Source organism: Podarcis tiliguerta, assembly GCF_965153285.1.
Source record: "Podarcis tiliguerta genome assembly, chromosome: 5".
Classification (NCBI taxonomy): domain Eukaryota; kingdom Metazoa; phylum Chordata; class Lepidosauria; order Squamata; family Lacertidae; genus Podarcis; species Podarcis tiliguerta.
The window spans coordinates 2,913,769-3,057,947 of record NC_139538.1 but is presented as its reverse complement, the minus strand read 5'-3'; the positions used below and the strand labels follow the sequence as shown (position 1 = coordinate 3,057,947).

The following is a 144,179-nucleotide window of genomic DNA, read 5'->3' as shown; positions in this document are numbered from 1 at the left end:
GGAAATAGTAGTTTCCCAGCACAATCGCTCCCTGTTCAACCTTCTGCCTCTAGTTGCTATCTTGGCTGTGAGACCTGGAAGAACTGCCCTGTGCCTTGAAGGCTTTTTTCCACCTAGCCTGAGAGGGCAGAGCTCGGACTGACTCCAGCTACAAGAGCAGAGGCTGCTGAACAGACTTTTGGGTTGGGGTGGTTGGGCAGGGGGGAGTTGCTGCTGCTGTTGTTCGCTTCTTTATTTGATATCTTGTGGTTTATGTGGCAATCGTTTGGTTTCATTTTGTATTTTTATTATTTTTATTGTTTATTAAATTTATATACTGTTATTCATCCAAGAATTTCAGTTTTATTTATTTTCTGACTTTTGTTATCTTGTGGTTATGCATTTTTTTCATGCTCAAGCTGCCTTGAGCATGGTTTGAACTATGGAAAGACAGCATACAATTAAAATTATGCATGTATGTATTATGCATTGTTATGAGTTTATGGGTGCCATACATCCTTGTGTCATCGGTTTTAGGCTCTCTGCATTTCTGAGTGCCAGACACTGAAGCTCTGGATCTAGCAAATGTTAAAATATAAGCCAGACCAGTTTCCTGATGAGGAAATCACCTCTGGATGAGCCATTAGGAGAGCAAAAGGAAGGTGATGAGCCATTAAAAGGTAAAGGGACCCCTGACAATTAAGTCCTGTCACGAACGACTCTGGGGTTGTGGCGCTCATCTCGCTTTACTGGCCAAGGGAGCCGATGTACAGCTTCCAGGTCATGTGGCCAGCATGACTAAGCCGCTTCTGGCAAACCAGACCGGAGCACAGAAACAGAGCAGTGCCCCTCCTTAAACTCAGGGTTAGTTAGAAGACAAAGGGAGAGTCTGAAGTAGAATTTTAGAGATGGCCATGATGGGAAAAGCTTGCAGGCTGTTGAAGGCAGCAAGCTGGAGAGAGACTCATAGTACAATGTCTGGTATCTGCTTGCATCCAAGTCTCCACCTACGGGTGAAATAAGACCCTCTTGAACACCTCCTTCATAGGTTCAGGTTGTATATACATGTAAATAAACCATATATCATAAAGACACCACAGTCTTCTCTGTACCTGACTTCCAAAAGGTAGCAGGAACTCTGGGTAAGTCACGTTGGACTCCCAGAATCTCTCATGCTCAAAGATTGGGGTGGCGTGCAGCAGTACGTATGTCTGTAGTTGTGCCAGGTTCTGAGGAGTCCCTTTTTCTCAAACTCTTGCGAAATTTGCCACGGCTACTTCCATCATTACAAAGGGACATATAATAGAGGCAATCATGTCAAGCATCTAGTCTTACGAAACATTCCACCTGGACCTCTCATCTCACAGAGAGAAAAGAAAAGAGAGCAAATCTCTTTCAGGTATATTAAAAAAATTCACCATTCCCCCCCCTTGCTGGAAGCACTAAAGCAAACAAGCAAACAAAAACCATGTAGTATTTGATAGCCAAACTATTCAAAGGCTTTAATCTTGAATCTTTTATGCAGCTCTCATGACTATAGGAGGGAAAAAATAAAGTCTCTCCCTCTTTTCCAGTTCCCTCTCCTCTGCCAAACACAAAATGTCTTCCATGTGCACAGCATTAGGATTTCTATATGTAATGATTTTTTATTGTTTATTATTGGGAACGGATCCAGACTGCTTGTGGTGGGAGTCAGGAGGGATGAGTGCAATTATTAGCATGTTTTGAGATCCTGCATCCTCTGGGTTCTATCCTGTTCTGAAGGGGGTTGAATGGCTTTTTGATTGGTAGATATAATTGCCACTACAGTGGAACCTCGGTTTTTGAACGTAACCCGTTCCAGAAGACTGTTTGACTTCTGAAAGGATCGAAAACCAAGGCACAAAGGATGGTCTGCAATTTCAATGGAGAAAAGGGGGGGGGGGGCTCAACAGAAGTTGTTTGACTTCTGAGGCGCGTTCAGAAACAGAAGCAATTGCTTCTGGGTCAAAAACGGAAATGTTCAGCTTCCGAGACGCTTGAAAACCGAGGTACCACTGTAATTGGACACTTGAAAGAAGAAGACACTCTGGTGCCTGTCGTGGCTTTCTGGCTGAGGTTACCCCGGCAGTCTATTATCAATCATGAGATGGTCCAACTTCCTTTTCTGTACCCACCACAATATCCTCTGTGAGCCTCCTCAAGAGTAGGCCTTGGGTCGATGTAGGATAGAACGTTTGAGGATCCCTGGCCTATGGGGAGCCCAAAGAGTGGCTCAAGAGCTTTTCCCATTTACTCCATCCCCATGTGTACACCTAAGCTGTGCATCTGACCCTCCTGGTGCCAGAATCTGTCCCACTGCCAACCTCCACCCCCCCGATCTGCAGAGCACTGCCTTGTGTTTCTTAGTTGTGTATCCTGAGATTCAGGGGGTTGAGCTTAGTCCCCGCTGCTGGCTCACCCCACTGCAACGCTCCCCACCACAAGCTCACCCCCCTGGGACATGCACTGCTGCCTCTAGCTCCGCCTCTGCCTGTCCCTATGGGCGCCCCCCATCCCTAGCCCCTATGGGAAGTTTGCCCCGCCCCTATGGGTGGTTCACCCTACCCCTGGGAGCACCACCCCAGATGCCCGAGAGCCTTCCTCCACCACTGTCCACAACTTATGAAAGATCTAGGTCACAGGGGTCAGCAAACCTTTCCAGCAGGGGGCCTGTCCACTGTCCCTCAGACCTTGTGGGGGGCCGGACTATATTTTTTGGGGGGTGGGAGAACGAATTCCTATGCCCCACAAATAACCCAGAGAAGCATTTTAAATGAAAGGACACCTTCTACTCATGTAAAAACACGCTGATTCCCGGAGCGTCCGTGGGCCGGATTTAGAAAGTGATTGGGCAGGATCTGGCCCCCGGGCCTTCGTTTGCCTACCCATGGTCTAGGGCCACGTAAGCATTCCACTGCAGCATCTCAGCTTCTCCTTTACCCCATGTGTTGAGATGATTTCTAGAAGAAAAAGGGAGGGGGAATTGCTGGGGGTTTTGCACAAGCTGAGCAACAGAACTCACAACATTGTGAAAGATGCCGTTGATAAAGTCCAAAGGAACCTGCAGAGTGTGGGGGAATGTTGCCTCGTGTGTGACAGAGGAAGATATTTGTTGAAAATGCCTGCCTCTAATCTCTTTCTCTTCGTGTCCTTTTGTTCAGCCGTGGACTCTTTGTCCCAATAAGGCGAATGAAAACCTGTGCATTGCTGGGAGTTGAGGAGCATTACTCTCTCTCCCCGTCTGTCTTCCATTTTAATTTTAAATGAAGCACACGCAGGGGAAAGCGGATCTTAGCCGGCTGCAGAAAGCTATGCTAGGCTGGAGAGCTTTACTAGGTAGAAAGGGGAGACTTCTCAACTGGTGAATTAAATTCCCAAGTTTAAGTTGGGGAAGATCCTGGGGCACGTTCTGCGGTTCATGGTCAGCCCACATGGCATGCTGGTTGGGTATGGTAAAAGGTAAGGGTCAAGGACCCCTGGATGGTTAAGTCCAGTCAAAGGAGACTATGGGGTTGCAGCACTCTTCTCGCTTTCAGGCTGAGGGAGCTGGCATTTGTCCACAGACAGCTTTCCGGGTCATGTGGCCAGCAGGACTAAACCACTTCTGGAGCAACGGGACACCGTGATGGAAACCAGAGTGCACAGAAACACCATTTACCTTTCTGCCACAGTGGTACCTATTTATCTAATTGCACTGGCATGCCTCCAGACTGCTAGGTTGGCTGGAGCTGGGATAGAGCAACGGGAGCTCACCCCATCATGGGGATTCGAACTGCTGACCTTCTGATCGGCAAGCCCAAGAGGCTCAGTGGTTAAGACCACAGCGCCAGCAGGCTCTTCTTATATTCTGACATTCTTGTTAGGTAGTGAGGAGGTCAGTGCAGTGCAAACACACTGGCAGACCCAATCTGCCACAGCGGTACCTATTTATCTAGTTGCATTGGTGTGCCTTCTAACTGCTAGGTTGGCTGGAGCTGGGACAGAGCAAATGGGAGCTCACCCCATTGTGGGGATTCGAACCCCCGACCTTCTGATTGGCAAACCCAAGAGGCTCAGTGGTTAAGACCACAGCGCCACCTCCATTCCATCCTCGCACACCAGAGCCTCCTTTCCCTGCCTGGGTAAGGCTTGACCTGGGAATGGAGCTGCTTTGGTTGGCAGCCTCTGTCCGCTGTGGCCGAGCTACTCATGGTACAGCCCACCCGAGGAGAAGGGGCAGCAGCTCTCTGCAGCCAACACTCCACTCTGCCCCCAGGGTCAGATATGACCCAGGAGCAGAACTGCAGCAGAGCTTCAGCTGGGCAGAAGGAAGCTGTCTTGGCAACTCCCTCACATACCAGAGCCAGGCTCTGATAGGAGACTGTTGTGGGTGTGCCAGGTTGTGCTTCCTCCAGAAAATGTGTGACCCCCCCAAGCTACAGGACTGAGAAGAGCTCTGCTGGAACAGGCCTAGTGGGGCTCATCTAGCTTAGCATTCTGTTCTCACATTGGCCAACCAGGTGCATGTGGGAAACCCGCAAACAGGATCCAAGCACAAGAGCAACTCTCCCCTCCTGCAGTTTCCAGAAAATGGTGTTCAGAAACATTACTGCTTCCAACATAGAATCATAGAGTTGGAAGAGACCACAAGGGCCATCGAGTCCAACCCCCTGCCAAGCAGGAAACACCATCAGAGCACTCTTGACATATGGTTGTCAAGCCTCTGCTTAAAGACCTCCAAAGAAGGAGACTCCACCACACTCCTTGGCAGCAAATTCCACTGTCGAACAGCTCTTACTGTCAGGAAGTTCTTCCTCATGTTTAGGTGGAATCTTCTTTCTTGTAGTTTGGATCCATTGTTCCGTGTCCGCTTCTCTGGAGCAGCAGAAAACAACCTTTCTCCCTCCTCCATGTGACATCCTTTTATATATTTGAACATGGCTATCATATCCCCCCTTAACCTCCTCTTCTCCAGGCTAAACATGCCCAGCTCCCTTAGCCGTTCCTCATAAGGCATTGTTTCCAGGCCTTTGACCATTTTGGTTGCCCTCCTCTGGACACGTTCCAGTTTGTCAGTGTCCTTCTTGAACTGTGGTGCCCAGAACTGGACACAGTACTCCAGGTGAGGTCTGACCAGAGCAGAAGACAGTGGCACTATTACTTCCCTTGATCTAGATGCTAAACTCCTATTGATGCAGCCCAGAATTGCATTGGCCTTTTTAGCTGCCGCGTCACACTGATGGCTCATGTCAAGTTTGTAGTCAACCAAGACTCTTAGATCCTTTTCACATGTACTGCTCTCAAGCCAGGTGTCACCCATCTTGTATTTGTGCCTCTCATTTTTTTTTGCCCAAGTGCAATACTTTACATTTCTCCCTGTTAAAATTCATCTTGTTTGTTTTGGCCCAGTTCTCTAATCTGTCAAGGTCGTTTTGAAGTGTGATCCTGTCCTCTGGGGTGTTAGCCACCCCTCCCAGTTTGGTGTCATCTGCAAACAGAGCATAGCCATCCTGGCTAGTGGCCATCAATAGCCCTCTCCTCCGTGAATTTATCTAATCCTCTTTTAAAAGCACCTAGGTTTGTGGCCATCCCTGCTTCCTGAGCCAGGGAGTTCCTACGTTTATGTACTATCTGAAGAAGTCCTTTCTTTTGCCTTTTCTGGATCATCCAGATTCCAGCCTCATGGGATGTCCATGGGGTCCATGGTTGTGAGAGGAACACAAACATTCCTCGAATCCTACTTGTGGGTTTCCCGTGAAGGCATCGTGCTGGCCACCGTGGGGACAGGATGTTGGGATACTGCCAGGGAGACAAAGGCCATCATGCTTCCACGTCGTCTCCGGACAATCATTGGTTCTCCCGTGGAAACAGCATCAGTCAATTAACGACACGAGCCTTAGACCCATTCCAAGACTCATGCAAGCCCTTTTCGCAGAGTTATCCACAACGGAATATTCACCCAGGAGAGCATAATTACAGCTTTATTCAACGTCGGTCAGAACAAAAGGAAAACATGACTGCTTGCTTCCGTGTCGAGGAAAAACAGCCAGAACAATAGCTATATACAAAACGGAAACTCCCTGTGAGCAGGAAGTACACAGGCATGTGACACACAACAGCCTGTTCCCTTTTTAAGGAGGAACGGAAATATCCTAACACAGGATGCTGGATTAGTTGGGCTGCTGGCCTGATCCAGCAGGCTCTTCTTATATTCTCACATTCTTGTTAAGGTAGTGAGGAGGTCAGTGCAGTGCAAACACACTGGCAGACCCAATCTGCCGCTCCTGCTGGTGTGTTTGCATCTTGCTGACCTCCTCACCACCTCCCCATCCCCTGTCCCCCAGTACGAAACAGCAACCCATTCACAGGGAAGCTGCCATAATGGCCTCCTCTCCCAGTGAGCCACTTCCAGCTGAGTGGCAGGTCTCAAGAGTGCCCTTTCACCATCCGGGTGCTCCTTTATGAATATGCCCTGCTCATTCTTCCTTCACTGCTTCTGGGGTCCGACCCAGCTGGGGCCGATGCAAATTGCCATTATTATTTTCCCATTTTTTCACCCAGGGTGGTCACAGGGTATGTTACACCAATGAAAACCCAATATCAAAAACAATTTAAAATAACTGTACATCATAGTAGTAGGGCGGTTCCTGAAAATAAACATCCCAAGTGTCAAAAGCCAGGGTAAAGATGTGTTTCTTCAGCATTCGCCAGAAGCTATACAATGAAAGTGCCAGATGTAGCTCTGTGGGGAGGGAGTTATGCATCTTAGGGGCCACCCTCTCCTAGGAAGGAAGGTCTTCTCCTAGGCCTACCCTCCACTGGGCTTCTGAGGGTCTCCACTACTGATCTCAGCTCCTGAGAAGGTCTGCAGGGAAGGAGGCAGTCTTTCAGGTATTTTCAGCTCCACCTGGTACGCAGGATGAGACCCTATCTGCCTGCAGACTGTCTCGCCAGGGTGGTGCATGCTCTAGTTATCTCCCGCTTGGACTACTGCAATGTGCTCTACGTGGGGCTACCTTTGAAGGTGACCCGGAAACTTCAACGAATCCAGAATGCGGCAGCTAGACTGGTGACTGGGAGTGGCCACCGAGACCACATAAGACCGGTCCTGAAAGACCTACATTGGCTCCCAGTGTTGGTGCTGGCCTTTCAAGCCCTAAATGGCCCCGGTCCTGTATAACTGAAGGAGCGTCTCCACCCCGATCATTCTGCCTGGACACTGAGGTCCAGCGCCGAGGGCCTTCTGACGATTCACTCATTGCGAGAAGTGAAGTTACAGGGAACCAGGCAGAGGGCCTTCTCGGTAGTGGCACCCGCCCTGTGGAATTCCGTCCCTTCAGATGTGAAGCAAATAAGCAGTGATCTTCTTTTTAAAAGACATCTGAAGGCAGCCCTGTTTAGAGAAGTTTTTAATATTTAATGCTGTATTGTTTTTAACACACAATTGGAAGCCGCCCAGAGTGCTGGGGAAACTCAACCAGATGGGAGGGGGCATAAATAGATTATTATTATTATTATTATTATTATTATTATTATTATTACTACTATTAGGGGCCTGAGGCATTTAGGGCTGTGAACACTCATGTGAGCACCTTGAATTGGACCCGGAAATGCAACCAATGCAGCCTTTTTTAAAAAGGGGTTATGTGAGACCTTAATGGCCGCTGCATTTTGAACCAACTCAAATATCCGAGTCGTCTTCAAGGGAAGGCCCACGTAAAGCACATTGCGACAATCCAGCTGCCGTGCCCAAACAGCTGGAGGGCACCAGGTTGGAGAACGGAAGCAGACCTTGCATGACGTGAGGAACTGGCAGGGATCCAGCGACGAGCGTGGGGCTTGAAAAGGTTTTGTTGTTTATTGGGAGAAGTTGACAAGCTTTCCTCTTATTTATCCGGAGGGGAGGGGAGGAGGGGGGCAGTATCTTGAGCCCCAAGGAGAGACAGGTTGTCACTGATCTGCAACAAAACAAGGAAGGGACAATTATATTGTCTGAAGCCAAGTGAGATGCATTAGCATTTTGGCATTTAGATGCGAACTGTTATCTGTGCCTCAATTGTTAATTAAAAGCAGTTCCGGTCCTGATTCCTTCTCTGCCTGCGCTCTTTGCCGGTTCCTCCACTGTTATTTATGGCCATTCTTTTCTCCCGCCTGCCCCCCTCTCCGCTGCCCACAACTGGAGTGCCTCGGCCGCCCTTCTGTGGGGAAAGAGAGACGAGGCCGAAGGAATGGGGCAGAGAGGGACTTGCACGTAGCCCGCCTTGTCTCCCACGAGCACTTGTGGGACCCGAGGCTCCGTGTCAAGCAGATAAGAGCCGGCAAAAGGGGAGAGGACAAAACGAAACAAAACACCCGAGCGGTTGTCGCTGCCGTCACAATGAAGCGCTATCCTGGGGGCGCAGGACGCTAATCGCTGCCAAGTGTGCCGCTCAGATAACAATGCCCACTTCAGCTCAGCAACGGGCATAGATCTATTCAGACTCCAAAACAAAAACACAAATGCACACATATACACATTGCGTTTCAAGGCAGAGGATGATATCCCAGATTCCAAATTAGGCAGGGATACAGCTTCCCCCCCAACAGAAGTGGCCTTCTGTCCTAATTTCTAGAGGCCGACCCGCTAGGTCAGGGGTCAGCAAACTTTTTCAGCAGGGGGGCGGTCCACTGTCCCTCAGACCTTGTGGGGGGTCTGGACTATTTTTTTTGGGGGGGGGGGGAATGAACGAATTCCTATGCCCTACAAATATCCCAGAGATGCATTTTAAATAAAAGCACATGTTCTACTCATGTAAAAACACCAGGCAGCCCCCACAAATAACCCAGAGATGCATTTTAAATAAAAGGATACATTCTACACATGTAAAAACATGCTGATTCCCAGACCGTCCACAGACCGGATTTAGAAGGTGATTGGGCCGGCCGGATCCGGCCCCCAACATTGATGCTGAAATCCAGTACCGCCTGAGCTCTGCAAGTGCGGCTTTCTCCTGATTGAAGTGCAGAGTGTTTGAGGACCAGGACATTTGCAGAGAAATCAAAATGCTTGTTTACAAAGCTATTGTACTGCCAACCTTACTGTATGGTTGTGAAACATGGACCACTTACAAATGCCATCTCCAACTCCTCAAAAGATTCCATCAATGGTGTCTCCGAAAATTATAAACATCACTTGGGAAGAACAGGTGAACTAATACCAGTGTACCGGAAGAAGCAAAGATCACCAGTGTTGAAGCAATGATTCTTCAACATTCTTCAACTTTGTTGGACTTGTCATGTTGTGCAGATGCCTGATTATCTTCCAAAGCAACTACTCTATTCCGAACTTAAAAATGGAAAGCGTAATGCTGGTGGTCAACAAAAGAGGTTTAAAGACTGTCTCAAGGCAAATCTAAAAAAATGTAGTATAAACACCAACTGGGAAACACTGGCCTGCGAGCACTCCAGTTGGAGAACAGTCTTTACCAAAGGTGTCATGGGCTTTGAAGATGCCTAAACTCAGGATGAAAGGGAGAAACGTGCTAAGAGGAAGACATGCTTGGCAAACCCTCACCGTGATCAACTCCTGCCCGGAAATCTCTGTCCCCACTGTGGAAGGACGTGTGGATCCAGAATTGGCCTCCACAGTCACTTACGGACTCATTGTTAAAATCATGTTTATGGATGACAATCTTACTCGGCTATGAGTGATCGCCAAAGAAGAAGAAGAGGAACCTATGTGCTAGGTGTTCCTAATCTGTAGGGCTCATTGTGAAGACTTGATCAGGCATTCTTCTTCTGCTTTCAAATATATATAAAAATTTCACACCTGAGCCTCCATATACTCTCAGGGAAGAGGGGTCTGTCCTCCTCCGCTCTCCCAATTAACCTCCATCTCTATGGCTCAGTAGTGGGAGGGAGTGCAGAGTTAGCATCACCAGCGGCCTCCCCCCCCCCATGTGGCATTGCCAAGGTGCCACGCCTGGGTCTCAGGTTTGGGCCCTGAAATCTCAGGATTTGGGGTGCTCCCGACTTGGCAGCCCTCATGTCAATCCTATGCAGACTGCCAGACCTAGGCTGGGCACAGACTGAATTGTGAACATGGAGGAGAAAAGCCCTTTAGAGCTGCTGTATTTGCCATCTCTTGGAATAAAAATTGGGGTCAGGCCAGGCTCCAGCTTTGAAGTGCCCCCCAAAAGTAACCTCTAGTTGGATCCTTCCAACCCCACGTGGTAAAATGTATTCCTTTTCATTTCATAGTTGTTGAAATAAAAAATTTAAGGTCACACACACACACACACACACACAATGTTCATAAATGCACCAACCAAGCATGTACATCGCTATATAAACCACATGTCTGAAACCCCACAGAAAGTCCTGAAACCATTTTGTGCCTCCCAAATTGACATCAAACAAGGTCAAAAGAAAATGGAAAAGCCTCCCCATTGTCTTTTCCTTCACAAATCCTGTCTTAAGGGTATGTCTGTGTATGAATAGGGTGAGCCTGTGACCTGGCTCAGGAACTAAGTATTTATTATTACAAAAGACTGGCCAGGCTCCCCAGGGTATCCAATCAAGTAAGCATTAGCAGGTAACCTGCCAGATAGGAGATAAACAACGCACTCAGATTTCTGTTGTAGACCGCCCTTTCTGTGATGTAGGTATGATGTGTCTGGGGGGTGGTCTTGAGCTACACCCCTTCTGTGATGAATGTATGATGTTTCTGGGGGTGGTCTTGGACTCCAAGGTGGGCAATTTAAAATGTCTATATAAGGGTGGACACACCTTGGTTCTGGGTCCTCCTCCTTTCCTGCGTGTGAGGGGAGCACCCTGTTGCAACAGATCAATAAAGATCAGGCTTATGAGCTGCTTTGCTTCTCAATATTCTCTGGTTGGCCTCAGTTCTTTTCTCCGACCGATGGAGAACCTACAAAGGACTCTATAAGGGCTCTTGTGTCCCATAAGGGAATAAGGGCAGATTTTTGTTTATTACAGAGTCATTTCTAAAATTATAACTATCCTTCTCAATTAGCTTATCTTTTTTTTTATGCAGACCTGTGCCTTCCTTTGTCATCATCATCATCATCATCATCATCATCATCATCATTATTTTGCAAGGCGTCAGTTGCTACCCTATTCCTGTTCCATAGCTAGGGGTCTGTCCACTCTGTCTCCAAGGTCTTAATATTCCTCTAATGAGGCATCACCGAAATGACAGATCCTCTCCCCGCTTTTTTTTTAAATAGTCTTCGAGAAAAGGCAAAACAGCCTTCAGATGTAATTGCCATGAGTTTTTATGGCCCTAAAAGGAGCAGTAAGATAGGATTAGTCTTAGTTAAGGGTGACTCACCCTTCTATCTGTTTCAGATTGAAACAAATGACAATGTTTGCTTTTGATTATTAGATTAGCCATATTGAAATCCTTATTAGGGGCTTATGATTGGGGTGGGTGGGTCGGGGAGAGGAATGCTTCCGCATGGTGCCTGCCGAACAGCAAGTTCTCTAGGCATGCCTTATCACGACGTGGGGGTATCCCTACTCCGCTGAAGCTGTGACAGAGGGTTACCATTGTTGTTGTTGTTTAGTCGTTTAGTCGTGTCCGACTCTTCGTGACCCCATGAACCAGAGCATGCCAGGCTCTCCTGTCTTCCACTGCCTCCCGCAGTTTGGTCAAACTCATGCTGGTAGCTTCAAGAACACTGTCCCACCATCTCGTCCTCTGTTGTCCCCTTCTCCTTGTGCCCTCCATCTTTCCCAGCATCAGGATCTTTTCCAGGGAGTCTTCTCTTCTCATGAGGTGGCCAAAGTCTTGGAGCCTCAGCTTCACGATCTGTCCTTCCACTGAGCACTCAGGGCTGATTTCCTTCAGAATGGAGAGGTTTGATTTTCTTGCAGTCCATGGGACTCTCAAGAGTCTCCTCCAGCACCAGAATTCAAAAGCATCAATTCTTCAGCAATCAGCCTTCTTTATGGTCCAGCTCTCACTTCCATACATCACTACTGGGAAAACCATAGCTTTAACTATACGGACCTTTGTCGGCAAGGTGATGTCTCTGCTTTTTAGGATGCTGTCTAGATTTGTCATTGCTTTTCTCCCAAGAAGCAGGCGTCTTATAATTTCGTGACTGCTATCACCATCTGCAGTGATCGTGGAGCCCAAGAAAGTAAAATCTCTTACTGCCTCCATTTCTTTCCCTTCTATTTGCCAGGAGGTGATGGGCCCAGTGGCCATGATCTTCGTTTTTTTGATGTTGAGCTTCAAACCATATTTAGCGCTCTCCTCTTTCACCCTCATTAAAAGGTTCTTTAATTCCTCCTCACTTTCTGCCATTAAGGTTGTGTCATATGCATATCTGAGGTTGTTGATATTTCTTCCGGCAATCTTAATTCTGGCTTGGGATTCATCCAGCCCAGCCTTTCACATGATGAATTCTGCATATAGGTTAAATAAGCAGGGAGACAATTATTCACCAATAATTGGTGGGCTTGGTCTAATCTGGACACAAAGGGTGCCACAAAGTTCTGTCCTGGGCCCGTAGTTGTTCAACATCTTTATAAACGACATGGATGAAGGAATTGAGGGGATGCTTATCAAATCTACAGGTGACACCAAACTTTTTTGGGGGTGGGGGTGGGGAAGCCAATGCCGCAGAAGACAGAATCAGAATTCGAAATGACCTTAACAGATTGGAGAACTGGTCCCAAGCTATAAAATGAATTTCAGTAGGGACAAATGGACGTTTCTGCAGTTAGGCAGGAAGAACCAGCAGCACAAATATAAAAGGGGGGGGATACCTGGCTTATTAGTAAAGGTAAAGGTAAAGGTACCCCTGCCCGTATGGGCCAGTCGTGTCCGACTCTAGGGTTGCATGCTCATTTAACTCTAGAGGCCGTGAGGCGGCACCGTTCGAGGACACTTCCGGGTCACGTGGCCAGCGTGACGAAGCTGCAGCTGGCGAGCCAGCACCAGCGCAGCACACAGTAACGCCGTTTACCTTCCCGCTATAAAGCGGTCCCTATTTATCTACTTGCACTTAAGAGTGCTTTCAAACTGCTAGGTGGGCAGGAGCTGGGACCGAACAACGGGAGCTCACCCCGCCGCGGGGATTCGAACCGCCGACCATACGATCGGCAAGTCCTAGGCACTGAGGTTTTACCCACAGCGCCACCCACGGTTATTAGTAGTACATGTGAAAAGGATCTAGGGGTCTTAGCAGACCACAAGCTTAACATGAGTCCACAGTGTGATGCAACAGCAAAAATGCTAATGCTATTCTAGGCTACAACTACAGAAGTATAGTGTCCAGATCAAGGGAAGTCATAAAAAAAGTAAAGGTAAAGGACCCCTGACAGTTAAGTCCAGTCGCGGACGACTCTGGAGTTGAGGAGCTCATCCCACTTTACTGGCCAAGGGAGCTGACATTTGTCCGCAGACAGTTTTTCCGGGTCATGTGGCCAGGATGACTAAGCTGCTTCTGGCAAAAGCAGAGCAGTGCATAGAAAAACCACTTATCTTCCCACTAGAGTGGTACCTATTTATCTACTTGCACTTTGACGTGCTTTCGAACTGCTAGGTGGGCAGGAGCAGGGACCGAGCAACGGGAGCTCACCCCGTTGCGGGGATTCGAACCACCAACCTTCCGATCTGCAAGCCCTAGGCTCAGTGGTTTAGTCCACAGCGCCACTCTATTCTGCCTTGGTCAGACCACACTTGGAATACTGTATCCAGTTCTAGGCAGCACAATTTTAGAAAGATATTGACAAGCTAAAATGTGTGCAGAGGAGGGCGACCAAGATGAAACTAAGCCTTATGAGGAATGGTTGAGGGAGTTGGGGATGAGGGAGTTGAGACTAAGAGGAGATAAGATAGCCATCTTCAAATAGCTAAAGGACTTTCACACGGAGGACGGATTAAATCCCCAACCCTGGCTCAGCTGAAGACACACTGATTTGCTCAAGGACCAGGGAAATCCCCCAGAATCCCTCAGCGGACAATATTGAGCTAGAGGAACCCACAGTCTTGCTCACTATAAGGTATCTTCCTATGCTTTTGTCCCACAAGGCACAACAGACAGGCACCAGTATCTTTCCCCATTGGCAGGGGCTTTTTGTAGTCCAAAAAATCTGGAGAGCACACGGTTGGGGAATGTTGGCGCAGGAGGCACTTCTGTTTGCCTGGCATATAAATGCATCAACACCCCAGCCTCAAAACCTAAATACATAGAAAGTAGAGTTTGGGGTCCCCCCCCCCACAGTAAGGAAGGCAGCAGCTGCAGCCTTCCCCTGAGCTTTCATATCCTAAAACACCTTTGGGCACTGCTTATATTTGCAGGATTAGAGCAATGTTTCTGCAGAACTCAGTGAGGAATGGAGAACCAGCCGGAAGCACTTTGTCAGCACGTTGCGCTGAGGTGCACTTTTATGGCTCTCCGCTTCAGGCATTACTAAAACTCTGAGGGCTGCCAGCACCATCGGGAATCCTTCAGACAGGCTCTCCTCCAGCACATCAGGCTCTTAATTCTCTTGCCAGGCATCTCTGTGTTTGTTAGGCAGGCAGGCAAGGCAGGCAGAGAGCACAATGTGAGAAGCAGTCCGTGCAGCCCAGTCTAAGGGGAAATTCAACACCCCAAGTCCATCGAAAGCATCCTAGCTCTGCAAAGGGCCAGGCTGCACATCCGTGGTTCCCCACCTCACCCAGAAATAAATGAGCTATGAGGTAGCTCAGTTAGTTAGAGCATGGTGCTGGGAACGCCAAGGCCGCAGGTTCGAATCCCATATGGGGAAGCGGCATACAAAGGTGTAGGAAAATTTCTTGTCAACCCCCCCCCCCATTGATTCCCCCCCCCCCCCCCGCAAAAACAGTTTTACGTTATTTCAAATTTTCTTACTAAGGAATGTGGATTCTGGGCCTCTGATTACAAGTAGGCGACTATGGATAGCTACTTAAATCTACAGGATGGATTGTGTTTTGGCTTGTGTTATTTTATTTATATATATATATATTTAATAAAATTTATTTTTAAAAAACCTGCAAAGTGGTTTACCGAAACAAAAAACAAAAAACAACAACACAGCAGTAATGAAATATACTCAGAGAGTCGCAAAGTGATTTCATGCTCTTTATTCAGCTCATAGTGGTGAGGAGGAATGAAAGTCCCCTCAAAGTATCTGCTTTATATACATTATTTACACAATGGGCTGCACATGATTGGCTGATTCTGGAATTCTACTGTAAGCCAATCAGGTTGTGGATTCACTTATATCTGGAGCATGATTGGGTGGTTCCTGCCAACCAATCATACTGCTGCATTGTTCTAGGACCAATCAGACTGCTGCATTCTGAATCCTATTGTTCTAGGACCAATCAGACTGCTGCAATTTGGATGCTATTGTTCTAGGACCAATCAGACTGCTGCAGTTTGGATCCTATTCAACTCAGTACAAAACAAGTAAAATCAAGAAAATTTAACAATCCTACTTTAAAGCATACAAAAGCTAAAATAATAAGATTAAAATTTCTTCAACTTCCTAAGCATAGTCCTGCGTTGCAGGGGGTTGAAATAGATAATCCTCAGGGTCCTTTCCAACTCAACAATTCTATTTTCTCAATGAGGTGTTACTCAGAGTAAGGTAAAGGTAAAGGGACCCCTGACCATTAGGTCCAGTCGTGGCTGACTCTGGGGTTGTGGTGCTCATCTTGCTTTATTGGCCAAGGGAGCCGGTGTACAGCTTCCAGGTCATGTGGCCAGCATGGCAAAGCCGCTTCTGGCGAACCAGAGCAGCACACGGAAACACTGTTTACCTTCGCCCCGGAGCGGTACTTATTTATCTACTTGCATTTTGATGTGCTTTCAAACTGCTAGGTTGGCAGGAGCAGGGACCGAGCAACGGGAGCTCACCCCGTCACAGGGATTCGAACTGCCGACCTTCTGATCAGCAAGTCCTAGGCTCTGTGGTTTAACCCACAGTGCCACCCGCATCCCTTTTACTCAGAGTAGACCCACTTAAATTAATGGGATCCTAGATGGCTTGCACTCTCCACTCACCAGCTCAGAGGTAGTGAAGCACATGCCTGCAGGCCAAATGTGGACCTCCAGGTCTATCTGTTTGGCCCTTAGGAATCTCTGCAGGCCACGCTCCTGCTGTAGCCACACACACCTTCCCTGGGCTACACTTTTCACTAGCCTTGTTTCACTTTCAGTATTTCTGGCTGGCTGGAATGTATTCTCAAACCATGATGTCATGGATTGGTTGGGTACAGAGGAATGGTGGGAGGAACCTGTCAGCATCGCCCTTGAGCCAGTGCCACTATCTGGACTCATCCACTTCAGCCCCAACTGGGCTAGGCGAGCTGGGTAGCACTTCCAGAGACCACCTTCTGCACAGGAACAGGTCAAAGTGCTGTGGACTCACAGTTTAGAGTTGTGAGCACCGGATTCACATCCACAAGTAGACAGTCGTCGCACAGCAGAGTCCAGCAGAGTCCAGCAGAGTATATAAACAACTCGGAGAGCAGCTCTGTAGAATATTCTCTTTATTCTATCTACAACTATTATACAACTATATACAGAGCTAAATAGGTCTAAGCATAAAGAGTGCTGAACTGCACTGAGTGCTTGCAGCTGCTCTTAGCAGCAACCTTATCTAAACACACAATCTCTAACACTCAGTCTCTCTCTCTCCCCAACACACTGACTGACTGACTGACCCACACACTGACCGACTCACTCACTGACCGACTCTTTGATGTGGTGCTGGAGCAGAATAAGTAGAGAGCAGAACACGCCTCCTCCTCTCTGCAGAATCAGCAGACTCCTCAGGAGATTCTTGGATATGGGAGGGGTGAAATCTCCTCAGAACCAACCGGGAAACCATGGAGGGAAGAAGGCTCAGAGCCCAGGGTGTGGTGGTGGGATGATGACGAGTGGTCAGAGAGAACAGGGGTGTAGGAAAGGGGGGCGGGGGGCGGTCTGCCCCAGGTGCCATCATGGAGGGGGGGTGTGACAAATTATCAAGGAACAATTACTGCCCTACTTTGTTGTTGTTTAGTCGTTTAGTTGTGTCCGACTCTTCGTGACCCCATAGACCAGAGCACACCAGGCACTCCTGTCTTCCACTGCCTCCCGCAGTTTGGTCAAACTCATGCTGGTAGCTTCGAGAACACTGTCCAACCATCTCGTCCTCTGTCGTCCCCTTCTCCTTGTGCCCTCCATCTTTCCCAACATCAGGGTCTTTTCCAGGGAGTCTTCTCTTCTCATGAGGTGGCCAAAGTATTGGTGCCTCAGCTTCAGGATCTGTCCTTCTATCCTTCCAGTGAGCACTCAGGGCTGATTTCCTTAAGAATGGATGCGTTTGATCTTCTTGCAGTCCATGGGACTCTCAAGAGTCTCCCCCAGACCATAATTCAAAAGCATCAATTCTTCGGCGATCAGCCTTCTTTATGGTCCAGCTCTCACTTCCATACATCACTACTAGGAAAACCAGAGCTTTAACTATACAGACCTTTGTTGGCAAGGTGATGTCTCTGCCCTACTAGGGCTGTTCATAAAATACATTTTTTTTAAAAAAATGCCTGCTCCAAAGTTCCTATCTTACTACACTAGGGATTATATGGCTACATATGAAATTTCATGCATATCAGTTAATATCTTGACCCTCCTCCATGAAAATAGCTGTTTACTTGGCTGTCTTCCTATGTCGTGGAGGCTGAAATTTCGACAAAGCACATAATAGACTCTTTTGGGGCACCTGCTAAAAGCATTCTTCTTTAAGCAAGCATACCTAGATGCTTAGGAAGTTGAAGTAATTTTAATCTTAATATTTTAGCTTTTGTAAGTAGGATTGTTAATTTTTCTTGATTTGTGGGGGGTTTTTTTGTTTTGGTAAACCACTTTGCAGGTTTTTTAAAATAAATTTTATTAAATAAATAAACAATAAATATAAATAAAATAGCACAAGCCAAAACACAATCCATCCTGTAGATTTAAATATCTGGTCCATAGTTGTCTACTTGTTATCAGAGGCTCAGAATCCACATTCCTTTGTAAGAAAATATGCAAAACCGTAAAACCATTTTTGCAGGCAAAAAAAAAATTTAAAAATCAATGTGTTGGGGGTGACAAGAAATGTTCCTTACCGGGTACCACCTGACCTTCCTACGCCTCTGAGAGAGAAGACTGGGAAGAGGAGGTGTCAGAAGCTGAAGAGGCAACAGGGCTGCGTGAGCGAGGGGAGTCTGTGACAGAGAAAAGACCAGAATCGGAGGCAGAAGCTGAGGCAAGAGAGCGGGGGGAGGGAGGCCAAGAGGCAGAAATGAGGCTGGCTAGTGAAGAGTCCTGGGTGTCTCCCCCTCCTGCTGTGATGAGCTCCCTTCCCCCTTGTCTCCGACAACCAGAAGAGGCATGAAAAGGGCGGAAGAGAGGTTGACTTAATGCAGGCGCAGTCTCTGATTGCTTGGGGAACGCCCTGGAGAGGAAGGGACTTAGATGGCTGTGGGGAGGCAAGGACTCTCAATTTCAGCAGCTGATTGCCATGGGGCAAGATCTACTGGGGCTGAGCTGCTGTGCTCATTAGGCCTGACACTCAGCCAAGTCTGTGGAGATCATGTTTGCGCTAATAAGCATTTAACTCAAAGCTGAACGGTGTGATTTACTGCCAGCTCGCTCTTTGACACCTGCCTAGAGGAAGGACAGAAAGGGAATGTGAGTATAAAAGGGATATCCACTGCCCCGCCCACTTTTGCCATAGGCTCCGCCCATCACTGGCATGTGGCCCCTGGAAGGTTGCACAGGAGGGACTGTGGCCCTGGAGCTGGAAAAGGGCTCCCCTCTCCTGGTTTAACTGCAGCTGATGTGAGGGATCAAACCAGGCATTCTGCATGCAACTCAGGCGTTCTTCATCCAAGCTACAGTCCCTTCGCAGAGCTGCTGCTTGATATTATTATTTGATTATAGAACAATTAACCCACAAAAATCTCTGTGCATCAGTTGTCCCCATGATTCACCCATTAATTCATTTCAACCAGTTAATAAGAGAAAACAATCCCTGTATCCACGCACAACCAAATAATCAATTTACCGAGCTTGAGCTTGGTCCCACTGATTACTGAGAACTTACACAACCCATTAATCAATATATCCATCACAAACAAGACTTTAAAATTGCCTCTTAAAAGCCTGAACGAAAGGCCACGCTTAACCATTCGTCCAATCTCCCCAATCATGGACAAACATTAATTCTAGAGCAGAGTCAACCATCTATATACTCGCCCCACCCCAATCACATTGCAGAAATAATATATTTTTTAACGCAGTAATAGGAGGGCAAAGCCATCAGTTAATTCCATCGCCTCCAGCGACTGCAATACATTTATTAATGGAAGCTGAAACGGCAGATGGATTAATCTTTTCCAGCCACCCCACCCCCACCCTGCCTCCATTCATTTGCTATGAAAAAAATTCCCCTTCCCCCAACTAATTGATTAATTGTGGGGAGCTGCCCACAATCTGAAGGAGCGTCTCCACCCCCATCATTCTGCCCGGACACTGAGGTCCAGCGCCAAGGGCCTTCTGGCGGTTCCCTCACTGTAAGAAGTGAGGTTACAGGGAACCAGGCAGAGGGCCTTCTCGGTGGTGGCGCCTGACCTGTGGAATGCCCTCCAATCAGATGTCAAGGCAATAAACAACTATTTTACTATTAAAAGACAACTGAAGGTGGCCCTGTCTAGGGAAGTTTTTAATGTCTGATGCTGTATTGTTTTAAATATTCAGTTGGAAGCCACCCAGAGTGGCTGGGGAAACACAGTCAGATGGGTGGGGTATAAATAAATTATTATTATTATTATTATTATTATTATTATTATTATTATTATTATTCTGTGCTTCGCTTTGGGGCATCAGGTTGGCCAATGTGAGAACAAGATGCTGGACAAAGTGGGCCCTTGGGCCCTTGGCCTGATCCAACAAAGCTCTTATTATTTTCTCATTGAAGAAATCTGAAAGGGAAGGAAAACAGAGTTGTGAATGTTCCCAGAGGCATTCAGCATCCTGGGACCCTCAAAAAAAAAAGAAGTCTCAGCTATGGTTGGTTGTCAAGCTGTGCTGTGGCTTTGATTGGCTTCTCACCAAATATGAGGAAAAACTTTCAGGCAGTGAGAGCTATTCAGTAGTGGAACGGACCTCCTCATGAGGTGGTAGACTCTCCCTCCTTGGAGGTTTTCAAGCAGAGGTTGGACGGCCATCTGTCCGGGACGCTTTCGTTGAGATTCCTGCATTGCAGGGGGTTGGACTAGATGACCCTAGGGGTACCTTCATTATGGGGTTGCCATATTTCAGAAATCCGGACACAAATGTTTTTGCCCCCCCCCCCATTAGTCCTCTTATCCAGTGGTTCTCAACCTTGGGTCCCCACATGTTTTTCAGCCTACAACTCCCATGATCCCTAGCTCACAGGACCAGTGCTCAGGGATGATGGGAGTTGTAGGCCAAAAACATCTTGAGAAAGGCTGCTCTTATGGATCAGGAATTGGCTACATTGCAGAATGCAAAGAGTAGGAATAAACGGGCAGTTCTTTGAATGGGGAGAAGTGGAAATGCTTCTGAAGATCAGCTGCTGGAAACCAGAGCAGGAGAGAGTGCTCACAGGCTCAGAACCAGCTCGTACATTTTCCACAGGCTACTGTGAGAAGAGATGGGCAATTGGGCTGATTCAGGAGTCTCTTAGGGATGCGGGTGGCGCTGTTGGTTAAACCACAGAGCCTAGGACTTGCCGATCGGAAGGTCGGCGGTTCGAATCCCCACGATGGGGTGAGCTCCCATTGCTCTGTCCCTGCTCCTGCCAACCTAGCAGTTCGAAAGCACGTCAGTGCAAGTAGATAAATAGGTACCGCTCCAGCGGGAAGGTAAAGGGCATTTCCGTGCGCTGCTCTGGTTTGCCAGAAGCGGCTTAGTCATGCTGGCCACAGGACCCGGAAGCTGTACGCCGGCTCCCTTGGCCAATAAAGCGAGATGAGCGCCGCAACCCCAGAGTCGGTCACGACTGGACCTAATGGTCAGGGGTCCCTTTACCTTTACCTTTTAGGAGTCTCTTACAACACAAGGCACTGTGCCCAGTGAACACAAGTTTTCTGTGCCCCGACACTGTCCCAGCACAGTCGCCCAACTATGCTTGCGTTCGTTAAAAAAAAAGAAACAAACCAACAGCTAAAAAATGAGGTGGGATGGCAGAAAAAAAGGTGACTTGGAATTGCAATGGTTTTAACTAACCTTTCATTCATCCTCAAATCCGTAAACTGCCCCCCCCCCCCAGACTGCTTCATATTTCAATGCTGGCATTTAGCCCGCATTTAACAATGCCAAGCTCTTTTTGAAATTAAAATAATCAAAGAAGGAGCACAACACCCTGTATGGAAAGGTATCATTATGTTTTAAAAAAGGGGTTGTTATCTCCTCACGCTGAGCTGTGAGGATGTTTCTGAAAACTGTATCTTCCTTTGACAGAAATTAGTTCAATATTATCTCTACTCCTTTTTGTGTGTGCGTGAGGGGGGGGGGTGTCAGGGTAAAAATCCTTCAAAGAATGCATTGGGTCTTCCTGGCGTGTAATCTACTTATGAGATGGAGCAGGGGGTGTGGGAGGAGAGGGAAAAATAGGCCAATTATGCATATTTAAAAATGCAGACAAGGTGGGCAGGATGTAAATCATGGACAAACAAACACGCTTTCGCAATCTCCCCGGGAAGAAGTGTGCTTAAAGCAATTGTTGTTAACAACACAGGAACATCAGGCGCTGCTCGGAGCTCGCTGTCTTGGACGTAGAAGACGGAGCATCCCTAACAATTCGAAACATGACATTTAAAGGTTATAGACAGCATTTATTATTTACACAGTGCTGTCATGGAATCGTAGAATCATGAATGGCAGAGATGGAAGGGACCCTAAGCGCTGGAACCGAGGTCCTTTCGGCATCCCCACCCCAGCTGATGGGCATTGCCAGTGCTGGTTTTCTAGAAAAAAGAGTTCCCAGAAGTCACCGTGAATGTAGAATGGCAATAGCACCCACCTGTGAGGTTCTGGAACCCACCTGAGAGGTGCCCGGACTGAGTTATGGTGCGTTTCCCCTGGGGGAAAAAAGCCCTGGGTATTGCCATTCAAATAGTGGGCCTGGGACTCAGGCTCGGACTCGGAACCAGAGGAGTCTCAGTCCGCACCAGATCCTTTGCCTCAGACATCATCTGAACCAAGTCTGGGGCCTGATCCTGAAGAGTCCCAGTCTCCACAGGTTCCCCTGCAACAAGCACCAGCTGGGCTGAGTCAGGGGCCTGAGCCTGCCCTGGCTACAGATGCGGGGATGACCTCGTTGCCTCCAGCTGGGCCATCGCTTACAGCTGCTCCACTACTGGTTGGGTCAGGGGAGGCTGAGGCAGCCCATGGGTCTAGTAACCCACCGACGTCTCCCGAGCTGCAGAGAGTAAGGTATGAGAGTAGGAGAGAATCATAGAATCATAGAGTTGGAAGAGACCACAAGGGCCATTGAGTCCAACCCCCTGCCAAGCAGGAAACACCATCAGAGCACTCCTGACATATGGTTGTCAAGCCTCTGCTTAAAGACCTCCAAAGAAGGAGACTCCACCACACTCCTTGGCAGCAAATTCCACTGTTGAACAGCTCTTACTGTCAGGAAGTTCTTCCTAATGTTTAGGTGGAATCTTCTTTCTTGTAGTTTGGATCCATTGCTCCGTGTCCGCTTCTCTGGAGCAGCAGAAAACAACCTTTCTCCCTCCTCTGAGACCTGAGTACTTGCAAGAGGAGTGCTTGCCTTCGGGCGAAACAGGGAGGTGAGTCGCTGGGGGATCAGGACCGGCCGTTATCCCGACAAAAATAAAAGGCTGTCGGACCCCGCCCCAGGTTGAGGGAGCAACATTGCTGTATGCCAGATCCTGCCTGAAATCCTGTACCTGTCCTTGCCTGGTTTCCTGCCTTGGCCCTGTCAGACTGACTCCTCGCGGAATCCCTGGATTCATGACTAGACCTGGACCGCGTTGTTCGGGTTACCCCTGAGCCCAGCACAGCATGTGTCATGTCTTATGATTGATTATGTGGGGTGGGGCTAACCTGCCCCCCAATATTTATTCACGTTGGGCACACCCTGACCCCGAGGGTCATCTAGTGCAGCCCCCTGAAATGTAGGAAGGTAAACTAAAGTGTCCCTGACAAATGGCCACCCACCCTCTGTTTGAAAAGCTCCAATGAAGGACAGTCCATCACTTTCCGAGGGTGTCCATTTTGCTATCAAAGCTTTCACCGTCAAAAAGTTCTTCCTGATGTTTCGTTGGAATCTCCTTTGTCGTAACTTGAAGCCATTAGTACAGGTCCTACTCGTCAGAGCAGGAGAAAACAAGCTGGCTCCCTGTTCCATGTGACAGCCCTTGAGATATTTGAAGATAGCTATCCTATCTCCTCTCAGTCTCCTCTTTCCCAGGCTAAACATACCCAGCTCCCTCAACCATTCCTCATAAGGCTAGGTTTCCAGACCTTTGATCATCTCGGTCACTCTCATTAAATGGTGGCACCAGAACTAGACACAATATCCCAAGTGTGGACCAAGGCAGAATAGAGTCGTCCTATTACTTCTCCTGATCTGGACAGTATACAGGCAACCACAATTTGTGGAGCGTGCCTTGAAGTGAAATCGCATATATTTGAAACACCATTGAAAAAGACCTGCAAACGCTTTGGTATAAAAATATGTTGAGTTTAGCATGAGCAGAGAAATTACCGGTAACTCATAAATTCATCTCGCCAAAGGCTTGGGGGACCCTGAATAATCATATGCTCTTTCGTGGGATTCTATTTTATATATGACAAATACAGACACACAGGACTCCACAGTACAAAGTGAAATTCGGTTTTCCTAGTGGCCTAACCTAATATTAAGACTCTCCCAAATATACTGACCTGCTTGTTTGTACTTCTGTTATTTTAATTGAATTGATAGGCTTGATTTACTTCAATAAAATCTTTTTTAAAAAACAACAACTTTTATTTCTTTTTTTTTAAAGAAATAAATTGCGGTGGCAATGTCAAAACCAAACATGAGATTGAAAAATGAGAAACTAAAACAAACCAAAACTGAACAGTTCATCTATCCCGAGAGGAGCTGGAGCAAGTTGCCATGTCAACCTCTCCAGCAAGTGCGGCCAAGTGCGGCCAGGATCTCTCACTCCCACTGAAGAGTCGATTCTGAAAGCATCATTTGAAGCAAACTTGCTATGGCCCTGACGTTAACCGCATCCGAATACTGAAATGATCTTTCAACTACCCCGCCCGGGAGGCGAGGAAGTGAGAGCCAGACTGAGTCAATGTTTCTGCTTGGTCTAAAATAGGACTTGTGATGATCAGTCGGGGAAGAGGAAAGTGGACCCGAAATGGATATTGTGGGAGAATGAGCCAATCAGACGTCACGTTCCACTTCAGAAATAAAGCCAGGCCTTTTATGATCATTTGTGTTATTCTTTCTGCACACACAAACTCTGTCGGCGAGGCGGAGATGGTGCTTTTGAAAAGAAAGTGGCCCACATGGGAGAAACAGGTGCCAAGTCCTATCACACACCCCTTAGTCATCTCTCTTGTGATGGGAATATTGGTCTGCGAGACGGTCTATAGATAGATCCTTGGTTTTGTTTTGGATGCTCTGGGCAAAAGGGAGAAGTTAATTCATCAAAGTGGAAGGTCACCCGAAAGCCGCCTCATCTAACTGCAAGGCACGGCCACCTGTTAAAGTATGGGACCTGCTCCGACAGGTGGCAGTGGCGTCTGCCAATCTAAATGGGTTTAAAACAGGATTAGAAAATTTTAATGGTGGAGGAGAGGGTTGTTGATGGTTACTAGTCAGGATGGGATGCAGGTGGCGCTGTGGGTTAAACCACAGAGCCTAGGACTTGCTGATCAGAACGTCAGCAGTTCGAATCCCCGCGACAGGGTGAGCTCCCATTGTTCGGTCCCTGCTCCTGCCCACCTAGGAGTTTGAAAGCACGTCAAAGTGCAAGTAGATAAATAGGTACCACTCTGGTGGGAAGGTAAACGGCGTTTCCGTGTGCTGCTGTGGTTCACCAGAAGCGGCTTTGCCATGCTGGCCACATGACCCGGAAGCTCCCTCGGCCTATAGAGCGAGATGAGCGCGCAACCCCAGAGTCGGTCACAACTGGACCTAGTGGTCAGGGGTCCTTTACCTTTACCTTTTACTAGTCAGGATGGCTACGCTCTGCCTCCACAGTCAGAGGCAGGTGAAAGGTAAAGGACCCCTGGAGGGTTAAGTCCAGTCAAAGGTGACTATGAGGTGCAGCAGTCATCTCACTTTTCAGGCCAATGTTGCCGGTGTTTGTCCACAGACAGCTTTCCAGGTCATGTGGCCAGCAGGACTAAACCGCTTCTGGCGCAATGGGGCAGAAACCAGAGCGCACTGAAATGCTGTTTACCTTCCCACCACAGTAGTACCTATTTATCTACTTGCACTGGTGTGCTTCCGAACTGCTAGGTTGGCTGGAGCTGGGACCGAGCAATGGGAGCTCATCCCATCATGGGGATTCGAACTGCCGACCTTCTGATTGGCAAGTCCAAGAGGCTCAGTGGTTTAGACCACAGCACCATCCACATCAGAGGCAGTAATGCTTCTGAATCCCGGTTGCTGGAAACCGCAAGAAGGGAGAGATGCTCTTGTGCTCAAATTATGTTTGTGGGATTCCCACAGTCATCTGGTTGGCCGCCATGAGAACAGCAGTGTTATTTTTCTAGAAAAAGGGGTGTCAGAACTCACCATGAACACCTCTGTTGTTCTCTTATAAATGGCAATGGCACCTACCTGAGAGGTGCTGAGTTCTGGAGTGTTCTGGCTGAGAACAAAAAGCCCTTGAGAACAGGATACTGGAATCGATAGATGGGCCTTATCCAACAGGCACTTCTCATCTTCTTACGTTCTTGTGCAAGTACAAGTTTGCAATGCAGATTGTGTCATCTGGACTCAGGAGGCAATTGAGTGATTTACAAGGTGCATACTAATAATAATTTATTATTTATACCCCGCCCATCTGGCTGGGTTTCACCAGTCACTCTGGGCAGCTTCCAATAAAACACTAGAATACAATAACCTATTAAACATTAAAAGCTTCCCTAAAGAGGGCTGCCTTCAGATGTCTTCTAAAAGTTTGGTAGTTGTTTTTCTCTTTGATATCTGGTGGGAGGGCGTTCCACAGGTGCCACTACCGAGAAGGCCCTCTGCCTGGTTCCCTGTAACTTGGCTTCTTGTAGCAAGGGAACCGCCAGAAGGCCCTCGGTGCTGGACCTTAGTGTCCGGGCAGAACAATGGAGGTGGAGACGCTCCTTCAGGTATACTGGGCCGAGGCCGTTTAGGGCTTTAAAGGTCAGCACCAACACCTTGAATTGTGCTTGGAAACATACTGGGAGCCAATATAGTCTTTCAAGACCGGTGTTATTTGGTCTCGGCAGCTGCTCCCAGTCACCAGTCTAGTTGCCGTGTTCTGGATTAGTTGTAGTTTCCGGGTCATCTTCAAAGGTAGCCCCACATAGAGCGCATTGCAGTAATCCAAGCGAGAGATAACTAGAGCATGCACTACTCTGGTAAGACAGTCTGCGGGCAGGTAGGGTCTCAGCCTGCGTACCAGATGGAGCTGGTAGGCAGCTGCCCTGGACACAGAATTGACCTGTGCCTCCATGGACAGCTGTGAGTCCAGAATGACACCCAGGCTGCGCACCTGGTCCTTCAGGGGCACAGTTGCCCCATTCAGGACCAGGTCTTGCATTTCAGCAAGACCTCCCAATCTGACAATATGAGGGGCTTCATGGAGGGTTAGCCACCTATTGGTTTCACAACACAATATCTTGCATCAGGAATGGGGGACACCCAAGACTCTACTTCAGATGTTGTGAGACTCCAACTCCCACTGGTCCCAATCGGCGCAGTCAATGACCATGGAAGATGGGTGTTGGAGTCTACTAACACCCGGAGAAAGGGCTACAGATTCCACATCCCTGCTTGAAACGAGAGTAGACACAAATGGTGTCCCTTAGATGCCCCCGCTGGCTTCACCCCAGCTCAGGCTCTGAATTCTCTGCATCAAAACAAAGAGAACTCACCTTGCTTTGCCCCCAAAGGAAGGCAACCCATTCTCGCTGACAGCAAAGTTTTCTTGTTCCGAACCCGGAGGCAGAAATCTAGGAGCAGAATTGCCAGCAGCGAATGCATTTTGCATTGATGAGAAAATTACAGTCATTGAGCTTTGGGTTGTGTGACAAGTAATTTCTTTGCATACTCCCATCCCCACCACCTCCCAAAAAGAAAAGAAAAGAAAAGAAAAAGAGAGAGAGAGAGAGAAGCCCATCATGTAGATCAACTGTAGGAGGAAAGTGTCAGCCGCAATTTCGTAAGTTAATGAAATAAATCAGTCAGACGGAAAGAAGAGATGGGGATATATGCCTCTGCAATCTGACGAGAGCACAGGGAGCCAAGATGAAGCATCTTCCAAGGTACACAAAACTTCAAGGGAAGATCAGAGCCAACTCTGCTCTTGCACAAAGGAAGTAAATAACAAGGGGGGTTTGTTCAGCGCCAAACAAAGATGGAGGGTGATGTCTCCTCTCCATTGGAAGGAGGCCCAACTGGGGCAAGCACCAGCAGTCAGCCAGCTTGGGTGCTGGCTAAGGACCCCAGGAGCTCAGAAGAGCCCCTCATCACCCTGGCCCAGTTGGGCTGCTGCTCACTGCCCTGCTTGCTGAGACTCATTTTATTTTTATTTTTTTATTGATTTTCAAAAATTCAAAACAAACATACATACATACATCCTGTTTACATCTTGGTAACATTATTAAGTGATTTCCTCAAATCCCCTTGGTTGAATTTCATTATATATCATTTTAACAGTTTTCCAAAATAGATTTTCTCAAAAATTAACTTGATCACTTAACATCTTTCATTCTTTCTGATTCAACTTTGAACATCTTAAATCTTATCCTTACATATTTAAATCCTAAGCCTATCTATTGTTTCCAAGCTTTCCCAATTAAGTTATCTTAACATATTTAGCTAAATAGTCTTTAAATTTCATCCTTTCTTCCTGATACTCCTCCTCCTTCTGGCCGCGGACTCTTCCAGTCAGGTTGGCCAGCTCCGAAAAATCCATCATCTTCATCTGCCAATCTTCCACTGTTTGCTGAGACTCATTTTAGCAGGGTGTGGGTGGCTGTGCTATTTCTAAAGGAGAGTGCTATTTCTAAAGGCTGTGCTATTTCTAAAGGAGACCCCCCCCTATCTGTTGATGGCTGCCCACAGACCATAGGCATTGTCAGAGACATTGTGACCCAGGGTTGTGAGGGGACTAAAGGCTCATTACTATGGTAAACCTTCTCCGGCATCCATGGGGCTGTTTTGAGCAGTAGACCCCAGAGTCAAATGGAAATGGAAGAATCTGGAGTACCTTCTGGTTTTTGCAACCATGGATTGAATTCACACTGTGGCGGCAATGAAAACTTTCTTGAGTTCAAGCTGTGGCTGCAAAGGAAATGTCTTCTGTGTTGTCTCACGGCCCCAGGGTTTACCTGGCATGTGCCTGATGGCATAAGTCATCAGGTGATGGAAATATGGGCATGGTTTGAGACAAACCACAGCACAAAAAAGCTGAAAAACATCTTCATGTATGTGACAGTGGCCGCGAGAGTTCTGGTAGCACAAGGATGGAAGACTGAAGAAACCCCAACTAAAGAATCATGGCAGGAAAAATTGATGGACTATGCAGAACTGGCAAAACTGACATACAAGCTACGGGACAAGGATAACTGTGACTTTATGGATGAATGGGAACCCTTTACAAAGTATCTGAAGACGCAACAAAGCGAACTGGACTCCTTGGCTGGCTCTGAATAAACATTCACAATTTTTTTATTGATAATAATCAGCTAAATCGTTTGAGGATCTATACAACTTTGTAACATGCAGAAAACAGCATTCTTAGAGAAATCAAAGACTGGAACTGAGAGAAGTCGGGGGGTGGGGGCGGGTGGGTTCTGTGGGGAGAGGGAGGAAAAATGGGGGGGAATAAGGATGACATGTTTCCGGATAATATGTTTTGTTTTAATTTTGAATAAAAGTTATTTTGAATGACAAAAAAAGAAGAAGAGACAAACCACAACACAGGTCAAACGGGAAGGTGTGGTGAGCGGAAGGTTGTAGAAAATACTGAACTGACTTGTTATAAGGAGCTCCCTAAAATCCTGTAACTCCTTTTCCCCAAATCTGGAGTGAGAGAGATTTCTCCCAACTACATTAATCAGCCTGGTTCATTGAATGGGGCTAATTATAACGTTCAGGTGACCCTAACCAATGCCTTTTGCTTTGCTTTGTTAAGATTTGCAGTGACCTCACACTTAAACAATGAAGTAAAATACTGTAAAGCACCTTTTCCCTTCCATCCAGATGGTGTTATCCTTGAGGACTTCAAGGGAAAAGACGATACATATTTACAGAAATACTGCAAAATTAATGAATGTTAGAAGAATACTGGAATGAAGTTATAAGGTTTTAGCAGAAATGTTATAAAGATTTAAGCAAAAACTGATTGTTAATGGGTCAAAGTGGAAATTTAAAGTTAGATTGTGTTAAGATAAATTATAGAACAAAAAATTGAGAAAGAGGGAAAGGATTTGCTGAACTAGCTAATTTGAATACAAAAAAGGGAGGTGTGAGTAAGTCGAGGAAACAAGTAAATGAAAGATAAAGATATGGAAATTGGATGTGTTTTTAAATGTTTTTGTTTTTTCTTGTTGTCTTGATGTATTGTTTTTTCTTTCTATTTTTGATGTACTGTTTGTTAATTTTTTATTGTTTTTTTCTCTCATTTTTCCCCCTGTAACTATAAAACTACTACTAATTATTATTATATATATAAAAAAAGACGATACTCCCAGCAGTGTGAAGTGCCAGGGGAGAAAAAAAATGTGTTAATTATAATAAAGAAAAGGAGAAAATAAATTTGAAATTTGGGGGAGATCATTTGTTGCTTTGTTGTATCAGCCATGATGTGACGTGATCTCTTCCTTATATGGTGCTTTCTTTCCTTCTGCTATTTTTCAAATAAAGAGAAAATGAAAAGGTATTGGTTTAAATCAGGAACATAGGAAGCTGCCTTGCTGTTGTTTAGTCGTTTAGTCGTGTCCGCCTCTTCGTGACCCCCTGGACCAGAGCACGCCAGGCACTTCTTTCTTCCACTGCCACCCGCAGTTTGGTCAGATTCATGTTTGTAGCTTCGAGAACACTGTCCAACCATCTCGTCCTCTGTCGTCCCCTTCTCCTTGTGCCCTCCATCTTTCCCAACATCAGGGTCTTTTCCAGGGAGTCTTCTCTTCTCATGAGGTGGCCAAAGTCTTGGAGCCTCAGCTTCAGGATCTGTCCTTCCAGTGAGCACTCAGGGCTGATTTCCTTAAGAATGGATGCGTTTGATCTTCTTGCAGTCCATGGGACTCTCAAGAGTCTCCTCCAGCACCACAATTCAAAAGCATCAATTCTTCAGCAATCAGCCTTCCTGATGGTCCAGCTCAGGAAGCTGCCTTAGGCTGGGCCATTGGTCCACCTTGCTTCCCTCACTGACAGCGGCTCTCCAAGGTAAGACCTGAAGACGCTGGGGAGTGAAACTTTGACCTATAGCTCATTACACGCCAGCAAACCTCTTCATTCCAACAATGAGAGAGAAGAAAATTAGTGGTGCTTGTTACAGAAAGGATCACCCTTAGGTAAAAAGTCATGCAGAATAATGCTATCAATGACTACTAGTTATGATGGTTATGCATATCTCCATACTGCTGTAGGTAGTATAAATAATAATAATAATAATAATAATAATAATAATAATACCCCGCCCATCTGACTGGGTTTCCCCATCCATTCTGGGCAGCTCCCAATGGAATAATAATAATAATAATAATAATAATAATAATAATAATTTATTATTTATACCCCACCCTCCCTGGCCAGAGCCAGGCTCAGGGCGGCTAACCAATTTAAAATACAGGTTAAAATATAATTTAAAATGCAGCCTTATTTTAATAGTAGCCCATAGATCAAGACCATAAGGGGAGCGAAACATAAGGGTCAGACTGAGTCCAAACCAAAGGCCAGGAGGAACAGCTCTGACTTTAAGGCCCTGTGGAAAGATGTCATGTCCTGCAGGGCCCTGGTGTTGTGTGACAGAGCATTCCACCAAGTCGGGGCCAGTACTGAAAAGGCCCTGGCCCTAGTTGAGACCAATCTAACCACCTTGCGACTTGGGACCTCCAAGGTGTTCTGGACCTTAAGGTCCTCCGTGGGACATGCCAGGAGAGGCGGTCCCAATAAAACACCAAACATTAAAAACTTCCCTAAACAGGGCTGCCTTCAGATGTCTTCTAAGAGTCAGATAGTTGTTTATTTGGTGGGAGGGCGTTCCACAGGGCGGGCGCCACCACCGAGAAGGCCCTCTGCCTGGTTTCCTGTAATCTCACTTCTCGCAGGGAGGGAACCGCTAGAAGGCCCTTGGAGCTGGACCTCACTGTCCGGGCTGGACGATGGGGTTGGAGATGCTCCTTCAGGTCTACTCTGAACACCAGTTGCTAGGAACTACAGGAAAGGAGAGTGCTGTTGCGCTCAGATCCTGCTAGTGGGCTGGATGAGGTCACTGTGGATTTGTAGCTGATTGACTGACTGAACTAATGCTTATTAACGGTTCCTCGTCATCCTGGGGGGAAATGACAACTGGGGTGCTGCAGAGTTCTGTCCTGGGCCCGCTTTTGTTGTTCAAGGTCATTATAAACAACTTGGACAAAGAAGGGGATGCTCATCAAATTTGCAGGTGAGACCAAATGGGAAGGGGTAGTTAATGCAGCAGAAGGCAGAATCAGGACATCTGAAGGCAGCCCTGTTTAGGGAAGCTTTTAATGTTTAATAGGTTATTGTATTTTAGTGTTTTGTTGGAAGCCGCCAAGAGTGGCTGGGGAAACCCAGCCAGATGGGTGGGGTATAAATAAATTATTATTATTATTATTATTATTATTATTATTATTATTATTGTTATTGTTATTAGTACAGTGGTGCCTCGCAAGACGAAATTAATTCGTTCCACGGGTTTTTTTCGTAGAGCGAGTTTTTTCGTCTTACGAAGCACCACGGTGGGGAGGGGTGGGGAGAAGCAGGGCAGCTGCCGCAGCTGGTCCTTGGACTCACCTGCGCCTTGTGGACACCGCGCGACGCGGCTGCTGGAGGGCGGCGGGGCTCAGGAACGCGACTCCGGCTGCAGCGCTGGCTGCTGGCGGCAACGGCTCCTGAGGGGAGCGCGCGAGGGCGGTGGGCAGCGGCGCGAGGCAGCCGGAAGGACAGAAGGTCGGCCGGAAGGTGGGAGGGAGCCGGAAGAGTGGGGAAGCGAGCGTGCGACCGTCGCCATGACAGGAGAGGCAGGGCTGTTTTGTCTAGCGAAGCAAGCCCTTAGAAAAATCCGTCTTGCGAAGCACCTCAGAAAACGAAAAACCCTTTCGTCTAGCGGGTTTTTCGTCTTCCGAGGCATTCGTCTTGCGGGGCACCACTGTAGTAGTAGTAGTAGTAGTAGACTGAACAACTGGGCACAAGCTAACACAATGAATTTCAATAGGAACAAATGGAAGGTTCTGCACTTAGGCAGGAAGAACCAGATGCACCAATAGGGTGGATTGCACACCTGGATTGCCTGTAGCACATTTGAAAAGAATCTAGGGGTCTTCAAGCTTAACATGAATTCAGAGTGTGACACAGCAGCAAAAAAGCAAATGATATTTGAGGCTGCATCAGCAGAAGTAGAATGTTGTAAAGGTAAAGGTAAAGGGACCCCTGACTGTTAGGTCCAGTCGTGACCGACTCTGGGGTTGCGGAGCTCATCTCGCTTTATCGGCCGAGGGAGCCAATGTACAGCTTCTGGGTCATGTGGCCAGCATGACTAAGCCGCTTCTGGCAAACCAGAAACGTTGTTTACCTTCCCGCCGGAGCGGTACCTATTTATCTACTTGCACTTTGATGTCCTTTCAAACTGCTAGGTTGGCAGGAGCAAGGACCGAGCAATGGGAGCTCACCCCGTCACGGGGATTTGAACCGCCAACCTTCTGATCGGCAAGTCCTAGGCTCTGTGGTTTAACCCACAGCGCCACCCGCGTCCCTGTAGAGTGTTGACATCAAGGTAAATAATAGTACCACTCTATTCTACCCTGTGTCCAGTTCTGTGCAACACAGTTTAAGAAGGATATTGACAAGCTGGAAGATGTGCAGAGGAGAAGGGTGACCAAGATGATCAAGGGTCTGGAAACCAAGCCATATGAGGAATGGTTGAGGGAGTTGGGTATGTTTTTTGTTTTTGTTTTCAATCTAGATTTTCAAGATAGCCTACAAAAGAGAACCATAAAACAGATATAAAACAGATCCAAAACATCAGAAACAAAAGCAGTTTTCTCTGGGTGTGTTTAGCCTGGAGACTCTCTCGGAAGTTGGTGAACTTGCCTTCATTGGAAGTTTTTTTTAACAGAGATTGAATGGCCATCTGTCAGGGGATGCTTTAGCTCAGGCATAGGCAAACTTGGCCCTCCAGATGTTTTGGGACTACAATTCCCATCATCCCTAGCTAACAGGACCAGCGGTCGGGGATGATGGGAACTGTAGTCTCGAAACATCTGGAGGGCTGAGTTTGTCTATGCCTGCTTTAGCTGATGCAGGGGTTTGACTAGATGATCCTTCGGGTTCCTTCCAGCTCTGCAATTCTATGATTCAAAGCTTCTGTGCTGCCCTTTGGGGCATCCTCTTGGTCACCGAGAGAACAAGATGCTGGACAAGGTGGGCCGTTGGTCTGATCCAACAAAGCTCTTATTATTTTCTCATTGGAGAAATCTGAAAGGGAGGGAGAACAGAGCTGTGAATTTTCCCAGAGGGATTCAATCTCAGTTATGGTTGGTTGTCAAGCTGTGCTGTGGCTTTGATTGGCTTCTCACCAACGTTGGATGTCCTGTTCAGAGTCCAGGGATGGGGGGGGGGGCTTGCCCCCAGTCCTTCCCAGTGAGCAACAGCAACTGCTTAGCATGGCAGGGGAGGCAAAACCGATTTGACAAAAGCAACTTTTCAGTGTCAGAAATACAATCAAAACGTACCTGTTCAGTAAGGATCCATTATCCCAGCTGTCTAGAAGTGAGGAAGTGGGGAGGAATCCACCGTGCCTCTCAGCAAAGGACGGAGCATTTTGTTTAACATAAAATTGATTTTCATGTGCTCCTGTTCATTAATTTTTATGGCACCAGCTGTACAGTTATTTTTTTTCCAGCAGATGGAATTATTAATATATGAAGGGACTTGGGCAACATTTGCTAAGAAGGTGCTCCTGACAAGAGTTTTAAAGAGGGGCAGGTACGTGTCACAAGCTGTCTTGTAAGCCTGTCTCAGATGTGGCTAATGTGGGGGTGGACAAGAGAACTTGTTCCCACAGGAGGCAGGATATATCCTCCCAAAGATGTACCCACGGCCCCATGGAGATGACACTCTGCTGCCCCACCCCTGCCTCCAAGGCCATGTGGGAATGTGAAGGACAGTAGGAAAGGATGTATTGATTAAGGATTATCTTTCCTTCACTCATGCTAGTGAGTGATGTAGCAGAACAGATTCCCTTCAATATAGCAAGAAGTTAGTCTGCAGACTCATTTGAATCTCTTTAGTTAAGTGATCCAATCTGGTTTGCCCAGCAAAATAAACAGCAAAAACAGACAGACCTCAGCATAAAATGGAAGTGTGGCACTCAAATTGGAAGCGTAACACTCAAAACACAGCATGTTCTACTTCCAAAAAAAGTTTGCAAACCGGAACATTTACTTCCGGGTTTGCAATGTTTGGATTCCAAGTTGTTTGAGTACCAAGGCATTTGAGAACCAAGGTACTACTGTAATACCATTCCTAGAATAGCCTTATTCTCTTCATTTGGTTTGCTTTCCCTCTCAGGACCAAAGTAAATGTGACGTTAAGCAATTCAAACACGTTTTTCTTAGAATGGCGTTCTGCAATGCAAAATTTGGGGAAGTGCGAACTCTGAAGGATCGCTGCGTTTTGGCCCACATACTGTTTCTGCAAAGTTCAAACCAGGCAGATTCGTGTTTAAAATGTGAAGCCAATTGAAATTCCCCCCAGTTCCCAACAGAGGACACCCCTGGCAGACCCACTGCCCTAAATCGAACACCATATCCTGTGGGCCACTGCTGGGAATTGCAATGGAGAAGTTCTCCAAGACTTGTCAGGGCTTCAGGCAAAGTTCTGGGTGCCATTAGGAGGCCAGAGAGCCTGTCTTTATGTTAATAATAATAATAATAATAATAATAATAATAATAATATCTTTATTGTCATTGCCCCCTTCAGGGACAACGAAATTACTTGATTGCTCCATAAAAACACTAATTAAACAATACAGTATAATACAGCAAGGGAGATTAGATGACTTTCAAAGTCCGGGCTTCCCATTCAGGGCCGAGATCGCTCTGGAGAAGAAGCTGTTCTTAAGACGGCTCGTTCTTGTCTTCATCGTCCTGTATCTCCGTCCCGATGGCAGGAGCTCGAAGAGACAGTGACCAGGATGCGATGGATCTTTTACTATGTCCAGTGCCTTCCTATGGCACCTTGTGGTATAAATCTGCTCTAAGGTGGAGAGTGGGCAGCCAACAATGCTCTCTGCTGCCTTAACAACCCTGCACAACCCCATCCTGTCCTGGGTAGTACAGCTTCCGTACCACACACATAAGCCATAAGTGAGCACGCTCTCAATGGCACAGTGATAGAAGGCAAGCAGCAGTTTCTGCGGAAGATGGTTTTTCCTTAGTATTCTCAAAAAATACAGTCTCTGCTGCGCCTTCTTCACAAGCCCCCTTGTGTTGACACTCCAGGAGAAGTTCTCCAAGACTTGTCAGGGCTTCAGGCAAAGTTCTGAGTGCCATTAGGAGGCCAGAGAGCCTGTCTTTATGTTCTCAAACCAAGGTGTCATCAGAAATGTGGAGCTGAGCAGAGAGAGGAATACTTGGCTGGATTGTCTCGGGAGATCCTGACCCATTAGTGGGCTCAAATTAAGTACCATTTGTGTTAACAGGTTAGCAAATCTTGATTAAAAAATAATTAGCTTCTGCTTTCCTGGAGCAACTTCCAAATGAGCTGTGGGCAGGAAGTGTTCGCTGTGTGGAGGTTGCAGCTCAGTTCTTCCAGTGCTCATTTAATTAAATATCTGGGTAAAATGCCTGGGGAAATGTAAGTTTCTTTTTATAGGTGGGAGTCCCCACCGTCTGCTAATCGGAGGAAAGGGAAGCCACTATTCCTACCCTGTGTCTTCAGAGCCCATGATACCTTTGGAGCGCTTGCAGGCCAGTGTTTCCCAACTGTTGGTGTTTATACTACATTTTTTTAGATTTGCCTTGAGATAGGGCTGCATCAATAGGAGTATAGCATCTAGATCAAGGGAAGTAATAGTGCCACTGTATTCTGCTCTGGTCAGACCTCACCTGGAGTACTGTGCCCAGTTCTGGGCACCACAGTTCAAGAAGGACACTGACAAACTGGAACGTGTCCAGAGGAGGGCAACCAAAATGGTCAAAGGCCTGGAAACGATGCCTTATGAGGAACGGCTAAGGGAGCTGGGCATGTTTAGCCTGGAGAAGAGGAGGTTAAGGGGTGATATGATAGCCATGTTCAAATACATAAAAGGATGTCACCTAGAGGAGGGAGAAAGGTTGTTTTCTGCTGCTCCAGAGAAGTGGACATGGAGCAATGGATCCAAACTACAAGAAAGAAGATTCCACCTAAACATGAGGAAGAACTTCCTGACAGTAAGAGCTGTTCGACAGTGGAATTTGCTGCCAAGGAGTGTGGTGGAGTCTTCTTCTTCGGAGGTCTTTAAGCAGAGGCTTGACAACCATATGTCAGGAGTGCTCTGATGGTGTTTCCTGCTTGGCAGGGGGTTGGACTCGATGGCCCTTGTGGTCTCTTCCAACTCTATGATTCTATGATTCTATAGTCTTTAAACCTCTTTTGTTGACCACCAGCATTACGCTTTCCATTTTTAAGTTCGGATTTTACGACCGCTAGGTGGTGACCCCACTGGGCAGGGTAATCCAGTCAGGGGGAAAGGGAGGCAGACAATGTTTAGGGCACCTTTTCTAGCCCCTCCCCCTTTTCGGGGTGAGCAGAGTGGATCCTAAAAAGGGCTGCTCAGTCATGGATACAGCTGCCAAGCTGCTCAACTGTCTCGTTCCTTGAGTCAGAATGATTGAATCTGTATCCACCGCCCATGTGCCGGTTCATGACTAGGGGCTCCCAGATTTCACGATCCTGCCCCCATTACCATTTGCTGATCACCATGGGACTTTGGGGGTTTGGGATGGGTTTTTGGAAGACGCCTGTGTGTGGATTTGTTTTATGTGTGTAGATCAGTGCACACTGACCAATGCACAGTCAATGAACAGTAGGGCTCTGTTCCAATGGCATGAAGTGTCCAGGGCAGCTGTTTATCAGCTCCATCTGGTACGCACCCTAAGACCCTACCTGCCTGCGGACTGTCTCGCCAGAGTGGTACATGCTCTGGTTATCTCTTGCTTGCAGTACCGCAATGTGCTCTATGTGGGGCTACCTTTGAAGGTGACCTGGAAACTACAACTAATCCAGAATGCGGCAGCTAGACTTGTGACTGGGAGTGACCGCCAAGACCATATAACACCGGTCTTGAAAGACCTACACTGGCTCCCAGTACGTTTCCGAGCACAATTCAAAGTGTTGGTGCTGACCTTTAAAGCTCTAAATAGCCTTGGTCCTGTATACCTGAAAGAGCATCTCCACCTCCATCGTCCAGCCCCGACACTGAGGTCCAGCTCTGAGGGCCTTCTGGTGGTTCCCTCACTGCGAGAAGCGAGGTTACAGTGAACCAGGCAGAGGGCCTTCTCGGTAGTGGCACCCACCCTGTGGAACGCCCTCCCACCAGATCTCAAAGAGAAAAATAACTACCAAACTTTTAGAAGACATCTAAAGGCAGCCCTGTTTAGGGAAGCTTTTAATGCTTAATAGGTTATTGTATTTTAGTGTTTTGTTGGAAGCCGCCCAGAGTGGCTGGGGAAACCCAGCCAGATGGGTGGGGTATAAATAATAAATTATTATTATTATTATTATTATTATTATTATTATTATTATTATGACAAATCAGTTGGATTCCTATCTACTGCAGCCTTCATCTGCCTTCACAGCCATTGTAACATACATATGCACAGGTTGGGAGAATTTGCTTTGAGATGCCTTTCTTGAGATGCCTTCCAGCTTAAAAAAGGTTACATACACTTAGAATCTATCTTGTAGCAAGATAGTCCTTATCTCCTCTCTTGGCTGAGAGCCAAGAGGGCATGCTTAGATGTTTCCTCATTGAAGGAAGATGGCAGAGAGAGAGAGATGGCTGCCTGCCCTGTGCTTTTATCATTTACCTGCACAGGTGAGGCCACACCCACCTCTTGTCACATGCAGAAGAAGTCCGTCCCCAGGAAGTTTACCTGCTTGCTGGACAGACATCCCTCCCCATGTTCTAACATGTACACTCTAGGAATGTTGTTGTAATGGTTCTAGGGGTTGCTCGTGTGTAAGTTGCCGCTACTCCTGGCTAGGTTGCCTGGTTGAACCCTTTCTGTCTGGACAGCCTCAAGTTCCGTGGCTGCCTCAGTCGCTGGCAGAATCCGTCAGTGGGCGTTTCTTGAACCTCTTCCAGCATAGAAGCTGTTTGACGCCCAGTCTTCTCCTACTCTGCCTGCGTGGAAGTCTTCTGCGCAAAGAGGGTGTGGGCAGCGGAGTACCCGTGCCCTCTCCGCTGGTCTCCGGTGAAGAGTCCTGGAGCCACCTCTCCGATTCCCCCATCTGCCCCCCTTCTCCCCTGGTGTTACGCTGATTTCCTTCCCCAGAGGATGGGCTGCCTCTCTCCCTACTGGGACCCTCTCCGCTATCCCTCTGGAGCCTTCTCTCCGCCTCCAGCTCCGATGGCAGTTCCCTGACAGTTGTCATTGACTGCTCCTGTGTTCACATCCCACATTTCTATGGCATTCACAGGCAGGCTATCAGTTGGTTGCCATTATGTCTTATTTCCTCCTTTCAAAGACAACAGGAAGCGAAGAAGTCCACATCCTTGGAGGATGCAAGTCATGGTCATTTGGAAGCATCTAATGATTGCGTTAACTTTTTTCTCATCGCTGCATGAGTGTGCCTTTACGTATCTCTTTCTAGGAATAAGAGACCCCCCCGCCATTAGGAGAAGACACGATTGAGTACAGGTGGGTCAGAGAGGCATGGAGGCTGTAATGAGAAAGGCAGAGGGAACTCTCTTTATGGGCAAACTCCCCTGCTGGCTCTCAGCCGGGAGGCAGAAGACCGTGCACACAACCTGTCCACGGTGATGATCTCGGAAATTAAAAAAGATTAACAAGCAGGCCAGATCCCTACCTGGAGAAATCCCGCGCCTTCATTTTACTCAGTGAAATTCAAACAAGCTGGAAGCTACTCCTGTGCCGTCTCATACAGTTGATTCACTGGGAGCAGTGCTGTGCTGATTCTTGACACTGGGGTGTCTAGAATCCAGTGGATCGGGGTGGAGAGCCTCAGGTGCCGGGGCTGAAGATGGCACACATCAGGTACAGTGGTACCTTGGTTCTCAAACACCTTGGTTCTCAAACTCTTTGGTTCTCAAACTCCAAAAACCTTGAAGTAACTGTTCCGATTATCAAACGTTTTTCGGAAGCCGAACATCCGATGTGGCTGTTGCCTATTGTTTCCGGGGCACCTGCACCAATCAGAAGCTGTGCCTTGGTTTTTGAACATTTTGGAAGTCAAATGAACTTCTGGAACTGATTAAGTTTGGCGCTTTTGTTTTGGCTATTTATTTTGTGTTTATGTTTTTGAGGCTTTTTCGATTAATTGATTGTGTGACTGCGGAAATGGATAAAAGCCCCCCATCCAAACAATGACTATCATCAGTGCAGGTAAGAAAAAAAGTTAATTTTTATTTTTATCATCTACAATATGATCTTCATCATTTTATAGTACAGTACATTAATCATTCCTTTCATTATATGGATCAATGGTCTTGTTAGATAGTAAAATTCATGTTAAATTGCTGTTTTAGGGATTGTTTTTAAAAGTCTGGAACAGATTAATTCATTTTGCATTACTTTCCACGAGAAAGCGCGCCTTGGTTTTAGAACGCTTTGGTTTTGGAATGGACTTCTGGAACGGATTAAGTTTGAGAACCAAGGTACCACTGTATTTGGCCTTAAAACTCTCTGCCCCAGCAACTTGCCCTCTTTGGCTCTGCTCTGTACTATCTTTGAAAGCTCTTTTCCTGCCTAAAGAATGCCCCCATGCTCTGACAGTGCCTTTCATTGGCTTGGATGGAGGACAGTGTGTGTAGAAGCTAGCCCGATGTAGAAAGGTTACATTTCCATTTGTTGTGCCACCCACTTTTGCCTCTGGAACCACCCGCCACTGACATGTGGCCGTTGGAAGATCATTCAGAAGGGAACGCAGCACTCAGGAGAGGAAGTCCCATTCCTTCATCCGTTTCTGCCCCCCTCCCAACACCCCCAAAGCCACCGCGACTTCTCTCTTCCGCCCAAGCCACACTCTTTCCTCTCCCCTTCTTAGAAGAGCAGAGGCATCAGAGTGGCAAGACCCTAAGAGGTTTAACCCATCTCTACCCACCCACATCTACATTCCCCATCATTGGGGTAAATTGGGGGAGTTGAAATTGGAAAACGGTGGGTGACGAAAGGGTCAAGCATTCCCTCCCCTGCTCCTTCTCTGCTTCAAAGTCATAGAATCATAGAATCATAGAGTTGGAAGAGACCACAAGGGCCATCGAGTCCAACCCCCTGCCAAGCAGGAAACACCATCAGAGCACTCCTGACATATGGGTGTCAAGCCTCTGCTTAAAGACCTCCAAAGAAGGAGACTCCACCACACTCCTTGGCAGCAAATTCCACTGTCGAACAGCTCTTACTGTCAGGAAGTTCTTCCTAATGTTTAGGTGGAATCTTCTTTCTTGTAGTTTGGATCCATTGCTCCGTGTCCGCTTCTCTGGAGCAGCAGAAAACAACCTTTCTCCCTCCTCTATGTGACATCCTTTTATATATTTGAACATGGCTATCATATCACCCCTTAACCTCCTCTTCTCCAGGCTAAACATGCCCAGCTCCCTTAGCCGTTCCTCATAAGGCATCGTTTCCAGGCCTTTGACCATTTTGGTTGCCCTCCTCTGGACACGTTCCAGTTTGTCAGTGTCCTTCTTGAACTGTGGTGCCCAGAACTGGACACAGTACTCCAGGTGAGGTCTGACCAGAGCAGAATACAGTGGCACTATTACTTCCCTTGATCTAGACGCTATACTCCTATTGATGCAGCCCAGAATTGCATTGGCTTTTTTAGCTGCCGCGTCACACTGTCATCCTTCCTAAACCAGTATTACCATAGATTCCGGCGTATGAGGCGACTGGGCGTATAAGATGGCCCCCAACTTTTGCTGTTCAAGTTTAGAGTTTTAGAGTTATAGAGTTTGAGCACCACCAGGGGCAGAGCACGCACCCCTCCGTTGCCTCTGCCGTCGCAGCAGCAGCCCGAGGCAAGGCATTTTGTGGGCGGGCGGGTAAGTGCCACGCTCGGAAGGACTTTCCTCGTCCTCTTCTGAGGGGAGGGAGGAGGAGCGACGGCAGAAGGGTCGCCTCTGCTCACCGGCTCCCTCTCCTCCTTCCCAATGCATATACCCAGCGTATAAGACGACCCCCGACTTTTGGGGTGATTTTCCAGGGATAAAAAGTCGTCTTGTACGCCGGAACATATGGTACTAGTTTTTAAAAGCAACAGTTTCTTATTACATTTGCATGGAATACGTGGATAGCACCTCTGCTAAAATGCCTCATAATCTCAACCTTGTTCTGCCTCCTGAAACCCCTTCTCTTCTAGAGGCCAATAATGTGTGCCTCAAAGGCGCTCGATGTGGGGCTTTCCTTGTACCTGCTAAGTGCAGAATGCTGCAGCAAGGTTGCTGAGGCGAGTGAGGCCTTGCCAGCATACAGCACCCATGCTCAGAGACCTGCGCTGTTGCTGATTTGCTACTAAGCCAAGTTCAAGGTGTTACCATTAGTCTGGAAACCAAGCCTGATGGGGAATGGTTGAGGAAACCGGGTATGTTTAGCCTGGATGACAGGAGCTGTTACATGGAAGATGGAGCCAGCTTCTTTTCTGCTGCTCCAGGGGGGAGGAACCAAACCAATGGATTCAAGTTATGGGGAAAGAGATTCCTACTGAACATCAGGAAGAACTTTCTGACAGTAAGAGCCATTTGACAGTGGTGTCCATCAGAAGATGGTGGACTCTCTTTTGGAGGTTTTTAACCAGGTTGGATGATCATCTTTCATGGATGAAGAAGAGAAGAAGAAGAAGAAGAGTTTGGATTTGTTATCCCGCTTTATCACTACCCGAAGGAGTCTCAAAGCGGCTAACATTCTCCTTTCCCTTCCTCCCCCACAACAAACACTCTGTGAGGTGTGTGGGGCTGAGAGACTTCAGAGAAGTGTGACTAGCCCAAGTCACCCAGCAGCTGCATGTGGAGGAGCGGGGAATCGAACCTGGTTCACCAGATTACAAGTCCACTGCTCTTAACCACTACACCACACTGGCTCTCACCGGATACTTCATTTGAGATTCCTGCACTGCAGGATTCTACAATATCTAAAGCTCATAACAAATTGGAACCAGTTTACACCAGTCCCAGAATTTAGAGAGCAGTTTCCTCCCTTGTGGTTGAGTCCCCCACTCTCAGACTCCTGCGTTCAGACTTTCTAGTTCAAATGAGGCAGGCTCTCTGATGCATGTGTGTGAGGTGCGTTGCCAGCATTTAAAAATATCCCTCTTCTAGGCTTGAGTGGTCCATTCTCAGCAGCCCTTCAGTGTCCAAGTATTAAGTGCTCAAAGCTGAAGGAGGACATTTGTTCTCTCCTGAAGAAGTGTTTTTCTCTTCCGGCTGCCTGCAGCACAAATACAGGATGAGAGGCCTCCTCCTTTCTGTGGAGACATCAAAGGAACCTTTGGCAAGCTGGTGCCCTCCAGGTGTTGATGTGAGTGGCAGTCAAAATCACCAGGGTGGCTGCCAGCTGGCAAACGCTTCATCAGGGCCTGTCTGCTTCTCCCCCCTCCGTTGGCAACCAATGCAACTTTTATCTATTTATTTCTGAAAAGACAAAGGCCACCAAGCACCCCTCCATTTTTTCAAAACAAGCCAGTGATTGGGAAAGAGAGGGTCGGTGGGTGGGTGTTGTTCTGAGTTTGGGCCAATCAGACTTGGAAAAAATAATTTTGGGAGCAGTGAAAAAGTCATTCTATTCATCTCCTGCTTACAGACACTTCTTGCTGTCCAGCGTTGGACACAGGAACCCGGTCTGGATGGACCTTTGGTCTGATGCACCAGATGCAGTGGCGTAGTGTGGGGGGTGCAGGGGGGGCCAGCCGCACCGGGCGCAACATCTGGGGGGGGGGCGCGCTCGCACTCGCAGCTCTCTGCCCCTACCTGGCTCACTCACTCTCTCTCAGTGCAGTGCTGGCTGTGCGAATCCGATCCGAGCTGCCTGGTTGCCGCCCACTGTGGAGGGGGGGGGTGCCAGGCGTGCGGTGCGGTGCGGAGAGAGAGCAAGGGACTATCTGGGGGAGGGACAGTGCAGCAGGGGGGGGAGCAAATTACTTGCCTTGCCCAAGGTTAGGGGGCGCAAATTACTTGCCTTGCCCCGGGTGCTGACAACCCACGCTACGCCACTGACCAGATGTTGTTCCTCTGGCTAGGCCTAAGAAGAAGAGAAATCGTCCCATGCTATTGAGAGTGGCGTCTTCTGGGCAGAGAATCTAAACTGCAGACATTACTTCTCCTTCTTGAGTTCAAAATGGGTTAGATGGTCTGACATAGTAATTATTTTTCATGCTGAGGACTATGTAGTCTGGTTCTCAATGTACGCTTGTAGAAACCTCTTAATCATAACAAAACAGAATGCAGGGCAAACATTAATTCTGTTATTCCTGCAGGGACTATTAAAACATTTTTTTAATCAGCAAAGTGAAAAATAACAGAATACAAAAGAAGGCCCTGGCAATATTCTGGTCTGGAAACTTCAAGCTCTGAAATGGCAAAGCCAGACCGTAAAATCAAAAGCATCTACTTTTCCAAACAGAAAGAAGGTGGTAGCAGAATCATAAATAGGAAGCAAAAGGATAGCCTTGGGTTAACACCATAGTTCACACCTGGAAAAGGCCGTGTGCTGGTCCCGGGGGGGTTACCGTGTGGTGTGGTCCAAGTCCAGTCCAAGGTCAAGGGTGTGGTATGGGGGCTGTCCGTCAAGGCTGAAGCGGGGTCCAAGGCAGGGAGTCGGGTGAGGTCAGGAACTCTGGCAGAAGAGCAGGACTGGGTGCAGGCAGGAGCTAGCAACCAACAACGTTGCTCCAGCAACTTAGGACTGGGGCTGGCCGGCTTTTATCTGCCCAGAGGCATAGGGCGGCCCCGGTCTACAGGTGATTCGCCTCTCCTGGCCCGGAGGCGAGCACTCCTCCGGAGGGAACTTAGTTCCCTCCGCCTCTCTGCCCTGAGCCCCTGCAGCTCAGGAGAGGCTGGAGGGTTACTGGACCCAGAGGCAACCTCCCCTTCCCCTGACGGGGCTGAGGGTGGACTACCTGCAGGCAATGGGTCCTCCATCACCTCCGGAGCCAGAGCAGAATCAGCTGGTGCCTGCACCTGAGGACCCAGCACAGGTGAGGGCCCTTCAGGTTCAAGCCCCAGTCCCGGCTCAGCCGGTCCTGAAGGCAGGGACTCCTGTGCAGGCTGGGATTCCTCAGGTTCAGCCTCTGAATCCGATTCCCAGGCCATCACAGGCCATGCCTTGAGAAAAGAGTTTCTGAGCATATGCATCATTGTAACGTCGCTACCAAAAATGGGCTTGAATTCAAGTTTTGGAAGCAAAATTGCAATCCTGGCTGGATGGCTGCCTAAGTGAAACCAGTTTGGATCAGCTGGGATTGCGACTGGGAGCCTCTTGCCCTTGCCCTTTTATTTCTGTTAGCTGCTCTGAGCCCGGCTTCGGCTGGGGAGGGTGGGATATAAATAAAATTTTATTATTATCATTATTACTATTATTATTATCTTCAAATCCTGAGCACACAGATGGAGCCGATTCCCACCCGCCCCCCTGTTGTATGGAACACCCAGACCAAAGTGCTCAGGTGGCAAGAAAAAGGGATTTAAGAGGGACACTTTCTTGATTGCGCAAGCTGTTTTACAAGGAAAAAGTGGCTGGGTGTTCTACATTAGATGTTTGCAAGCAGAGGTTAGACAGCCACAGATCAGGAACGTAGTTGTAATGGATTTCTTCTCTTGCCAGGGGGCTGGATTAATTCCAGTTGATATTTGGGGGGGGGGGTGAGAAACCCAGAATTGACGTATTCGGGGAAGAGGAGGCGGGTAAGGAAGGGGCACATATGTCGGTTTTCAGACAGCATCTTGATGGTGAGAGCTAGTCCTGGATTGACAGCTCCTCGGAGGATGGCCGTGATTATTCACCGAGTTAAGTGCAGCGTTGGTGGCAGATCAGGGAGATCTCCCCCCCCCCCCCCGATGCCCTGAGAGGGCTTCATCGACTGGAAAGAGTCAGCATCCGCGGCCAATTTACATCTTGCTCTCCCTGCCGGGGCTGTCAGCCGGGTTGATCATGTGAGAGCAGCAAAACTGACTCCCAGGGACAAACTAATGATCCATCAAGTGCCATGCTGCTTACCCCTTCCTACTGTCAGGGGCTCAGGTGGAAAGGCTGCCATGAAGCACCTGTGGCAGGTAGGTAGGCAGGCAGGTAGGTGGCAGGCTGAAGGCCGATGGCAAGCAAGCCATTGGGGAGCCAGGTATAATAATAATAATAATAATAATAATAATAATAATAATAATAATGCCCCGCCCATCTGACTGGGTTGCCCCAGCCGCTCTGAGCAGCGTCCAACATAATAAAAACACAGCCAAACATCAGCCGTTGAAAACTTCCCTAAACAGGGCTGCCTTCACATGTCATCTAAAAGTCAGGTAGTTGTTTATCTCCTTGACATCTGATGGGATGGCGTTCCACAGGGAGGGCGCCACTACCGAGAAGGCCCTCTGCCTGGTTCCCTGTAACGTTTTACATGGAGGGAACTGCCAGAAGGTCCGCAGAGCTGGACCTCAGTGTCCGGGCAGAACGATGGGGGTGGAGATGCTCCTTCAGGTCTACTGGACCGAGGCTGTTTAGGGCTTAGGAATATATGGATCAGCCTTGTGTTGAATCAGACTGTTGGTCTGTTTAGCTCAGTGCTGTCTACTTTGACTGGCAGTGGCTCTCCAGTATTCCAGAAAGGGGACATTCTTAGCCCTAAGTGCAGGTGCTGTTAGGGACTGATTAATAGAACTGTAGAGTTGGATGTATGGAATGTATGGATGTATGGAAGTGAGAGCTGGACCATAAAGAAGGCTGATCGCTGAAGAATTGATGCTTTTGAATTCTGGTGCTGGAGGAGACTCTTGAGAGTCCCATGGACTGCAAGAAGATCAAACCTCTCCATTTTGAAGGAAATCAACCCTGAGTGCTCACTGGAAGGACAGATCCTGGAGCTGAGGCTCCAAGACTTTGGCAACCTCATGAGAAGAGAAGACTCCCTGGAAAAGACCCTGATGTTGGGAAAGATGGAGGGCACAAGGACAGAGGACGAGATGGTTGGATAGTGTTCTCAAAGCTACCAGCATGAGTTTGACCAAACTGCGGGAGGCAGTGGAAGACAGGAGGGCCTGGCGTGCTCTGGTCCATGGGGTCACAAAGAGTTGGACATGACTAAACGACTAAACAACAACAACTGAGAGTTGGAAGGGATCACAAGGGTCATCTAGTCCAACCCACTGCAATGCAGAAGTCTTTTGTCCAATGTGGGGCAACCTGGGACCTTCTGCATGCAAAACAGATGCTGTACAGACCAGTACATAGGTTGCCTTTGTCCTTGAAGAGTTGCCCAGAATGAGATCTAGGGGCATTGTAGCAGATGGTGGCTGTCTGGCTCAGGCTGTGGGATAAACCAATTCCCAGGCCACATTCACACAACACATTTGAAGTGTTAGAACACTGCTTTAAATGGGGATTGATGTTGAAACCACTCTGGGCTTATGGTGTGAACGAGGTTGGTGTCATGTGTGGTGTGGATTTTTAAGGAGATGTCTACTGAGATCTTGCATGAGTTCCCTAGGGGTTGGTGACTCCTGGGGATAAGGCGATCTTGTGTTGCTTTTCTCTGGTTCTTCAGCTCGAAGGAGCCTAACTGTGTTAGACATGGAGGTGGCTCCCCATTGGCTTGACACAACATTCACTAAGTGACCAACAGGGGTGGAAATAGGTTAGCCAGATTCAGAAAGCCTTCACAGCCAATTGAACAACATAATAAACAAACAGAGGAGCCCCAAAGATTTGAGTCAGGTACTCTCAACTCCCGTCAACGCCACCAATTTCTTGCAGGCGCAGATGATTAATTCTAACGCGGCGGCAATTGTAGTTCAGTTAAATGATCCATGCAGTGTCGAAATAATGATCTGCCTCCAAATACCCTGAGATCAACAAAGCGATTCAGACGCCCGTTTGTTCAAATTAATGAGCCTCCAACTTTTGGGTGGCATAGAAACACAGGGTGGTTTGGACATGCTGTGTTTAAGAATGCACCATCACACCTGTCAACATCACTTAATGTTGACTGAGTGAGTTCACCTTACAAGACCATCCATGGTTGATGATGGGAGACTACAGACAGGCACTAGGGACCTAGAGTCCCGTGAGTCCTCCAAGGCCTGCTCCCTGATTTAATAGTAATAGTAATAGTATTTATTATTTGTACCTCGCCCATCTGGCTGGGTTTCCCCAGCCACTCTGGGCAGCTTCCAACAAAGATTAAAAATACATTAAAATGTCACACATTAAGAGCTTCCCTGAGCATGGCTGCCTTCAGATGTCTTATAAATGTCAGGTAGTTGTTTGTCTCTTTGACATCTAGTGGGAGGGCTTTCCACAGGGCAGGTGCCACTACCAAGAAGGCCCTCTGCCTGGTTCCCTGTAGCTTAGCTTCTCGCAGTGAGGGAACCACCAGAAGGCCCTCGGAGCTGGACCTCAGTGTCCGGGCTGAATGATGGGGGTGGAGATGCTCCTTCAGGTATACTGGGCAGAGGCCATTTAGGGCTTTAAAGGTCAACACCAACACTTTGAATTGTGCCCGAAAATGTACTGGGAGCCAATGTAGGTCTTTCAGGACCGGTGTTATATGGTCTTGGCAGCCACTCTCAGTCACCAGTCTAGCCGCCGCATTCTGGATTAGTTGTAGTTTCCAAGTCACCTTCAAAGGTAGCCCCACGTAGAGCGCATTGCAGTAGTCCAAGCGGGAGATAACCAGAGCATGCACCACTCTGGCAAGACAGACAGCGGGCAGGTAGGGTCTCATCCTGCGTACCAGATGGAGCTGATAGACAGCTGCCCTGGACACACAACTGACCTGCGCCTCCATGGACAGCTGTCAGTCCAGAATGACTCCCAGGCTGCGCACCTGGTCCTTCAGGGGCACAGTTGCCCCATTCAGGACCACGGAGTCCCCCACACCCGCCTGCCCCCTGTCCCTCCCTAACTGTACTTCTGTCTTGTCAGGATTCAACCTCAATCCATTAGCCACCATCCATCCTCCAACCGCCTCCAGGCACTCCCACAGGACCTTCACCGCCTTCACTGGTTCTGATTTGAAAGAGAGGCAGAGCTGGGTATCATCATTTAACATTTGTATATCGCAGTCTAATTCAGCATCCTGTTCTCACAGTGGCCAACCAGAAGCCTGCAGGAAACCTTTAAGCAGGATTCGAGCCCAAGAGCTCTGTCTCCTCCTGTGAAAGCTCCCTCCATCGTCTCTTGAGACAGACAGATACCAACAACACCAGCTCTGCAAGACTCACTTGCTTAGTGCAATCCACTAAGCGGGTGGTGAAAAAACCTCACTTCCCCTTTCCCATATATATAAAAAAGAAACATTCTTTTTAGTTGGATTCTTTCCAATTAATTTATTTTAATTTGTTTATCTGTGCATTTGAGCTTTCCAAAAAATAAAAAAGAAAGTATGGATCAGAGGCAGCTGCAGTAGTTGGCATTCAAATGAGATTCAAATTGTGTAGGCGATTTCTCTCTCTCTTTCTCTTTCTAAGCCAGAAAGAGAATGGGTGCTTATCTGCATATCCAACCTGGGACTGCTTTTAAAGAAAGTTTGGGGAGCTTCAGCTGGTGCAGAATGAAGCTACACAGTTGCTCAGGAACCAAAACGTTTAACACCAATTCTGTACTAGAGGCACTGTGTGATTGCCCAGCATTAAGGTTCCCCAGGTTTGGCAAGAGCTAGATGCCTTTTTTGTGGTGGCCCCATCCTGTGTTGTAGGGGGTTGGACTTGATGACCCTCAGGACCCCTTCCAGCTCAGCAGTTCTATGATTCTATGAATGGCCCTCCATGGGAAGTAAGCCCAGAGGTGTTGCAAGGCGGGTGCGGCGGGTGTGGTGCAACCCGGGTGACACCTCTGAGGGGGGTGACAAAATGTTGCGTGGCACTCAGCGTCAGTGAGAGACACTGTGGCTTTGGTGCGTGCAGGCTTCCCGCTTTGGCTCTGCAAAAAGAAAAAGAAATAAAGTCAATCCCTTTTTGCAGGCTAAATAAATAAATAAAATTTCAATGGCGGGGGGGATGACAAGAAATTTTCTACACCGGGTACCACCTGACCTTGCTACGCCACTGAGTAAGCCTGACTTTTAACCTATCCTGGTTTCACACTTTGTATTTTGCACTTAAAGTTTTTGTATAGGCAAAACAGGACCAACCTTTGTGACCAAAGGAGCAATTTCACACCCCACCAACGCCTGCAGATAGTTCGGTGCGTTGTGGCCAGAGCATTTTGAACAGCTGCACAGCCATCGGTTTCTCCATAAGAACATAAGAAGAGCCTGCTGCAGGATCAGGTCAATGGCCTGTCTAGTCCAGCATCCGGTTCTCACAATAGTCAACTAGATGCTTGTGGGAAACCAGCAAGCAGGATTCTGGCACCAGAGCCCTCTCCCTTCCTGTTGTTGTTGTTTAGTTGTTTAGTCGTGTCTGACTCTTCGTGACCCCCTGGACCAGAGCACGCCAGGCCCTCTTGTCTTCCACTGCCTCCCACAGTTTGGTCAAACTCATGCTGGTAGCTTCGAGAACACTGTCCCACCATCTCGTCCTCTGTTGTCCCCTTCTCCTTGTGCCCTCCATCTTTCCCAACATCAGGTTTTTTCCAGGGAGTCTTCTCTTCTCATGAGGAGGCCAAAGTATTGGAGCCTCAGCTTCAGGATCTGTCCTTCCAGTGAGCACTCAGGGCTGATATCTCCAAGAATGGAGAGGTTGGATCTTCTTGCAGTCCATGGGACTCTCAAGAGTCTCCTCCAGCACCAGAATTCAAAAGCATCAATTCTTCGGCGATCAGCCTTCTTTATGGTCCAGCTCTCACTTCCATACATCACTACTGGGAAAACCATAGCTTTTACTATGCAGACCTTTGTTGGCAAGGTGATTTCTCTACTTCACATCTCCCTTCCTGTAGCTTCCAGCAACTGGTTTTCAGAAGCACTGCTGCCTCCAGGTGCCATTGGCAGTCCTCTACTCCTCCACCAATTTGTCTAATCTTCTTTTAAAGCCATCCAAGTTGGTGGTCACCAGTATCTCCTGCAGGAGCAAGTTCCATCATTTCACCTGTGTGGGGCAGGAATCATAGAATCATAGAATCATAGAATCATAGAAGGAAGGAGGACTTTATTTTTAATCCATCCTGAATCTTCAAACCCTCAGTTTCCTACCCCTTCCAGCCCAAGAAAAGTTCTCTTAGTAACAAAATGCATGACGTTAATTTTGATCCCTGCACTGCTATCTCTGCAGGCTTGAGATGTGAGAAGGAGAATCAGCAGGATGTTCTGATCCCCTAGAGAAAGGGGAGGGGAGGTTGGTTTGGGGACGGCATTGCTCAGTATGTCAAAGAGGGCAAAGGGTAATAAACCAGAAAACTCAAGAGGACAGTTCTTCTGCTGAGTCACTGCAGAGTGGATAGATGGGGGCCTGAAAATTAATTTAGTACTGGGGACATCCTAGCACTTCCCTGACCAAAGCTCTTTAGATGGAGAAAGGAACATGGGGGAAAGAAGATTCAGTGGAGACATGATGGTGACCTTGATATGTCTGAAGAGCTGTCAGGCATTTCACTCTGATGGATGCTGTGATGGCCTGGAATCGGATTCAGAGGCTGAACCTGAGGAATCCCTGCCTGCACAGGAGTCCCTGCCTCCAGGACCAGCTGAGCCAGGGCTGGGGCTTGAACCTGAAGGGCCCTCACCTGTGCTGGATCCTCAGGTGCAGGCGCCAGCTGATTCTGCTCTGGCTCCGGAGGTTATCAAGGACCCATTGCCTGCAGGTGATCCACTCTCAGCCCCATCAGGGGAAGGTGAGGTTGCCTCTGGGTCCAGTAACCCTCCAGCCTCTCCTGAGCTGCAGAGGCTCAGGGCAGAGAGGCCGAGGAAACTAAGTTTTCGCAGGAGGAGTGCTCGCCTCCGGGCCAGGAGAGGTGAGTCACCTGTGTACCGGGACCGCCCTATGCCTCGGGGCAGATAAAAGCCAGCCAGCCCAGTCCCAGGTTGCGGGAGCAACATTGTTGGTAACCTGTTCTGCCGGCACCCTGTCCTGCTCTTCTGCAAGAGTTCCTGACCACACCTGACTCCTTGCCTTGGACCCCGCTTCAGCCTTGACAGACAGCCTCCATACCACACCCTCAACCTTGGACTGGACTCGGATCATGCCGCACGGTAACCCTCTGGGACCAGCACAGATGCTTTTTTAGTAGACAAATTCATGGAGGAGAAGACTATCAATGACTACTAGCCATGATGCCTATTTTGCCCTGCTTCCATAGGTAGAGGAAGCAATTCTCCTGGAAACCAGTAAGACACCTGAGTACCAGTTCCTGGAAAGAACAGGAGGAGAGAGTACGCTTGTGCTCAGGTCCTGCTTGCACGTTTTTCACAGTCATGTGGTTGGCCCCTGTGAGAAGTAGATGCTGGACTAGGTGGGCCTCCTTTTGTCTGAACCAGCAGCCAGGGTCTTCTACAGTTCTCAAGATGGATCAGGCGTCTCCTGTTGCTCCAGAGGGTGTCTGGGGGATATTGCAAGGAAGCAGATTTTGGCTAAGCATCAAGAGCAGCTTCCTACCAGTAACAGTTGTTCAATGGTTGATCAGACTGCCTTCGGAGGAGGAGGAGGAGATGGGCTCTCCTTCAATGGAGGTATTTAAGCAAAGGCTTGTCAACCAAAGATCAGTATGTTGCACTAGGTGACCTTAAGGAAGGCAATCCGGAATGCAAGCAGAGAAAGAAGTTGTCATGAATGAGCCAGCTCCCAGTGAAGGTTTGCAACCAGCTGAAGAAAGCAGCCAGGAACAGAGAGGGTCAACTGCCAGGCAGGATGAGCATCGGCTAGTGCCAACTCCCCCACCCCTTGGAATGCCGGTTGATAAGGAAATGGCTGAGAGTGGGCCAGAACCCAGCCAAAGCTCTCGAGAAGTGCAAACTGGCGCGAACGGAGAAGGAAGCAGTTTGTCAGAATGGGAAGAGATTGGAGCTGAGCCAATCTCTCCTAAGAGTAGGCTAACAAAGCAAGAGGCACAAAGTGAGAAAGTTCAATATCTTCTGTAACCGGAAGAAGTCTTCAGAAGGGTCATCTTAATGGATGATAAAGGAGGCTGTGTGAGAGCCATCTGGAGCTATCTGTTTCTTTTGACAATAAAGCAAACTTTTTAAATTAACAATGCTCACTGTGTTATCGAGCCGGGGACTGGACTCCTGACAGAAGTGTTGTAATAGTGAGAGACCTCATGTTGACTCAGGGATCACCTGCACTTCTGCCTGTGCCATGCTTAGAAAGCATGGGTTGGAGAGGTTCTTTGCTTGACCCATGCTTTCTACGCACAACTCCAAGCAGCTTTCCCCTTGCTCTGCTGTGGATTGATGATATTTCTATGCTTTCGTTCATTTCTATGCTTTTTGTTCAAGGAATCACAAAGTAGGTTATAAACAATAAATTGTTGGCATCCATCTATCTCAGGAGACAATGGAGTACGTCTCCTGGCAGTTGGCTGTGGGGGCGGGGAGTCAAACCACTGCATTAGCAGCACTAAAGTGATGTTCTTAGGATACAGGCCTGAGCAGTGTGTCTGGAGGTCCTGGTCTGCCAGACAACAAGGCCTCCTTCTCAGCCTCTCTGATGTGATCCAAGATGTTTGGCACCAGCTGGGCTGCAGCAGTTGCTGGGAGGAGGCGTACAAGGCGCCATCCAACTGCCTTAGGGACTCCACTCCAGATTTGTGTAGGGTTTACTCCTGAGTCTTTTTCTTCTTCCAAAGATATCCCATAAGGCAGTGGAGGTTTTGAATCAGAGTTTTCCTTCTCCTAGATGGGCTACCTTCTGAGCTCCATCTGCCCCTCACTTCTTTCTACAGCACATGCAGAAACTACCATCTTGGCCCTTGGACCCGTAGCATTCATAACCTGTGAAAGAATATTAACAGCATTAACAAAATAACAACCCAAAAAATAAAAGAAGCCCTGTTGAATTTGTACACACACACACTCCCTACCTCATGGCTCATAATCACAAACCCTCTCTTTAGTGATAGATCAGAACGAATGGGAGTCAGGGGGAAACCCAAATTGCTGTTTACTCCAATTGAGCACTAAAGAGCACTTTTTCCCGGGGGAAAGCAGCGAGACAAGAGGAAGTGTGGTTCAGCCCTCAGTTGTATGTATTTTCAGATCATGACAAAGAGACAGAATGTCTTAGGTATGCATTCGGTTAGAACAGCGGGTGGCAAGAGTGCTTTAAGATGTGATAAGTGAAACCACTGCTCTTTTGTTAAAAAAAAATATGCAGGAAAAATATTGCCATCTTTACTAGGAGATGAGAAGATTGCAAGGATGCACAACCCTATTTTTATTTTTTAAAAATAGGGAGATTGTGTGTGTGTGTTTAAATGAAATACTTTAGTCTCTGCAAAATCAGACATTCTGAATGTCAAGAGCAGGGAAGCTGCAGTGTGGGGGCTGTTCAAAGCACAGCCCTACTCCCCCTTAGTTGTGTGATGCCGTTCAGATGCCACACAAAATAGGCAACTGAGAAACCGCAATCTAGACTGTGCTCTCTGAGCTTCGCAAAGCCTTGGGGAAACCTCATGGCTCTCAAAGTAGGGATGGGGAAAACTCAAATTTTTGGGTTCCCCCAGTTTCTCATTTTTTTCAGTCTTAAGCCCACCATGCTTCTGTGTCAGATAGATAGATGATAAATAGATAGATATAAAGGTAAAGGGACCCCTGACCATTAGGTCCAGTTGTAACCGACTCTGGGGATGCGGCGCTCATCTCGCTTTACTGGCCGAGGGAGCCAGTGTACAGATTCCGGGTCATGTGGCCAGCATGACTAAGCCACTTCTGGCAAACCAGAGCAGTGCACGGAAACGCCGTTTACCTTCCCGCTGGAGCGGTACCTATTTATCTACTTGCACTTTGACATGCTTTCGAACTGCTAGGTTGGCAGGAGCAGGGACCGAGCAACGGGAGCTCACCCCATCGCGGGGATTCAAACTGCCGACTTCTGATCGGCAAGTCCTAGGCTGTGTGGTTTAACCCACAGCGCCACCCACGTCTCCAGATAGGTATAGATGTAGATAAATACTTTTTAAATCGTAACAACAATAATAGCACTAAGTTGCTGATGAATTTTCACGTGGACTTCAGTATTATTTCCTTCCCCCAGGCGACACATTTTTGCAGACCAATTTATACTGCATTTTTATGTTGCTTGCATTAATGCATGCATTCTTCTGCACATTGTCCCCAGCTGCATGCATTTTTTGTACATATGACTTGGCTGGAGAACCACATTGCAAAATTCGAAGGAGTGTGGATTTTGAAGGATAGCTGTGTTTTGGTTCAAGTATTGTCTCAGAAAATTGTAAGTCAGGTCGAGTTGCCTTTATATTATTATTATTATTATTATTATTATTATTATTATGAATTATGGTGCTGGAGGAGACTCTTGAGAGTCCCATGGACTGCAAGAAGATCCAACCTCTCCATTCTGAAGGAAATCAGCCCTGAGTGCTCACTGGAAGGACAGATCCTGAAGCTGAGGCTCCAAGACTTTGGCCACCTCCTGAGAAGAGAAGACTCCCTGGGAAAGACCCTGATGTTGGGAAAGATGGATTGCACAAGGAGAAGGGGACGACAGAGGACGAGATGGTGGGACAGTGTTCTCGAAGCTACCAGCATGAGTTTGACCAAACTGCGGGAGGCAGTGGAAGACAGGAGTGCCTGGCGTGCTCTGGTCCAGGGGGTCAGAAAGAGTCGGACACGACTAAACAACTAAACAACAACAACAAAATACCCAGAGGTCTCAGGGCGGTTCACAGATGCAAAGTGAACCCTATTCCACCACCACCGCCAATCCCAGTTCAGCAGTAGAGATTCTGTTGGGAAGCTGGGCACTGGTCAGCTTCCTTATCTCTTGCGGGGGGCAGTGATGGAGATTCTGTGCTTTTACTCTACTGGACAGCCAGGAAAAGGAGGGTGCCCTCACCTTGTGCCACCACCAGTGTGGTGTAGTGGTTCAGAGCGGTAGTCTCGTAATCTGGTGAACTGGGTTCGATTCCCCGCTCCTCCTCATGCAGCTGCTGGGTGACCCTGGGCTAGTCACACTTTTCTGAAGCCTCTCAGCCTCACTCACCTCACAGAGTGTTTGTTGTGGGGGAGGAAGGGAAAGGAGAATGTTAGCCGCTTTGAGACTCCTTTGGGTAGTGATAAAGCGGGATATCAAATCCAAACTCTTCTTCTTCTTCTTGGGCGCTGTCTTGGCAGACTGGAGAGGAAGGGGCTGTTTGTCTGGCTGGGTGTGAAAAGGTTAACCGCCAGATGAAGGAAGCAACATGTACTCACCTCCCCGCCGAGGAGTCTTCATCCGTTATGAATGTGCCAATATCTTTTCCTGACAAGAGGGCTGTTAATTTTTCATTGAGGTCTGGGCCTCCCCTGCCCACGTCAGTTTAATCTTTTATGGCTTCCCTCACATGTGTGTGGGCATTAAGTCCAGCAGAGGGGAATAATGAATTGATGCAGGTCAGATAATTCGTCAAAGTTAAGAAAAGAAAGAGAAGATGAACGGCAGGGGAGGCGGGGAGAAGGAAGAGGAGAAGAAGGTTCGGAAAATCAGTTTGAGTCCCACTGATAAAGGAAACCTGACGGTGTTTATTTCATGACATGAAAACTGAATGTTTTGGAAACATCTGGACACAAAGGAGAGTCAAAACTTAGAACTGTAGAGTTGGAAGGGACCCCGAGGGTCATTTAGTCCAACCCCTGAACTGCAGAGAACTTTGTTGAGATGATTCCTACTCTTAATAATAATAATAATAATAATAATAATAATAATAATAATTTATTATTTATACCCTGCACATCTGGCTGGGTTTCACCAGCCACTCTGGGTGGCTTCCAACAAAATATTAGTCCGTCAAACATTAAAAGCTTCCCTAAAGATTGGGGGGCTCTTGTATGCCAACAAACACGGTTAACATGTCTCTATTGCAGATATTAATATTGCACAGCATGAAGCAGTTGGATGCACAAAAACTGACTGTTTTTGGAATAAAACATTGTCCAGACCCATAAGCATTCTTTGAAGCTTCACTACCAGAACTTCTTCAAAACAGAAACAAAACAATCAAAGATATATCCAAATGATTCCTTAAGAAATATGCCTGACCAAGATATAGGTTCGTCTTCTGAGAAATAAAATAACTTCTAATCAGAGCTGACAAACATAGCTCTCTCTCACACAGGCTCGATTATCTTACATTCCAGTCCAAGGCTGTGAGCTCCTGTGCGAGATTCAGGTTCACATCCTTCTCCCACAGAGCCTGGGAACAAATAAAACAGCACACACGCCCCCCTAAGATGGTGAATTTGCAATGGAATACCTTCATCACATGATCTAAAGTTAAACACTCAGATTAAGAGCAGAGGACACCACAATTCATTATCAATGAGTGGACGCTCAGAGGGCTCTAAGTTTGCTGCCATGGAAAATCCCCAACGTTAGCATTCTTCAGTTCAGTGTCAATCGAACAATTATACTTAACAATCTCTAGGCCTCATCAGGAAGCAAGAGTCAAAAGGTGAAGCATAGCCCAGGTCCTCGGGAGCATATTTAGCGCCAAAGCTTTGCCCAAGAACATAAGGAGCAAGGCTCTGCCCCTGGTGCAGGGCAGTCTCATATCAATGAGCCAGAGAGCAATGTGGAGCTCGGGGAAGTCTAATGGAAGCATTGTGAGTACTGCTGCTGGATAAATTTGGATTGAAAAAGGAAGGGGGAGTGTTTCTGGAGGTATGGAGGATTCAAAAGAGTGAGGAGCCCTTCTAAATCTGGCAGCAACTTTGGACCAATTTGGACCTGGGCTGAGGGGCCTCTGTACTCATAGGATCATAGAATTCTAGAGCTGGAAGGGACACAAAGGGTTATCTGGTCCAAGCCCCACCATACAGGAATCGCAGCTAAGGAATCCCTGGCAGAGGACCACCCAACAGCTGTTAAAATAGCTCCAAGGAAGGAGTGTCGGTGTGATGGCCTGGGACTCGGGCTCAGACTCGGAACCAGAGGAGTATCAGTCCGCACCAGATCCTTTGCCTCAGGCATCATCTGAACCAAGTCTGGGGCCTGATCCTGAAGGGTCCCAGTCTGCACAGCTTCCCCTGCAACAAGCACCAGCTGGGCCGAGTCAGGGACCTGATCCTGCCCTGGGTCCAGATGTGGGGATTCCCTCGTTGCCTCCAGCTGGGCCATCACTTACAGCTGCTCCACTTCTGGTTGGGTCAGGGGAGGCTGAGGTGGCCTCTGGGTCTAGTAACCCACCGACGTCTCCTGAGCTGCAGAGACTCAGGTCTGAGAGAAGGAGAGACCCGAGTACTCACAGAAGGAGTGCTCACCTTTGGGCGAGACAGGGAGGTGAGTCACCAGGAGATCAGGACCGGCCACTACCCCGACAAAGATAAAAGGCTGTCGGACCCCGCCCCAGGTTCTGGAGCAACATTGCTGTATGCCAGATCCTGCCTGAGATCCTGTACCTGTCCTTGCCTGGTTTCCTGCTTTGTGTCTGGCTTGGCCCTGTCGGACTGACTCCTAGTGGAACTTTCGGATTCTGGACCAGTCCTGGACCGCATTTCACGGGTTACTCCCAGGCCCAGCACAGTCTGCTACTTTCTGAGGTGATCTATTCCACTGTCAAACAGCTCTTACTATCAGAATGTTTTTCTTAATATTTAGTTGGAATCTCCTTTCTTGTCATTTGAATCCATTGGTTTGGGTCCTAGCCTCTGGAGCAGCAGAAAACAAGCTTCCTCCATCTTCCACGTGGCAGCCCTTCAGGTATTAGAAGAGAGCCCTCACCCTCCCTGCTGTAAACATACCCAGCTCCTTCGACTGTTGCTCATCAGGCTTGGTTTCCAGACCCTTGGTCACCTTGGTCGCCCTCCTCTGCACAGGTTCCACCTCTGCGCTGGCGAAACCACAAAATGGCATCCCCACCAGGGAAGAAGGGGTGAGTGAAGATCTCAATCACGAGCAAAGGGGGTGGGTTAAGGATCTACACCAGGATCTTCTGCACCCATGGATCCTGTTACCCAAGACGGTCTCCTCAACTTGCCTCATGGGTGAGCTTGCCTTGTTCCAGTTTATCAATATCCTTCTTGAACTGTGGTGCCCACACACAATACTCCAACCCCCGGCCGTTCCAAACGTCTGTGCTACCATTAATTTTATAATTAATCCTTGTTTCAGTGGAACTAAATAATCCTGCTTCCTTTCTTTTTTTTTCTTTTTGGCTGAGTCCTGTTTGTGGGATGTAAAATTTAGTGTCAGCTTTCTTCAAGTGTGGATTGTTTGGGTGGGCTAAGAACTCTTTCTAATGGGTCTTGATTTGTTTACCGAGGAGGATGTAATTAAATGTGAATAGATGTGATTTCTTCTTCATAATGAATATTAACTAAGGATAAATGCGGCATCAATATTCATTGAGGCAAACAGAAAGCAGGGCACGATCCTGGATGTTGCGTAAATTCAATTACTGAAGACGGGGAGGAAAATGAGAGAGGAACCTTTGTAGAGGTTCCCAGACACAAAAACTCACCCTGCGCTAAGAAACCTGGGAAACACTTTGTGCACTGAAGTTTTTGTTAGACGTACACATGTCTCCCATTTTAAGTGGACACCTAAGTTTTGGTGTAAATGTCCCAAATAAATTCACAAAGGTAAGGAGAGGTAAAGCTCACACAAAGGGATGACTCCAGACTGCCACTATTTTGTGGGATGGACTCAAACACGTATTCTCTATTTGGGAATACAGGGCTCTGTCTTGAGGAAGGTTACCAGATTTTTTTCAAAGAATCCGGGGACACTTTTTTTGGGGGGGGGGCTGCTCTCTTGGAGAGCTAGCTGCCATGGAGTAGGCTTGGGTCAGGCCTGGGCTTGGCCATGTGTCCTTGTCCTCCCAATGTTCTCCTACCTCTCCTCCTCAGCGGCGGCGGCGGCGGCACAGCAAGGTCAGGGCTCCCCTCTTTTTTTCTCCTTCTTCTTTCTCTCTCTTCCTTCTCCTTCTCCTCTCCTCCTTCTCCCTGCGTCTGCTCAGGGGTTTTTGTGGCCCCAGAAGGCCACTGGGAAGTCAGCTGGGTGGCCGGGCATTCTTGCTTCCGGCTCAATTTGGGTCGCGGGGTGTGTGGGGGGGGGTCAGTGGTTCCCCCAGTTGACATGCCGGGCATCCCCGGTTCCCCCTTGGCAGTGGCGGCAGCAGCAGCAGTCTCAGCAGCCCGGAGCCAGCCTGGTAACACAGGTAACAGGTATCTCTGTATGGAATTTAGATGATAGATAGATAGATAGATAGATAGATAGATAGATAGATAGATAGATATAGATAGATAGATATTCTTTCTTTTATTCCTTTATTTTTTAATTCAATTTTTATTTCCATTTTATTCTGTTCCAACACACACACACCTGGGGACAAGGTGACGCTCAGCCTCTGGCCCTCCTGGAGAAAAGTGAACAGTTGAAGTTGTGTCTGGAATCCGGACTCTGTTGGTCACAAGTTAAGGAGGCGGGAGGTCTCCTTGATATGAGATTTCAGTGTTGCGCATAATAAACACAAAGCAAGCGAGGGAGGTGATAGGCGTCGCTTTCCTTATTTTAATTTAGCATTTTTAAAGGATTTTACTTCATTGTTAGGACAATGCTACCCAGGCTCATTAGTGTTTTCAAAATGCAATGTTGACATGCATGGGGAAAGGGAGTGGATTAATGATCACCCAAAGTGGGACAACACACATGTCTCTCCCCTTTGATCTCTGGTCTGAAGCTCAAAAATTGTGCCAGGGCTGGAAATATCTAATTGCTGTTTGTCTGAAGCTGTGAAAACTCCACGACACTTCGATTTCTGTTGTTGTTGTTTAGTCGTTCAGTCGTGTCCGACTCTTCGTGACCCCATGGACCAGAGCACGCCAGGCACTTCTGTCTTCCACTGCCACCCGCAGTTTGGTCAGACTCATGTTTGTAGCTTCGAGAACACTGTCTAACCATCTCGTCCTCTGTCGTCCTCTTCTCCTTGTGCCCTCCATCTTTCCCAACATCAGGGTCTTTTCCAGTGAGTCTTCTCTTCTCATGAGGTGGCCAAAGTATTGAAGCCTCAGCTTCACGATCTGTCCTTCCAGTGAGCACTCAGGGCTGATTTCCTTAAGAATGGATGCGTTTGATCTTCTTGCAGTCCATGGGACTCTCAAGAGTCTCCTCCAGCACCATAATTCAAAAGCGTCAATTCTTCGGCGATCAGCCTTCTTTATGGTCCAGCTCTCACTTCCATACATCACTACTGGGAAAACCATAGCTTTTACTATACGGACCTTTGTTGGCAAGGTGATGTCTCTACTTTTTAAAATGCTATCTAGGTTTGCCATTGCTTTCCTCCCAAGAAGCAGGCGTCTCTTAATTTCGTGGCTGCTGTCACCATCTGCAGTGATCATGGAGCCCAAGAAAGTAAAATCTCTCACTGCCTCCATTTCCTCCCCTTCTATTTGCCAGGAGGTGATGGGACCAGTGGCCATGATCTTCGTTTTTTTGATGTTGAGCTTCAGACCATATTTTGTGCTCTCCTCTTTCACCCTCAATAAAAGGTTTTTTAATTCCTCCTCACTTTCTGCCATCAAGGTTGTGTCATCGATTTCTGTAGCAAATGCTAAATCCCGTGCCTCCCCCAAATTAAAATCACCACATGCTTTCTCACATGGGTTACAGCACATTTCCCCTAAATTTGTGTCTTACGTTCCTGGCTGCTGTTCTGAAAATGTCTGGAAAGGACATTTGTGTGTTCACTCTACCAGTTTATTACTGGTACTAATTGGGCATAGGCTCTTAAGGGCACCACATAAAATCACAGAATACAGTGGTACCTCGGGTTACAAACACTTCAGGTTCCATACGCTTCAGGTTACACACTCCGCTAACCCAGAAATAGTGTTTCAGGTTAAGAACTTTGCTTCAGGACGAGAACAGAAATCGTGCTCCAGCAGCACAGCAGCAGCAGGAGGCCCCATTAGCTAAAGTGGTGCTTCAGGTTAAGAACAGTTTCAGGTTAAGAAAGGACCTCCGGAACGAATTAAGTACTTAACCCGAGGTACCACTGTAGTAGAGTTGGGAGGGATCCTAAGACCCATGCAGCTGAACCCCCTTGTGATGAAGGAATCTCAACTAAAGCATCCATGACAGATGGCAACCCAAACTCTGATTTGAAATCTCCAATTAAGGAGAACCCACCCAGTGACGTAGTGTGGGGGGTGCAGGGGGGGCCGGCCACACCGGGTGCAACATCTGGGGGGGGGGGCGCTTGCACTCGCAGCTCTCTGCCCCTACCTGGCTCACTCACTCTCTCTCACTGCAGTGCTGGCTGTGCAAATCCGATCCGAACCGCCGGGTCGCCGCCCACTGTGGAGGGGAGGGTGCCAGGCGTGCGGTGTGGTGCGGAGAAAGAGCGAGGGACTATCTGGGGGAGGGACAGTGCAGCAGGGGGCCCCACAAATTGCTTGCCTTGCCCCGGGTTAGGGGGCGCAAATTACTTGCCTTGCCCCGGGTGCTGACAACCCACGCTACACCACTGAACCCACCACCTCCTGAGTGAGTCCGTTCCACCGTTAAACAGCTCTTACCATCAGAAATCTCTTGCTGATGTTGAGTCAAAATATCCTTTCTTGTAACTTGAAGCCATTGGACCAGGTCCCACCCTCTGGAGCAGAAGTAACCAAATCTGCTCCTTCTTCCAAGTGACAACCCTTTGGATATTTGAAGATGGCTCTCATATCATCCATCTCTCTTTTCTTCTCCAGGCTGTTGTTGTTGTTTAGTTGTTCAGTCGTGTCCAACTCTTCGTGACCCCATGGACCAGAGCAGGCCAGGCCCTTCAGATATGCCCTGGCTCTGTTCTCTGTCGAGGGCTACGGATTCCCAGAAATTTGCACAAATCATTTCAGCTGAGCAATACTCCAGCAATTAGGGGACGCCGGTGGCGCTGTGGTCTAAACCACCAAGCCTCTTGGGCTTGCTGATCGGAAGGTTGGTGGTTCGAATCCACACTACCGGGTGAGCTCCCATTGCTCTGTCCCAGCTCCTGCCAACCTAGTAGTTCAAAAGCACACCGGTGCGAGTAGATAAATAGGTACCGCTCCGGTGGGAAGCTAAACAGTGTTTCTGTGCGCTCTGGTTTCCACCACTGTGTTCCGTTGTGCCAGAAGCGGTTTAGTCCTGCTGGCCACATGACCCGGAAAGCTGTCTGTGGACAAACGCCAGCTCCCTCGGCCTGAAAGCAAGATGAGTGCTGCAACCCCATAGTCACTTTTGACTGGACTTAACCGTCCAGGAGTCCTTTACCTTTACCTTTTTTACTCCAGCAATTAGACTTAACAATTCTAGTTAAATTCTCGGGAGCCCCTTAATTTGTCCCTTCTCAGCAGACTTGCCGCAGTAAAGATGACAACCCTTCCTAAACTTTTGGTTTTGATTTATTTATTTCAAGTTTATGTTTCTGGGCAATCTTCCCTGCCCTTCTGTTTCATATCGCTAGATTGTTCTGCCCATCACTTGTCTGCGCTTCATATCCCGGCCAAATCACCTGGATCAACCTTGAGAGCAAAATAGGTGCCATTCCAAATCTGGGGTCCTTGGATGTCTGGTGTCCTACTGAATATTCGGTGCAGTGCAGAAATATTAAGAACAGCTGAAGATTCTTTGAGCTAAGCAGCTCTTCTTTGATTTTTGAGAAATCAGGTACTCCTCTGCCCTCCACTGGGTATCAGGCTCTATAGCAGGCATTCAACCTTTTTTGTATAGCCTAAATTTTTTTGAGTTGAACGTTAGAGTGACTTTAACAGCCTGCTTTGGCACCATAATTGTCTCCTATATGGATTTGCCGCTACTGTTGCAGAACTGGCATAGTCACGGGCGCCACATAATACTTGCTCTGCAGTTGCAAGAATTCGATCTTTGTGACCTGTTGGAATGTAATGTAAAAGCGCTGTCAAAAACGTATCTTCTTCTTCTTAGGCGATCCCTCATAGCCGAGTAAGATTGTCTTCCATAAACACGGTTTTAACAGTGAGTCCGTAAGTGACCGAGGAGGCCAGTTCTGGATCCACATGTCCTTCCACAGTGGGGACATTGGTTTCCGGGCGGGAGTTGGTCACGGTGTGGATTTGCCAAGCGTGCCTTCCTCTTAGCACGTTTCACCCTTTCGTCCTGAGTTCGAGTGTCTTCAAAGCCCATGACACCTTTGGTCAAGGCTGTTCTCCAACTGGAGCGCTCGCAGGCCAGTGTTTCCCAATTGTCGGTGTTTATACTACATTTTTAAAGATTTGCCTTGAGACAGACTTTAAACCTCTTTTGTTTACCACCAGCATTACGCTCAAATCAGGAGGCAAGAGAGAAATGTGCTAAGAGGAAGGCACACTTAGCAAATCCACATTGTGATCAACTCTTGCCCGGAAACCCATGTCCTCACTGTGGAAGGATGTGTGGATCCAGAATTGGCCTCCACCGTCACTTATGGACTCACTGTTAAAACCGTGTTTATGGCAGATAATCTTACTCAGCTACAAGAGATCGCCAAAGAAGAAAGACGAAGACTCCGAGTAGAATCATTGAAATGCATGGTAATGTTCATTAATTTCAGTGGGTCTAGTTAATGACTCTATCCCCATGGAAGTAAAGTTACCCACCAAAACATATTTACTGTTCACATGATACTTAAATCTTGCCTCAATCTGCCACCTTGTGGTTGTAGTGGAAATTGTCATTCTTGCTGCCAGTGGCATTTGACTAGCCCAAGGGTGCCCAAACTTTTTTCAAAGAGGGCCAGATTTGATGAAGTGAACATGCATGAGGGCCGGCTGGATTAGGCCCCTGAAACGGACTTTGGACATTTTTATTTTGCAATACTGCTGGGGCATGAAATATTGCCGCAAGCTGCTTTTGTGGAGAAGGGCTCTCAAAAAGCAGTGTGGCCATTTTATCGAAATGATTAGATGATGATAATGATAATGATGATGATGATGATGATGATGATAATAATAATAATAATAATAATAATAATAATTTGTTATTTATACCCCGCCCATCTGGCTGGGCTTCCCCAGCCACTCTGGGCGGCTTCCCAAAAAATATTAAAATACTATAATACATCAAACATTAAAAGCTTCCCTAAACAGGGCTGCCTTCAGATGTCTTCTGAAAGTCTGGTATTGTTCTCTTTGACATCTGGTGGGAGGGCGTTCCACAGGGCGGGTGCCACTACCAAGAAGGCCCTCTGCCTGGTTCCCTGTAACTTGGCTTCTCGCAGTGAGGGAACCGCCAGAAGGCCCTTGGCGCTGGACCTCAGTGTCCGGGCAGAACGATGGGGGTGGAGACGCTCCTTCAGGTATACTGGACTGAGGCCGTTTAGGGCTTTAAAGGTCAGCACCAACACTATGACTTGTGCTCGGAAACGTACTGGGAGCCAATGTAGATCTTTCAAGACCGGTGTTATGTGGTCTCGGCGGCCGCTCCCAGTCACCAGTCTGGCTGCCGCATTCTGGATTAGTTGTAGTTTCCGGGTCACCTTCAAAGGTAGCCCCACGTAGAGCACATTGCAGTAGTCCAAGCGGGAGATAACTAGAGCATGCACCACTCTGGCGAGACAGACAGCAGGCAGGGAGGGTCTCAGCCTGCGTACCAGATGGAGCTGGTAAACAGCTGCCCTGGACACAGATTTGACCTGTGCCTCCATGGACAGCTGTGAGTCCAAAATGATACCACTCCATCCATCCTCAAAGTGGTATACAGTATATGGTTCTTTTCCACACACATGTTGTCATCACAACAACCCTGTGAGGTGGGCTGAGAGAGGGGGGCGGGGGCTAAAAGTCATCTGGGAAGCGTCCAACTCTACCAAATCAAATATCTTTAATACGGTCAATGACCAGCAAGCGATTTATAAAATAAAATATGACAATATAAGTACTATTGTACTACAGATAACAGTGGAGATATGGCCAAATCACAAAATTGGTACTTAAGTTTATGACCAGGTTTCGACTTTTAAGGTTTTAAGGATTCAGTTCAAATGTCACTAATGTTTATTATCGTTCCTTCGATGTTTGCAATTTACACTCCATTGCTGTCATCATTGCTCGTCTTATTCTTGTTGCAATGTAACAGTACTTCGCCACAGGCCTGTTAATTTCGGGGTCTTTGTCAGCTAAGAGGTGTCTGATATAGGTGACGTCCAACTCTACCATTCTATGATTCTATGAATCTGTGAGTGGAGATTTGAACCCGGGTCTCCCTGGTCTTAGTCAGATGCTCTTCCCACTCTACCACACTGGATGTTTTTCAACGTTCCAGTATATTCTTCACCATGGTTGCTGTGTGTGAAGGGATCTGACCGTCAATTGGAGGGTAGACAAATAACTGGGCCACTTTGCTTTGGTGGATGTTGCAGCTGAAATGCCCCTTGCCTCTCAGAAAATAAATTGGGAATAATTATTGTCAAACTATAAGCTTCCCTTTCGACCCAGAAAAAACTCACGTTTTGCTGCCTGGTGTAAATCTGTGTGGTTTCCAGTGTGACGTACGATTCTGAAGCTTTGGAAGCAACGTAGCAGGGCTCGCCAATCTTTTTTTTTTTTTAATGTATTTTTATTAAAGATTTTCTTAGTTTACAAAACACATGTAATTATTATTGATTATTTTCAGTTGTTATCTCTGAGAAACGTAGAAAATAAGAGGATATATCTATAGGAATTCTTCAAACTTACACGACCCTTTAAAAATTAGGTAAGGAACCAAATGTTATATAATACTGTTTTATAATTTATGACTGTTTTATAATTTATGATAATTTAGAATTTAAATGTATTTTCATGTAATATTTGATACTTCCAGCTGATGAAGGTGAATATATGGAAACAGGGCCCTGTCTGGCCTGGGTTCTTGGTGTGCTTTTTTCTTGGTATATCGAAAGAGGAGTGGCAAGAGAAACTGATGGACTATGTGGAGATGGCGAAACTGACGGGAAAGATCCGAAACCAGGAAGATCAAGCATTTGAAAAGGACTGGAACAAATGCATGCCTTATTTAAAAGATCACTGTAAAAATGTAAAGACACTGGCGGGAATGTGAAGGTATTTGTAATGTGAAAGTCTACTATATTTTACTGATGATTTATATAATGATTTGGAAAACGTAAAAGATGCAGTTAATTAGGGGGGAAAGAAAGAAGCCATGGAGGGGAGGAGGGGAGTTCAAAGGTTCAAAAGAACCTATTAAGTGGAGATGAAAAAGGAATATTGTGAGGATGTTAAAAATGTGGAAAATGAATAAAAAATTATTATTTTAAAAAAAGATTACGGTGCAAGTTTTCACACAACTATAAGTTTCCACTTCATCAGCTGTGTTCATGCTGTTGTCCCCAAATCTTAAACCGGTGGTTCCCAAAGGGGATAGTGAGGGTTACCTAGGGGAGGTGGTAAGAGCCAAGTGGCCACAACTGTTGGGAGATAAAGGTATAAATGGCTATCGGACTTTGGAAAACTGCTATCACTGGATCAAGTTCATTAATTCCATTGAGTTCATTAAACTAAATAGTTTTACAGTTGTACCTTGGCTCCCCAATGCCTTGGGAGTCAAATGTTCCGGCTCCCAAACCATCGAAAACCAGAAGTGAGTGTTCTGGTTTTCAAATGTTTTTTGGGAGCCGAACATCCGGTGTGGCTTCTGCTATTGTTTCCGGTGCTTCTGCGCAATCAGAAACCAATCAGAAGCTGTGCCTTGTTTTCTGAACATTTCGGGTGTCAAACGGACTTCCGGAACGGATTCTGTTCGACTTCTGAGGTACGACTGTACTTGTTGGCATCTGTCTGTCTCAGGAGACAGTGGAAAATGCGCCTTGAGGGGTGAGGTCAAACCAGCGGCTGTAGAGACCAATACAGGAGAGACATATTTTGTTGCAGCTGGGGCAGATGAAGTGACCAGTTTTCAATGAAGTTGCAACTACTTCGAATTTTATTGAGTCCTTATTTTCCTTAGTGGTTCGGGCAAACCACTATTCTGAATAATGCTTTTTACAGGATAGGAGCCACTGGGGAGGAATATATGGAACCTGTAGGGGGGAGGGCGAAAATGTTTAGGAACCATTGGCTTAACCTATAATAAATTTGTTAGTCTTTAGGATGCCACAAGATTTTTTGTTGCATGTCCTGCGAGAGATGAACAGAGCTTCAGCCCCTCTGGAAGTGGTTAACCTTCTTACCAGGGGGTGAGAAGTTGCTCGTTAAGAGAGGATTTCACACATTAATACATGTGGACTGGCTTTCATTTCTGTATGGTTCAGCTGACTATGCCTTGGTGTTCAGAGGGGAAGGGAAGCAGGGTCGCTCTCATCTTGAAGTTACAACTTTTGTCATCTGTGAGATAGCATTTGACTGATATGTGTGGATACACCAGAACCCACTCGGTCAGGTTAGGACAGGGGTCAGCAAACGTTTTCAGCAGGGGGCCGGTCCACTGTCCCTCAGACCTTGTGGGGGGCCAGACTACCGTATTTTTTGCTCTATAACACGCACCCGACCATAACACGCACGTAGTTTTTAGAGGAGGAAAATCCGTAGGCAAGCCACCCGTAGGCATTTCCTCCATAACACGCACAGACATTTCCCCTTACTTTCTAGGAGGAAAAAAGTGAGTGTTATGGTGCAAAAAATACGGTATATTTTTTTGGGGGGGGGATGAACAAATTCCTATGCCCCACAAATAACCCAGAGATGCATTTTAAGTAAAATGACACATTCTACTAATGTAAAAACACGCTGATTCCCGGACCATCCGCGGGCCGGATTGAGAAGGCGATTGGGCCGGATCCGGTCCCTGGGCCTTAGTTTGCCTACCGATGGGTTAGGAGGAATCGCTTCCAAGACTTGTCCCTCCATCCTCCACTTCCCATCAGCTCCAGGCAACATGAGAAGCCAAAGGAGAATAGTCTTGCTGGCTGGGAATGGGTGAGAGTTTGAATTCTGGGGACCAGGTTGAGGAACGCTGCATTGGACCTTGAACTGACATAAAGGGATGCCTTCTCAAGAAACAGCTGCTGGGGCGGGTAGGAAGGAAAAGAAACACACCACACTGCCTTGCTCATGGTTGCTTTCTGCCGTTTTATTTTTGAATTTGTACAGCTATATTTTACAGAACGCATTAATGCAGTTTGACACACCCCCAAACCCTGTCACCCGAGATTGACTGATTGTAACACAAGTGTATAAAATGAGACCAAATTATTATTATCTTAAAAAAAAACAACAACACCTGACATTCTCCATCAAGAGTCTGCAACGACCCCCTTTATAGCGACACCGTACCTCAAAACTGGGCTCTAATTTAGTCGAAAAGAAAGGCACTGTGAGAAAACGCCAAAAAAAAAAAGAGAGAAATAAAAATAAAACCCCAAACGAACATTGTACATATATACAGACTGGGGGAAAGGAAAGAAAGAAAGAAGGAAAACAGAACACAAAATTACGTTTTTTTAAATTATTTTAAATTCCTTCTGCAGCTTTGTTGGTTTAATACACACTCTTTTTTTTGTAAATTGTAAACCTTCACTTGCAAAAAATACAAATACACACTCAATGCTCTTAGACAAAATATTTTCTCACTAATACAGATGCAATACTTTTAAAATATCTTGTTAAGTGCTTTGTCACAATAAAGACTCCCGGATCAGCCATCTGCCTGCAGAGGCCTAGCAGGAGACTTTAATGCATATATATATATGTATATATGTGTGTTTGTGTGTTGTGTGTGTGTGTGTGTGTATATATATATATATATATATATATATATGCATTTAATATCTCTTTTTTAAAGGTTTATATTTTTTATATATTTATTTATATATATATATATTCATATATTTACAACTCTGCCATAGATTCCATCACCTTTGGTTAAAAAGTTAAAGCCCTCTCCATTCTGACAGCATATACAATCTCCCCGCCCCGCCGCCCCCGCTCTCTCGTTAAAAAACACACAATTTCATTTGCCAAAAGAAAAAAGAAAAAAGAAATAACAATTTGTTCCCATGAAACAATCTACATTCCTCGTCGTCTCCTGGCTGCGAAAGGGTCACGCCTTTTGCAGCGCAGACGTTTAAAACACAGGGGTTCTCCTCCCCCCCCCCAGCTCCAAAACCCAAACTCTCTTGCACGTAAACACGCACACACACACACACACATACACACAAAATGTCGCTCTGACTATATATATATAGATATATAGAGAGAGATATATAGATATATATATACTTTGTTGAAAATTCACATAACTGGGAAGCAGGAAAAAACAAAAAGGAAATGTAAAACCCGTGTCATTATACTTTTTTTCTCTTCCTCCTTTGCAACTGCACTCCGGGCTTCGAGAGGCACTCCATTGTGTGACAATAAAGAATAATAAAGTTTTTGTCCCGTCCCCCCCTAAAGTGTTACAAGTTTCCTTTGGACAGCGCCCCCAACGCCCTTCCTCCTCCTCCTCCTCCTAAGCCACACCCTCTTTTCCCGAGAAACAGGTCCCTCCTTCAGCAAGCCTTCGGGAGCTCGGCGGCGCCTTCCACTGTCGAGACGCGGTACTGCACCTTGGTGTTGGTGATGGCGCCGTGCTTTTGGCGCAAGTGGAGGCGCAGCTGGCTTTTGTGGCGGAAGTGCAGGTTGCACTTTTCACACTGGAGGGGGGGAAAGAGGAGAAAAAGCGGAAAGGCATCAAGTCAGGGCTCTAAGAACAACAGGGATAAATTGTCTGGTCTGGTCTTTCTGTATGCAGCAGCAGCAGCGAGAACATTGGTAGCCAGTCATTGGAAAGGAAATTACAGTGGTGCCTCGCAAGACGAAATTAATCAGTTCCGCGAGTCATTTCGTCTAGCGGTTTTTTCGTCTTGCGAAGCAAGCCCATGATTAGCGGATTAGCGCTATTAGCGCTATTAGCGGCTATTAGCGGCTATTAAAGGCTTAAGGGATTAGCGGATTAGCTGCTAAAAGGCTATTAGCAGCTTAGCGCTTTAGAAAAAGGGGGTGTATATATATATATATATACACACAAAAATGTCTTGCGAAGCAAGCCCATAGAGAAATTTGTCCTGCGAAGCGCATTGAAAAACGGAAAACCCTTTCATCTAGCGGGTTTTCTGTCTTGCGAGGCATTCGTCTTGCGGGGCACCACTGTATATCCCAACAAAAGGGGAATGGTTAAGTAAACTATGTGAGTACCTGGAGTTAGCAAAACGGATGGATTTGATAAGGCATAAACCAAAAATTATAATTCAGAAACAATGGGAATGCTTAAACGAATATTTATACAAGCAGGGCTCAAATACGAAAGTTTGCTTGTGCCTAGACTAACCTTGTGAAGAATATAGAGAACATAAAGATTTGACTGATTATGAAAGAATCTAAGGGAGGGACATGATTGAAGAACAGATGTAAAGGTGATTAAGATAACTAAGAGATGTGCAGTGAATAAGGTGGAAGTCTTTTATAATATTTTAACTAAGATTTATACATTGTAATGTTTGAAGCATGAATTTGGTAATATTATTGGTTATGAAAAGTATTTTTCCCCCTTTTCTTTTGTCTTTTTTTTTTAGTTTGCATTTTGGAAAACATGTATATAAATGTGTTTACAGTGTTATGTCTTGTTCTTTGTTTTTCTTTTCTTGTAAAATTCAATAAAAATAAAAAATTTAAAAACAATAGGGATAAATGTTTAATGCATCTCTTTTAAGCTTTGTGTATAGATTTCTACATTAGTATAACTTTTAAGAAAATCACTTGTAATAAGATGAAGAAGGTTTAAACTTGAAATATTAAGAGTATAAGGTTTTAAGGATGTGCGCGAACAAGTATTAAACAATGGAACCAAGAGGGGGAGAGAAGTCGAGCAAAAATTATGGCTTAAAAATTTGTTGATGATGCTTTTGTTGTTATTTTTGGAAATTTAATAAAGTGTTATTTAAAAAATCAGGGCTCTAATAACAATAATAATAATTTATATGCCCCAGCCACTCTGGGCAGGCTCCCAACACAGTACAGTGCTACCACTGGATGTGGACGGGATCCGTTCCAGAGGTCTGGTCGGATCCTGAGGTTTCCGCAACCTTCCGCAAAACTTCTGCACATGCGCAGACCATTCTGATGCCCAGAACTGGACATAGTATTCCAAGTGTGGTCTGACCAAGGCAGAATAGAGGGGTGCTGTGGTCTAAACCACTGAGCCTCTTGGGCTTGCCGATCAGAAGGTTGCCAGTTCGAATCCCCACGACGGGGTGAGCTCCCGTTGCTCGGTCTCTGCTCCTGCCAACCTAGCAGTTCGACAGCACGTCAAAGTGCAAGTAGATAAATAGGTACCACTCCGGTGGGAAGGGAAACAGCGTTTCCGTGCGCTGCTCTGGTTTGCCAGAAGCGGCTTAGTCATGCTGGCCACATGACCCAGAAGCTGTACGCCAGCTCCCTCGGCCAGTAAAGCGAGATGAGCGCCGCAACCCCAGAGTCGGCCACGACTGGACCTAATGGTCAGGGGTCCCTTTACCTTTCAATAAGCAATGCTTTTTCTCTGTATTAAATTTAGTGCTTTCGATACACAAGTTTTATCTGCGTTACATGTGATTTATGCAGTATTTTTAAGATGCATACTTCTAAGTAGCAATGTGATTTTATACAGTATTTTATAATGTGCGTTTCTGCGCTGTACCTATTCATCTTATACGCGAATGGCCTGTGGCCTGAGAATTAATAAAACCACGACTTTTAAAGCCATCCAGGTTTTTGGCCACTGCTAGCTGCTAGGGGAAGGCACCAGCTTGGTGTAGCCTGGCTTACAAGATCCTAGAATTGTAGAATTGGAAGGGACCCCGTGGGAAATCTAGTCCAACCCCCTGCAATGCAGAAATCTCCACCATGGGGCATTCAGACACCACGACTTACATGGTAGGGCTTTTCCCCAGTGTGGATTCGCAGGTGACTCTTGAGGGTCTGCAGATGCCGGAATCGGGTCCCACAGATTTCGCACGGGTAGGGCTTCTCGCCGGTGTGTATCAGCACATGAGCTCTCAGGTGTGCTACCTGGTGAAAGGAATACAGGTGTCAAGAGGGGCAGTTCCCACGAGTTCATTTGGGGCGTCAAAAGAAACAGGATTAATAAGAAACAGCTCAGGCGACAAGGTTAAAAAAAAGAATGGGATTGCTTTAAAAACTACCTGACAAAATATGGTTCCAGTAACGATTCTTGGTTGTGTGCCTAGATTAACCTCACAGGAATAAGGGAATTTTCTTTTTATAAATGAATAGAGATTACTTAAATGTAAGAGAAGTGTTGAAGCCACAAAGAGTTAGAGGGAAGTCAATAAACATATAAGGGACTCAAACCAGTTTCGGGGAACAGAAAGAATGTGACTGTAAGGGGGGGGGGAGGAAAGAAGAAATATGAAGGTAACTTCTTTCTATGAATTTTGTGCGTAGAATATTCAAATTATGGTTTGTACTCCTTAAATAATTTTGTGTATTTGACAAATATCTTTTTCTTTTTACAATTTTCTTTTGTGTATTTTCTTTTCTTTTTAGTACACGTGGGTGTGAGGCTGAATTTATTCTCTTTTTTTGTAAATTTTAAAAATGCAATAAAGATTACGTTACAAAATTTAAAACAAAACAAAACACACACACAAAAGAAAGACCCCCTTTGGTGTTGGCAGCAGGGTTCCAGAAGGGCCAAATTCTCTCTCTCTCTCTCTTTTTAATAATCTTTATTAATTTAAATTACACGCATATACAAAGAATTTACAATCTCATACTACAAAAAGGAAATTAAAGAAAAAAGAATTAAGAAAAAAGAAAAGAAGAAAATACAGAAAAAAAGAAAAAAGAAAAAGCAGATTTACGTGCATTAAAAAAACTTAATCTTCCTAATTAATACTTAAATAAATACTTAAATAAAAAAGTCTTCTGACAAAACAAGTCTTCCAATCATTCTCACTGTACTGTTTATACTGTTGTTGTTTTTCCCGCACAGTTTTATATTCTTTAATACAGTCATACCTTGGGATGAATACGCTTCAGCTTAAATATTTTTGGGTAGCGCTCCGTGGCGACCTGGAAGTAACGGAGTGTGTTACTTCTGGGTTTCGCCACTCGTGCATGCGCAGACGCTCAAAATGATGTCATGCGCATGCGTGGAAGCGGAGAAACGCAACCCGCGCCTGCGCGTCTTACGTTCACTTCAGGATCCCGTTCACATCCCGAGGTACCACTGCATTGTTCCCGTCTACTCCACAAAGGGTATTTATGTTTACAAGTATCACTCAAGTTCTGCTAATACAGTGGTGCCCTGCAAGACGAATGCCTCGCAAGACGGAAAACCCGCTAGACGAAAGGGTTTTCCGTTTTGGAGGTGCTTCGCAAAACGAATTTGCTATGGGCTTGCTTCGCAAGACGAAAATGTCTTGCGATTCCTGGGGTTTTTCCCCCCTCCCCCCCTTTTCCCCAAGCCCCTAAGCCGCTTAACAGCTGTTTGCTAAACCGCTTAACAGCTGCTCGCTAAGCCGCTTAACCGCTGATCTAAGCCGCTTAACAGCTGATCTAAGCCGCTAATAGCCTTTTAGCAGCTAATCCACTAATCCCTTAAGCCTTTAATAGCCGCTAAACCACTAATAGCGCTAATAGCACTAATCCGCTAATGGGCTTGCTTCGCAAGACGAAAAAAACCGCAAGACGAAGAGACTCGCGGAACGGATTCTTTTCGTCTTGCGAGGCACCACTGTATGGCTAAATTCTCAATCCCGCCACCCAGGGAGTCCACAGAGTCATCTCCACCTATGAACTACCCACCTGGACAAACCTCGCCCCACAGGTCTCGCACTTGTAGGGCTTCTCTCCTGAGTGGATCCGCGTGTGGGTCTTCAGGTTAGCCGGCCGGTTGAACTGGGCCCCACAGATGCTGCAGCGATACGGCTTCTCGCCTGTCTCGACAAACAGAACGGAGCCTGTTTAGTGTCGCGGTATGAAGCAAAAGAAAGAAAAAAAGAGAAGGTGCTTCTATGAAAGTGTGTGTGGCCCACCTAGAAGGGAGGGCGCTGCTTTGGGTAAGGAATGGGGCCTGGGTGACTAGGGTGCCCCCTCACCTTCAAAACTCTCAGTGCCAAGGACCCAAATGCTTAAGAGCGCAATAGGAAGTCGCCTTATACCGAGCCAAACCATTGGCCCCTGCAGCTCAGTATTGTCAACACAGGCTGGCAGCATCTCCTAGCCCTGCCTGGAGATGCCATGGGGAGTTTAACCTGGGACCTTAATAATATAATAATTTATTACTTATACCCCGCCCACCTGGCTGGGTTTCCCCAGCCACTCTGGGCAGCTCCCAACAGAATATTAAAAGCACAATAAAACATCAAACATTAAAAACTTCCCTAAACAGGGATGCCTTCAGATGTCTTCTAAAAGTCAGATAGCTGTTTATTTCCTTGACATCAGATGGGAGGGCGTTCCACAGGGCGGGAGCCACCACCGAGAAGGCCCTCCTATCAGATGTCAAAGAGAAAAACAACTACCAGACTTTTAGAAGACATCTGAAGGCAGCCCTGTTTAGGGAAGCTTTTAATGTTTAACAGACTATTGTATTTTAATATTTTGTTGGAAGCCACCCAGAGTGGCTGGGGAAGCCCAGCCAGATGGGTGGGGTATTAATAATAATAATAATAATAATAATAATAATAATAATAATGTACCTGCATCCAGCGCAACCAAACCTACAGCGTACACAGATACTTAGACTGCGTACACGTTTTTCCACTACTAGGACACAGCTCAGCTCTCTGCGTACCCAGATTGCATACTCGTTAAAATGTTACATGTGAGCACCCCTTATGATTTCCCCAGAACAGGATAAAGGTTTGCCCCCATTTTACAGATGGGGAACGGAGGTTGCAAAGGCCAACCAGAGAGTCCATGGCCAAGGTGAGGTCATTTGAACTGGTGACTCCCCGGCTCAAAACTCGCTCGCTTAACTCAATGATACGGCCTGTCTCAGATCCTTCCGCTGCCACAGATCACAAAGTGCTTTACAAACAGAAACAGCTTTGTCCCTCGAGAAAGGGCACCTCAACCCTGTGCAGGGACACAAACTCCCACCGTCCTCAGACAATGGTCAGGGAAGGCGGGAATTGTGGCCCGCCATTAATCTGGAGGTTCCCATTCTCCCACTTTTGGTCCTCACTGAAGGTTTTTAGGGTTTAGTTTCATTTCAGCCAGACATACGGGGGGAAACGGAAGGTGGAACGGACTCCTTGAGGAGCTGGTGGACTCTTGTTTCTTGGAGGTGCTTTAGAAGTTGGACGGCCATCTGCCAGGGATACTATAGCTGAGATTCCTGCATTGCAGGGGGTCAGACTAGATGACCGCTTGAGGCCCCTTCCAACCCGGCAATCCTGCGGTTCCACGGCCCCAGGCCGCGCGGCTCCCTCGGCCTGACCGTCCACCATCCCGACAGACCTCTCCCCTGCCCCTGTGGCAGCCCGGAAGCGCCGTACCTGTGTGCACAGTTTTATGGCTGGCAAGGTTCCCTTTGTAGCGGAAGGAGGCCTGGCAACGGTCACACTTGTAGGGCTTGTCGCTGTGCATTTGGAGGGAGTGTCTCTTCAGCGACGCCTCTTCCGAAAAGCGGCAGTGGCACTCGTTGCAGAAAAAGGTTCCGTTCTCTGTCGGGGGAACCGAAGGAGGAAGAGGCGGCCGGGAGTCAGAGGAAGCGAAGCGCAACAGCTAAGCACACACAAACACACACACACAGGGGGGCTAGCTTGTGCAGACATTGCTGCTTGGGGGACGGGAAGATCCAGTGGGACCCTCAATTCCTCCTTCCTGGAAATCCTCATCCGCCAGAGACAACGTGGCCTAGTGCTTGTGCCGGACTTGGGTTTGAATCCCCATGAACTCGCTAGGTTTGACTTTTGGGGCCAGTCACTGCCTTCTCTCAGCCTAGCCTACCTCGTAGGGTTGTCGTTGTGGGGTTTAAAGGGAGGAGGCGGGAGCCATGTGCTCCACCTCGAGCTCCTCTGTAGGAATGATCGCTGGGTATGGAGCACACTCCCCCTCACAGATAAAACCACAGCTGTCTGAACATCTTGCCCTCTGTCCAACTTTTTGCGGTCTCAGTAGTTTGCCATGTCCTGTCTGTGACCTTTGTCTCCTTCGTCACACACTGTGCAAGGGGAAAATGACGTGGTGGAAACAGGTGCCAGAATAGCTTTGTACCACCCCACGATCTCGGGACTGGAAGATGTGCAAAGGTCGCAGCCTGAAATGTATCTGCCTGGGTTTGCGCATTGTGTCAATAAAAGGAGCCTCCACAGAGCTGGCTGGCAGCTTGCTTGCAGCTCACCTTGTGCACAGCTCACCTGCATTATCAACTCCTGCCTCATGTCCTTCACTCCTCGGAGGAGGAAAAGGTGAGATACAGATGAATTGGGTAAATGCAGGCACCAGCTTCTCCTGGCAGAGTGGGGCAAATGCCAGGAGACCCTGCCATTAATATAAAGCCCCATTGGCCCTGGTACCAGAGCTGATCCAGCTCAGTTTCTGGGGAGGGGGAAGGGGCGCCGTACAAAACTCCAGGCGTGCGGGTGGAGCAGAGGACCTCAGTGCTACATGCCAGAAGGTGGCGCACAATGTTGGATGCATGGCTTGACACTCTCCCCCACCGAAATCCAGGCCTTATCCTACAAAAGACACGTCTGGCCTCCGCAAGTAGGTTTGTACAGCACTATGTGATCCGAAAGGATGTGAAACGGCTTTGCCCACCCCTCCCCCACAAATAGAGATTCTGAACCAGATGTTGCTGGAGAAATACATTTTGGGTGGTGGTTGTTTTTTAAAATCAAATTTGAAAACTTTTCAGTCCAATTTCGGAGAATTTCAGAGCCTTTGGCTTTAGGTTTTTGGAACCTGAATTCGGGACGTTCTGAATTTCCGAATTCCGTCATGCAATATTTGGGTTGCGAGGATGAGACTCTGAAAGGGATGTGCGGCACAGGAATGATCCGATTCGGGAAACAAAACATTTGAATCTGGTTTGTTTTTTTAAGAGAGCTTTTTTTTTTAAAAAAAAACCAACCTTTGAATTGGGAAAGCCACCAAATCATTATCTGAACAGATTTCATTGGCAGAAGAGTGATTTCCTGCTTGCTACGTGTTGTATCTTATAAGGCCAGCGATCGGCTTCTGGGTACCTATATACTGTGTGCCCGTAGAGTGGGCAAGCAGGGGTAATGAGAGCGTTCAGGGAACAGGGAATCTGCTTTACGGTGAATCAGACCGTTGCTCCGTCTGATCCGCTATCGCCCACAATGCTCTCCAGGATTTCAGGCAGAGGGCACTCCCAGCCCTGCCTGGCAACGCCAACCAGGGACTGTACCCGCCGGGGCCTTCTGCAAGCCAAGCAGGTGTCCCAGCGCCAAGCTACGGAACTCCATTGCCGAAATAACCACGAAACGGATTGGTCTGGGCTTACCACAACTGGAGTCGGAGTATTCCGATTGCGTTTCTCCCATCTCTTCTCCGAAGTGTGAGCCGGGGGTATGAAGGCACATCTCAGAATGCTGGGGGGATTGCGAACCGCAGGAGCTGCACTTGGAAGAATGCAGGTACAAAGGCGACTGGTCGTCGCTGCCGCGAGGAGACCCATCTAGCGACCTAGGCAGAGCGGGTGGGGGAAGGAGTGTAAGCAACGTAGACAGAATCACAGAACTGTAGACCTGGGAGGGGGTCCCCCCGAGGGTCATTCAGTCCAACCCGCAGCAGTGCAAGGAATCCCAGCTAAAGAACCCCTTTGGCACATGGCCACCCGAGCCCTGCTTCATGGCAACCCCTGTTTCATCTCTCTTCCTTCTCTCACGACACAAGCAGAATTCGTGGACATCCAAAGTGTTGGAAGATTCAGAGTAAATAAAAGAAAGTCCTTCCCACGTGCTGTAAAGTTAAACTGTGGAACTCCCTCCCACAGGAGCCAGTGACAGCCAGACAGCTTTAAAAGAGGACTGGACAAATTCATGGAGTAGGGGGACTATCGGGGAGTAGATGGCGGCTTGGCTTCTAGCCACCATGACCATGCTGTGCCCCACACAGCTGGAGGCAGCAATGTTGCTGGATGTTGCTGGAAGCGTCAGGAGGGCAGAGGCTCTCGCACTCGGATCCTGCTAGCAGGCTTCGTGAGAACAGGATGCTGAGCAGATTGGGCCGTTGGCCTTATCCAACAGGCTCTTCTGATTCTTATTTGGGGGGAAATGGGATCCCACAGCTAATTCTCCCCTGGTCTCCTCACTGGCCCAAATAGGACTAATTTAGCCAGCTAGCCCTGCTGATCATCTAATGTTTATTGAATGGATTCTCCCTTTAAATTGATTTTTGAATTCATTGTTATTCACGTTTTATACTGTATTTTATGCTGGTTTTTTTGTTGCATCAATTAAGTGTTTTAAATTTGTTGTTAGATGCCCTGAGTCCGGTTTTCTGAACCGGGAAGGGCAGGATATAAATAAATTATTATTATTATTATTATTATTATTATTATTATTATTATTATTTTCAGAAAAGGCAGGCCTGCCTCTCATCCCTCTTTGCTCTGCCCGAAGCTGAGGGCTTCAGTGATGGGGAAGAGGGTGGAGAAAGCAAATGGAAGCTTGCCACCTCCTGCCACACTCAGTGGGCGAGCCCGTAAGCAGCCCCAAAAACCGGGAGCTTTTACCTGTTGACGATGTTGTTCAGCCTGCTGGCCTGAGGGATCGTCGAGTCCTCCCCGTTGACGCTCATCTTGGTGGGGGACTGAACATCCAAGCTCTCGGGCTCCATCGACTGCTGGCAGGTCAGGGAGGGGGCATAGGTGTGGGGGGAGAGGGTCCCCGCCTCGCCCTGCTCAGGGCCTTCCGGCTTGGCGCTCTGGTTGAGCGAGTTGAGCACGATGAACTTGTACTTTTTCCAGTTGCAAGCCTTGGGGTCGGTGGGGCTTTTGGCCGAGGGCGGCCCGCCGGGCCCTTGCCCGATGCAGGCGTTCTTGCTGCTGCTGGACTCAGTGGGCGAGTTGGGCTGGCAGTCCGACTTCTGCGGACTCTGGGGGCTGACCAGGACCTTGCGGTTCATGGGGGCATTGCTCGCCTCGAAGCGCTGGCTGATGTCGTCTTCGGCTGGGGACCTTTCCTCCTCCTTCCCTGCCTTGTCGCAGGGGAAGTAGGCGCTGTTACGGGCTACCAAGGGGGCGGCAGGCTTGGGGGCAGGGGCGCCGCTGTAGTGCACATCACTTTTGACCTCTTCGGCAGCAGCTTTCTTCGGGGAGTAGATGGCGGCCTGGCACATGCCGGGAGATACCTCGGTGACACTCCGGGCATAACCGGCAGCGCCCGTCCGGGATGCGCCGCACGGCAGCGCCCGCTCCCTCGGGAAAGGGTTGGCCCTGGAAATGTCCGACAGGGGCATCCTTGCTTCCCGCAGCTCGTCGTCTGAGAAAAGGTACCCGCCGACGGGCATGGGGCTGTATCCAGTGTAGGAGATGGGGGAGCCCGAAAGGCCACTGTACAAGCCGGGGACGAAGGCTCTTCCGTCGCAGATGGACCCGTTTCGCAGAGGCAGCCCGCTTTCGGAAACTTCCCTGCTGCTCCTGTATGCCATCATGTCTGGGTGGCTGGCCAGGCGGCCGCCCAGAAAGTCTTCCCGCTGAGTCTTCACGGCAGACATCATCTCTGTGTCACTGGACGTGGCGGGAAGGGATAGAAAGAGAGAGGGAAATGTTGGAATAATTGATAGATCATGGTCACAACAGGCAATTCCTTCTTCCTACATAAGAACACAGATAGAAGATACTGTTCTCTGCCCCAGCTGCAAGCAAGCATGTCTCCCCTGTATCTACAGCCACAGCAGGCGCTGTGACTCTCCAACAGTTTCATAGAATTGTAGACTTGGAAGGGACCCCGAGGATCATCTCGTCCAACCCGCTGCAAGGCAGGAATATTCAGCTGTCCCATATGAGGATCAAACCTGCAACCTTGGCATTAGCGCCATGCTGTAACCAACTGAGCTATCCATGCGCTAGTTTGACTTCACCCCCGAAGGCGCACTCTTCTTCCATTGTCTCCTGAGACAGATGGATGCCAACCAACCAACCAACATAAGAGGGTAAGATGAGCCTGCTGTATCAGGCCAATGGGGGCCCATCTAGTCCAGCATCCTGTTCTCATGGTGGCCAACCAGATACCCCAAAGGGAAACCCATGGGGAGGATCAGAGCACAACAACAGCACTCCCCATCTTCTGTGCTCTCCAGCAACAGACCTCTCTTCCTCCAGGAATTTGTCTCCTCCTCTTTCAAAGCCATCTAGATCAATGGCCACCACTGTCTCCTGTAGGAGCAAGTTCCATAGACAGAGAAAAGAAGAACTTTCGTTCTTCCAACATTCAGCTTCCGTGGATGTCCATGTTTGGGGCGAAGCCAGGGCTGGTGGTGGTAGAGCTAACACAGCAGACCCCTAACAGTGCGGACTGGTCAGGTTCTGCTGAACCTAGCAGTAGAAGGAGCTATGCTAAGAGCACACAACTTTTTCAAAAAATGCATAACCATGGACTGACCTCGCTGAGGTCAACCTGGGCCAACTCACCTGGTGTTGACCAGCCTCCGGCACGTATCTACCACGTGTTCCATCTGCAGGTAGAGAGCCGTGGTCATGACAGCCATGATGTTGCTTTCCCGCAGGTTGAGACGGGAGGTGTACATGAACTCAAGGAGGATGCCGAAGCCTTCGGGGTTGATCTCTGGGTCCAAGTTGATGACGTTCAAATTGCACTTCAGCTGATCGGTGAAAATGCTGTAGAAAAGGCCACTGGGATGAAGAGAAGAAGAAAAAACAGAAGTGGAGAAGTGTTTATTTATTCGTTTTACAGCCCACCTATCTTCCAAGCAGCTCAAGGTACATGGCTCTTACTCAGAAGAATTGCAGAGCATAGCCAAGAAGCCATTGATAGCCCTCTGCTCCATCAATTAGCCTCCAGCCATCCCAGTCAGTGGCTGTCCAGTGGCAGAGAGTTCCACAGTTAACTATGAGCTGTGTGAAGAAGGGACTTCCTTTTATCAGCCCTGAATCTCCCGGCACTCAGCTTCGGGGGACGTTGGCGAGTCCTGGGGTCGTTCTCCTCACCTGCAGGCCATCAGGACTGTTTTGTGGGCTCGGAACTGTTCCCGGTTGACGATGATCACCACGTCCGTCAGGATATCCCTGCTCCTGAGGCGGTTGAGATTGAGGAGGACGTCGCTCGCGTGTCGGGTGAACTGGATGCAACTGTCTGCCGGTGAAGCCATCTTGGGTCTGTCCTGTCGGCGTGCAGAAGAAGGGAGCAAAGGCGGAAATTATTACGAGCATTGCAAAGAGGTCCTGGCTGCAGGTGGTCCTGGGTGGAGATTTATGGGGTCAGAGGGGCTCTTCATTTCAGCAGGGTGAGCTCATCTATAGAACACACGCCTGAGGCTCTAGTCAAGACTTCCTCAATCAGCCCCATACACTCCAAACACAGGGTTAGGCCTGTTTGACTCCCACCTCAAAGCTGTTGTGAAGGAGCGGCAGCCCATAGAGAAACAGCCTGCTAGATATTACCAGCAGTGCATGGGACCTGAAAGAGGAGCCTCCATAGCCACAGACAGTATACCTCTGACTAACATAAATTGCAAGTGAACTGGTGGAACTGCAACCCACCTCCATGCCCTGCTTCTAAGCTCCCAAAAACACCTGGAAAGTGAAGCTTTAGCTGGTTGGGACTGGCCTGATCTAGAAAAGGCCACCCCAAACTGGAAAGATGCCATGCCAGGCTGGCAGTGACTGGGAGCTGAACGATTTCACTGGTGAAAATTCCTTAGAGCGGATTTTTTTTCTGCCTAAGGAGGATTGTCAGCTTATTTCATCTGCCCCAGAAATTTCTTCGAAAGCTCGTTTTGAATTTTTAGGGCCGGATGGCTGAATGCTGGCGATTGTCCCCGTTGCCTTTTAATTGCACTTTGAAACCATCTTTTAAAATTATTTCAAAGTGCATCATGGTGGGTCTGATTTGCCGTTTCTGGTTTTGACTCTGCGAAAGCTGCTCTGAGGCCCCAGGGGGGTCACAAACATGGGCAAGCATTTACGGTAAACCAAAACACCAAGATGTAGAGATTGCAAAGTACCATATTTTTTGCTCCATAAGACGCTCTTTTTCCCTCCTAAAAAGTAAGGGGAAATGTGTGTGCGTCTTATGGAGCGAATGCAGGCTGCGCAGCTATCCCAGAAGCCAGAACAGCAAGAGGGATTGCTGCTTTCACTGCACAGCGATCCCTCTTGCTGTTCTGGCCTCTGAGATTCAGAATATTTTATTTCTTGTTTTCCTCCTCCAAAAACTAGGTGCGTCTTGTGGTTTGGTGCATCTTATAGAGCGAAAAATACGGTAATTCCCTCCCGAAGAGGGGCAGGTGGAAGGAAACCTTTGACACCCGACTGCGGGAGGGCAGCCTCCACCAAACCCACCCACTCGGTTCCCATCAGCAAGGGAAGGAGGATGCCACTTGTGTTTTTATTTCCTTAAATCAAGCCAGACGCCCTCCTGGAAAACACTTCCAGCTGAGCCGGCTGCAATATTCCATTCGACACACTTGAAGGAATGAGGCAAGCAATTACGGAGCCTTACCTCCTGCTTCAATTCACAGTCGAAGGGTTTCTTTCAGACCTGCACAGACAAAACACAAAAACACAAAGAACCTCGTAAGTATATATGTATCAGCAGAGCCTGCATGATTGAGCCAGTGGTCCATTTAGTCTAGCATTCTGTTCTTACAGTGGCCAACCAGAGGCCCCAACGGGAAAACCGCAAGCATTCATATAATTATCACTCATTGTGTTTATATTCCGCCTTTCTCCTAAGCTGGGATTCAAGGCGGCTCCTGACATTTAAAAACAACATTATAAAAAGCAAAGTAAAGAATGCAAGCTGGTTAAAAACAATAATTAAAATACACCAGGACACATTGAGAACCAGCAATTAAAAATACAGTTTGCCCCGACAGCAGCCCAGCGGTCAGCAATGTCTGCACCTTAGTCTCCAAAGGCCTTTCTGAAACCAGGAGGATAACAAAGAGGGAGCCAGGCTGACCTCTCTTGGGAGTGAATTCGTAGGATCATAGAGTTGGAGGGACCCCAAGGAATCTCCTTCCTTGTAATCATAGAGTTGGAAGGGACCCAAAGCACAGTCAGTGCCACAATATGGGAGCAGCCACAGAAAAGGCTCTGTCTAGGTCACCACCAGCTGTGCTTCGGATGTTGATGAGACTAAGGGAACTCAGCGAGACCGAGAGAAGATGCTCCCCCAGGGATCTCAACATCTGGGCAGGTTCATAATGGGAGATGTGATCTTTCAGGTAGCTTGGACACTTTGAATTGTGCCCAGAAACAGAGTGAAGTTGTTTTAACAAGGGAGTGACATGTTCCCTTTGTCTGGCAACATTCAGCAGTCTGGAATTGCGGTCAACAACAACAACAGCAACAACAATTATAAGCTGCCCATCTGACTGGATTGTCCCTGGCCACTCTGGGTGGCTCCTAACAAAATATTAAAAACAAAACAAAACTACAGTGCTAGCCAGGTATTAACATGACGGAGACCCAAGTGGTCAATGCTTTTTTTATATAGTATAGTGTGAAGGTTATAACTCCACTGAAGATGCTCAGTGCATGACCAGTAGTCTTCTTTCACCTACTCTGCCCCAAAGGCCTTACAAAGGCACTTGGACCACAAAATCAGGGTGGGGTTTTTCAGAGCAGCAACAAAACCCAACACACACTGCAAAACTCCCTCCCATGACCCTTTCCCAAACGTCACAAGTCACACAACAGATGTGTGGTTGTTGTTTTCTAAAAAAATAATAATAGAGGTGTTGGGCTCTTACACAAAAAGCACAGAAGAATCTTGTGGCACCACAAATTTATCATGGCATAAAGCTCCCATGGACTCGAGCCTATGTCGTCAGATACCCGGTGCGAAATCTTAGGTGGCCGGTATCTAAAAGGAGAATATTGAAAGGCGGGAGTTGAATGGCAATGGAATGCAAGGATTACAGTTGGTGAATATTACAGTTTAAATATAGTTTCGCTGCAATAGATGCAGTCTGCACTTCTAGCGCCTCTCCCGATTCAGATGGGATAAAGAGATGGAGCCGAGTGCGAACCATATATTGATGACACTTCACTCCGGACCTCCTGATGGCAACTCCCAGATGTCAAGACAGCAAAGGGAACAAAATGCGGAACCCTGTGGGAAACCATAGGACAATTCCTGTGGTGCCAACAATAGCTTCCCATCAATAGTCACCTTCAAATATGTCAAGAGCTGTCACATGGGAGATTGATTGTTTTCTGCGGACTCCTTTGGAAGGTGGGGGACTCTCCTTCCTTGGAGACTGTTAAGCAGAGGTTGGATGGCCATCTGTCATGTAAATTGCATCCAGCTGAGATCCCTGCATTGCAGGGGGTTGGACTAGATGACCCTTGAGGGTCCCTACAATTCTCTGATACTCAGGGATGGGAATGGAGGTGGAACCAAAAGCATCCCACGCGTTATTATTTTGTAATGCCACAGTTCTTTCTTTTAAATCTAGCCGAGGACAGATTCCCCTGTCTTCCCAGCGTTGCATTTTGAAATCTCAATAAAAACCACACTGTAAAAAAAATCATAAATCTCTGTTATGTGGCTCTTGTGATCTGGCCCATAAAAACACTCCCACACCCACAAAGGAAAAACAGTGTGGGACGTGTGGCGCTGAATTGCAATGCAGCATCTAATTGCCAGCGTAAAAAAATGTGTGCCATTACGATTCCATTTTGGAGACATGAAAGGGAGTGCAGCCCCTCCACAAAGCCGCCTGGAATCTTGCATAATTGCCGCTTCAGATTTTGAAGGCTCGGGGGAGAGCCTCTCTTGACAACACAGCTCGTCTCAAGCCATCAAGCTTGAAGAGGGAGTGTCAGGGGCGCGTTGCGGCTGTGATGACACAAGACGCAGGGAGCTACCGGCAGCTAGAACAGGCGTGCCAGCGCCTAACATCTGGGCTCATTAGCTGCCAGACCAAATCCAAGGTGTTACTCTTGGGAGAAGTTACCTGTGAGATTGCTTCATCCCAGATGTGCCCACTTGATCTCTTCAATCAGTAGAACGGGCAGCCCAGGTGCCAAATCACATCTGTTCTGCGTGTGTAAGAACTCAATGTTTGAGTGTGACAGTGCCTGTACTTTGGAATTCCCTGCCTATGGATATCAGTGTATTCTTTTCAAGCCCATCCTGATGCTTAGAAACTTGATGTGAGTTTTAACCTGTTTCAGCATTTTAACTTTTTGTATGTTTTCGAGGTACTGCGGTACTTTTTCCTTGATTTTCCCGTTTTATCTTTTCGTAAACTGCTCTGAGGATTTGGTTTCTTAAAAAAAAAACCCATCAAGCATTGTATGACTCCCATGAAATAAATAAATGGACAGCAACAAAACCAAGAGGGCCAATTGCTCTGCCTCCAGATTCCTGCGCTCAAGCGGGAAAACGTTTGAGATTTTAAAAAATCAACGTTTTTATTAGGAATTTTTAAAAACAAATAACGAGTCTAGTATAGCGAAAACATCAATCATGTTGCAAAAAGATTCGCCACAATTGCAAACAAATATTGCATAGGAGCTGATAAGGTATTTTGGAAACGGTTTGTGGAAGATTGAACAATAAAATCTTGCTGGGGGCCTGCAAAGTTTAGCAACTCCTGCAAAGTTGGCAGGAGTGATGCCTTGTGAACGGTACCCCATGAACATGCAAGCACCCTTTCCGAACTCCTCATTCCTCCTTCAGTTTCTAAAGGGAACCAACCCCCCCTTTCCTGCTCATAGCCTACTCCTGCTTTGCTAAAATGTGCACAACATTGCTCCAGTCGCCCATCCATATGCCCTCATCACCACCTGTTTGTGGTCAACCCAGAGGCGTCTTGGGTTTTCTTGATCTCTCGACCAGAGTTTCCACTTTTAATAGTTGGGTTGTTTTACTGAGATTGTTTTATAGCGCGTTTTAATTACGGGTGATATAATGTTTGTGTAATTGGCGGCTACACTTTGTAAACCACTCAGAAGCCTATTTGGGCATGAAACGATATATGAATTAAATTATCGTCATCATCTGGTTGGCAGCTGCGGGACAAAAGGCTACTGGCCTCAATAAGCCTTCTGTTCTGATTTGCAGATCTTTCTCCTTTCCCCCCTTGCTTAAATCAGCTGCACCGAAGGCTGGGGCAGGTCACAAACTCCCAGTTATATACCCATTTGGATGTCTGTCAGAGCTTCTTGTTAAAAGCCATCAAGGAAAGCTGTGATTCACTAGTTAGGGATTGGAACTATATTTTGCTATTTCTGACCAGCCTGTTTCCTATACCAAAAGGAAGAAGAGAAAGCACGTTGACCATTAACTCTCCATACCAGATCTCACTTTCAGATGCAGAGAAAGCCCTTTCCGTGCATCTCCAACTCAGCTGCCATTCTCCACTTTAAAACAAAAACCGCTACGCTAAAATTCATCATCATCGCGCTTGCCCTCGTCAGAAAGATTCACACTAAAATTGTAACCACCTTTCTCTCCGCAAGAGGGCAGCCTTGCATGAGAAATACACCCAAGTCCCATCTTGCAGTTCCTTTTATTGAAGGAATTTAGATCACAAGCCAGCCTTGCAATCATTTACCAGCTACCCACTTATACAGCTGGCACAACAGAACGGCTACACACAGAATGGAAAGCTACCGGATCCAATCATCCAATCGCCTGCCTACCTGCTCCACACAATGTCCCGGCCTTCCCTAAGCTGCAAATCCTTACACCAACAGAAGCTGGCCCAATAAAAGATAAGGCATCAAGATCTCCCAATGTTTCGGGGAAAGAGGATAAAAAAACGCTCATGCAATTTCTCACCATGCACAAAAGAAATCCAGACTCCTATAGGGAAATCGTAGGACTGTGTCCACAATTTAAGAAGGATGTTGGCGAGCTGGAATGTGTGCAGAGGAGGACAACCAAGATGATCAAGGGTCGGGAAACCAAGCCTGATGAGGAACGGTTGAGGGAGTTGGGGATGAGGGAGTTGAGACTAAGAGGAGAAAAGATAGCCGCCTTCAAATATCTGAAGGGCTGCCACATAATAATAATAATTTTTTATTTATACCCCACCCTTCCCAGTTCAAAAACCGGGCTCAGGGCGGCTAACGACAAATTTAAAACACTTAATTATAAAAGCAGCATAAAAGACAGTATAAAAACATGAATAACAATAAAAATCAAAAATCAATTAGATAATCCCCAGGGCTAGCTGGCTGAATTGGTCCTACTTGGGCCAGCGAGGAGGCCAGGGGAGAATTAGCTGTGGGGTCTCAGAGCGGGTGAAGGGGAGGGGGAGGGAAGAGAAGGGAAATAAAAGATCAGGCTGAATTCAAATTAAAGGCCAGGCGGAATAGCTCTGTCTTACAGGCCCGACGGAAGGAGGTTAAATCCTGCAGGGCCCTGGCCTCATGGGACAGAGCATTCCACCAGGTCGGAGCCATCACTGAAAAGGCCCTGGCCCTGGTGGAGGCTAGTCTGACTTCCTTAGGGCCTGGGACCTCTAAACTGTGGTTATTCATGGACCTTAAGGTCCTCTGCGGGGCAGACCAGGAGAGGTGGTCCCATAGATACGGTCCCATAGATATGGAAGGTAGAGCAGGAGCCAAGTTACAAGTCAGGAGATTCCAACTAAACATTGGGGAGAGCTTTCTGAGGCATTGGAACAGAATTCCTCAGAAGGCTGTGGACTCTCCTTCCTTGGAGGTTTTCAAGCAGAGGTTGCGTGGCCATCTGTCATGGATTCTCTGGCTGTGGTTCCTGCATTGCAGGGGGTCAGACTAGATGATGCCTGGTGTCTCTTCCAACTCTGCCTTTGGACAGTATCTGGAAAGCAATTCCATCACCCCCAAACACCCTTCATTGTCCCACTTTTCGAAGGCAGAATCACCTCTGCTGCATTTAGGTTCTTTTTCATAGAATTGGAAGGGACCCAAAAGGTCACTGGGTTCAAGGCCTTGCAGGGAAGGAATTTTTAACTGCATTCCGTACTGTTTCATTTCAGTTGCAAGGCACGCCCTTGCCAAAAAAAGGTGGTTTTTATCTTTAAAGTATATTTCTTATGCTTCAGCACCACCAATGCCTGGAAGCTTTTAATATAACATTTTTGAATTGTGTTAATTGTTTTGATGGATTTGCTGTCGCCGTTTGCTTTGTCTATATGCTGTTCGGCTTGATAGTTCAGCGGCTGCAATGAGTTGTTGTTCCCTAATGCTACTGCGATCATTCTGAGCTCCCTTTTTGCCCAACATTTGTTGCTGGGAAAGCAAAATGCAAATGTCAAAGCAAATCCGAAGGGAATCTGGTATCCCTCAGAAGGAACCCAGCCACAGTTGTGAGGCTCCCCGCCCCCCCGAAGCAGATCTGCAATGGCAAACAAGTCTCCCAGAAGGACAACTTATAGGCCTTCTGCACAACGTGGCCATAGGAGTAGCAGGTGCTCTCCTGTCTGCTTTCGGCTCGCCCAAGGCGATGCTGAACTCTTAAAGCTCTGGCAAACGCAGGAAGGTAGGAAACTGCTTTAGACAGAGCCATAGTGCTGGTCTGGCTAGCTCAGCATTTCCCACACTGACTGGCAGCACCTTCTCTCCAGGGTTTCAAGGCAGATATCCTAGGGACGGAAGGAGACCTTCTGCCAGCTGCTCTGTCATTGAGCTATGGCTGTTCCAACGTTAGAAACTCAGGTATATAACCTAGGCGCTGAATGGCACCTTGAATCTAGATTGCGGTTGCCAACACAGAATGTCCGTTTGCCCAGGGGTTGGACTAAATGGCCTTTGGGATCCCCTAGACTGGTGACTGGGAGCTGCCACCGGGACCACATTAACACCAGCCCTCAGAGATCTGCATTGGCTCCCAGTACGTTTCCGAGCACAATTCAAAGTGTTGGTGTTGACCTTTAAAGCCCTAAACAGCCTCGGTCCTGAATATCTGAAGGAGCATCTCCACCCCCATCGTTCAGCCTGGACAGTGAGGTCCAGCGCCGAGGGCCTTCTGGCGATTCCCTCCCTGTGAGAAGTGAGGTTACAGGGAACCAGGCAGAGGGCCTTCTCGCTTGTGGCGCCCGCCCTGTGGAATGCCCACCCTTCAAATGTGAAGGAAATAAGCAGCTATCTTATCTTTAAAAGACATCTGAATGGGACCTGCACCGGTAGCAAAACGCGCCTGGCGCCTGGCTAATTTCGGACACTGGCACTGTTCCTGGTGCTCATGAACTCTATGCAAGGCAATTGGATCCCAAACTGGAGTTCTGCAGCAAGCAGATTGATGCAGAAAGAGTTCTCGGAAGAGGGGAAATTTGGAAGTCACTGATCCTCGCCACAGCTTTTCTCGCAATGAGCAAAGATGCTTGCTGGGTTTCCCCCCTCCTGGTGGAGGGACCTGAGAGGCCTTCCTGCTCTCACTTCCCAAGTCAGCCGTCCCTGTCTGCTGTCTAAGACAAGCCACCTGAGATTAGACAGCAGCAGCGAGAGGAAAATGGAGGTGGGGGCGACGAGAATGGAGGCCAACCACGGCTCTGAGCATCGAAACTCCTTAGTCAGTGCAGATCAAAGAGACTTTGATTCTGCCAGCTTCCTCCCCTCCTGTATTGTGCGCCTAAGAGGTTACCACACTGAGCATTTTGTTCCAAGCTCCTGTCTGATCCAGTTTCCTGCCAGAGCAGACACAAATGCTTCTAGGAAACACAATGGCAGAGAAAGGGGGCAGGTTTGTTAGCCTGTAACCAGGAAAACAAAAAGCCAGACACACACACGCACGCGGTCTCCACTCAGAGTTGCCGAAAGGAGAAGACTAGGGAGGTGGGAAGCCCTTTTTTGGCGACGACTCAGGTAAGGAGGCCTGCAACTTTGTACGATGTCCTCCTTCCTCCACTCTTCAAAGCGTTAGGAAGGTGAGGAGAGGATGCTGGATTAGGCCAGCGGCCCCATCTCATCTACCATCTTGTTCTCGCAGCAGCCAGCCAGATTCCTGAAGGAAACCCGCAAGCAGGATTCGAACACAACACCCCTCTTGTGGCTTCCAGCAGCTGGCGTTCAGAATCATTTGCTGCCTCCAACTGTGGAGGGCAGAGCATTGCCATTGTGGCTAGTAGCCACCCTCCATGAATTTGTCCAGTCCTCTTTTAAAGCCACTCTTGTGGGAGGGAGTTCCGTAGGCTAACTATGTGCTTCACGAATAAGTCATTTCATCCAGCCATCCAGAATCTTCCAACGTTCAGCTTCATTAGATGTCTACAAGTTCTAGGCTTAGTGTTAAAAGGGCGCCGTCTCTGGCGGCAATCACTGCCCCCTGTGGCAGTGAGTTCCACAGTTTAACTCTGCGCCGGGTGAAGAAGGAGCTTCGTTCTAAAAACATCACAACCCTGCTCAGCGGTGGGGCACGTTTTACTAAATCCATGCGCTGCTTTTCAACTCAGCAGACCCACAAACCAGCTGACCATGAACACAAACAGTAATACAGAAAATTACAAATGTATGCTGGCCATGCAAAACCATTACGAGAAGGTTGTATGCAAGACAACCCCAGGTTGAATTTCCAGCATTGTCAGTTAAAGCGATCTGAACACAGGAACATAGGAAGCCACTGGGCCATTGAGCTCAGTACTGTCAGCCCTGACTTACAGCTGCTCTACGTGGTTTCAGGCGCAGAATTTTCCCAGACCTACCCAGAGATGCTGAGGATTCGAAGCTGGGACATTCTGTTTGCAAAGTGCATGCTCTGCTACTGAGCTATGGTGCTTCTTCTCACAAAGGTGCAGTCGACGTAAGGTATACTTGAATTTAGCAGTAGATCTCCCTGCAAGGATTTCCGACTCAAGCCCGTTCTCCTGGGCCAAGGTGCTCACCCCTACATAACACCAAACCCCTGTGTTGCAAACTTAACACAACAAACAGCAACACGAAGACCAGTATACTAGATAGCACTGCAATTCTTATTGCATAATATACATGATTTGGTACATCAAAAACAAAACGTGTACACTTGTAAATTCTCTAATATATTTGTAACCAAATGAACTGTCAATCTTTGGAAGTCCGTAGAAGTATAATAAGTCCATGGTTGAAACAAAGTAATAGATGCTATCCCGTGGGCTAAGCGGTAAAACTTTTTTTAGGTGTTCATGGTGCCGAAGTAGTAAGTGAATAACAATGTAGGACAGTGATCCCGGAGAATCTGACTGTTTCGAAGGAATCTTCTTCAGAACAACCCATAGATTAGAAAAATGCACAAGCAGCAGCGGGCATGAGAATATGTAACCACTGCTCACCCCGACATGCCCAGAACTTGCCAACACTCCCTCCTTTCTTCCTGGCACCCCATATCCGTCCGTCCCTTATCACACAGGCTGCCTGACTCACGCACAGACACACTCTCTTTTCGTGCACAAAATGTTTGAGTTGCTGCTGCTTTCCCAAAGGCCAATTCCCGTATGCAAGAAAATTAGTCTCCCCCTATACACACACCTATAAAAGATCTGATAACAGGTCTGGAAACCAAGCCTGATGAGGAACGGTTGAGGGAGTTGGGTTTGTTTATCCGAGAGGAGGAGAGGGGAAATGAGAGCCAGGATCCAAACCAATGAATTCCAATGACAGGAAAGGAGATTGAAACTAAACTTCGGAAAGAAGTTTCTGGAGGTAATAACTGTTGGATTCCGCGATTTCACAAACACCTTCCTCCTCTGCCAGTTTGCAGGGATCAGTGATCCTCCCGGTTGGATTTCAACCAGGGATGGAAGCTCAGACTCAAATGTTCTGACAAACAGGATCAGCTCTGGAGCTGGGTTCAGATCCTGGCTCGCTTACGCAGGGGTGCCAGCTGGCTGGTCCTGGGGAAAGTATGATCACTACGTCGCAGCTGCCAGCCGCAGAAGGGAAACCTCAGCAGAGAGGATGAACTAAGGGTTAGAGTCCATGGGGATTTCCTTACAGATCAGGCAGGCTAGTTAATTATAGAAGAAGAAGAAGAAGAAGAAGAAGAAGAAGAAGAAGAAGAAGAAGAGGAGGAGGAGGAGGAGGAGGAGGAGGAGGAGGAGTAGTAGTAGTTTGGATTTGATATCCCGCTTTATCAATACTCTAAGGAGTCTCAAAGCAGCTAACAATCTCCTTTCCCTTCCTCCCCAACAAAAAACACTCTGTGAGGTGAGTGAGGCCGAGAGACTTCAGAGAAGTGTGACTGGCCCAAGGTCACCCAGCAGCTGCAGGTGGAGGAGCGGGGAATCGAACCCGGTTCACCAGATTACAAGACTACCGCTCTTAACCACTACACCGCACTGGCTCTCATTTTATACAATAATCAATGGGCACTCTGGGGCAGGGACCGGGGGGGGGGGGGGCTAAGAGGCAAGAGGGAGGCAAGGGGACACTAGAGGTGTAAATGACTGCCAGACCATCTTCAGAAGCAGCCCCAAATATAACACGTTGCCATAATCTAACCTAGAGGTTACAGGAGCGTAGACAACAGAAGTTTGGCAATCGTCACCTAAAGGGTGCCCCATTCCCCATCCCTGGGCTCAACAAAGGGTTGGATCCAGACTTAAGTTATGCTTAGAGGAGACCCAATGAAATTGATTAGATTTCCCCTCAATTACAGTGGATCTGCTAACAAATTTACTAAGGTCTTCAGAAGAGGAGAATTTCTTAACGCCTCTGGTTTATTTGGGGCACTTGACTTACAGACGCATAGCAGACCCTCCTGATATTTCACCTGTCCCTCCCCCAGAAAGGGAAAATGGTAGTAGCATTGCCACCGAGAATATTTTGATGGGGTGGGGACCTTGGACCCATATTGGGGCTATCACACAAAGTTATAAAGACCCCCGAGCAAATCAGAAGTTGCCTATCTTAAAATTTTCACTGTTGTTAATTTTGCACTGCGGTCATTTTATTGCTTTGTCTTTTAACGAAAACCGCTTTGAGGTTTTCTTTGCAATCAAGCAGGGTATAAATTTACTGAAATGGGTAAATAAAATCAAGCTTTGTGTTGGGTGGCTAAGTTTCGTGAGAATCGTTTGATGAATGAATCAAGAGCGCAGAAAATAAATCAGTAACCATAACATGCAAGAGGTTTTAATAATAATAATAATAATAATAATAATAATAATAATAATAATAGTTTTTATGCCCACAATGACTAAGAGAACAGATTAGAAGTGATGGGGGGGGGACCTGCAAACAGAGTTTTTATAGAACCTGCCACTGGGAGAGCGAGAGCGAGAGTGAAAACAGGACTCCGTGGCCGTAACCACTTCCCCAAAGGCATCTTTTTCTTCACCCCCCCACCCGCTCTCTTGCCTCCCCAGTAACCACAAGTGATACTGACCCAAAAAACAAAGTGAAAGTTCGTGGGAGACGAAGGAGGAAGAGTAAACAAGCTTCTCGCACGCGGACCACCGTGCAAAAACCAGTGTTGCATTTCACTCCAACCAGCTCAGACGTTGCTAATGGGATTTCTTCCAGTGCAGAGCTAGCCTTTGCCAAGCCGGTGCCCTCCAGATGTTCCAGATAAAACACCTGGAGCATGCTGGCTTGGCCAAAGACAACACAGAGCCAACCTTGATGGGCCCAGTTCTGAACTGGCTCAGTACTTGCAAGGTGGAAAGCATTGTTCAGTTTTCCAAGGGTTCTTCTGCACACAGAGACTTCAGTTCAACATGAGCAACACAAAAACCCATTAATCCAGCCTATCAAGCACACAGAAAGTCCATTCATTTCAATGGGAGAGCTAAACACGCGTTTCCTGAAACTGAAATGGCTGAAATCCTAGGATCGGGTTTTTTCCTGATTGACTGGTATTTTGGTTTGTTTGGTTTTTTAAAAAAAGTCAACTCTGATGTGCCCTGCTGGCTTTCCAGTTACCAGCACCTGAACTCCAAATTCAAGTCTCAAAACTGACCCCAGGCCCCCACCAATTAACACCCCCACTCACCTCTTCACACCTTTGCAGAACTCAAAAAGTTTTCTTAAAATTAAGCTACAGCTCTTGGCATCCTTTAGTTTGGGAAGCTGAAACTTCATCCACTGTGTTGCGCAAACCCCATTGAAATGAGAAGTTGTGCAAGGCAGGCAAAACAGTGGGTGTTGACATATATGGGGAGACCTACTCCAACGAGCAGTTCTCTTGCTGCTGCCCCCAAATCATTGGACTTCTGGTATCACAGAATTGTCAAATTGGATTACCCTCCAAGGTAATCTAGTCTACCGCCACGCGGTATCCCTTACAGGTGGCCATCCAAGCTCTGCTTAAAAACCTCCAACGACGGAGGAACCACCAGCCATCTTTCCACTCTCAAACAGCTCCTACTCTCAAAATGTTTAGTCGGAATCTCACTTTCTTGTAATCTGAATCCATCGGTTTGAGCCCTACCCTCGGAGCAGGAGAAGACAAGCTTGTTCCTTTGCCGACCTTGCGCCCTCCATAGATTGGACTACAACTCCCATCAACCTCCCACAGGGGCTGATGGGAGTTGTTGTCCAGTACCTGGAAGGCACCAGGTGGGCTTCGCCTAGGTTAAGGGGCCGTGCTTTGAGCCGGGAACCCACCGGTGCAAATAAAGCTATCGTTCTTCCAGAAACCTATCTGGAAGAGGTCACCAGGATGATGAAGGCAGATTTTAACCAAACCAGGTGATCTTTGCGCAGCCAAGAGTCATCAGAAGACCCAACACTCAGGCGATAAAGATGTATTTCCTTTTACAGGTTGTCTGACAAACTTCCCTGAGATGAAACAAAATAAAAAAATCCCTTCCAGTAGCACCTTAGAGACCAACAAAGTTTGTTATTGGTATCCGATTTGGAACCAAAGGTAATCCTGAGAGTTGATGGACCCGTTCCCTGGTCAAGTTCTGCACTTTTCCCCCTACCTATATGAAAAGACCTTCTACTTGAGAGTAGTTGCCCATCCATTCAGCTGGATAAATGTCAGTTATTGGTCCAGTTTCTCTCTCTTTTCAAACAGATTGCCTCAATTTACTCTGAAGCAAGCTTGGACACCGCCCCCCCTCTAAGGGTTGAAGGCAGACTGTACTTTGTATTCCTCCTTTAAATCTCTCCCTGCGGCGTCGCAAACAATAATTAAAACAATTTTTTTAAAAAAACAAACAAACCTCCGATCAAGCCTCTCTTTGTATTTTGATTTGATGGAAGTGGAAAAACACCAGCCTTGTACTAGATGGTAAGGAGGTTTCTCCCACTGCCAAACACTAGTGTGTCAAACCCTGGAGCTTCCTGGTTTGGTTTTAAGACCTAGGAGCGAGGAACCTGCAGTTTCTCAGATGATGCTAGACTCCAACACCTGCCTGTCAGTCAGCCTGAGGATGGCCAACGACCATGAGGAGAAGCCAGAGACCATCTAGACTGCCGCAGGTCCCCCATTCCTATTTTAGACCCTGCAAAACTCCTTTCTATTGCTCATATGCACAGTTTAAATGTGGGGCAGAATCACATGTAAGAACATAAGGAGAGCCTGTCTGGGTCAGGCCTAGAATCCAGTATCCTGTTCTCACAGTGGCCAACCAAATGCGTTTCTGGGGAAACCCACAAGCACACGAGCAACCCTCTCCCCTTCTGTGTCTCTAGTACCTGACATACAGAAGCCCATATTCAGACTCCCTGCTCTGCCCGTGGTTTTGAAGCCTCAGTTTCCCCATCTGCAAAATGGGCATGGGGTTATTTTAAACTCATGTTTTAATTTATTAGATTTCGATACAGCCCTTTGTCTGAGGGTCACAGGGCGGGCTTGCTGGTGGGCAGAGACGATTCAAAGCCCAAAAGAAAACTCCGCAAACAAACCCTAGGCCTTTTGCAAAGCATTGTGAAAGTTGGGCAAATGCTGTTTTATATAAGAGGCAGCACGTCACCCACAGCACAAGGGCAAACCCCAACAGCGTTCTCTACATTTCACAGCACCCACAACCATGGTTATTTTGCAATATGGTACGCACACCCCACAGATTTGCCAAATAGGGGGCAGGTTGGAGGGGGGGAGGGGAGAGCGCTCCTCCTCCGCTATTCCACACTTAACCACCAGGGGTCAATCTTGCCCCACACACAAACATACCGATTTAAATCAGAAGTCTCTCCCCCCCCCCCATTCCAACTCACAACAAAGTTTTCCCACCCCCCCCACTCCGGAGGAGAAGACACACCTAAACACACTCTGTCATGCGAAGGACGGGGAAATCCTCGATTATTATTATTATTTTTTAATAAAGAGGTTGGATTTCTAACAACTTTCCCTTACACCTGGATAACTTTGTCCCCTAGAGAACATGATTTCCCCCTTCTCTTCCCCCCCACTTCAGCGCCCCCCACCCGTAAATATAGACCCCTTTATTCTAAGGAAGCGCTTGAAGAAATTTAACAAAAAGTGCCGGAGGGGGAGAGAGCGAGGATTGAACTCTCGGAGTTGGCTGCGCTCGATCTCCTTTCGCCTTGGCCGTTCCTTAAGCAAACAAACAAGACTTCGCCGCCTTCTCCACGGCCCCGCTCTCGCCCTCCAAAGCATTTTAATTTGGGGAAGGGGGGCTACCAAAACAAAAAGGCACCCCTGACTCGTGGGTCTTTGGCTCTACAGAGGGGGCACTTAGTTGCCCTGGTCTCTAGGGCTTTGGAGAGGGCTCCCCACCCCCAACCTTGTCCAAACCCAGATCCTAAATTTTGCCTCTTTCTCTGCAGGGATTAAGGAGATCAGTTTACAGACGGGTAAGTGTTAATAAATGCGTCTCCGTCCCCGCTATTAATTCCTGTGTTCCCTTCCAGGAACGCTTCTTCAAGCGTCTGGGTCTGTTTGTTTTTTAAAGGGACCGTCTGGGCCATTCTGGAGAGATAGGGGAAGCCTGGAGCAACCAGCGAGGCTTAACTGCGCGGTAACTGCCCCACTTCCATAGTCAAGGGGTAGAGAAAGATGGGGTCTCCCATCTCCCCACACCTATTTCAAGGCTTAATGTCTAGGGGAGCGGAGTGGCAAAATTTGGCTAGCATGGAATTGGGGAAGGGGTCTGTTATTCCGGGGTAGGTGATTCCAGAATAAGAGAGCAAAAAGACACCCCCCCCAAAAAAAAATAAAACCGCACTCCAGGCTTGTCTGCCTCTTGGCTGATCTTCCCATCACCAATCCTAACGTCCAGCAATCACATCTATAGATTAAATTCTAGTGTTCCCCATATCTATAACAGTATATTACATGTATCTTTCAAATGCACTGGGTTTTTTTTCTTCTTCTAAAAAATGGGCTCGTGTTTCGGAAACCAGTCTTTCCTACATCCTTCAGAGAGGCTCATTTTTTAATTGTTTCTTGAAAATAAAGTCGCCACATTTGCTATCAGGCGGGGGGGGGGGGGGAGAGAGAAGAAGAGAAAACAGGGATTAATATTAATCCAACAGCCACCTCCACCAGGCAGACTCTGTTTTCATGGCACAGCTTCTGTTCCCAGGCTCAGCTGGCTGCCTTACTCTCCCCCCCGCCACCGTCCCCACGCACACACACGCCGGGGAGCCTGGAGACATTCGCGCGCCAGCAGGACCCGACGCGCGCCAGCCGAGATCGAACGCAGATGGAGTCTCCTCGGGGCCGGGACCTGCCTATTTTTCGCTCAGGAAAAACACAACCACCCGGCGCCCCGCGGAGGCAGGGGCGCGGATAAAAATAAACAAGGGGGTCTGCCCCCTAACTTTTTCTCTTCACACCGCCCTGCCCAAATATAACCCACCCTGGAGAATTATGCTGCGTGATAAAAGTCCCCGGCATCGCCAAAGTATCCAAGATGAAGGATTTCGCCTTTCCTAATATTTTTCAAAGACACAAGTCCCCCATACATTCATCGCTCCCCATATTTTTAAAGAGAGAAACGAAACGCATCGTGGCAAATATTTTTTTCTGCAGCTCCATTTTAATATATATATATTATTTATATATATATACTGTACATGCACACGTGAAATTGCGATGCGGGGGTAGAGATGTTGGGAACTGCCTGCCTCTCTGGGTTTGCGGCAGAGGCTGCCGGCGGAACCAGACAGGTTTTTCCCCCTTTTTTTTCTGGGGCTGTTACGGGAGGGAAGCACAGTCTTACGTTGGGCTCGTGCGCGCATCTTGCGCGCCGGGCCAGGGACCTCCGCCTCCCGCGCTCCTCCGCGCGCGCGCCCGCCCGCCTTTGGAAAAGCCCCGGCGCTCTCCGGCTTCGCGCGCGGCGCTCCGGCGGCGGCTACCCGGGCCGCGCCGGATGACAGCCGGCCGAGAAGGAGGAGGAAGGAGAGAGGAGGAGGCCGGCCCGGCCATTGGGAGGCGAGTGGCAGGCACGCAGCCCCGGCCGCCGCAGAAATACACACAGCGCGCGAGGCCAGAGAGGCGCCCCCCTCCCTCTCCGGCCCCGATCCCGGGAGACGCGCCGCGGCAGGTGCCCAAAGCCTCGGGACCCGGCCGATCTCTTTGGGGGGCGAGTTGCCCGAACATAAGTCAGTCGTAAGCTGGCTTTTTGTCTGCCCCCGAGAAAAGACAAAAAAGGGAATTTTGGGGGTGCGTGTTTTCTAACCTCTGCATGTTTCCTCGGGAGTAAGCCCCATTGGGGAAACCCCTTCACCCCGGCGCACAATCCTAGATATACACGCTTTGGTGGGTTTCGGAGCGCCAGCCGGTTGCATGTTTACTTGTGCTTGTTTATTTATATTTGGGTCGCCCGGTGGAACAAACAAACAACCGTCCCCTCCTCCTCCTCCGCTTCTTTCCCTTCCGCGGCTGCCCTTGTGCGTTTCGCCCGCGCGCACGCGAGGCCCTGGTCGGTGGAGCGGCGCCAGGCGAGCGAGGCGAGCTGGCGTTATCGAGCGCCCGAAAGGAAAGAGAAGAGAGGGGGGAGAAGGAAAAAACAAAACACGTTTCGGGGGACCCAGTTTTGCAAAGTGATTGAAAATGAAAATAAAAATAAGAGGGTGGGGGAAATTTGAAAAATGCCTCCATGGCCAAAAAATATTAAGACCCGGTCACGATGGGACAAACACGAGCAAAGGCGGTCGCTGACTCTGTGCATGGAAAGGACTAGGGGAATAGAGGTGCCCTGCTCGGCTCGCCCGATTAGCACAACCACCAGCTTGCCCCAGAGCTCTCTCGCGCTCTCCCTCCCGCCCCGCCAGCTTCCTTCCACGGGCAGCCCTTCCAAAAACACAGCCCAGGAAACACGCGATCCCGACACAACAGCCACGATCCTCGGCAAAACGCCCCGCGCCTCCTCGCCTTTCCAAAATGAAACTGACAAGCGTCAAAACAGCCACCCTCTCTGCTCCCTGCAAGCAGAAATTGACACGCTCAGGAGAGAGAGGCAGGCAGGCAGCAAACCCCGCCGGGGAGACTGACAAGGCTTAAGAGCCAAGCATGGCTTTTTCCCCCTCCTGGTGGCTCTGGGCGATTGGAGAGCAGGGGGAGTCCTCTGCGCGCCCGCCCGCCCGCCCGCCTGCCTTCCACCTGCCGCGCCAGGGAGAAGGAAAGAGGGGGGGACACACACACACAACGCGAGAAACAGACCCCCCTTTGCAAAAGCACCGGCGCCGAACGGGACCAGAGCTTCCCCCCCTCCAGCCACCTCCCCCTCCTTGCTCGAGAAAGCCCCCGATTTCCAGGCAACAAAAAAGGTGGCAATGGGATGGATGGAAATGAAAGAGGCGCAGCGCGCAACGGAGCCCTGACACCGCCGCCGTCGCCGCCAGCATCTCGGCTGCGTTGCTATTGTTATTGCTCTAAATATTATTATGGTTATTATTCTGGTTATTATTAATCATCCTCATCCGAAGAGGCACGGCGCAGGCAGCAGCAGCAGCAGCAGCAGCCCGGACAGCGGCAGCAATGCAAAGCAGCGAGCGAGAGCGAATCACCTGGTCTCCGCGCTTTCCTAGAAACTCCTTGCATCACCACTTCTAAGAACCCCAGTTCTAAGAATCAACACAGCTCAATTCTCGGAATTTGAGCGGCAGGCGCTACCATCGCAGGCAGCCCGGGGAGGATCCCGGGGAAGGGCTTTCTGCCAGGAAGGGCCAAAGGGGGCCCGGAACCCACTCGAGAACACCCCCGAGTTTGTAGAGAGACTAATGGAAGGGGTCTCCAAGGAGACCCCCGGGAAAAAGCTTGCGGGAAGGGGTCAGGAGGGAGGTGCGGGGCCCGGGCCCCCCCGTCGCCAATGGTAGGCTCCTCTCTGGCAGTCACGTGGGGACCTTGCCTACCGTGACGTCAGGGATCGGCCTCAATACAATGTTGCAGAGTTCTATTCGCTTTCCTCCCCCCCTCCTCCCTCCCGCCCGCCTCCCCCCGCTGGAATTCTGAGAACTAATTTGCTTGGCGGTGACATAAGAGAAATCCGGGGATCCGGGGCGAATTCCATTTCGCAGCTTCGGTTCCCACCCCCCCATCCCAGCATCTCTTTAAGGGGAGACAAAAAAAAAAAGCTTTAACAACCCCCCCTCGTTCCAAAGGCTTTTGCATTTGCTTTTCAGGTCCTAAGCAGAGAGAGGGAGAGAGACCCAAAACATGGTGATAATAATATGCAGCTTTTGATGAGGGGGGGCGGGTTGCTTTGACTTTTTGCTTTTTCTCTCTCCCCCCCCCCCCCCGCCAACAATATTCAGTAGGAAAGGGGAGAAAAAGAAACGAGAGCAGGAGGAGGGCAAAGAGAAATCCTCGTTGCGCCGCAGGCGCTGGTGAGGGTGAAGAATTGGAGTAAGGTTCGTATTTTTAAAAAACTGAAAAAGGAAGAAGGGGGGGGGGGACACCCAGACCTGCAGTTTTTCGGGCTGAGAGCGAGGAAGAAGGAGGAGAAGCCCGTTCAGAAATAAGACACTTTTGTTTTTTGTTTTGTTTTGTTTTTCTTCTTTGCTTTACTGGGGAATTTTGCGTGTGTTTGTGCGTGCAAATACCTTGTCTTTTTTTTTTTATTTATCGACAGTGCCTTTGTGGAACGTTCCTTTCAAGAGAGACCTGGGACTTGCTTTTTGCTTTTTTGGAAAACATCTCCTCTGGGCTCTTGTGATTTCAGAGAAGGAGGAGGATTCGCTGCTGGAGAAACAAGGTCGTGGTGTGTTTGTGGATTCTTGTTTTTGTTTTTCCGTTCTAGATACTTTTTCTAGAAGTTTTTCAGTTTTGTGGGGTTGCCCCTCCGTTTCAACTGGCTCTTCTATAAATCGAGGACTCTTGATCAAACTCAGTTTGCCGGGAGGACTCACTCGGCTTATCTTTCTGAAGGATTCTGGCGTGGTGGTTCGGTTCTGGGACGCTTCACTTTTCCCCCTTCCCCCTGTTCAGATTGTGGGTCTTCGGGGGCTCCCAAATGGAGCAGCTCCTTTCACTCCTTTGCAGTGGGGAAGGCAAGAGGGAAAGTTGCAGAAGGAGTCCACTTTGCTTATGGTGGAACCGCAAGCGGGCCTTGCAGTACCCACGCCTGGGTTGCAGCTGTGGGCTGGGCAGCTGGGTGAGGGGGGGGGGAATCCAGACCCCCTTGTGCCCTGCAGGCTGGGTCATAGCAGATCTCTGGCTTTGAAGGGGAGTTGTGTGTGTTTTTTTTTGGGGGGGGAGTGTTCCATCTGGAGCAAATGTAAAATGAAACCAGGGTTTGGGAATCCCTGGCTGTCAAAACAGTTTTCTGCCTCGAAAGCTTGTCCTTGATTAGAAATGAGAGCAGTTTAATGCGGATCGTTCTGCGTGCTCCAGAGTCTCTGCAAAGCCTTTATTTTAAAGTTGTCGATTGAAAATTATTGCTAGGAATTTTTTTTGGGGGGGGGGATTATTTGTTCGCTTTGTAGCATTTCAGAACTGCCTGTGTGTGTGAAAAGGCCTCCCTTCTTTTTAACTGTTGAAGGAGACTTTAGACCTGGAAACATGTGTGGCCTGTTGGGTTTTATCAAGCTAAATAGACTGTAAATATATATGTATCTCTGCATGGCCTGGGAGGGGGCATGGGGGGGGGGAGACGGTTTGCCAAAACTTTGAGGATCAAAGGTGTTGTTGTTCTTGTTTTGGAACTTATGACGATGTAGATGTCTTTCCGACTTTCACTGTATCAGGGCCTAAGCAGCATGCCGTCCTATCAAGCGGAGTTCTCAATTATTTGTTTATTTAATGATAATAAACCTCTAATTGTTATGAGATTGTGGGAGGATCTATAAATAGCTCAGTGACTCTTTCTCTCTTAAACTCTCCCCCCCCCTTTGACAGAAGGGGGAGGGGAAGAGAATCAAGGAAGCTCGATAAACTATGAATGGGAATTTGTTTACAACAATCTCTCCAAGTTTGAATCACAGCACAGTCACACTGGCTAATCAAATTGCTTAGGGAAACTGATTAAATGACATGCAAATTGTTTGAAACACTCAGCTGTAACTTCAGTGCGTGTGTTTAATTCTCAGTATAAATATTGCATACATCCTCTCAGATCTTTGAGAAAGGAAAAAATACGTATGATTTTGGGGTTATGCACCTTCCAACGATTAATGTCTGGCAGAGAATCCAGACTTTGAATGCAGTTTAAGAAAAATTGCAATTCAGGAACATGGATTTATCTCATTTTGTAGATTGCAGAGCAAAGGGCACCATGTTTTGGTGGATGTCTGCAAACAGAGCCATAAATCAGAGGGACGATTTGTCCTTGCATTTGTTTGCTTGTGTGCAGATAGATAACAACTATAGTTACGAGTCATTATTTTCCTGAAAATAAAAATCTATATTTCCCTGAAATTTAAATCTCTCGAGTTTGAGGCAGCAAATGGGCTGTTCGAACCGTTTGACATTGACCACCTTAATGCTTTAGCACAATCGCAGATTGAAGGGGGAGACACAATTCCTATTGTGTTTCCTTGGAGTATGAAAACTCGTTTCAAATTCATTATTGCGAACCAGGCTCCCACCCACTAGATGACAGGATGTCAGCCAATACAGGGCCAAAAAGAATATAAATGCATATGTGTGTTGTAAATAATGGACCAAACTGGCTGAAATTATTTACTTGGATGTATGCCTGCAGCCCTAAGTAAAATGGACCTCAAGGCTTTGAGTGCTCCTCCTATTTTGCTCCTCCCTGTGTGCCATCGTCTGCCCGCAGCCTAATATTTCCTCCCTATAGGCTGATTTTAAGTGGGGAAGAAATGTATTATTCTTCAAAGCCATTCCCCTTCAGAGGTCAGAGGGTAGTGTTCCTAAAGTAGCCAGAGGGGGCACTGCAGAGCAGGAGGAAGAAGCCACGAATCGCCCTTGCAAATTCCCAGCTGGGTTTCAAGCGCTGTTCTCAAGGGACCAGCTTCCTCCCTGCCCCCCCCCCAGCCCATCAGCCCTGCAAAGCGAGCGTCTTTTAGCAAGTGCACACCAACACACACATTGCACCTGCTTCCATGTTTTTAAAGCCTCGGTAGAGAGGCCCCGAGAAAAGAATTTGGGTAGGAAGAAGCTGTTTGTTCCTTTGCAATAGCCCCTCTGTGCAAAAGAGAAAAAGAATGGGGAGGAATATCTGATTTTGCCATTTTTCCCATCACTTGTTTTGAAGTCCCAGTGTCTGCAAATATCCCTGCAAGGTGTCATCTCCATAAGTATCTGTCAGGGATGCTTTAGCTGAGATTCCTGCATTGCACTGGGGCTGGACTAGATGACTCTTAGGGTCCCCCCCCCAACTGTACGGTTCTATGATTCTAAGTATCTGGGAGGGTCCCCATCTCTGTTACACCCCATTCCCCACTTTGAAAGTGGAACCTGCCGTTTTTAATATGGGAATCGCGAGACTGAATGCCCTCACACAGTTGACTGAGGGGGAATTGTCTTACTGAGATAAACAACACTGAGAGCCCTGGAAAGGCACAATATAAATGCAACGGAAAATGTATATGGGGTAAAAAGGTATAGACAGGAACCTTGAATGATAGGTGGCTATGGAATTCGACCACCCACCATGCATACTGGAGATGAGGGAGAAATTCAGTTCAGTTTTGCATTTAAAGGCAAACCGACCTAATTCACACTTTCTGTGAATAATAAGCAAACCGAAAAGTGGAAGTATCCTTCGAAATTTGCACTTTCCTGAATTTTGCAAGGCAGTTCTACAGCCGAGTAATGTGTACGGAAATGCATGTCCTGGGGCAAAGCATACATTAAAGGCATACATTACTGGTTTTCCTCTTTCTTAAAGAAATCGTAACAATCTTTTCAATAGTAGCAAAAGAGAAAAATCATGGACAACTCTTTGGCACAATGCAATGCAACAGAATTACATACAATATTAAGTCTGCTATACACCTGAAAGCTCAAACTAAGTCACTAATATTTTCAAATAAAACTGCCATGAAGATGACTGAATTACTAGAGGCTCTCTAAACTCACCTCCACCATTAATAAACTTTAAGAAGGGATCTTATTCTTTATCAAACAAGCTGAGTTCAATCTCCCCTTGAATTACTCAGCAGTGGTTACATGTTTCAAGAGATGTTTCGATGTTTCGAGAGAGCTATACCTCATGCATTGTTAGAACACATCTCTTTTACATTATATTGTAAATTACCCTGTAATCTTCAAATGAAGGGCGGCATAGAAAGTTAATTAATTAATTCATTAATTTTGGCATTTGCCCTTTAGATTTCCAGTCCTCGTCTCACAGAAACTAACAGCAGGACTGCCCGAGTCTTATGCTGCAGGATGTATTGGAGGGAAATGTTTTTGCAAAAAAAATATATGTTTATTAGGCAGACCTTCAGGCACAATTGTGTATATTAGGAGATATTTGCAGTAGCGATGAATATTTATGAAAACTTTGAAAAGTGTTTTTTTTTTTAAATAAAAACTGATATGGAAATGTGAAGTGAATTTAACATTGGCAAAAAATGAGAAACTGAAGGAAACTGAAACTGACCATTTTGCCCGCCCACCCCTCCTGAAATATAATCAATAAGGTCCCTTATATTTTTAAATCTTGGTTCTGTCTCCAGCTGCTTCATCTATATATTTTCATCCAGCTCTCACTGTGGATCCTGCCCTCTCCATCAATTTTGCTTCATGCAGCCAGGGAGGGAGTTTAGCTTTCACCCCAGGACCCTGCCGGATAAGTCACTGATTTTCCCATATAAGTGAATGGAGGGGTTTTTGTTTCATCTGAGAGCAATCAGGAGAAAATGGGGTGGAGGACATCCACTGTGGCCAGTGGGGATAGGTTGGCCCTGTGTGCAGGAAAAAACCCACAACAACAACAACATCAACAACAAGTGGGCATCTGCTTTGCATTTGGGTTGGAGCTGCTATTTCTGATCGGATGGAAATTAAAAAGGGCATATTTGAGCCTTGGCTCCCCAGCCAAATGGCTCATTCCTGCCTGCCCACTCCCTGGCCTCGCGTTCAGAGAACTTAGCCTGCCGTTTCCCTTCTTGGAAAAGCTCTGTGCAGGGATGGCGTGCGGCACAAAACATTTTAGCCATTTAATTGTCGTGCTCTTAAGCGACCGTTCGATCAGCAGTCAGGTTAAAATGCACGTTGCAGAACCCCAGCAAGCACCCTCAAAATAACCCTCCTCCCCAAAGCTTTACTGATCCAGCAAATGACTTAAACGCAGGAGCGTTCGATGATGCCGTTGAGACGTGAGCATGTTTACTTGGAAGTAAATCCCAATGATTTCAACATGCCTTGGAGGAGCTTAGCCGGAGTGCTGCTTCTCGGAGCAGATTTACACTCAAATTCATCCCTTTAAATAAGCTGACATCCTGTCACTAAACTTGTTTTTTTCGATTGGAGGAATTAAGCAAATGAAGTGTCCTCTGAAGGATGGTGCCTAAATCATCAAAAAGGCACAGATATTTTGTAACGAGGGCCCTGTCACGGGATCTTTTCCTAAGGGGACTGAAGCACAGATTATGAAATACACATTTTGAAGTCACAATTGATTCTTACGGAACAATTCTGTTATGCTTTTGCAACTGCGAATAATTTCTATTTTGATACAGTGGTACCTCGGGCTACAGACGCTTCAGGTTACAGACTCCGCTAACCCAGAAATAGTACCTTGGGTTAAGAACTTTGCTTCAGGATGAGAACAGAAATCGCACAGCAGCAATGGGAGGCCCCATTAGCTAAAGTGGTACCTCAGGTTAAGAACAGTTTCAGGTTAAGAACGGACCTCCAGAATGAATTAAGTTCTTAACCAGAGGTACCACTGTACCTTCTCTTGTTTCCCCTCACCCAAATTGTATGGTACAGATGGAGCAGAACTTTAGCTTGATGATTTCCGGGTGAATAACTCATGCAGTCCATTTTTCATGCCACAGTGCCCCCCAAAACTGAGAGCAGGGACACTGGAGGGGCAAACAAGAGAAACCATGCAACTGTCTAGAACTCAAAAGAAGTGTTTGCAAATCTCCAAACTTCAATCAAGTCCCAAACTGGAATCTCCGGCATTAGAAATCTGAATGTGAAGCTTTTCAAAATTTGAAACCTTAGCCTTGTGGGTGTCTTGCCGGTTGCACTGGCAGGCATGAAATGTGAAATCCCGTAAGCTGTCAGCTGTCAAGTGCTAAATGCTGGGCCATGCCCTCCTAGCAAACAGCATCGCTTGTCAGCTATCAAACAGTGTCGACTGGCAGTCATCAAAAGGTTTGGGATCAAATAATTGCGAGGCTGGTTTCAGTGCAAGTTAAGAAATATCTGGTGAATATTGCTTGGCAAATATTCGAGCATTCAGGGAAGAGTTAGCAGCCGTTTTGTTCGGTCTGCACTTTTCGGAGCAGCAAGCATATTTTGGCTCTACGGCCGTCCCAAACCCGACGAAGGCTGTTCAGTGATCTCACAGTCCGAGAGGAACTGGCCTTAGATAGGGTGATCTCCGAGATCCTGAAGGAAAGATGCTGAATTTATTCCGCGGTTTTCTTACTGGCCCTTCACCACATGGTTTAAGGGCAGGAGCAACAATAGAATAACGTACAGTTCTAGGGAGCAGAACGAGGCCAGTTCCAAAAGAAAGTGAAATCCTTCCAAACGGAGCAGGACACTTCACGGGAAATTAAACCAGTTGCAAGTCTGTGCTGACTGCTGTCCTGTCCTTGGTTGTGACGGAGGCACACCTTTCCCTCTCTGAGGTGGAGGCCGGACAGCAAGGCCCACGGGGTAACATGACAGCTGTCATTACATGCAATCAAGCCTACCTTCCATGGCAGGACATAATGGAACTTCTAATATGTTTCCTCTTCTTCTTTTCCTCCTTCCTATTTTCAAAATTAACCTCCACCTACGTTCCTCACTCTTTCCCCCCACGAAAGCGAGAGAAGAATGCGTATTTTAATAACCCAATTACATCTTCAATTGCAACAATTTTTGGGAGGGGAAGCATTAACCTATTCAGGGAACACGGGCTCATAAACGAGCTTGATAAGTTGCCCTGTAGCACATCTCTACTGTGGTTTATAGACCCTCAAAGTGATTTATGTGATGCACAGAGGGAAAGGAGATTTTCATCTCTTTCAGACCACAAAAAATATTTATGGGAAATTATCTCTGGAATTTTAATCCATGCATTTTTTTAAAATTTTAAAACTTTGATTTATATCCCACTTTTAGAAGCCAAGGCAATGTAGAAGGGGCTTCCCCAGAAGTCTCCCACCTGGATTATGACAAGAAGACATGTTTAGCATCTGCAATGAGGTAGCCTCATGAGTCTTCGGATCATGTATTATTATTGTTACTATTATTATTTCTGCGGATACTCAAAGGCATGCAGTATTGGCACCATTATATCTAGAAGAAAAGCACTGGTTAAAAATGTGGCACTTACTGTCACGACTTCATGGTGAGTACCAGTACCATTTTTTCTAGAAGGAAAGCACCGGTGATTATTATCCAAAGATAAGGAATGTGTGTGGATATGTGAACCCGATAGTCATTCCTGACTGATTAACCCAGATTAAGAACAGAGTGGGCATATTCCATGCATATTATCTGGTGGATATAAAACCCATCTGCCTTTGTCCTTGCACTGGTGAATATTATGGGCTACATTTTAATGGTGTCAGTTTTTTTATTATTAAATTGAACATTTCCTCTTTTTCTTCTTCTCATGAGCCCACAAAATGCAAACAAGGGCATCCACCCTTGTTATCCCCCTTCATCCCTTGATATGTCAAAACAACATAACTATTGCACTGCTAGCTTTGTACTAGCTGCCTCTTGAGCATCCTAGCCAAAATGTGGATTGTTTGCACATTAGGGAGGACTGTATTGCCTGCAATTTGTCCAGTTAGTGAGCACTTCAGCCTTATGTTGCAATCGATCTAGCCTTCTTCTTTTTCCTCCTCCTCTTTTTCTTCTTTTAAAAAAGTTTGGGGCTGGGTGGCGGCTTTCTGTACAGCCCCTGTGCTATTTCCAGGTCTGACATATAATTTTCTCTTGCTACTACCTTTCTTATTTGTTTGTTCCCAAGCGTCGGTATAATTCACAGCAGACTGCATGAGGTGTCCCAAGATCTTATCTCCCTGATGTTCAGTTTTTAACTGCCTGCTTGCTTGCTTGCTTAATGTACATAAACATCACATGGCCATATGATTTTTTTTAAAAAAAATATTATGTGTCTTCTGGTTTTATAGCATCAGCAATACATGTAACCAAGCTGCTAGGGTTTGCTTTTCTGCTCCTTGCCTGGACTACAGATGCACTTAAATAATTAGCTGAGAGCAAGCCTCCAATTGATCTCCAAAACAGCATTCTAGTCTATAATACCAGTGACGGCAGAATTGTTTTGAGCTGGGTGATGCACTACAGCTGAACTTTTGCAAAAGCATCATAATGTGTTCCTTCGTATGATGCAGCCCAAACTTTTCCAGGCCCCTTGTTCCCATAAGCTCATCTCCTTGTGCCCCTTACCCAACGCTATAAAAGGCATTATACAGAATAGCAGTTTGCACAACTCGCTAAGCAATACAATTCAAAAACAGTAACAATTAATTGCACGGTTATCCAAAATCCAATTAAAACTAATTTGTTTAATTCAACAAAATTGATGATCCAACTTTTCTGATAGTCATTTATACCTCCAGGACCACCCCCTTGCCTCTTAACATCACCGGAGTTACTCCCCCCCCCCGAGTGGTACCACCCAATTTTGTAACCAGTGTTTTAGATAATTTAAGCGAGTGGACTGGATGATTTAGATACATCCATCATTGCTTAACCTGGTGCTGAGTGTCTAAAGCTGGGATGGAGAAGATCTGTACGCCTTGAGAGCTTCTTGCAGGGATGCAAATGTTCCCCATCCCAGATCCTATAGCCCTTGGGCAGGGGACAGACCTTAGGGTCCCTGCAGAGGACAACCTGGGTGCTGAATTTAGGACTTAATACATGTAGAACTTTGCATCTCCAAACAGAACCCTTCCTATGAGCAGACCCAGGGCCGGATTTAGGTTTGATGAGGCCCTCACCTACTGAAGGTAATGGGGCCCTTTCTATGTCCAGCTCTCCTTTGTCAACAACAAATTGCCACTGTTTTTTTGTGTTGAATGTATGCTATATGGTAATTTATGGACCTCGTAGGAGCCGACACAACACAAAACACTGTTGCTACATGTAGGTTTTATTTTATCCGTCCTTTATCTTGGAAATGTACATCCAGGGTTTTTTTTTCTTCCTTTAATTTTTGGGGGGACCCCCAAGAGAGTGGGGCCCTAAGCTAGAGCTTGTTTAGTTTATACATAAATCTGGCACTGAACAGACCCCATCGTTTTCTTCCCCTAAGAACATGCATGTGTCACAAACGCCTTTCTGCAACGAGAGGCGTGGTTTGAGCATTCCTGGAAGTTAGGCTTTTTAAACCAGAAAACCCTTTGCTACCTCAAAGGTAAGGAAGCTAATTGTGGCTGCTTTGTGGCGACAATCCCTTAAAGGCTTTTGTTTATTAGGCGTGACGGCTTCTTTTTTTTTTAAAAAAAGGACTTCCATTTTCAGAGGCTATATACCTCCAAATGCCAAACGCTCAAGCACAAATATTGGGGAGGGGGCATTCTGAGGGCCCCACACCCTGCTGGCGTAGAATCTGCTTGGGCAGAAGATGCTGGATTAGGTGGGCAAATGGCCTGATCCAGGATGACCCTTCGGTTTTTCCTATGAAGGAAAGGAACAGCCCTCTCCATCTCTCCTGGGTGAAGTTCCACATGGAGTATTACGATCTGGGAGGATGTAGGCAGATTTATATAAATAAATTTCTGCTATTAGAGGCCAGCCATTTGTCCTGAATGATCTGTGCTTTAAGTGCCGTATTTTCCCGTCTATAAGACGCCCCCATGTATAAGACTCCCCTTATTTTTTGGGACTCCGATTTAAGAAAATGGGGGGAGATACTATCCGTGTATAAGACGAGCCCAGATTTTGAGCATTATTGTAGAGTTAAAAAAACCACATAGTCTTATACACGGAAAAGTACGGTATATCTCCAGGCTGAATTTTCCATCACCACCTTATTTCCCCCTCTTTCATTTCGCCCTCTCTGGTTGTTTTGCCAAATGTAGGAATACATTTAAGCTTAACCATTTGGACCGCTGGTATTCAAAGCTTTGGCAAATTGCCCTTGTGGAAAAGATATCTCAGAAACTGAAAGTATCTAAAGAACTTGATGGCATGATTTTATTCCATATACAAATACTGAGTTTCTACCAGCGTATGCAAAGGTCTGGCTCATTTAAGACGAGATAGAACCTTTATTCTCAATAATGATGGGACTCACACCAGTGGAGAATGCTTTTATTTTATAAATCTTTATTATTTGCGAAGGGAATCTTTGCATGAGTTAATATATTATTATTTCCTTGGAGCTTCCCTGTACCTTTGTGCCCTTTCAGACTGTGATGCTTTGTGGTTTAAATATCTGATTCTTTGTTTTTCTTCTTTTTTTGTTATGTTTGCCCTTTGTTCATAAATCAATAAAAGAAAATAAATCCGGAATATTAAAGTGGAAAACGCAGCATTTAGAAATTATAACAGAAATGTGTTGGAAATATCAAAATACCATGGCTAGTTTTCCAGAGCTCAATGAATAAACATGAGATATATTGACAAAACTGTATCTTCTCTTGTCTTCTTCTGAGTTAAATTATTTCTGCTAAGTTTTGACATTTGTGTGACGTTCCACACTTTGACAGATTGAGATGTACTGCAACACCGATTCTTTGCAACGATTATCTTGGTCGCTGCCTGAAGCTTGGGGAATCAGTAAGGGAGTTGTGCTCTGCCTAATAAATCTAAATAACCCAGCCAATAGATCAGACGAGAAAACCCACAGTCTCATTAATTTTATTTTCCTTTCAACTGCAGTCCTACTCACACCGATCTGAGAGTAAGTCCTATCGAACTCAGCGGGACTTTGGAATAAACATGCTAATTTCTAAACTCAGTAAGATTGTGGTCTGTTCTACAGATGTGTAGGAAAACTGCAAACAAACAGTTGTACCACCAGGGTTTATTAAAGCGCTCTCAGTATATTTTATCCAATTCATGCGGTGCGAAATGCAAATTTACAAAGCATCCCAGAATGGCTTTTCTCTAAGGGAAATTCCCTCGTGAAGTTCTTGCACAACTTTGATCCCATAATGCCTCTCCCCCGCACAACGTCCTATTTTGCTGGACATTATTTCAAGACAGATAATGATGTAAGTACCATATATTATAGTTGAAAAAAACTTTGATCGTACCGCTTTGAATTCTGTGCCACAGTTAATCACTATGTATCAATTGGGAGGACCAAATCCCATTTACTCTCTGATCATTAAGGGTATCTTCACATTCAAATTATTGAAGCCGGCAGGGATTTCCCCCTCCCCTCGTAAAATGCGTAATCAATTGATAGCCGATTAAGCAAGTCCTCTTTTGAAATACACCCTTGACTCATCCCACCCCAAATATACATTTCCAATTTGATTTATTTACTTCCTTATTTTCTTTCTTTCTTTCTTTCTTTCTTTCTTTCTTTCTTTCTTTCCTGCAATAACTGGCACAGAGGCCAGTTGTGCCCAGGGAGGAATTTCCTTGCCGTTTCATGATTCTCAGAGACTTATTCATTTATTATTTCATGTATTTATTGCATTTATATCCTCTTCTCTCCCCCCCCCACAAGGAGCTCAAGGTGGAAATACGTGCCTCGTTCCCCTCCTCATTTAATCCCCACAACAGCCTGACAAGGTAGGACAGGCTGAAAGGTGGAGACTGGCGCCCACGGTGGCACCCAGCGAGCTTCATGGCCCTGGCACTGGTATCTCCCAGCCCTTAGTCCAACACATCTAACCACTACACCACACTGCCTCTCTCAACAGAGGCAAATAATTGCTCACCTTCTAACATTTTGTATGCCATCAAATGCCAGCAGTGCCCTTCAGCTCTCTATATTGGACAAACAGGACAAACCCTACGCCAAAGGATAAGTGGACATAAATCTGACATCAGGAATCGCAAGACAGAGAAGCCAGCAGGAGAACACTTCAGTCTCCCAGGACATTCAATACAGAATCTCCAAGCAGCTGTCTTATTACAAAAGAATTTCAGAAACAGGCTTGAAAGGAAGTTGCTGAATTACAACTTATCACTAACTATGGTAAACTATGGAGAGATCTGGTCTGAATAGAGATATGGGATTCCTGTCTCATTACATATGCTAATCATCTGCATACTATCCCTTGCTTTTTCCTGTAGGACTAATTGCAGTCGTTAACAGGACACGGGTGGGACGCGGGTGGCACTGTGGGTAAAACCTCAGCGCCTAGGACTTGCCGATCGCATGGTCGGCGGTTCGAATCCCCGCGGCGGGATGCGCTCCCGTCGTTCGGTCCCAGCGCCTGCCAACCTAGCAGTTTGAAAGCACCTCCGGGTGCAAGTAGATAAATAGGGACCACTTACCAGCGGGAAGATAAACGGCGTTCTGTGTGCTGCGCTGGCTCGCCAGATGCAGCTTGTCACGCTGGCCACGTGACCCAGAAGTGTCTGTGGACAGCGCTGGCTCCCGGCCTATAGAGTGAGATGAGCGCACAACCCTAGAGTCTGGCAAGACTGGCCCGTACGGGCAGGGGTACCTTTACCTTTACCTTTAACAGTCGTCATGAGTCAATCACCCATCTCCTAAAACCCCACCCCACCCTCCCACTATATATAAGGGTCTGGTGACTTCTGTTTCAGTGTATCTAAAGAAGTGTGCATGCACATGAAAGCTTATACCCAGAACAAACTTAGTTGGTCTATAAGGTGCTACTAGACAATTTTTTTATTTTTTTTATTCCAGAGGCAAATAGTTAACCAAAGAGAAAATGTGCTTCCTGGTTCTGTTCTGATTTTGGGGGGTGAGGGAAGTGATGCTTAGCTTAAAGAGCCTTACTCTCGAGTAAGTCCACAACTTTGGAGACCCTTTAGAGGTGCTGGCTTAAAAGAAGACTACGGATGGCTGTGACATGTCTGGTTATTATTTATAGATAGCATTTATGTGTCCCAAGTCTGCAAGGTTTATAATAGCAATGTACACGTCCGCACACAGACAACAGACACATACAAAAATCAGGTTGCAAATTTGGGAAAGCCCCGCTGGAGAAACACTGTCAATCAAAGCAGATAGTTCTGGACTAAGATGGATCAATGGATTTGATTCAGGATACGACAGATTTCCATTCCCAATCATTGCATTCTTAAACCTGACCCATACCACTAAAACAGAATGCTTCAATTATATTTGATATTTCCGTAAGCAAACCATGATGATATTTCAGCTCCCATCTTCTGCTCCAGACGATGGAGGCATCTTAGCTGAATACAATTATCAATAAAAACAAGACAGCAGTGACTTTGTATTTGCTATAGGGTCCTTTCGGGTCGGGGGGAGTTCTCTGCAAGGCGGTAGGGCTAAGTATTTCATCGGCTGCAGAGAGTGTTTTGCCAGATGTTAACGACTGAGATTTCAAGAGCATGGATCTGAATGCAAAATCTGGGCTTTCTTAAATAGAGAGCATCTCTCGAGGCACATTTATCTCAACAGTCGCCGTTCTGCCTAACCACATAAACTACAGGCAGCAATCTCCCGGGACATCTTCTTGAACCCGGTTTTTCACCTCGGCAATGAAAATCCCCTAAACCGATTGCCGGAGAGCAATCGTAATAGTTTTGAGGGCCTAAATGCATATCAAATTCCATCGTAATTCTTTTTACCTCTTTGAGGGTTTAGAATGAATAAAATGTATGAATTGTATTAAATGAAAAGTAAAAATAAGTAATATTCCTTTTTTAAATAAATAAATAAATACAGGATTTATATAGTAGCTCTGTCCTAATCTTGCTGATGCTATAAACTGGAATTTAACTTTTAATACTTGTTGGCATATTTATTTATGATATCAGGCCGTATGCAGTGTCAGCCCTACTCAGAGTAAGCCCACTGACTGTAAGCGAGCAATCCCTACGCACAAGAAAGGGGCATAGAGCAAAGTGTCGTAAATTAAGCCGGCGTAAATTTACACCGGATCCAAACCCCAGTCACCGACGGGGCTACTAAGCCTGGCAGACAGAAAATAAAAACCTTTAAATCGTGCTCTGCTCCGTGACTCCTCTGAATGGGCTTAGGATCCGACCTCTGTTGCCATCTCTAGTCCTGCCTCTTCCAATGCCCCCTTTGTGGGGGACTTACGCCAGCCTCGACTCAGCACAGGAAAAGATCATTTCCGGATCAGGTCCACTGCCCATCTAAACATGCATCCTGTCATCACAGTGGCCAAGCAGATCTTGCTCCAAATGGGCCGTGATCATCCCCAAAATCGGTGCCACAGTGCTTCTCCAACACTGGCGGAGGTGGCGATCAGGCAGGGCCCCCTTGGGTGTGCCACCTTGATAGCTTCTGCTGCCTGAAGCAGGGCCAGATTTAGGTTTGATGAGGCCCTAAGCTACTGAAGGTAATGGGGCCCTTGATATGGATAAAAGGCCCCCATCCAAACAATGACTATCATCAATGCAGGCAAGGGGAAAAAAATTCATTTTCATTTTTATCATCTACAATGATATTTATTTATTCATTTATTTTACTCATTATTTATTTATTTATTTATTTATTTATTTAATTTATTTATTATTTGTTTATTAGAAGACATCTGAAGGCAGCACTCTTAAGGGAAGCTTTTAATGTTTGATGCAATACTGCATTTTAATATTTTGTTGAAAGCCACCCAGAGTGGCTGGCAAAGCCCAACCAGATGGGCGGGGTATAAATAAATTATTATTATTATTATTATTATTATTATTATTATTATTATTAATTTTATAGTACAGTACACTGATCCTTGCTTTCATTTTATGGATCAGTGGTCCCGTTAGATAGCAAAATGCACGTTCAATTGCTGTTTTAGGGGTTGCTTTTAAAAGTCTGGAACGGATTAACCCGATTTGCATTACCTTCTATGGGAAAGTGCACCTTGGTTTCGGAATGCTTTGGTTTTGGAACGGACTTCCGGAACGGATTAAGTTTGAGATCCAAGGTACCACTGTATATAGAAATGAGCAAAGCAGTGATATTTTAGGGAGCAGGCTAGCAGGCGGGGCCCATGATGTACATCATAGGAGCCTACACAACACAAAACACAGTTGCTGCATGTAGGTTTTATTTTATTTGTTTTTTATCTTATATTTTGGAAATGTACATCCAGGTTTTTTCCCCTTTAATTTTTTTGGGGGGCCCCCAAGAGAGTGCGGCCATGAGCTATAGCTTGTTTAGCTTATACATATATCCGGCACGATCTCAGCACGCTCTTCCTTTTAATTCCAGCAACTGATATTAGAAACATCGTCTGATACAGTTCAGTTTCTGGAGCAGTGATTTCTCCTTCTGCTTATTTATTTGCATGTTATTAGTTCCATGCACTCAACTAATTGCAACAATATCGATTACATACCGCAGATGACACCATGGTAGGGAGAAAATTGTGGGTCCTAGGTTCATTAGGGAAACTTGCCAAAAGGCTCAATTTAGCACTATTTCAGGCCCTGAATTTAATGTTCACTGTGCGACGATATTTCCGGTTTTTACAACCATCGTTCTCGCTGTGGCGATTGGGGTGCCAGCCACTCCCTTAGGTCTTGCCATTTAATAATTCCCAGAGACCTCGAGGAGGTAAGCGTCCCACTTAATTGTGCTATTAAAAGCAGATTAGATCATTAGACAAATTCGTGGATGAGAAAGGCATGGGGGCTGTGTACCACCTCCACCATTTGGGATATTATGGGCTGTATTCGACTGTGTTCTCTTCTGCCTAGGAATTAACGGACCTCAGTTTGTCACCTCTGTTCATTTCAGTGGGTCTACTTTGAGTAAGACCAATGATGCCCTGTGCCTCTGAATTCCAGTTACTGGCTGCTGGTTTTGTGCATGGCCTCTGGACTTTGCAGAGACTTTGCAGAAGACAAGATACTGCATTTAATGTGCTGCTGGTCTGATTTAGCATGCTTTTTATTATTTAATAATAATAATAATAATAAACATTAGCTAAGCTTACAAGCCTCAATCAGTTTGATCAGTATCTAATCAACTAAAACTCTAGAAGATCAACAAGAGGAGAGGCTCATTTTAATTGGCAGGGCTAAGAACTGAGCTATTTATGTATATTTTTACAGAATATCTCTGCAGCCTTTAAAGTTTTATACAGGCTCTTAAAGTTGCTCATAAGCTTGGAGGCAAAATAAAAAATATCGGAAGCAGTACTGGTTTTGGAGCCAACAAAACCTTTTCTTGATTTTTACCAAATATGTAAATTTGACCTAGAATTTAATATATAATTTTATATTATAAATTTTATTTTGTAATGTATATTTTAAAACTGCAGATCCCCCCCCCTAAAAATTAAGCCTAACTTGTTTTTAACATCTAGCTTTTATAAGTAAACTTAATGCAAGTTATATATATATATATTTTGTAAACCACTTAGAACTTTTGATGATTCATTGATAGAGAAACCTGGTTAAATAAATAAATAAAATCAATATTTCTGTGATATGATTATTAGTTTTATCCAAGTAACTTTTAAAATTACATTTTATGAATATTGTGTTATCTATTTTACATTTGTAATTGTGTTTTTGTGTTGTAAACCAAACTGTGGCTTTCTGGTGAAGAAAAGTCAGCAAAGGAAGAACAATCATCAAGTAAAATCAGCCACACCAGTTTATTTAAATTTTTTAGTTTAGTCCATTGAGCTTCTTTTGATTCAGATTTCTTACTTGATCAAGGACGTAAACAGAGCACAAAGCATCATTTACTGCTTCATATTGCAAGGTAACCTGCATGGAATTTGGCTAACCTGCACGTTCATTTTGATTTAACAGATTAATTAATTGATCCATCACTTCACTGGCAAATGATCAGCCAGCTGACAAATCTTGTAACTGGTTCACAGCCCTGGATTTAGGGCTCTTTCTCAGACCCTCCAAGTGTCCCTGTTTTCCAGGGACAATCCCAGATTTGCAGAAGCCATCCTGGTTTCCAGTTTGATCCCGGAATGTCCCACTTTTCTTTCGGACGTCCCTATTTTCACCGGAGAAATCTTGGAGCGTATGGAGTTAGGGGACCCATGAGCTAAGGAGACAAGGACCTAAGCAACCTTTAGAAGACACCTGAAGGCAGCACTGTACAGGGAAGGGGTGGTTTTTTTTTTAATGTTTAATGTTTTATTGTTTTTCTGTATAAGTTGGAAGCTGCCCAGAGTGGCTGGGGCAAACCAGTCAGATGGGTGGGGTATAAATAATAAAATTGTTATCATGAAGGAATAGGACGCCCCTATTTTAACTGGAGAAAAATTGGAGGGTGTGCTTTCTCACAGATCCTAGAATCGTAGGGACCCCAAGAGTCATCTACTCCAGCCCCCTGCAATTTTCAGCTAACGCATACCCCCCTTTTAAGCCATATGTACAGTAGACGCCTCCTCTCAATTGTATGTTCTCAGTTATCTACATCAGTGCAGATAACAACAACAACAATTTATTATTTATACCCCGCCCATCTGGCTGGATTTCCCCAGCCACTCTGGGCGGCTCCCAACAGAATATTAAAAACACGATAAAACATCAAGCATTAAAAACTTCCCTAAACAGGGCTGCCTTCAGATGTCTTCTAGAAGTCAGATAGCTGTTTATTTCCTTGACATCTGGTGGGAGGGTGTTCCACAGGGTGGGTGCCACCACCAAGAAGGCCCTCTGCCTGGTTCCCTGTAATTTGGCTTCTCGCAATGAGGGAACCACCAGAAGGCCCTTGGAGCTGGACCTCAGTGTCCGGGCAGAACGTTGGCGGTGGAGACGCTCCTTCAGGTATACTGGGCGGAGGCCATTTAGGACTTTGAAGGTCAGCACCAACACTCTGAATTGCCATCTCCTTCTCCATGAATCTGTCTAATCCTCTCATAAAGCCATCTAGGATGGCAGCCATAATTGCCTCTTGTGGGAAAGTGCTCCACAGTTTAACCATGTGCGGCATAGTTTCTTTCTTTCAAAGCCAACTCTACTTCATAGCCATAATGTCTCCATTATATTGACATGGTTCTCATGCGCTCTATGCGAGTTGCACTTCAATCCAACCCCTTCCAGGCATTTATGCCCTTCTGGAGACCATGAAGCATATTTGTGGTGTCTTAGTTGTGGGCACAGACCTTTCCCCATCAATGCTCATGTCTTGCGGCCTAGGTAGAGTTACTAAATGCAACAATCCCACTGGAACGAGCTAGCCAGTGACGTGACAGAACGTGCAGCTCTCTGGGCATTTAATTTTGGTTGGGTTATGAAACAGATTCCACAGAGCGGGTGCCACCACCGAGAAGGCCCTCTTCCTGGTTCCCTGTACTCTCACTTCTCGCAGGGAGGGAACCCCCAGAAGGCCCTCGGAGCTGGACCTCAGTGTCTGGGCTGAACGATGGGGGTGGATAATACTGCTATCAGTCATACTGAGATTCCTGCATTGCACACCTTGGCTCCCTTCCAAGTCTACAATTCTATGATTTTATGAAACCACAGGAGGGGAGAATTACTCTTGTGTTCGAATCCTGCTTGCAGGTTTCCCACAGGTATCTGGTCGGCCCCTGTGAGACCAGGATGCCGGACTAGATGGGCCATGGGCCTGATCCGAGGATCAGACTCCCTTGGGAGGTGGTGAACTCTCCTTTCTTGGAAGTTTTAAAACTGAGGTTCGATGGCCATCAGCCCGGGAGTCTATGGCTGCCATTCCTGCGTTGCAGGCGGGTTGGACTAGATGACCCTTGGCACCCCAACCACGCCCTTCCATGATCCAGCAGGCTCTTCTTATTCTTGCGCTTGGATTGGGATGTTTTCGAAACCACAAGGCTGCTGCGACCACAGAAATGGGGGCAAAAGAGGAGCTGTTCCAGATTAATTAATCCGATCCAAATGGCGTGACTTTCTGCGACACACCCTCTCGGAGGAACAAAAAAAGCAGGCCAATGAAACGGGTGCTTATAAATCTCGCAGACTGTCTCCTGGGCACATTTGGAAGCAGGGGGGGGGGGGAGAGGATGTGCAGAGGGGCAAAGTTTGGAAATCTCAACAGCTGCTCCCAGAAGCGTCCCCGGGAGAAGCTGGCAGCCGGTCCTCATGAATTTTATTTGACTCTTTGAAATGCCAGCCTGCGTTATTTAGTTTAATAAGTTATAGGAGGGGAGAGGAAGGGAGCTGGTGTGTGTGTGTAGATGTCTAACACTCTCTGCCCAGCGAGCCGCAGATGTTTTGGCTCTGGCAGGGAGAAGTTCTGCTTTTCCTCGGAACTCCTCGGAATCCAAAGGCTGCTTCTTTGGCCCGCCTGAGACGCCATTGCACGGTTGCAAGAAAAGAAAGTAGCAGGAAGAATGTGCAGCATTGAGGTGGTGCAGGGAGAGAAAGAAATGATTCCTCCTTGTCAAAACGAAAGAAAGGGTCTGGCATGGCTTTTGCTCATTAGCCATTCCTATTTGTTTGACGGTGGAGTGTTTTGGTTGCATGTCTGGATCTTTTCCTCCCAGCCCAAGGGAGGGGAGCAGTCAAACCAGACTGGCCTGCCTTGTTTTCGTGCAACACGCCCTCCGTACGAAGACACACACACACACACACACCTGCCTGCACAAGGCAGGCTGCTCCACACTCTGCTCTGAGCCAGGCCTGCAACGTGCTTTGGGGAGTAGAGAGACGTTGTAGTTTTCCATTCCTGCAAAGTTCCCTTGTTTATCCCAGGCAAGAACCTTTAGACAGGGTGAGCTGCTCTTTCAAGGTGCCCCTGCCCTCCCTCTGGACAAAGTGTGCTCAAAGTCGAAGGGCAGATAAGAGGGTTTTTTAAAGGGGGGGGGGCTCCAAGGATGGGTGGTGGGCGATTGCGAACGGACAGAGGTCTTTCGCAGACTCCTTCCCAGAGACAATTGCAGTTCCCACCACCACCACCCTCAGATGCACGGAGCAATAAACCACAATAAAAGCCACAAGGCATCATGAAACAGCATCAATAAAAAATGCAAAAAAATTGCACGGAGCGGCAAAGAAAAACATTGCCGCTTTGGATGGCAAACAACCGAATGGCAAACTATTAAAATGAAATTTCCATCTCGGCTAAAAGCAAAATCAGACGTGGAAAAAGAAAAGGAAAGGCGGAAGGCGAAGGGAACAGTCAGGCATATGATCAGGGTGTTTGGGTTTAATTTAATGTGATATTTACATAGTACCCAAAGCCTTTAAAAAAAGAAGAAGGCAACAACTGAAATGTGGAAAGTATTCAAAACACAAGCGGGTTCACCCCCCGCCACGGTTTCTGAAGTCACGTGAAATTTGTTTTCAACGCTCACAGAAGTTATGCCGAGGGAAGTGAGTGTGATTGCTGTTGGAAATTTGGGGGCACCATTTGTTTGTTTGCATTTCAATCCCACCATTTTTTTCTGAGGAGCTCACGGTGGCAGGCACATTTCTTCTTCCTCTTCTCATTTCATCCCTACAATAACGCTGTGAAGTAGGTCCAGCTGAGAGTCAGTGAATGGCCCAAAGGTCATCAATCATAGAATATTTCGCCGGAGTGGTGCATGCTCTGGTTATCTCCCGCTTGGACTACTGCAATGCATTCTACGTGGGGCTACCTTTGAAGGTGACCCGGAAACTGCAATTAATCCAGAATGCGGCAGCTAGACTGGTGACTGGGGGCGGCCGCCGAGACCACATAACACCGGTCCTGAAAGACCTACATTGGCTCCCAGTATGTTTCCAAGCACAATTCAAAGTGTTGGTAAAGGTAAAGGTAAAGGTACCCCTACCCGTACGGGCTAGTCATGTCTGACTCTAGGGTTGTGCGCCCATCTCACTTAAGAGGCCGGGGGCCAGCGCTGTCTGGAGACACTTCTGGGTCACATGACCATCGTGACGAAGCTGCTCTGGCGAGCCGGCACCAGCGCAGCACACGGAAACGCCGTTTACCTTCCCGCTATAAAGCGGTACCTATTTATCTACTTGCACTTAAGGGTGCTTTCGAACTGTTAGGTGGGCAGGAGCAGGGACTGAAGATGGGAGCTCACCCCGCCGTGGGGATTCGAACCGCCGACCATACGATCGGCAAGTCCTAGGCACTGAGGTTTTACCCACAGCGCCACCCGCATCCGCGTCAGTGTTGGTGCTGACCTTGAAAGCCCTAAATGGCCTCGGTCCTGTATACCTGAAGGAGCGTTTCCACCCCCATCATTGAGCCTGGACACTGAGGTCCAGCGGCGAGGGCCTTCTGGCAGTTCCCTCCCTGCAAGAAGTGAGGTTACAGGGACATCTGAAGGCAGCCCTGTTTAGGGAAGTTTTTAATGTTTAATAGGTTATTGTATTTTAATATTCCATTGGAAGCCACCCAGAGTGGCTGGAGAAACCCAGCCAGATGGGCGGAGTATAAATAATCAATAATAAATTATTGTTGTTGTTGTTGTTGTTGTTGTTGTTATTATTATTACTATTACGTACTACTATTATTACTATTAGGGACGCGGGTGGCGCTGTGGGTAAAAAGCCTCAGCGCCTAGGGCTTGTCGATCGAAAGGTCGGTGGTTCGAATCCCCGCGGCGGGGTGCGCTCCCGTTGTTTGGTTCCAGCGCCTGCCAACCTAGCAGTTCGAAAGCACCCCGGGTGCAAGTAGATAAATAGGGACCGCTTACTAGCGGGAAGGTAAACGGCGTTCCGTGTGCGGCTCTGGCTCGCCAGAGCAGCGATGTCACGCTGGCCAAGTGACCTGGAAGTGTCTCCGGACAGCGCTGGCCCCCGGCCTCTTGAGTGAGATGGGCGCACAACCCTAGAGTCTGGCAAGACTGGCCCGTACGGTCAGGGGTACCTTTACCTTTACCTTTATTATTACTATTATTACTATTATTATTACTTTGTGGCCAAACAGGGATTTGATCTCCCAGCTCCTAGTCTAACACTCTAACCCATGGGTAGGCAAACTAAGGCCCAGGGGCCGGATGCAGCCCAATTGCCATCTCAATTTGGCCCGTGGACGGTCCGGGAATCAGCATGTTTTTACATGAGTAGAATTGTGCTTTTATTTAAACTGCATCTCTGAGGTATTTGTGGGGCATAGGAATTCGTTCTCCCCCCCCCTAAATAGTCCGGCCCCCCACAAGGACTGAGGGACAATCGACCGGCCCCCTGCTGAAAAAGTTTGCTGACCCCTGCTCTAACCATTATGCGACGCTACCTGTGCAGATTATTTGGTCACTTCCCAGCTTCAGGAGTCACCTGCCTCACACATGTCAGGCTATTCTCTCTTACACATCTGCAATGGCCTTTCCAGTCTTGTGCAGTCTTTCCATAGAAAACCAATCCTTTACCCATCAAAAATTTGTGAGTGCTAAGGCTCCTGGGCTCCTTGGAGTTGGCCCCACTGCTTCCAGGGTCAGTGGCAAGTAATGGATGCGGTTTCTCACAGCTCAGACTAATAAAAACTTACATGTGCATATGTTTCCAAAGAGACCAGTTTGCTTGGCCAACTATATCACTTGAAAACACCCAAGTATCGGCACTTGACCCGAAGGAACTGGTGATAAAATTTGCAAAGGAAAAGGATTTCGAATTGAAACTTTTGAGAAACTTGCATTACAAAACCGCAATCCACAAGCTTATTCAAAATGACCCGCGTGCTAAAACAGTTCCTTTTGCATTTAAGAAAAAACAATCAAATATCATTGCATCATTTGTTTTTGCAATTTAAACTAAATTTAGCGGTTTCAACTTTGGTGCTTTTCCATTTCTTTTCTACAAGACATCTGTTTTTGAAAATGGAAATGAGCAATGGGGTGGGGGTGGAAGGTTGCAAATAGTTAGCCTTGCGTACTGGCATGATTTTGAATACTATGCTCGCAAAACATATCCTGCGTTGTGCAATTTGTCACTTATTAAAGGTAAAGGTTTTCCCAGTAGTGATGTATGGAAGTGAGAGCTGGACCATAAAGAAGGCTGATCGCTGAAGAATGGATGCTTTTGAATTCTGGTGCTGGAGGAGACTCTTGAGAGTCCCATGGACTGCAAGAAGATCAAACCGATCCATTCTGAAGGAAATCAGCCCTGAGTGCTCACTGGAAGGACAGATCCTGAAGCTGAGGCTCTAAGACTTGGCCACCTCATGAGAAGAGAAGACTCCCTGGAAAGACCCTGATGCTGGGAAAGATGGAGGGCACAAGGAGAAGGGGACGACAGAGGATGAGATGGTGGGACAGTGTTCGCGAAGCTACCAGCATGAGTTTGACCAAACTGTGGGAGGCAGTGGAAGACAGGAGTGCCTGGTGTGCTCTGGTCCAGGGCATCACAAAGAGGTGGACACGACTAAACAACTAAACAACAACAACAACAAAGGTAAAGGGACCCCTGACCAATCGTGGACGACTCTGGGGTTGCGGCGCTCATCTCACGGCGCTTATGGGCCGAGGGAGCCGGCGTACAGCTTCCGGCTCATGTGGCCAGCAGGACTAAGCCGCTTCTGGCTAACCAGAGCAGCGCACGGAAACGCCGTTTACCTTCCTGCCACAGCGGTACCTATTTATCTACTTGCACTTTGACGTGATTTTGAACTGCTAGGTTGGCAGGAGCAGGGACCGAGCAACGGGAGCTCACCTTCCGATCGGCAAGTCCTAGGCTCTGTGGTTTAGACCACAGCGCCACCCACTTGTCGCTTATTAAAGGTAAAGGTAAAGGTACCCCTGCCCGTACGGGCCAGTCTTGACAGAGTCTAGGGTTGTGCGCCCATCTCACTCAAGAGGCCGGGGGCCAGCGCTGTCCAGAGACACTTCCGGGTCACGTGGCCAGCATGACGAAGCTGCTCTGACGAGCCAGAGCAGCACACGGAAACGCTGTTTACCTTCCCACCGGAGTGGTATCTATTTATCTACTTGCACTTTGACATGCTTTCGAACTGCTAGGTTGGCAGGAGCAGGGACCGAGCAACGGGAGCTCACCCCATTGCGGGGATTCGAACCACCAACCTTCTGATCGGCAAGTCCTAGGCTCTGTGGTTTAGACCACAGCGCCACCCACTTGTCGTTTATTAGGTGCTAGCAAAGGAAAGGGGATAATCTGGATTTGCAGGACATCCCAGCAGTAAAATTCCAGGCACTGTAGACCAGAGGTGTCCAATTTTTTTTCAAAGAGTGAAGATGCGGGAGGGAGCTCAAAGTTGTTGAGCTTTTTTAGGATTTTACCCCAGGACATATACTGCCACGGGGACCGGATTAAATCGACCAGCGGGCCGGATTAGGCCCCGAAACGGACTCTCTGAATCCGTCTGTCTTTCTCTTCCTTTGACTGTCCTTCTGTCTGCACCTCACAGCTAACAGCTCCACGCAGCTCTTTTCTCTTAAATATCACTCAGCAAGCACACAAATACGGATTAGCATGCCTTATCACACCGCTAAGTAGTCATTGCTATTCTCTGCTGTGTATCCCGTGCACAATCTGACTTAATGAGGAAGCAACAGGCCTGCCAATTAGGAGGTGTTAAGCCAATCAAGGGCAATTAATCTCCCTCACTGACCCACCTTCCTCCAAATCAATTTTTAACTCCTTGCTGAGCAAAGTCTTTATTTTGCTTTTTACGCTGAGTAAGCAGGCGGCAGGATGAAAATAGGTCTCCTGTCGGCAGTGGGAGGGAAGGCGGGCAGAGCTGTGCCCAAGTGTGCCCTACTGATTTTGAATATATTGATATGCAGTCATATGCGCGAACCCACCCACACGCAAGGGGCGCGTACAAATATGCCTTTCCAGGAACGCGTCAGCTTGTCGCTTGCAAAGGTTTGAAATGCAAAATTAAGCGTTTCTCCCACCCTCATCGCTCTAGAGTATTTATTTATTATTTTGCATATTTATAAAGCACAGCAAGAAACGACCGAAGAGGTCCACAAGAAGACAGAACAGGAAAAAATACAAAACTCTCAAAACAGGTAAACTGTTTCTGAAAACTCTAAAGGCAATCCTAGAATTGGAAGGGACCCCAAGAGTCATCTAGTCCAATCTCCTATAATCTATAATCTATAATCAGGAATCTCAGCTCAGGCACCCACGACAGATGGCCATGGTCACCATTTCTGCAGTTCTGTGGTTAATATTCCATAAACGGACAGGCCCGCTCTTTCTAGGGACCCCCCCCCCCCCGACAGGAGAGTCTGGATGGACAAAGGAAAGTCCGTTTTCACGCAGCGCAGGGTTAACCTATGGAACTCTCTGCCTCAGGAGACAGTGATGGCCGCCAGTTTAGATGTCTTTAAAAGAGGATTAGACAGATTTCTGGAGAGGACTCTCGATGGTTTCTGGGTGAGGCAAACAGGGGTCTCCTAAACAAATCTTCACAGCGTCCTTTATCCACGGCAGTTCCCAGGATTATTTAGGGAAGCCATGGTTGCGAATGCAGTGGAATAAGACCGCTCCCCTTCCCCGGGGGCGCGACATTGCCGGAGGACACCCAGGACCTCACAGTGACTTGGGAGTGACCGGGGGGATGCTCCCAGTGGCGCCACGCCCCCCCCCCCGGGTTTAAACACCCCTTGCCGTTTAAACTGCGGCATAGCTGAGAGGCAGCTTCCACTCACCTTCTTGCTGGATCTCCCAGCCCACCCCCCTCTATTCTCTATTTGGCCTTGCTAATTCCCCCCCTAATTTTTAAAGCTGTCTTTTAATCAATTGCTTGATTGTGTTTTCTAGCACATCCTTGTACCTTATCCAAACATTAAACAGTGCTTTCCTAATAATATGGTTCTTAAAGGCCCTATGGACCTTAACCTTATCATACCACAGATATGCAAGCCAACCAAATACATTGTTAAAATCTTCCAGATCCAGAACATCAGTGTTTTCAAGAAGCATCCATTCTTCCAGCCAGCAAAAGGCAGCTGATTCATAATAAAGTTTGAGGTCTGGCAGGGCAAATCCACCTCTTTCTTTAGCATCTGTTAATATCTTGAATTTTATTCGAGGCTTTTTGCCCTGCCAGACAAATTTAGAGATATCTCTCTGCCACTTCTTGAAACAGTCCATTTTATCCAAAATTTGCAATGTTTGGAACAAAAACAGCATCCTTGGCAATACATTCAATCAATTGCTTGATTGATTCAATTGCTTGATTGTGTTTTAATGTACAGTGGTACCTCGGGTTGCAGATGCTTCAGGTTACGCTTTTTCGGGTTGCGCACCGCTCCAAACCCAGAAGTACGAGAACGGGTTACTTCCGGGTTTCGGCACTAGCACATGCCCAGAAGCACTAAATCACGCTTTGCACATGCACAGTAGTGCCGAATCGTGACGCTGCAGGTTGCGAACGCTGCGGGTTGTGAACGTGCCTCCTGCACGGATCACGTTCACAACCCAAGGTTCTACTGTATTTGATATTTGACGTTAGCCACCCTGAGTCCCGTCTTGGCCGGGGAGGGCGGGTATAAATAAAAATCTACTTGCTTACTATGGACTAACGTCAGTCACCTGGTTGTGGTGGCCAGGTAGGAATTTTCCCACTTGGCAAACTGGCACCAGCCATTTGGTTTTCACCCGCCTTGTAGCAATCATCACAACTTTGTAAGGTTAGGCATTGGGTAAGCCATGTTGATGGGAGGGGAGACTGTTGCCTCCGCCTCCCCCTCCTTGTTAAGGGCGTCCTGTTAAAGGGATCCGGGGGCGTGGTTCCTGTCCGAAGTCTGGGCATGGGCTTGGGCCATGGCACGACCCCATCGGGGACCCTGGGGGTGCTCCGATTTGATGTACAGTAGACCCTCGGTTGGCATGGGTGGCACTGTGGGTTAAACCACAGAAACTAGGACCTGCCGAACGGAAAGTCGGCGGTTCGAATCCCTGCGATGGGGTGAGCTCCCATTGCTCAGTCCCTGCTCCTGCCAACCTAGCAGTTCAAAAGCACGTCAGAGTGCAAGTAGATAAATAGGTACCTCTCTGGCGGGAAGGTAAACGGCGTTTCCATGTGCTGCTCTGGTTCGCCAGAAGCGGCTTGGTCATGCTGGCCACATGAGCTGGAGCGCCGCAACCCCAGAGTCGGCCACGACTGGACCTAATGGTCAGGGGTCCCTTTACCTTTACCTAGACCCTTGGGTTATGTTACTCTCGAGTAATGTCAACTTTAGGGATGCGGGTGGCACAGTGGATAAAACCTCAGCACCTAGGACTTGCTGATTGCAAGGTCGGCGGTTCGAATCCCCGCGGCGGGGTGCGCTCCCATCGTTCAGTCCCAGCGCCTGCCAACCTAGCAGTTCGAAAGCACCTCCGGGTGCAAGTAGATAAATAGGGACCGCTTACCAGTGGGAAGGTAAACGGCATTCCGTGTGGTGCGCTGGCTCACCAGATGCAGCTTGTCACGCTGGCCACGTGACCCGGAAGTGTCTGCGGACAGCGCTGGCTCCCGACCTCTAGAGTGAGATGAGCGCACAACCCTAGAGTCTGGCAAGACTGGCCCGAACAGGCAGGGGTACCTTTACCTTTACCTTAATGTCAACTTTGGGCTGCGAAAGCGGCAAACCCAGAAGCACTTTTCCGGGGTTAGCCGCTCGCGCTCGCGCATGCGCAAAAGCGCTCTATCGCGGCACGTGCGTGCGCAGAAGCAGCGCCTCTGGATACGGATTTTTTTGGGTGTGCACGGACCCCCAGAATGAATTTAATTCGTATCCAGAGGATCCACTGAATATCATAGGGCTCCCCCTATCGGTGGTTGACCCTTGAGAGACTTCCTGCAGACGGACAGGAGCGTCCGGATATAGTTTGGCTTCACCCAAATGCTTAAGCCAAACCTCTCACATTTGTAACCAATAAAGTTGTGGCCTAATTCATCCCATTAACCCAACATACTTGTGTCTGTGTGTTTGTTTCTGAGGGGAACTGCAGGGCCCGGGGCCCTACCAAGCAAAAGTGCTTTTACGGTAAGGTGCAGATGGGGCCTAAAATCCCACCCACTTCTTTCTCCTGGAAGATAAGCTACTGTTGTGCTGTTGCCGTAATTCCATTATTTTAGCCCTGTTTTCTCAACGGGAGCTGCTCTGCGACTCTTATCTCAGTCAGATGGAGGAGCAGTGAATATAGACACGGGCCCCGATCCAAAGGGCTGTGGGGCTCCAAGGCACAAACAGGTTTGTTAAATCACCACATGCGCTTGGGGTATCAAGTCGCGTTCTGTGCATGTGTGCCACGTTGCTCCCAGATGGGTTTCCTGGCACTGAAGAGAGTGGGAAAAGAGAGAATTAGAACTGCTTTGAAGATTATAGCTCACCGAGGGCATATCTCATGATACAGGCCTAAACCAGTTCAACAGACCTTTCCTCTCTTCAAGGCACCTACGGGGACTGGAAAGTGGCTTCGGCAGCCTTTGCCAACTGGGTGCCTTCAAGATCTTCTGCACTACAGCTCCCATCAGCCAAGGCCAGCACTTAGGACAGATGAAAAGAAAGAAAGAAATTCAGGACAGATCAAAGAAAGCACTTCTTCACACGGCACAGAGTTCAACTGTGGAACTCCCTGACACAGGAGGCAACGATGGCCACCAAGCTAGACTGATTTAAAAGGATTGGACAAATTCTGCTGAAGGCAGCCCTGTTTAGGGAAACTTTTAATGTTTAATAGGTTATTGTATTTTAATATTCCGTTGGAAGCCGCCCAGAGTGGCTGGAGAAACCCAGCCAGATGGGTGGGATAATAATAATAATAATAATAACAACAACAACGATAATGATGATGATGATGATGATAATAATAATAATAATAATAATAATAATAATAATAATAATTGTTATTATTATTCACGGAGAAGGAGAGGGCTACTGATGGCTCCTAGCCACGAGGGCTCTGCTCCACCTCCACAGTTGGAGGCAGAAATGCTTCTGAATACCAGTTGCTGAAGGGACACGGGTGGCGCTGTGGTCTAAACCACAGAGCCGAGGGCTTGCCGAGCAGAAGTTCGGCGGTTCGAATCCCCGCAGCGGGGTGAGCTCCCATTGCTCGGTCCCTGCTCCTGCCAACCTAGCAGTTCGAAAGCACATCAAAATGCAAGTACAGTGGTACCTCGGGTTAAGTACTTAATTCGTTCTGGAGGTCCGTTCTTAACCTGAAACTGTTCTTAACCTGAAGCACCACTTTAGCTAATGGGGCCTCCTGCTACCGCCGTGCCACCGGAGCACGATTTCTGTTCTCATCCTGAAGCGAAGCTCTTAACACGAGGTACTATTTCTGGGTTAGGAGAGTCTGTAACCTGAAGCGTCTGTAACCTGAAGTGTTTGTAACCTGAAGCGTATGTAACCTGAGGTACCACTGTAGATACATAGGTACCGCTGCGGCGGGAAGGTAAATGGCGTTTCCGTGCACTGCTCTGGTTCTCCAGAAGCGGCTTCATCATGCTGGCCACATGACCCGGAAAAACTGCCTGCGGACAAACACCGGCTCCCTCGGCCAGTAAAGCGAGATGAGCACTGCCACCCCAGAGTTGTTCATGACTGGACTTAATGGTCAGGGGTCCCTTTACCTTTTTAGCAGTTGTTAGAAACCACAGGACGCGGGTGGCGCTGTGGGTTAAAGCCTCAGTGCCTAGGGCTTGCCAATCGAAAGGTCGGCGGTTCGAATCCCCGCGGCGGGGTGCGCTCCCGCTGTTCGGTCCCAGCGCCTGCCAACCTAGCAGTTCGAAAGCACTCTCGGGTGCAAGTAGATAAATAGGGACCGCTTACTAGCGGGAAGGTAAACGGTGTTTCCGTGTGCGGCTCTGGCTCGCCAGAGCAGCGATGTCACGCTGGCCACGTGACCCGGAAGTGTCTTCGGACAGCGCTGGCCCTTGGCCTCTTTGAGTGAGATGGGCGCACAACCCTAGAGTCTGTCAAGACTGGCCCGTACGGGCAGGGGTACCTTTACCTTTACCTTTTTAGAAACCACAGGAGGGGAGAGCTGCTCTTGTGTTCGAATCCTGCTTGCTGGTCTCCCACAGGGCTATCTGGTTGGCCACTGTGAGGCCAGGATTCTGGGCTTTATAAAACCCGCTGACCTGGTCCAGCACACTCTTCTTATGATCTTGTGGGGGTGGGACCTTGTGGCGATGCAGCTCTGCCATTCGTTTCAGCTGCACTCACTCAGCACTCAAACCCCAACAGCAACTAAAGGCTATAGAGATTGCCTGGATTGGACCAACACACTTCACCCTTCGAAGAGATAAAGGCGACAGTTTGCTTTCTAGGATCAAAACAGATAGCTCATCAGCTGGCTCTCACAGAGGCGACAGATAAGCTTTTTATTGGGCTGCTATTAATTGTTTGCACCGCAGTCCGGTGCCAGAAGGGAAACGGGTAGCTGTTGCAGAAGGCAGTGACATTATTAATGCATCTGTTTTTAATGTATTTGATTGCAAATATTTGATTTAGAATACAGTGGATCAGCTGTGGACAAGGTAATGGCAGAGAGAGAGGGAGAGATGTTTCTTTCACAGCCATTGGATCCTTACTGCTAATATGCAAAATCTTGGAATCAACAACAGTGATGCATTTGGCAACGTGCTAACAGGAACCCTGCAGTCACTCTAGGAATTGTCTCTGAGTCTTTTGCAATCTATGTTGATGCACTTATTAATAGGAGCACTTACAGTTTCCCTGGAGCTTAGATAGACTCAGGAACTTCCAGCAGTTTAGAGAAAGGTAGGAATCGCTTTGACATGTGAAGAGGCTCTATGGGTCTCACATGAGTCCACCGTGTGATGCTGCTGCAAAAAAGGCTAATGCGATTCCAGGCTGCTGCAACAGAAATCTAGTGTCCACATCAAGAGAAGTTATGTCGTTGTTGTTTAGTCGTTTAGTGGTGTCCACCTCTTCGTGACCCCATGGACCAGAGCACGCCAGACACTCCTGTCTTCCACTGCCTCCTGCAGCTTGGTCAAACTCATGCTGGTAGCTTCGAGAACACTGTCCCACCATCTCGTCCTCTGTCGTCTCCTTCTCCTTGTGCCCTCCATCTTTCCAGGGAGTCTTCTCTTCTCATGAGGTGGCCAAAGTATTGGAGCCTCAGCTTCAGGATCTGTCCTTCCAGGGAGCACTCAGGGCTGATTTCCTTCAGAATGGAGAGGTTTGATCTTCTTGCAGTCCATGGGACTCTCCAGAGTCTCCTCCAGCACCAGAATTCAAAAGCATTCATTCTTTGGCGATCAGCCTTCCTTATGGTCCAGCTCCCACTTCCATACATCACTAATGGGAAAGCCATAGCTTTAACTATATGATAGGGTTGGTGATATGGTTGGTGCAGTGCAAACGTACCATCGGGCACACCGAACCAGCTCTGCCAAAGTTGTGTTTGGCTTGGAGCAGCAAGAGGTAAGACCTTGTGCTGCATCTAACCACTCCGAAGTAGGGGGTGCAAGGAACTGCCAATTTCAGTTTTCTTCATTTCTGCCGTCTTAAGTTTAGTCCTCCACATTTGCCGTTTGCAAATACTTTATTTAAGTTCCTCGTGAAAATTCACCAGCACTCAAGCGCGAATGTCTCCAAATCAATCAATCTATTACAATCATGGAGCTGGAATTAATCCAATCTATATCTATCTGTTCAATTTTGCCTAACATGCATATTTTTGCAAAGCAATTTCCCTCAATACAAGGCATTTTTTGCTTGCGCGTTCACTTATAACTGCATTATTATGCACACGTTCACCTTATGCACACATCTGCATTATTATGATTTCTTTGCACATTTCTCAACCGGAGAACTGCATTGCAAAATTTGGAGAAATGCTAATTTCGAAGGATGGATGCGTTTCATCCCACATATTGCTTTTGGAAACTGCCAGTTAGGTGGTGGGGTCATGGCTCTGCCTTCAACTATAAACTGAACTGAATTTCTCCCTCATTCCTAAACTGATCTTAATTCCCACCCCCCACCCTGTTTTAAGTCTGTGTTGATAAAAACACACCTTTTCCTGGGTACTCCCCATACGAATGCAGTGAGGGGATTAAGAAGTCACAACTAAAATTTCAGCTTGAGCTTGAACTCCCTGGGTGGCGCCTGCCAAATCGCCGTCTCCCTGGTCTCCATCTCCCACGATGAGGAAAACAGCCCCTAATAGGTTGATTAATCTACTGATTGGATAGATTAAATCTTGCCGCCTAATTATTTCTCAAATGAAAAACCGAAGACTGAGGTTCAGATTGTACGATTTCTCTAGACCTCACAGGGAGTTCAGGGCTGAGGAAAGGACATCGCTTTCTGGAGAAAATGCAGAAGATGTGTTTTGCCTGCGGACGTGGATGGACAGGTAGTTGTTTTGGGCTTCATGAAAGTTTTGCATGAGCCATAAGTCATGGGAACATAAGAAATGCCCTGTAGCTGGATCAAGGCCCATGCTCATCTAAGCCTCTTCTCGTTACCGCCCCCTAAATCTGTTCTGGGGGAGGGGCTTCTTCAATCCTCCAGAGCAGATTGGGGGCATTGTGGGGTGTGAGTGGGGAGGGAGGAGGGAATCCTCTTACACAAGTGCTAATCCTTGCACTTTTACACTAAGTTAGTTGAAGATTCATCGTCTGAGTCAACACAACACATATGAAATAGAACCAAAACCCACTGCTCCATTTGCAGAGTGTTTGAGGATGGGACATTTGCAGGGAAACCAAAATGCTTGTTTACAAAGCTATTGTACTACCAACCTTACTGTATGCTTGTGAAACGTGGACCGCTTATAAATGCCATCTCCGACTCCTTGAAAGTATCCATCAATGGTGTCTCCAAAATTTTTACACAACACTTGGGAAGACAAGCGAACTAATACCAGTGTACTGGAAGAAGCAAATATCACCAGTGTTGAAGCAATGATTCTTCAACATCAACTTCGTTGGACTGGTCATGTTGTGTGGATGCCTGATGATCGTCTTCCAAAGCAACCACTCTATTCTGAACTTAAAAATGGAAAGCGTAATGCTGGTGGTCAACAAAAGAGCTTTAAAGACTGTCTCAAGGCAAATCTTTACAAATGTAGTATAAACATTGACAACTGGGAAACACTGGCCTGCAAGCGCTCCAGTTGGAGAACAGCCTTTACCAAAGGTGTTGTGGGCATTGAAGACGCTCGAACTCAGGACACAAGGGAGAAACGTGCTAAGAGGAAGGCACGCTTGGCAAATCTACACTGTGATCATCTCTCACCCAGAAACCAATGTCCCCACTGGAAGGATGTGTGGATCCAGAATTGGCCTCCACAGTCACTTAGGGACTCATTGTTAAAACCGTGTTTATGGAAGACAATCTTACTTGGCTACGAGGGATCGCAGAAGGAGGAGGAGGTTCCCTAGTGAGTTAGCTTTTTTCCTAAGCTTGGATCTGAGGGGTGGGGGTTGTCAGAAGGGAGACTGGGGTTCATATTACTTCCCAGATGCTCCAAACTCCTCAATAGCACGACATGATCCCAGAATCATAGATCTGGAAGGGAGCCCAAGGGTTATTTAGTTCAGCTCCCTGAATCCAGCACTGCAGAGTTGGCATTGAGGAGGGGGGCTGGGATAGATGACCTCTGGGAACATTTCCAATTCTGTGGTTCTGGAGCCATCACAGACTTGTAGGGAGGAGTGTTGGCAAAATAATGGTCCTCGTGCAACATTATTAATTGCACGGGCCTCGTGCAACACCATTTACCAATATTACTGTTAACAAGCTGTGCTATCATAATGATTAAGGCCTTAAATGATAATTTTAGGTTATATGTTAGTGACTAAGTTTTAATTTATATCTTTTTTAACTGTTGCTATATCTGTAGTGTCCCTGTTATACCTAATTGCAAATTCAAATCTATCCCTATTGTGTTTTATGACTTCCTTGATATTGTATGTGGGCTGGAAGAAGAAGAAGAAGAAGAGTTTGGATTTGATATCCCGCCTTTCACTCCCTTTAAGGAGTCTCAAAGCGGCTAACATTCTCCTTTCCCTTCCTCCCCCACAACAAACACTCTGTGAGGTGAGTGGGGCTGAGAGACTGTGACTGGCCCAAGGTCACCCAGCAGCTGCATGTGGAGGAGCGGAGACGCGAACCCGGTTACCCAGATTACGTGACTACCGCTCTTAACCACTACACCACACTGGCTCTGTGTCCGAAATAATAAAATTCAGTTCAATATTACTGTTATATCTGTTTTGCAAGCAATACAAGAGCAAACAGTGATAAACGCTGAATTAGGGCACAGCTCCTTCTGCAGTCCTGTGCAGCTGTACTGAGTAGGCAGGTTGAAAAGAAAGCAGACAGATGGCCTTGATAGGAAATGGGGACTACAACAGTGGCCCTCAATATTTATATAGTCGTTTACAGTTATAGACCGCTCTCCGCTGTGTATTTTCAATCCCAGAGCAACGAAGAAAGTGAGGAAAAAACAACAGGAAGACAATGACCAGCAAAAGTAATTCAAACAAGAAAAACAATAGAATTAAAAAGAAAAGAGCAATATGCAATAATCACAAAAACGCATGAACAGGTCCTATAAACAACAAATTAACTCTTCTGCCCTAAGGTTGACAAGCAAAACTATGAGAAAAATTAAGATTCCCAGTTTTGCCAACTTCCTAGGATATAAAACCAAGCCCAGGACAATCCAATTGGATTAAACGGCCAACCGTCTTCTTAGCAACGGTTACCACCCTGACAACAACAGAATAAAACTTCCTTCCTCTTCTCACCCATCCACCTCTTACATAACCTGCCACGAATGCCTTGAAACCGCCTCTTCAAGGAAATCTCTTTCTAGTAAAATACCAGTCCTCTCAACCCACCTAGCTGCAACCAAAAGCAGCAGGCAGTGTCTTATTTTCCTTCTACAGGGGATCAACCCATCACGACACAGCTAATAGTGGGGAGGAAATCCAAAGGGCATCTCGCAATTGAATATGGCGGCTAATTTGGTGCTCGCTTTTGTGCCAGAGGCAATTTTTTACTTCTGTAGTGCAGCGGAGGGGCCCGGGAGCAAATAATTCACTTTCTGCTTGGCATGGAGGCTCAAGCCTTGACTTCTAAAATCCGAGCTCATATCTAGTACACTGCGCCAAGCCGGTCTGCCAAGCGCTGCCCCTAGCTGCCTAAGTTGGGCGAGGATCATCATCATCAAACCTTTTATTGGCATCACATATATACATCCAAAACAAATCAATACAGAATTCCCACTTCCCCAGTGGCACAAAACATTTGCTAAAAGAAAGGAGGCAGAGCAGTCTATCGTCACATCTCTTGGTCTCCAGAGAGATCAGGTGTCTGCAGTGTATTTCAACGACAAAAAAACCAAACAGAGATATTTAGCCACTAACTTGTTGAGCTCCTGATCATTCCCCAGCAATAGAAAATGTATGATCTCCGACTCTGGTTTCCATTTGGGGATACAGAGTTGATTCAAAAATTGCTAGCGGAGATCAGCATATAGTTTACAATTAAGAACCAGATGTGTAAGGGTTTCCACCAGGTGGTCTTCACATGGGCAAGTTCTTTCTCCTTCCACCCTGCCTGAGAACCTTCCCCAAAGGAGGTTGGATGGATTTGAATTAAACCGGGCCAGGATCAATGCGATGCATCCTTCGTGATTCAAAGGGCTAAGGAGGCGAGACATATTCCCAGCGGGCTTTCATCCCTGCCAGTTCTGTCCATTCCACCCATCATTTTGTGGTTCCTGCATGTCAGGGGGTGCCTTCTGACTCTACAATTTTATGATTCTATCATCAAGCATAAAGCTTCCTGCCAGTGTGGACGACCTTGTTCTAGAGCAGGTACTTCATACCTTCCTTGAGTGTTTTGGCCTTGCTGGGACATATCATGAAACTCCAATAATTCCTCTTGATTGCTAGGACGGAGGGCAGAGAGGCACGTATGAGCATGTGTAGAAACTAATCTCTTGGGCAAAGGTGAAATTTACATTTGTGGCTCCACCCACTTCTAGTTTTGGCTCCGCCCACCACTAGCAGGCAGAAATCATGGGATCCCGAGGTCTGTATATGGTTACCAGAACTTTTCCAATGAATCCGGGGAAACTGGGCAACGGCTGTCCGCCCGCAACTCCCGAGCCTCCCCTGATCTGTCCAAACAAAGGGGGAAGGGGGCAGGAGATCGGGGGAGGCTTGGGAATCATGGGCGTGTGGCGTGCCATAGCCTAGTTTTTTTAAAAAACTGCGCATTTATGTTTCACAGGGTGTGAAAGAACTGCTTTGCACCTTGCCCGGCAGAAAAACCTCACACAAGACACATCATATGGGGACTTCCGAAGAGGAAAAAAGGCAGGCGCCATGGCAGCGAGCAGCTCCTGAAGCCAGCCAGACAGTGGCGTAGCGTGGGTTGTCAGCACCCGGGGCAAGGCAAGTAATTTGCGCCCCCTAACCCATGGATTTGCGCCCCCTAACCTGTGGATTTGCGCCCCCTAACCCTAACCGCCAGATGTTGCGCCCGGTGCGGCCGGCCCCCCCTGCACCCCCCACGCTACGCCACTGCAGCCAGAGCCAACTGCGCTTCCAGGCTGGCTCCGGGCTGCTGAGGCTGCCGCTGCCATGTTTCCTAGGAACGGATTTGCAAATCTGGGGACGTCTGGTAACCCTAGGTCAGTACCCACCCAGACAGTGGAATTCCGCAGGTTCCTTAACTGGACCTTCGTCCAAATTTGCATCTTTTGCCAGGAATCAAAAACCATTTCTTGACAATCACCTTTTAACATGCAGTGCCAGCTTTCATTGCCTCAAGTTTTAAGACGCAATATCTTTAATCCATGCTGCTCTCGGGCTGTTGTTTCACCCTTAAGTGTTAATTGCATTATTGTTCACCAGAGGTTTTAAAACAGAAATTTGCATGGCCATCTGTAAGGGATTATTCAGTACAGTGGTACCTTAGTTCTCAAACTTAATCCGTTCCGGAATTCCGTTCCAAAACCAAAGCGTTCCAAAACCAAGGTGCGCTTTCCCATAGGAAGTAATGCAAAATGGATTAATCCGTTCCAGACTTTTAAAAACAACCCCTAAAACAGCAACTTAACATGAATTTTGCTATCTAATGAGACCATTGATCCATAAAATGAAAGCAACAAACAATGTACTGTGGTCACACAATCAATCAATCAATCAGTAGCTGAACCGGGTTTCACACAGTCACAAAAACAAAAAGAAAGAGCCACAAAAATGCAAAATAAATAGCAAAAACAGACAGATCTCAGCGTAACACTCAAAATGGAATTGTGGCACTCAAATCGGAAGCGTAACACTTAAAACGGAGCACGTTCGGCTTCTGAAAAAAGTTTGCAAACCAGAACACTTACTTCTGCGTTTGCAGTGTTAGTTGTTTGAGTACCAAGGCGTTTGAGAATAAAGGTACCGCTGTAGTTTGCTTTGGACTGGCCTAGATGATGCTTTGGGTCCCTCCCAACTCTACAGTCATTTATGTTTCTTTGATACTACTTCCAGAAATGCTTTGCTGGACATCAGTGGGCCAGTGGTCTGGGGTTGCAGATGTGAACCTATTTCTGCATCATGGTCCAAGGGCCACCCAAACAGCATGTAAAGGTGTGTTTGAGTCACCGAGAATAAGTCCTATTCCCCTTTATGCTGGCTGCAACCTATCGGAGTAAAAGGAAGTGAGGAAAGCCAGTTCTTGACAATCACCTAGGATTGTCAAGGGCTCCTAGGATCCATCTGGGAGAAAGCACTCAGGAAGAACACCAAACAGTTCTTCTTCTGTGTGCTCCAAAGCTAAGCATTTCTGGACACTGGAAGCACCAGGTGCTTCAGTTTTCAGAGAATGGTGGGCAACTTCTGCTAAGTATTAAGGTTGCCACACTGGGTGACACCTGGCTTGAGAGCAGTACATGTGAAAAGGATCTAGGAGTCTTGGTGGACCACAAACTTGACATGAGCCAACAGTGTGGCGCAGCAGCTAAAAAAGCCAATGCAATTCTCAATAGGAGTATAGCATCTAGATCAAGGGAAGTAATAGTGCCACTGTATTCTGCTCTGGTCAGACCTCACCTGGAGTACTGTGTCCAGTTCTGGGCACCACAGTTCAAGAAGGACACTGACAAACTGGAACGTGTCCAGAGGAGGGCAACCAAAATGGTCAAAGGCCTGGAAACGATGCCTTATGAGGAACGGCTAAGGGAGCTGGGCATGTTTAGCCTGGAGAAGAGGAGGTGAAGGGGTGATATGATAGCCATGCTCAAATATATAAAAGGATGTCACATAGAGGAGGGAGAAAGGTTGTTTTCTGCTGCTCCAGAGAAGCGGACACGGAGCAATGGATCCAAACTACAAGAAAGAAGATTCCACCTAAACATGAGGAAGAACTTCCTGACAGTAAGAGCTGTTTGACAGTGGAATTTGCTGCCAAGGAGTGTGGTGGAGTCTCCTTCTTTGGAGGTCTTTAAGCAGAGGCTTGACAACCATATGTCAGGAGTGCTCTGATGGTGTTTCCTGCTTGGCAGGGGGTTGGACTCGATGGCCCTTGTGGTCTCTTCCAACTCTATGATTCTATGATTCTATTCTAAGAAGCTACTGGAGCATGCCAAATGATTTGCCTGAGTATGTTGCACAGAAAACAGGTCTTGCTGAAGGGCAGCGCAGCGAGAACTGTGCTAATTGTCGGCGATGCATTCCTCGTTGTTAACGTTGTGTAATTACAGAATTCCTGCATAAACCCAAAAGGATATGTAACCTTAGCAGAGGCGTGGCCGTCAGAGGGAGTGGCTGAGCCTCTCGCGAAGGAATCACTTCTATTGATTACCGTATTTGCCCGAATATAAGCCGCACCCGAACATAAGCCACACCTTTAAAATTCAAGGAGGGGAGGGGAAGGGGGGGAAAGGCAATACCTGAATATAAGCCAGTCCTTTAAAATTCCACAGGCGCTCACACCCTTTCTGTTTTACCGTATGTCTGTTTCAGCAGCGATATCGTCACAGCCGATTTTTGCAAGGTCGCGAATTTAAGCCGCACTTTAACTCACTTTTCACGTTCAGAATTTGGAAAAAAACGTGAGGCTTATACTCAGGCCAATACGGTATGTGACATGGTTTAGGAAAACAGTTCCCAAAGTGGTCTGTACCATCCACTAGGCAGAGGGATATCCTAGGGGTGTGCTAAGACAAGGAGGCAGCCGTGGAGGGGAGGGTGCTGAAGGTGTAAATAAAAAACACTATTCTTCCTCATTTATTAGTAGCGCTATCAGTAGTTTTCTGACCTTAATACCTGGGCAAGTTCATACAGGGTGAAGTGGAAACCTGAGTTTGAAAAATGAGGAGCAGCTCATGGAATAGACTATTTGAACTTATATGTTTAAATAACCCCCCCCCCCAATTATATATTTTTAGTTTTTCTCCATTCCTCTCCTTTACTAAATTTGCAAATAATAATTCATGAAAAGTAAGAATACTCAGAGCAGACCATTATTATACTCAGTGCTGGATTTACGTATAAGCTAAACCAGCTATAGCTTAGGGCCCCACTCTCTTGGGGGCCCCCCCAAAAAATAAAGGAAACAACCTGGATGTACATTTCCAAAATATAAGATAAAAATAAATAAAAATAAATCCTACATACCTATGAGGTCTGAGGTCCATAAATTACCATATAGCATATATACAATACTAACAATAGTGACAATTTGTTTTTGACAAAGAACAGCTGGACATATAAAGGGCCCCATGACCTTCAGGAGCTGAGGGCCTCATCAAACCTAAATCCGGCCCTGATTATACGATGCTTCAAATGGGTGCATCTAAGTGGCTGACTGCAACATCCATATGTAAAATACAAAGTAGGTTCAGCTCATGTTATAAATCTCGATAGCAAGAAGAATCTAAACACCGCTCTGTTCCGCTAAGAATAATGTGCGGACACAGTTAAGCCTTCATCAAGAAAGGTTTGGGAAGAAAATAAAAGGGTTTGCAGAAGGCAACCAAATGTATAGAGTTATGGAGCCTGTCTTCTCTGCACAAGGATGTGAGTAAGCGATTGGTCTCACAGCTTCTAAGAACTCGTTCCTAGAGATCGCCTGCCATTTTACCATCTGTTGATCCTCGTGGGCATTGTTGACTGAGATCCTTTCCATACTTGCGTCAAATAAAAAATGTTGTGTGTTTCTCATTCTGTATCAAAGCGCGGGGTTTCAGTTTAGCAGAAACTGTTGATCACAGGCTTACCTTGCCTTGGTGAGGCTGCTACAGTCGCATCTTCGAAGGTGCCTCCTTGCCTCTGTTGACTCCGGTTCAACCACTTTCTACTCCGAAGTCACCACTCTGGTTTCCACACATTTGCCAGCTTTTCCAACGCCTGCCGGCTCTTTTCCTGTCTCTGAACTTGGGCAAGCTCCCAGTACCATATTGAATCTAGTCAAGTAGGGGCGTGTCCCCGAGACACCTCATGCTTGCCTAAACAGCCAAGGTTGTGTCCTGGTGGAGCACAGCAAGCTGCCAAGTCTCCCCGGTTGAAAGCGCAAAAGCTTTTGGGCCGCCTGATTTCAGTCAACAGCGAGAAGGTGCCTTTCCAGTTCACCAAAGGCAGGTTTGGAGAGACACGCCCCAAGATGTGAGCAGGTGATTGAAAGGCAAGCAGCTCACTCTAGGAACCAGCCTCTTGGAAGGATGAAACCAAATGAGACAGGAGTCATAAGATGAATGCTTGGCCAATGGAATCTGCAGAGGTTCAGGACTTTGAGGCTCTTCTCATTCTAAAGGAACAGTGCATGCCTTGCGGTTTAATCTCGGGACTAAGGAGAGAGGCAGGGGAGGATGGATAATTAAAATGAGCAATTTGCATTTTGTTTAAGGTGAGAAAGGGATGCTTCTCTTATGTGGAGCCAACTATGAGTCCAGATGATCAAAGGCGGTACCCATGATACGATAAAATTAAAAAATAATCTTACAAGCCACCCCATTCTCTGAGTGGCGAGAGATTCCAGAATTTCAGGTCAGTGGAGACAGTGGAATTTTTAGGACACATGGTTTTACTTACACACATGTACAACCTGCGCATAAGGTGGGGGAGCTCAGGGCATCGACACCCCAACAGATCTTGCAAATCCATTAGTCGCACCTTTGGATCCAGCACAGAGCAAGCAGGTCTCTGTGGATCCAGCTTCCAGCCTGTTCCAGCTCAGCTCAAACACCTTCTCTGTCTACGGTTCTCCTACTTCAGAGGCGCCCAAACTTTTTCCAAAGAGGGCCAAATTTGATGAAGTGAACGTGCGTGAGGGCCGAACAAAATTACTGAGCTTTTTTAGGATTGAGGTTGTTGAGCTTTTTTGGGGATTTTACCCCAAAGTTGATGAGCTCTTTTTTTTTTGATTGATTTTTTAGGGCTTTTTTTTAAAAAAAACACAAATTTTTATTAGTTTTTCAACATATCATTTTCAACAATAATTAAACATACTTTCATATCTTATACCATTTTTTTTTACTTCCATCAATCACATCTGAAAATATTCCAATCTATTCATTGAATATACATTTCTTACTTTGACTATTACATTTAAATCTCATAACTAATATCTCTATTCTTTCTCTACTTTGCAATATTTCATATATTTCTCCTTACAAAACTTCTTGTAGTCCTACTAGCGTAATTTGCTGATTACAGTTGCTCTTCAAATAGTTCGTATATTTCTTCCAATCTTCTGTGAATCTCTGGTCCCACAGGTTTCAAATCCTTCCTGTCACTTTATCTAATTCTGTGTAGTCCATTAATTTTGTCTGCCATTCTTCTTTCGTCGGAATTTCTTCTTGCTTCCATTTCTGGCTAAGAATACTCTTGCTGCTGTTGTTGCATATAAAAACAATTGAACATCTTGCCTATTAATATCTTCACCTATAATACCAAGTAAAAATGCTTCTGGTTTTTTTTTTAAAAATGTATATTTCAACATCTTTTTCATCTCATTATATATCATTTCCCAGAAGTCTTTTACTTTATTACATTCCCACCAGACGTTGTTGGGCTTTTGGGGGGATTTTACCTCAGGAGATAAATTGCCCCAGGATTGAACTGACCGTATGTGCCTGTCCTACCTGGTATCTAGGTAAGAAGGGAAGCCCCCCACCCATTTGTCCTATGGCACAGAGGAGCTTTGTTGGTTACGCCAATTGTGGTACTTAACCAATCAGCCCAAACCATCACCTAGACAAAGTGACTGGTGGAAGAAGATTGGAAAAAATGTAAAGTATATTTACAGAAATATTGCAAAATTAATGAATGTTAGAAGTATATTGGAAGGAAGTTATACGGTTTTAGCAGAAGGGTTATTAAGAACTATGTGAATATTAAGTGTTAATGTGACAAATTGGAAAATTGAAAGTTAAATTGTGTTAAGATAAATTATAGAACAAAAATTGAAGAAGAGGGAAAGGATTTGTTGAACTAGATAATTTGAACTAGAATACAAAAAAGGGAGGTGCGAGGAAGTCGAGGAAATAAGCTAATGAAAGATTTGGATATAAAAATTTGGATGTGTGTTTTTGTTCTTTTTTCTTATGTTGTATTGCTGTATTGTTTTTTTTTCTTTTTTATTATTGATCTATTGTTTGTTGAATTCATGTATTGTTTTTTTCCATTGTTTTTCTTTTTATAATTATAAAATATCTAATAAAATTTTATTATATAAAAAAAAGACAAAGTGACTGGTTTGGCAAGCTTGCTCCCATACATTCTACCACCCCTCCATACACAGAACCCCAGGAACTGGA

The 144,179-nt window shown here is 47.0% G+C and overlaps 1 protein-coding gene and 1 long non-coding RNA gene across 7 annotated transcripts; one reads left to right on the top strand and one right to left on the bottom strand.

Moving 5' to 3' along the window:
- Positions 1-68,968: 68,968 nt before the first annotated feature.
- On the bottom strand, positions 68,969-141,978 carry BCL6 (BCL6 transcription repressor). 6 transcript variants are annotated; one of them, XM_083442115.1, is made up of 11 exons: positions 86,023-86,276; positions 84,814-84,926; positions 83,559-83,597; positions 82,046-82,218; positions 81,509-81,730; positions 79,610-80,605; positions 78,377-78,558; positions 76,401-76,568; positions 74,704-74,834; positions 72,805-72,942; positions 68,969-70,550 (listed from the first exon to the last, which is right to left on the bottom strand). In XM_083442115.1, the coding sequence occupies exons 4-11, from the start codon at positions 82,204-82,206 to the stop codon at positions 70,407-70,409; spliced, it is 2,142 nt and encodes a 713-aa protein (XP_083298241.1). In that variant the 5' UTR covers positions 82,207-82,218; positions 83,559-83,597; positions 84,814-84,926; positions 86,023-86,276; the 3' UTR covers positions 68,969-70,406. The 6 variants fall into 6 exon arrangements, with proteins under 6 accessions (XP_083298241.1, XP_083298240.1, XP_083298237.1 ...); XM_083442114.1 differs by lacking the exons at positions 84,814-84,926; positions 86,023-86,276 and adding an exon at positions 141,642-141,978 and having other exon boundaries at positions 74,704-74,858; XM_083442111.1 differs by lacking the exons at positions 84,814-84,926; positions 86,023-86,276 and adding an exon at positions 100,898-100,985 and having other exon boundaries at positions 74,704-74,858.
- LOC310678490 lies at positions 101,223-112,072 on the top strand. The gene is made up of 2 exons (XR_014511771.1): positions 101,223-108,671; positions 111,942-112,072. It is a non-coding gene; the product is annotated as an uncharacterized lncRNA (long non-coding RNA).
- Positions 141,979-144,179: the final 2,201 nt, after the last annotated feature.

Bases quoted from the DNA above. Each gene is read 5' to 3' on its own strand.
- BCL6 (XM_083442114.1), bottom strand. From the start codon at position 82,206: ATGGCTTCACCGGCAGACAGTTGCATCCAGTTCACCCGACACGCGAGC. The intron at 76,569-78,376 runs GTAAGCCCAGAC...TTCCCCCGACAG, and splicing joins ATACTCCGACTCCAGTTGTG to AGAACGGAACCTTTTTCTGC. The intron at 74,859-76,400 runs GTACGGCGCTTC...GACACTAAACAG, and splicing joins CCATAAAACTGTGCACACAG to GCTCCGTTCTGTTTGTCGAG.